The 126,925-nt window shown below is 49.0% G+C and overlaps 2 protein-coding genes across 7 annotated transcripts; one reads left to right on the top strand and one right to left on the bottom strand.

Annotated features, from left to right (window-relative positions):
* Positions 1 to 13,181: 13,181 nt before the first annotated feature.
* Positions 13,182 to 76,811, bottom strand: LOC144945074 (zinc finger protein 362-like). Of its 5 annotated transcripts, none has more exons than XM_078873310.1 (12): positions 76,654 to 76,811; positions 42,605 to 42,668; positions 38,979 to 39,264; positions 37,369 to 37,488; positions 36,722 to 36,862; positions 33,258 to 33,438; positions 28,880 to 28,927; positions 24,044 to 24,268; positions 22,508 to 22,586; positions 21,953 to 22,111; positions 20,385 to 20,506; positions 13,182 to 19,175 (listed from the first exon to the last, which is right to left on the bottom strand). In XM_078873310.1, exons 2-12 carry the CDS (start codon positions 42,665 to 42,667, stop codon positions 19,073 to 19,075), a joined length of 1,527 nt encoding a protein of 508 aa, XP_078729436.1. In that variant the 5' UTR covers position 42,668; positions 76,654 to 76,811; the 3' UTR covers positions 13,182 to 19,072. The 5 variants fall into 5 exon arrangements, with proteins under 5 accessions (XP_078729436.1, XP_078729437.1, XP_078729438.1 ...); XM_078873311.1 differs by lacking the exon at positions 76,654 to 76,811 and adding an exon at positions 55,391 to 55,616; XM_078873312.1 differs by lacking the exon at positions 28,880 to 28,927.
* A 2,136-nt stretch (positions 76,812 to 78,947) lies between these two features.
* Positions 78,948 to 99,148, top strand: LOC144945073 (uncharacterized). Of its 2 annotated transcripts, none has more exons than XM_078873309.1 (13): positions 78,948 to 79,124; positions 82,480 to 82,685; positions 83,902 to 84,020; positions 84,132 to 84,342; positions 85,687 to 85,808; positions 85,948 to 86,034; positions 87,165 to 87,251; positions 88,132 to 88,220; positions 90,220 to 90,415; positions 91,004 to 91,150; positions 93,405 to 93,597; positions 94,152 to 94,243; positions 97,619 to 99,148. In XM_078873309.1, exons 1-13 carry the CDS (start codon positions 79,008 to 79,010, stop codon positions 97,699 to 97,701), a joined length of 1,749 nt encoding a protein of 582 aa, XP_078729435.1. In that variant the 5' UTR covers positions 78,948 to 79,007; the 3' UTR covers positions 97,702 to 99,148. The 2 variants fall into 2 exon arrangements, with proteins under 2 accessions (XP_078729435.1, XP_078729434.1); XM_078873308.1 differs by having other exon boundaries at positions 90,178 to 90,415.
* Positions 99,149 to 126,925: the final 27,777 nt, after the last annotated feature.

The raw sequence follows: 126,925 nt of genomic DNA, 5'->3' as shown, positions 1-126,925 counted from the left end.
TGGTTCTTCACGTTCTGTAGATGTAGATGCCACTGGTTCTTCACGTTCTGCAGATGTAGATGCCACTGGTTCTTCACGTTCTGTAGATGTAGATGCCACTGGTTCTTCACGTTCTGTAGATGTAGATGCCACTGGTTCTTCATGTTTTGCAGATGTAGATGCCACTGGTTCTTCATGTTCTGCAGATGTAGATGTCGCTGGTTCTTCACGTTCTGTAGATGCCGCTGGTTCTTCATGTTCTGCAGATGTAGATGCCACTGGTTCTTCACGTTTTGCAGATGTAGATGTCGCTGGTTCTTCACGTTCTGTAGATGCCGCTGGTTCTTCATGTTCTGCAGATGTAGATGCCGCTGGTTCTTCACGTTCTGTAGATGTAGATGCCACTGGTTCTTCACGTTCTGTAGATGTAGATGCCACTGGTTCTTCACGTTCTGCAGATGTAGATGCCAATGGTTCTTCAGGTTCTGTAGATGTAGATGCCACTGGTTCTTCACGTTCTGTAGATGTAGATGCCACTGGTTCTTCACGTTCTGTAGATGTAGATGCCACTGGTTCTTCACGTTCTGCAGATGTAGATGCCACTGGTTCTTCACGTTCTGTAGATGTAGATGCCACTGGTTGCTCACGTTCTGTAGATGTAGATGCCACTGGTTCTTCATGTTCTGCAGATGTAGATGCCACTGGTTCTTCATGTTCTCCAGATGTAGATGTCGCTGGTTCTTCACGTTCTGTAGATGCCGCTGGTTCTTCATGTTCTGCAGATGTAGATGCCACTGGTTCTTCACGTTTTGCAGATGTAGATGTCGCTGGTTCTTCACGTTCTGTAGATGCCGCTGGTTCTTCATGTTCTGCAGATGTAGATGCCACTGGTTCTTCATGTTCTGCAGATGTAGATGTCGCTGGTTCTTCACGTTCTGTAGATGCCGCTGGTTCTTCATGTTCTGCAGATGTAGATGCCACTGGTTCTTCACGTTCTGTAGATGTAAATGCCACTGGTTGCTCACGTTCTGTAGATGTAGATGCCACTGGTTCTTCATGTTCTGCAGATGTAGATGCCGCTGGTTCTTCATGTTCTGCAGATGTAGATGCCACTGGTTCTTCACGTTTTGCAGATGTAGATGTCGCTGGTTCTTCACGTTCTGTAGATGCCGCTGGTTCTTCATGTTCTGCAGATGTAGATGCCACTGGTTCTTCATGTTCTGCAGATGTAGATGTCGCTGGTTCTTCACGTTCTGTAGATGCCGCTGGTTCTTCATGTTCTGCAGATGTAGATGCCACTGGTTCTTCACGTTTTGCAGATGTAGATGTCGCTGGTTCTTCACGTTCTGTAGATGCCGCTGGTTCTTCATGTTCTGCAGATGTAGATGCCGCTGGTTCTTCACGTTCTGCAGATGTAGATGCCGCTGGTTTTTCATGTTCTGCAAATGTAGATGCCACTGGTTCTTCACGTTCTGCAGATGTAGATGCCAATGGTTCTTCAGGTTATGCAGATGTAGATGCCGCTGGTTCTTCACGTTCTGCAGATATAGATGCCACTGGTTCTTCACGTTCTGCAGATGTAGATGCCACTGGTTCTTCACGTTCTGCAGATGTAGATGCCACTGGTTCTTCACGTTCTGTAGATGTAGATGCCACTGGTTCTTCATGTTCTGTAGATGTAGATGCCACCACCGCCATCTATTGCGCGGCGGTTGAACTTACAACTCTCAATCCGAGCAAGCAACTGGACATACGGACAGGTTTGTTCGTATCTCTGAAAGTCCGTAAGTCGAATGTTCGTTAGCAGAGGAGTCCCTGCATTCTAGATTTGAAGCTTTCGTGACTGCAAGGATTCATACTATTTGGTTTACCGAAAAAAACAAAGAGTATGAATCCTGACAGTCACGAAAGCTTCAAATCTAGAATTAATGCCCTCTACGGGGACGATTTTCATTTATCTGTTAGAGTTTGTAACAGACGAGACAGGAAGTCGCAGCTTATCGAGACGCTAACCTTCCTCAAGAGATGCCGCGACAACAAGGTAATACCCATCGCTTTCACACTCACATCTGCTGCTGTGTCTTCACCGAACGCTAAACGGATTCTGTTCCCCAGTTCCGGCCCAAGTCGTTGCCTCCCAGCGCTCCCTCGGCTTCCCAACTTTACCTTCCAGCCCACACCCCGCCCCCACACTCACCATGCCCCCCCCCCACCGCTTCATCCCCCGCGACTATATAATCCCTCGTCACAGCCATCTCCGAGACACACTTAAGCGGCTGTGCTTTCGCTACGTTGTCCCCACCTGAAGAAGGACGCTTGTGTTGCGCCCGAAACGTCGTGATTTAATTTAGTTGTTTTCATTTATTTTATTATTTTTACCTACGTGACTTTACCAAAAAAGTCCCTGCATGCTGTACAATCTGCTCTCCTCTCGCGCAGTAGTTGCGTTCCTGAGGAACACCGCGTCGTGGAGAAATTGCGTTATAATACATAATGATATAATGTAGGGAATAATGCACGGTTCGTGAAAACGCGTGAGATGCGTATGCAGGCCGATTAAAGACTGAGGCACGTGGGTATCATCTAGAGCAGTGGTTCTTCACCTTTACCGAAGCCTTGCACCCCTTTGGTTCTCTATCGTTAAAACACGTGCAATGTTAATACACGCGTAGGGGGTTGATGAAACAAAGTAGTTGTACTGACGTGTCCGTGCTTAATTTGTGTTTTCGATTATTTAGCTCTAGATTTGAAGCTTTCGTGACTGCAAGGAATCATATTCTTAGGTTTTTTCGGTAAAGTCACGTAGGTAAAACATCAAAATAATTGAAAATAAAATAATGTTTTTATTTTATTTTAATTAATTTTGATGTTTTACCTACGTGACTTTACCGAAAAAACCTAAGAATATGATTATTTAGCTTTTCAAAAAAATCTGGCCATGTCTCGCGCCCCCAGAAAGGGCATCTCGTAACCCCCAGGGGATGCGTGATGCACCCCTAGTTAAGAGCCACTCCTCTAGAAGCATCCAACAGCATCCCCAATGCCTCCCCATGTGTGACGATGCTTCGCTAAGGCCGCCGCTACGACAGCTTATTCCTACTCGCGTGACATAGTTCCGTCCACTCGATCGCGTTACTACATCCAATTCGCATCCGCGTTATGAAAATGCCTGGATTATCAGGGGGGCATATATACATTCTACAGTCCATGCTTATCCATCGGAAAGACAGCGTCCGACAGACCTGTTCTTCACCCGAGGACGGCTGCTTCATCTGAGGACGGCTGCTTGCGTTGTGGCCGAAACGTCGTGAGAATTATTTTATTATGTTTTATTTTTATTATTTTATTATTTCCCTTCTACGTGACTTTACCGAAAGCACCAAGAAGATGAATCCCTGCAGTCACGAAAGCTTTAAATCGAAACATAGTGGGGTTTACATCTGGGGGAAAGGTGAGAGGCGGTTCCACCAGGGAAGCCTCTGTAACGTTCGGGAAGGTTCCAAGAGGGGCGTGGCCAGGGGCGGGGCTTAGTCCCGGGAGGGGGATATAAGCGGGACCCCGAGCAACGCAAGGGGTCGGTGTTGAAGACTGCCGCTGCTGCCCCACCATCTCCATCGACCACGTGGCGGCTCGTTCTCAAGCCGCTCCCTAGCGAACCGTCAGCCAGCGAGTGCGTTGGAGAGCGGTGTGATCGCCACGTGGCGGGGGGCAGCGTAGCCCCACGAAGAGCGGACGTCCGCAAGAGGAAGAAACGGAGAAGACACGTGGCTGTACCGAGCTTTATTTGAATAAACAACCGAAGTTACTTACCGTGTCGGAGACCACTCATTACAAAAAAAAGTGTTCCCTGATACATTCATCGTCGCGTTATATACAATTCGCGTTAATGAAAACAACACGCGGCGTTATGTGAGAACTGACTGTGATTCTATTGTATGCAAGTAGCGTAACGAGCGTGGGGGGCAGGGTTGTGCCTGGGCCCCCCATTGGTGGCCAAAGCTACGAGTTGGGGCCCCTTGACAACCGCCATGAGATTTGTTTTTCAACAACATTCATAATATGATAATTGGTTTTTTACCCTTCTATCTGGCAACAAAACTGACACCTTTTTTACAAGGAGTCATGTTTGCATAGACCACAATACCTGCAGTCATAATGCAAACAAAAAACATAACTCTGATAATGTATGTGCACTGTCCTTGAAGTTGATTGGTCCACACTCGAGACAGCTTTCCTTAGAGCCTAGTCTCACATGGTGTTGGACCAGATGACGCCAAATGAGGTTCCAATGGTGAACATTCATAATAGTTTAATGCGTAGGCTTTCGCGACCAGCATTATTCATAATCAAGGTTTTTGGGTGAGACCGCGTGAGTATAAATGTTGCGTCGTAATCCTCCACCACCCGGCACAGCCAGTAAGGTTTGTCAAGTCAACAACGCGCCAATTGGTGACTACCTCAGCCCACCGGTGTGTTGGAGAGTAAATCCACAACATTTACAATTTGAATACCGTGACGTTTCGCTGGTAATTACATCAACCAGCATCATCGGGCAATTTGCCAGCATAGTGAAGCAATCCAACTGCCTGCGGTCTTAAATAGAGTAAGATGACGTCATCGCTGAACCCATCAGAGGCGGAGGAGGGGGCTTATTGTAATTATATAATAGATTAGTAATCAGTTAATTAGCATGTGTTTCCTCCTCTGTAGAGAATTGTAGTTTTAAGATTGTAACATTTTCAACAGCAGCGTGAAAGAACAGCGACAACAACAGGACTTATTTTGCGAAGACGGAGCGCCCCCTAACAGCGCGAAATGTTCGAGACCGTGAGCGTAACGATGATTGATGCGATGAGACAAGAGGAGCCACGATTTCGCGTAGGTGCGACCGTGCGAGACAAATCATAGATTGGGGGGGGCGGACCCCACCTTACCGATAGCCGATAATAGAGTCACTATAACACGTAGGCTTTCGCGACCAGTATTATTCATAATATAGGTTTTTGGGTGAGAGCCACCCGACACGGCCAAACAGTAAAAAATGTCGATTTAAAGCTTTCGTGACTGCAGGGATTCATCTTCTTGGTTCTTTCGGTAAATTCACGTAGAAGGAAAATAATACAATAATAAAAATAAAACATAATAAAATAATTCTCACGACGTTTCGGCCACAACGCAAGCAGCCGTCTTCAGGTAGAGTACAGGTCTGTCGAGAAGACAGAGGCTGCTTGCGTTGTGGCCGAAACGTCGTGAGAATTATTTTATTATGTTTTATTTTCATTATTTTATTATTTTCCTTCTACGTGACTTTACCGAAAGAACCAAGAAGAGTAAAGAACGTGTCACGTTTTTTCAAAGGACAAAGTTAATTATTTTGTCCTTTGAAAAACGTGGCACATTTTTTACTCTTTGGCCGAGTCGGGTGGTGGAGGGTTACGACACATTTATAAATAACGCGATCCGACCCAAAAACCTTGTTTATGAATGTAGTCACTATGCCACTTTTTACTTTTTTCAACGGTTTTACTTAACTTGATTCCTCTGTTTGCCTGGGTAAAATCTTGTAATCAAAATTCAGTCTACTTCCTCTGGTTCAATGAATTCCACATTTTGCGCACGTATTCAGAACCGGTGACAATGCATGCCTCTATCAAAATAGGCAGCAATTAATCAATTAATTCGCTACTTTAAAGCAATTGACATTTTGTATGGACGCCTTATTATTTATATATATTTGTGTGGAGGTCAAAAACGCCGCGGTCCCTAAACTGTGGAATCGCTTTGCCCAAGAAGCAGGCGCCACGTGTCTCAGGCGCCATTGACGTACTTCTCAAAGACCGCGAGTGAAACGAAGTTGTTAATCAAACCGTTGTTTTAATAAAAAACTTTTTTTAAGGAGTGTATTACATTTACAAACACATAAGTACAAATGATCACAGTTATTAAAACGTATGAGCACCAGCCTCTAATTATAAGCAAGAGCCGTGATATCTATTGCGGTACCGGGGTTCCCCTAGGTCAGGGGTCGGCAACCTGCGGCTCCGGAGCCGCATGCGGCTCTTTTGAACCTTGACCGCGGCTCCGGGGCGGATGCTAGCGAGGGGAGGAGGCGCACTGTGACACCTGCTCTGGCGTTGCCGCTGCTGACAGGTCGCCGCTCCGCTCCACACTGCCCGCCCGGTGACAGGCAATAACGTTGCCGTTGCTTTGTCACATGTTTGGAAGAAGTAAAAACCTTCCTGGGCAGCAAAGAGCTCACCTTTGCTGAGCTGGAACAGCCAGAGTGGCTGGAAAAATTACATTTTATGGTAGACATGACAGCACATCTAAACACGCTAAATACAACCCTTCAGGGGAAAGGAGGCACAGCCCTGCACATGCTGGAGGAGGTTTTGGCATTCGAGCGCAAGTTGACAGTGTTTGTCAAAGATTTACAGAGAGGTACACTGTCTCACTTTCCCTCTTTGAGAGAGTTCAAACAAAGTCATGATACGATAAATTTGGAATATTTCAAGTCTGCAATCACCACAATGCAAAGTTCGTTTGGGAAACGATTATGTGAGTTCAGAGAGGAAAAAACGACATTATCCTTCCCTGTCACTCGCCTGGCGATCGATCCATCCCTATTGAATATGACTGCATTTGCAGGTGTAAGTCAACCTGATCTTGAGATGGAACTGGCCGATATAGCCGACAAAGATATATGGGTGTCCAAGTTCAAATGCTTGACCGCTACTCTTGAGGATGTTGCCCGTCAGAAGGCCATTCTGGCTCAGAATCATAAATGGAGTGATATTGAAAACCTTCCCAAACAGGACAAACTTGTATTCGAAACATGGAATGCCATCCCCAACACTTATATAAACATGAAAAAGTATGCATTTGGAGTCCTGTCGATCTTCGGCTCCACATATGTATGTGAGCAGGTCTTCTCCAACATAAACTATATTAAAAACAAACATCGATCACGCCTCACAGATGACAGCTTGCAAGCCTGTGTGAAAATGAAGGTGACGTCTTACAGCCCTGATGTGCAGACACTGTGCACTGAGGTTCAGGAGCAAAAATCCCATTAACCAGGTAATTTAGCTATTAATTTGCAAAAATATATTTTACATTGTTAAGTGAAAAAGTCCTTTTTTTATTCAGATTGACAGCTGACTGCACGATCCTGTATATAGCAATAAGGTAAGAAACAATATATGCAGTGTTATATTTGTTTTAAATGTTGCAATGGTTTTGCGGCTCCCAGTTTATTTTTTCCTTCGGAAACGGGTCCAAGTGGCTCTTTATGTCTTAAAGGTTGCAGACCCCTGCCCTAGGTTGACTCAGTCTCATATGAGTCACCCTGATGCAGTGTCATTAAACATCAGCACTGGGGAGACAAAGGCGGCCGAGTGCGGTTGCTCACCACACCACCTCCACGTGTGACGTCCCGACCTTCATAGGTGCTCACGAACAGCGCTTGAACCTATCCACGTGACCTTGCCGAAAGACCCAAACAAAAAACAATCCTGCGGAGGGAGCTGGTAGGAACGTTGGGTTGCTCGGTCAACGGCGGCGTGGTGTATTCCGCAAATATGGCCGACTGTGAGGGCGGGCACAAGCCGGCGTGAGTAGGTTAAACTTTGAGTTTTATAAGGGCACCACGGGGTGACCAGCCCCTCCCCACCCAGCCCCACCCCTCACATCCCCCACCCAGCCCCACCCTCCCCACCCTTCCCACCCAGCCCCTCCCTCCCCACCCAGCCTCTCCCTGCACGACGGACGGACACAATAATCCCCTGTGGGCTGGTGTAACCAGGAGGTTCCTACCAGTATGAAATCCTGCAATCACGAAAGCTTTAAGTCGAAATTTGACTCCACAGTGTTCGTTGCTAATTCTTCGTCTGCTGCACCGGCTGCTTTCGCTATTGCTGTTTCCTCCTCGACCGTGTAGGGGACCGTCCATAAATGACGTCACGCACCTAGGGGGGGGGGGGGGTCAGACATTTGTGACGATGTATGACGAGGGGGGGGGGGGGTTTGAGAAATGTGACGTCATACCAAAATGCGCAACTTTAAATAAATATAGACAACACGTTCTACTTTATTAAATAGACTTTTAATAAATGTGTTCTCCTACAACATCAGAGTTCAGCGCCACATTAAATACGCACTACAATGACAATAGTTTAAAGCGATTTGAAGCATGTTTTATTTTGGGGGGGGGCAGAGCTTTGTGACGTCATTTTTGAAGGGGGTCTGACTTTTTGTGACGCCGTGTGACAAGGGGAGGGGGGTCAAAAATCGTCCAAAATCGCGTGACGTCATTTATGGCCGGCCCCGAGACCGTGAGCTGCTATATTTGCACAGCGCAACCTCGCGTTGTGAGATCGTCATTGCAGCCAGGGGCGGATTTTTCACCGCCGTGAATGGGTCTCAAACGGCGTGGCTCGAATGCGAAGCTGATCGCAATGAATGACGGGAAAATCTCTCGCTCGGGGGGGGGGGGACGCCTTCACAGCCGACCAGAGGTCGCAACCGGGTACCCGATACCCGTACCCTACCCGATAACCGGCTACCCGTACCCGGCCGGGTACGGGTACCCGTTTGCGACCCTGGTGCGGCCGGGTACGGGTAAGGAATCAAAACCCGTTTGCGACCTCTGCAGCCGACCCCAGACCTCCCCGAGGCAAATCAGACTGTGGCGTTGCAGCGGTATCGAATACGAACAGCTTGAACTGTTATTTTCATTCGGCAATTCACGTTGAAAGAATATTTTTAAAGAAGTTTAAATTCAACAAAACTGATTATTGGTTTTTTTACCCTTCTATCTGGCAACAAAACTGACACCTTTTTTTTACAAGGAGTCATGTTTGCATAGACCACAATACCTGTACCTGCAGTCATAATGCAAACAAAAAACATAACTCTGTATGCACTGTCCTTTTTTGCATTATGACTGCAGGTATTGTGGTCTATGCAAACATGACTCCTTGTAAAAAAAAGGTGTCAGTTTTGTTGCCAGAGAGAAGGGTAAAAAAAAAATTATCATATTTTTTACTGGCAAATGAGGTTCTAATGGTGTAAATTCAACAAAACTATTTACAGAAAAGTTTTTTTTTTTGAAAAATAATTTCTCATCTCCAGCCCCTTGTTGGTGCGGCGTCCCAACGCCCCCTAGTGGACGAACCGCGCCTGTTTACAAGTCGGCGATGACACTGTGATGTCACGTGAGCCAATTGTGATGCCACAGTGTGATGACACGTGTGATGACACGTGTGAGTCAATTGCGATGACACGTGTGATGACACTTGTGCTGACACGTGTGAGCCAATCGTGAATGAGCTGCATGCCAACTTGTACAGCCCCTTGGTTCTTTCGGTAAAGTCACGTAGAAGGAAAATAATAAAAATAAAACATAATAAATTAATTCTCACGACGTTTCGGCCACAACGCAAGCAGCCGTCCTCAGGTGAAAACCAGGTCTGTCGGGGAGACAACATTCAGACGCTGTCTCCCCGACAGACCTGGTCTTCACCTGAGGACGGCTGCTTGCGTTGTGGCCGAAACGTCGTGAGAATTATTTTATGTTTTATTTTTATTATTTTCCTTCTACGTGACTTTACCGAGAGAACCAAGCAGATGAATCCCTGCAGTCACGAAAACTTTAAATCGAAATTTGTACAGCCCACTTTAAGAATAATGATGACATTTATAACTCGCCAGATTTTGCAGACGAGTCAACAAACTCGGAGGCACGGAGCGAAGCTTCAGGGCTGCTCAACAGCCCTGAGACCAACACAGATAGAGAGAGGCCTTGAAGATGTTCCTTGAAAGTAGCCGGAGTGGCATGTTGATGTTGCGGATGTGCAAACAAGGATCTTGAGAGTTACACACCAAGGGGGCGACAGCAGAGAACCGACGTGAGGCTGTGACGGTGCAGTGTAGAGTGTAGCGTATAGTAGTAGTGTAGTGCATAGTGTATAGTAGTGTAGTGTGTAGTGCATAGTGTAGCGTATAGTAGTAGTGTAGTGTAGCTTATAGTAGTAGTGTAGAGTGTAGCGTATAGTAGTGTAGTGCATAGTGTATAGTAGTGTAGTGTGTAGTGCATAGTGTAGCGTATAGTAGTAGTGTAGAGTGTAGTGTATAGTAGTGTAGTGTATAGTAGTGTAGAGTGTAGTGTATAGTAGTGTAGTGTATAGTAGTGTTGTGTATAGTGTAGTGTATCGTAGTTCAGTGTATAATAGTGTAGTGCATAGTAGTGGTGTATAATTGTGTATAGTGTAGTGTATGGTAGTGCAGTGGAGTGTCGTGTATAGTAGTGGTGAATAGTGTTGTGTATAGTAGTGTTGTGTTGTGTATAGTGTAGTGTACCGTAGTTCAGTGTATAATAGTGTAGTGTATAATAGTGTAAAGTAGCGTAGTGTATAGTAGTGTGGTGTATAGTAGTGTCGTGTATAGTGTAGTGTATCGTAGTTTATAGTGTAGTGTATAGCAGTGTAGTGTATAGTAAGTATAGTGTATGGTAGTGTACAATAGTGTATCGTGTAGTGTATGGTAATGTAGTGTTTAGTGTATCGCGTAGTGAATAGTAGTGTAGTGACTACACTACTATTCACTACACGATACACTACACTGTAGTGTATAGTGTAGTTTATACCCATGTGAGGCTGTTACAGTTCGAGAGATTGATGTCCGAAGCAGATTTTGAGTATCGCTGCGTTGAGTTGTACCATGAGCTCAGTGCATGATGATGGATGGTTGCCTCTCCTCCACCTCTGTGCGGCTCCTGGGGTGGGGGTCACTGCACCATACTTCACCACGCTGGTCACATTTGCAAGACTGCACTGCCCTCTGCTGCAGCACTAACTGCACTGGCTGCAGCATCTGTGCGGAGGGAGATTTTGCCGTCCAACTTGGGCCCACTTCTAACAGAGGGAAAGGGTTCTTACTCGTATTGAACTGATGCTGCTGAAATTTTGTGCACTCCCAAGAAGGCCTTGTTGCTGATCGGGTGTGGAAACCAAAAAACGTCTTCTGTGGAAGACACAGATACGTGGAGGAGGATGTCGCCCATCCCATTAACAATGCAGGCTCAAGCCTGCTTAGCTTCCGCATTCTCGGCAATTTGGCCAGGCAGTTTTAACGTCCCATTCGACAGCGACCTTTGACAATGGCCATTTGTGAATCCTGTGAGAGACACCTCGTCCAGGACTCAAACTCAGATTCCCGACAGTGCTGGCCATTAGGAATCCCCTTGACAGGCAACCCGTAATTAAAGCCTGTAATCAAATGTACTGAGTTGACGGTCTAACCCAGTCACCAATAACTGCACCACATTTTTAAAAAAAATTCACTAAATTGGGCTTATTCAAGCTCCAAGAAATATAATATTGCACCGGTTGACACGGAACACTTTTTTCAGGACATTTTAAAGGTCTGTCCCGAGTTTGTGCCTTTGGTGCTGTAATGCCGTCTTACAGCACTATTCTGACACAGGGTTGACGCACTGAACCCTTCGATATATTCCCAATTGAGAATTATTTGCCTGAGAATGCGACACTGATTGGACAATTATGCTTCCATTTTGGATGGGTAACAAAAAATTAACCCGTAAAAACAAAGTTTTTCACTATAAATCCTTTATATGCGTGTTCAATGGGCCACAACCCAGCCCACATTGGTCTTTGAAACGGGCGGCTAGAGTCCTCTCGTCCTCTGGCTTGAGATGGCTGCCACCTATGGGTCAGATGATTGCCTGCCACCATTAAGCAATTGGTAATTAAATATAATTTTTTTTTTCCTAAAATGTTTAAAATTTTGGAATTTTTTTTCACGAAAATAAATTGTCACGCACAACGAGTCTGTGTGCAAAACGTAAGCTCGATTGGATCACGGGAAGTGGGTTAAAAAACGACCGAAGGATTTGCACGGTCGTAAGCGCGCAAGCGCGCAAGCAAGTGAACTTAATATAAAGGATTTAAAAAGACGCACACCCAGCAACCATCTTGGGCACGTCTTGAACTCGAGATCTCAGCAGCGGTGGCTTCGTGGCTTTTCGATGGCCATTATAAAGTAAGAAATAAAATATCTCGTGAGAAGTAAATAACTCTGATTGAGTGGCATGTGACAACCATCATTCTCGTCTATGCGGAGCGAGTGGGCAAGTTGCTGCTCCCTACTGCATGGACCAGAGTTCTCTTGAAGTTAACCCGAGCGGTAGCTTCGTCATATCCACTTCCGAAAGCTGTTTTCGTTTGGCACAAATGAACCACAATAACCTTGCGGATCTCGTAGTAGGTTTTTACCCTTTTAAACTGGTACAAAACTGACACCTTTATTCAAGGCATCATGTTTGCAATAACCACAACACAAGTAGTCAAAAAAGCAAACAAAAAGAAGCAACTCTGCTTTTTTGACTACATGTGTTGTGGTTATTGCAAACATGATGCCTTGAATAAAGGTGTCAGTTTTGTACCAGTTTAAAAGGGTAAAAACCTACTACTATATATTGCCACTGGTAAAAGAGATCTCATAGAGTACTTGCTGATCTCGCCAAGGAGTATAAATCATCACGTGAACTTCGGTCATCCTCGCAGCAGCTGCTTATGAATAGCCACAGAACAAAGACGGTCACTGCATCGCGCACCTTCAGATGCGCTTCTGCGGCCGTCTGGAACGCTCTTCCTTCCGATATTTTAGGAAGCCACTGGAGCTGTGCACTTTTAGATTGGGTGGGTAAGTGAGCGAGCGAATGAGCATGTGAAAACTACTTTCTTTACAACCGCTTTTTGTGTTTAGGTTGTTGTGCTTCCCCCTGCACCTCCGATTAGCACGGTTGGATACGTGCGGTGTGAGAGAAGTCCAACACACGTAGAGAGAGATAATTAATTCTTCATCTCGTTATGCAATACTGATGGCGCAAGAGGGATAGAATTATAGATTTGAAGCTTTCGTGACTGCAAGGATTCATACTCTTAGGTTTTTTCGGTAAAGTCACGTAGGTAAAAAATAAAATAAATGACAACTAAATAAAATCACGACGTTTCGGGCGCAACACAAGCGTCCGTCATTGGGTGGGGAAGCATGGCCTGCTGCTGATGCAGACTGTTTTACCGAAATAAAAACAAAGAGTAGGGATACAGTTACAAATACTTATTTGTTTAAAAGAGAAGGCGATGAGCAAGAAGGTTGCAACGCGGAATTTTGGTTTCTAAAATGTTTAATGATACAGGTATAACAAAACAAAGTTGTTTGCTGTTGTTATATACATTAAATGAATGCTATACATGAGACAAAAAATAGCAAATGTTACGCGTATAGTAATACAATATAAACAATGTCACAGGTACAATTACAAGCGAACACAACTTTGTTCTTTTTGTATTTTTTTTTTAAAGTCCGGTACATTTAAAAAAAAAGCCATCTTATGTCCCATTTCGTAAAATACAAAGCATCTGTGGTGAGTCGAACGCTGACCCGGCGGGCGACAGACACAACTAAAAACGGTCTCAGTGAGAAATTCTGTAAAATCATGTGGTGGCTATTTTAGAAGGAAAACAACCCCCATTTACATGTTTCAGTTAAGTCTGTACAAGTGCTTGTTATATATATAGTAATTTTTTTTATTTTTGTTTAAAAAGAAACGTTAACTTGATTCCCTAACTACAGTATACTGTCAATGCATTATTAAAATGACGGGAGCGTAGTACAAATTATTATAATAATACATTGTATAATAATAATAATAGATCAGGTATACAGCACTGCAAAGGAGACACCTCTTGAGAGAAAAAAATAAAGAGAAATATACGAACACGTTTACAAAAAACGATGAAAATTATGAACCTTTCCAATGAGATGGCATATCAAGCTTGAGATTGTTAAAATTGTGCGCAAAATTGGCTTGCGACGTTTGTACGAGACTGTCGGGTTAAATTAAGTATTCTCTCAACGCGGTCAACAGCGGACGTGCCACAACGCGCGCTGGTTTTCACCGTGGCTGTGAAAGCCAGGATATGCTGTACGGCGAAAAGTCGATAAGGCAAAACACATCCACGATTGTTATCGAAAACGAAATGCTGTCGCTCATTTAAGAATTGTCGGGACACAAAACAGAAGATAGAAGCTATTACCGTAATGAAAAGGACAAACCCTTCTTGATTGAAAGAAAATACCACGAGCGTGAAACGAGGAGTTGGATATCGTGTAGGTTCTTCGCGATTGTGCTGTAGATCTCCCCCGACGCGTGTGTGCGCGTGCGTTGGGTTGTACCGCGTTGCGTTCCGCGCGTGATGTCCCGTAGTTTCATTTTGGGAAATAATCACACAAGCTGCCAGAGCGGGGAGTGAAACGCCCAGTACAGCAAGATTGAACAACACGCGGCACAACTCAAAAAACATGCCGGAGAATTCAAACTAAAAAAAAAAATGTCATTTGGACCGAGCGTTCTTAGCTCCCGTGATTGAAAATTTTTCTTTCGAAATTCGTTTTAAACTGAGCGGGAAAAGAAGTAATTGCACGGCAGTTTGTGAATTTGTACTTTAAAACAATAATTTAGGAAAATCCATAAAGTGAATAGGTAACTCTCAATGTGATCGATAAAACCGAACGACTGCAAATCGCACAATCGTTACCTGCTAACTTCTTAAAACAGTATTTTTAGTGAAGTGAACTTTAGTGAAATTGTCTTTTTATTTGAAATAAAAAAAACACTTTGCATACCCCTCCGTATATATATTGCAACAGTTGTATCTGTAAAATGACACAGATCCAAAAACATGTTCACAGAAAGTGAGAATGTTTTTTTTTAATCCGTTCGGGAGTTTCCTTCTCATTATTTAAGCTCTCTTTCAAAGCTCGCCCCCTCCCCTACCCTCAATACTGTACAGAGCTATGTGCAATGTAACAACACTTTTTCTCTATATTCATTAGTCCACTGTGAGCCCGTGTGTCCGCATAAAAAAAAATCAGGGGGGAAAAAAAACAGCGGTAGCGGCGGGTGGTGGGGAAGTATCGTAAAAATATGCAGGAAAAAGTCACTCTCCTACTTTTTCAATCGAAAGCACGGTTCAAGGATGCCCGTTTTTACTTCTGCTGGATAAGAAAGTGTGCTCAATTTGCCGCATTATTAGCGAGTCGATGTCAACGGCGCGCGGTGAGAGTTTTACTACAGCATCCGACGCTTTTAAACGCGTGACATTTCAAGAGTGAATGCTTCCGACGATTTTTTTTTTAATTGTCGACGCCAGCGGAATAAAAGAAACACAATAAAAGAAATACAGTAATATGAATGCGAGGGGACTTTCTCCCATGCTTACATCGAAGAAAACACACCTCAACTTTCGCGAGATCGCAACGAGATTTGGACTCCTTTTGCCGGAGAATAAAAACGCTTCGGTTCGTCGTCGTCGGCGCCAGCGACCTCCAAGGTCCCCCCCCCACCCGCCACCGGACGCAAAAGAGAGGCTGTCGCTAAATAAATGAAGTCGCTTTATCGGCAAAAAAAACATTTGGCACTGTCGAGGCAGTAGTATGGTTATACAAAAAAAAAAGGACCTAAAATTACGTCGGATGTATCGATGTTGTCGCTCACGAGGAGAACCCGCTCCCAATAAATCGCACCCACCTCCCCTCCTGCCGCTCGGGAAGCTGCTAACGTGAGGTCTGCGTGAGGCCTCGTCTCCCCCCAACCGGCTTCTCGCCACCCCACGGCGACGAATCATCGCAGATTATCTACTAGCCGAGGCGAGATCGGTGAAAGGAGACGCACGCACGCACGCTTCGATTTCATCAACGATGCGGAAGGGGGGCGGGGGAGCGGGATAACGGTTGGCAGAGCGGAAAAAATCACGGTAAAGTAACACGAAACCAAACTTCAGCACCCGGGCATTTAGGCGTTTCTACTCCGGCGAAAGCGACTTTCTGCGTCTCTCGTCACATTGCTCCCGAACGTTTGTTGGAAACGTTAAAAGCGCACGCACGCACGCGTCATACTGACTTCCGAGACGAAACGAGCACCTCTTTTGCTGGCGGGGGTGGAGGGGGATCGGGGGAAGAGAGACATGAGAACCCCTGCACACACACACGCGCGCAGGTCTCCTGCTACCCATCGCACCTTCTCTCACTGCCCGTTGAGCTGGGTGGGACCAAGCAAGGGAGGGTGCCGCACGTGTGACTGCCAACACTGATAGAGGCTTGTCCAGTCTCACACTGGTGAAAACCAACGCATTGGTTGAACACAATAGCCATGCCAATGTGGCATTTCTTTTCTCTCTCGCTCGCTCTCTCTAGCCAACACACACGATACGTAAAAAAAACCACAACCCCTTTCCTCACTTCATATATACTTTTTTTTTTATATATGTACAGGAACAGCCATGCAAAACCATCTTATACACCATATTAGTGGGATTATTAAAGTATAAATGCAGTTTTATAATCTACATACCTCATATCTTACAATATACTAATGTATAGCCAATAGTGCTATTGTAAAAATATTATTGTAATCATAATAATTATGCACAAAAAAAGCTTAATGGAAACGCAAAAAATTATTCGTAATTATCGACTTTAGTCGGAGATAAGCGAGGAGGGTGGGGGGAGTACTTTTGCTCAAATTTCTCGTTAAACGCTCAGTATGTATTGACTTTGAAGGCCACTCAGTCTAAAATATAACTTTGAGAAGTGACAGTCATCGCACGCACCATCACCGTTTTGTTTCCTTTCCATATACGCGAGGCACGCTTATTCGTGCACAGTATTTAATCATCGAAAAACGGGCACTAAAAATTATAATGTGAGCTCTCGATCCGAATCGAAAAAACAAGTTGTAACTCGATATTTTCTCTCAAATGAAAAAAGAAATATAGCAAAAAAAAAACAAGACGGCTCCACATGAACGAAACGAAGCTCTCTCTCTGCCTCTTGTTGCAACGTCGGCGTGACGTTAAGTTAAAAAAGAAAAAAAAACACACGCGAGAACGATGAACCTCTTCGGTAAAACGCAAGGTTCGGTTTAAAAAAGATGGGCGCGCCTTCGGTACCCAGAGGTTTCTGCATCCGTCGTAGTAAAAGTACAAACTGGGGTCACGGCAAAATTGTACAAGGGGGGGGGGGTCGAGTTAAAATCACCGGTCGGCCGCTTCCTCTGAAGTAACCGCGATAGCTGACCGATGTTTGTAAAAACACCAAAACCAATCACACCTTTGCCTTTCAGCTCGGTTCCAAAATGAAATGTTTTATATATATATACTTTGTATATGTTAAAACTGCCGCCCCCCCCCCCTCCACACACACACGACTTAATTTATCCACGTGTACCGACAATGGGGGACGAGTGTTAGGGGGGGGGGGGTGGAAGCCGTGTGTGGGGGTGGACAATTTGAGACGAAAGCCGCTCCCCCCTCCGTCCGTGATCATCGCGGCCCACGGGACGAGTCACGGGTCCCGGCGGGGGAAGTGCGGTTTCAACCGTCACGTCTCATCTATATGTCGCTCTCATTTCAGGAGCGACCTGGCGATCGCAAGCGACAGCTCAAACGAAGCGGCTTATTCGTCACGTCAAAAATTTATAGCAGCCAAATAATCTGAACCAAACGTTGATTGTAAATGTGGATGGAGGGGGTTTAACCGGCGGAGCTGGAGAAAAAATCCACGCAACCACGGGGTGAACATGCAAACTCCAAATATACAGCAGGCGTCAGGATCGTGATCGAACCCATGACCTCCCGTATACCAGGCGAAGTAGTTAACATCTCGCCGCGCCGTGGCGTGACCCGTCTCTCTCTCTTGTCGCGCGCATCACGGCGACAGTCAGGCCAGTGGGCAAGGATAGGTAAACCATCGCATGCCCGACAAGACTTAACGAGCGAACTGGGACACCTTTTTTCACTAAACCTTCACAGCGGCTGCTTGTGCAATGGGAAAGAGAATCCACTGGGTCCGTAATGTGCGCATTGAAGTCGCGTAGACACGATCTTTACGGTTGAGGAGAGGATTGGTGGCAAACGTAGCTTCTCTTGGGACCGACGAATCGAGAAAACAAAAACTCGGCACGTAACTCATCTTCGGCAAGCGGGTCATGTCGTCTATCGGCGAAAAACCAAAACCGAGAACGTGACAGTAAATATGAATCCATCAGTTAATACAGTTATAGTCGTCCTGTCATTGATCACAGTGGCAGTTATCAAGCGAAGAGAATATGTCTAAAATAAAATTATAACCACGTAATGTTCACGTTAAACCTTTAAAAGAGTGGGAACCTTGCTGCCGGAGTGGGCACTGCTTAGCGCTGCTCACCCGACACTTATGTACAAAACCGGTTGACGGGCGCCACTGCCGTTGGATGGCAGCGGCCTCCCTTTAGCTGCCGTCAGGATGTGAACTTGTCCCAAAGTGTTCGGTGGTGGAAGGACAGTGGAGGGGGGGCGGGAGAGTGGAGTGTGGTGGGAGTCGAGTGGCGAGGACGCGCGAACATTTTTTTGCGCCTCGAAATTTCTCCCGCCGCGCATCGTGCTTTGACAACGATACACACATTTTTTTTTCTTTCAAAGTCACACCGAGCCGTACGGAAACGCGCGACCCCGAGTCAGGCAAGCAGGCACGTGCGTCTACGCTCCACATTGCGCTCAAGTTTTCACGTTCACCGAAGTCTTTTTTTTCAACACGATGCCGGTTGCGGCGACGGGGTGTAGAGTTGTTTTTTTCGGGGGGGGAGGGGGGGTTGGTTTGCGGTGAGAGTGCGAGGGAGAGGAGGAGTCTTGCCTTCGGCGTCCGTAAAAGTCCAAGCGTGTGCGCATAAGCGTCCTCTCGTTTTTTGCAGGTCTTCGGCGACGAGAGGCAAAACGTTCGGGTCCGCCCGCCGCCGCCACTGCCACCAACCACTCTGGCGATCGCGCCCTACGCACGTCGGGTGAGCGGGTTTCGTATCCGTCCATCCGGGAAGGACAGAACTACGGAAAAATACGTTTGGCCGAGACGTGGGAGGAGGGGAGGAGGAGGTGGGAGTGGTCGTGGGGTAGAGGCTAAGGGGCTAGAGGCAGGGCACCACTGGGAGGGTAAAGGGGCGAGGGTCAAAGGGAAGGGGAGGGAGGGTGCTTGAAGCTTACATCACGTGATAAAAGGAGTGCGTCACATGACACATCTCAGACTTGCAGTGAATGTCGCTCACATGACTGACGTTGCTCCTATTCAAGTCACATGATTTTCTAGAAAACAAAGAAAGTGGAAGTTTAAAAAAAAAATTAGTAAAATGGCAAGCAGACAGGTTCGGTAATTCATCACATGATGTCGTATAATTGTCTCATGCCTGTGCTGGAACACATTTCTCCCCCACCCCCCCGCCCCGATTTATATCAAGTCTCCCACCCACCCCTCCTTCAAATTTAACGACAATGATGATCGTCTACTGCGTGACTTTTAACGCTCAACAACCCTAGCCGTTCAATACGCAACTTAAAACAAATGTCGTGGTTGGGGGGGGGGCGGGCGGGCGGGGGGGGTCACGTAACTGCCTTCACCGTCCAATGGGCTTCCGGTAAACGACAAACAACATTACCTTGCGTATGCCGATGCACGAAATGATGGGAAATATATATATATAAAATAGTTAAAATAGTAAATGCAACGGACGGTCAAAATATTTATAGATTGTTTTAACAGCAGGCGGTTTGTGTTCGCCCGAGCGTACTTGTACAAATAAGTAAGGAGAGGGATTGTCTTCAAAACGTTGGCAAACTATGAACTCGCTACCTTCCCCCGCTGGAGGCTGCCGATGCACGATTTACAACAAAATGTTCCAAATATCCATGGTAACAATTCAACAAAGTGCTCCTCCTTACTTCTCTTTATTATTTTGACGAAGTGATAATAAAAAAAAACGGGTCGAGGGGTGATGGGGGCACACGGCGAGTCAAGGGAATCTTTTTGTGTTTTAAGTAACTTTCGTGGCACGTGCGTTCAAAAAGACTTATCGACCAACACGCGACAAAATCGGCACCGAGTGATAAACGTGTGTGTGCGCTGCAGTTAGCGTATCATCATCATCACCGTTATTTGTAACCATTAGTTCGTTACCGATACAAGGCATGCGGCGGGCCTTTAATGAAACGGCAACGCAAAGAAAAGTCAAGCAGAGAGTCAATCTGCGCGGCGTGCATTTGCGGCGGCAGGGGAGAAGCGGAGGGATCGGGGGGGGTAGGGTTCCGGGAGGGGAGGGGGGGGGGTCAGTGGAGAGGGGAGGGATGCTGTCACGAGTCTCTGGCTCGTGTCTGGGGTGGGTTGGATTGGGGTGGGGGGGGGGGACAGAGGGGTGGGTGGGGGGAGGAGGTCAGGGGTGGGGGCGGCATTGAGCGAGAGAGTGAGAGAGCGAGCGAGCAGGTGAGACAGGTGAGGAAGGTGGGTGGTGCGGGAGTCACATGATGGGCAGGCGGATAGGACAGGGCGGGGAGTCCGGGTTGGGGGGCGGAGACTGGTGCCCCGACGCGGCGCTGGGGTCCAGGCCCGAGTGCTTGCTCATGTGCTTCACCAGGTACGTCTCCTGTGGACACCAACACGGAAAGAGAGGGGGGGGGGGGGAAGCGGGCAGGGAAACAAATTATAGGAGAGGGAGGGAGGTGAGAACAGAAGAGCAGGGAGGTGAAAACATTTTAAAGCATTCAGATGAATGAGGAAGATCGAAGGAACGGAAGGGAGGATGGAGCAAAGGGAACAAAAATTCGGGAGAGGTGGGGGAGGGAGAAGAGAGGAAATGGAAGAAAGAGGGCATCAGAGAAGAGTGATGTAAGATGGAGAGATAAGAAACGTGAGGATAGTCAACGAGGTGAGGGATGGAGATTGAAAAAAATAGAGGAGAGAGAGAGGGGGACAGAGAGGATGTAGCACAAACGCCAATGGAAATGCACTCTCTGGCAAGTCAGCAAAAGTTACACCAGCCTCTCGCTCGCTCGCTAAAATATAAACGAAGGTGTGACGAACACAGCGACACACATGGGCAACAAACAACAATGCTGGTGCTCGTCAAGAAAGTTACCAACCAACCCTGCTGCGACTCGTGTAACACCCCCGACCCTGTTGCAACTAATCCAGCACGCTAACCTTGCCGCAGTCGACCATTCCTGGGCGTCACGGTGACGAGATGTTAACTACCTCGCCCAGTATGCAGGAGGTCGTGGGTTTCATCCCAACCCTGACGCCTGCTGTTTGCGTGTATCTCTCCCTGCGATCATGTGGATTTTTCTCTGGGTCCCCCGTTTTTCCCTCCACATTTAGAAACACGGGTTTTAAAGCATTTGGCTGCTTTAGATTTCCACGCAATAAGCCACTTCGTTGAGCTATCATTTGTGGTAGCCAGGTCGCTTCTGAAAACAGAGGCTATATAGCTCGGTGGAGCCTTACCTGCTAAAATAAAATATAGTTTAGTTGGTTCCGGAGCCCTCTCGTCGAGGGCCAGGACACCTCGAATTTGGCACCAAGCTCTTGAACCATGATGCCGCCGCCGCCATCACGTGCGAGAACAGCACCAAGCGTCGCAACCCTACCGCATCTTATTCACACGCACCCTATCGCTGCTGCAACTCGAACTCTATATTTATTTTACCAGGTAAGGCGCCACTGAGCTGTAGAGCTCTTTTTCAGAAGCGACCTTTGCCACGAATGACAGCTCAACGTAGTGGCATAACAGGTGGAAATTTACGGCAGCCAAATACTCTGAACGCACGTTTCTAAATGTGGAGGGAAGAACCGGAGGGCACAGAGAAAAATCCACACGACCACGGGGAGAGAGAGAGACACGCAAACTCCAAAGATACAGCAGCAGGCGTCAGGGTCAGGATCGAACCCCACGACCTCCTGTAGACCAGACGAGGTAGTTTAACATCTCGCCAAACTTCCTCTACTTCTGCATCAACATAAGAACTCGGCCACGTGGTACAGCGGACCTCTCCGCCGCCGCCGCGACGGCGACGAACTGCGCGCGTGCACTGACCGAGGTGTAAGCCCTGCCGCAGATGTTGCAGCAGTAGGCCTTGGCGTGCTTGACGGCGTGTGTTGCCAGGTGGATCTGTAGCGAGGACGAGTCGGTGTATGCGCGGTAGCAGTTGGGGCACTTGTACGGCTTGTCCTTGTTGTGCTGCCGCTGGTGGGACTGCACGCGCCACGCGACGGGGGGGGGGGGGCCGGGCCGGAAGAGCAGGGTGGGGGGGGGCACGAGGGAGGAGAGAAGGGAGGTGGAAGGAGGGAACGGAGAGAGGGCGAGACGCTCGAGGGACAGCTCCCACACCTGTGGTGACCGCTCGATAACAGAACCTGACACAATGCCAAAGATCCCCGTCCCGCTGCGTAGCCTCTAACATGAGCTAGCGTTGTTGGCGAGCGCCTATTAAGGCCGACACGGCACATGAGGTCAGGGTGGGTGGGTGGCCAGCAACACACGGCACCAGGCACTCAATTCAGGCCGAGTCATGCTAGGGCAGTCCCAGAAGCGGTTCAGATATTCGTCACCAATGTTGTCCGTGTAATTTCTGAGACCGCACCAACTTGCCTGAAGGTTGGAGAGCTGGGTGAAGGCCTTGTCACAGCCGGGGTGAGCGCACTTGTAAGGCCGATCACCTGTGTGGATTCTGCAGCGCACACAAGACACGCGAGACAATTGTACACGGTGGCAAGACGGTGGTGGCACGTGCGGTGACACAACCAAAGAGGGGCGCCGCTGGAGGTATGACGACGATGATTTACGGGAGAAAAAACTGGAAGGGAAGTGAGCAAGAGGTTGTAGAGACAATGAGCAGTTGAACGGGACTTTCCATGGTAACATGCTGAACACTGCAAGAGATGCAATGGATCCGTCATGGGAATGAACCCTCGGTTACGAGGACGACACTTGAGAAGGCAGCAGAGACTTTAAAGATGCACTCCAAAACCAATTGGTGTCGCTTGTATCAGTGCACACCCAGAAGGCACGGGTTGGGTTTTCAAGGGAAGTCTGGGAGCCGAGTATCAACCACTAGTCTACAATGTGACGTGTATCTTGGTCTATCAATTGACCGCTGGAAGCAAAGGCGATCCCCCAAACCCCCATTGGTCATTGCAGGTCCGGTCATATATCACTTGCTGCCGATGTGTGGCTTTGAACCGAACTCGGCTTAGGCAGGTTCATAGCGCAGTGCGCGAACCACTAACACCGGCTCCACCCTGAAAGAATTGCACGACGCAGATGATTCTGCAAGGGAGAAGGGAAGAGAATGGAAGGAACAGGAGGGGCCCATGGACCGATTGACTTGCAAACACATTATTGTGCAGAGAGACAATCAAGTTTATCTACTAGGCGGTGACGCAGCTCAGTAGCAGCGGGCGGTTGCCACTTGTTGCAGAGTTTCACAGTTCTAACCCGGTGGCTGCCATGGTTATCACTGTGGCAGTATCAACCGTAAAGTACACTGCGTCTGCTACACAGTGGGCATTCGAGATCCCCTGCGCGTGTGGGCCATTGTTTGGCGGTGCCACGGCCCAAATTTGCCAAATAAAATAAAAAATCCTCACAAACTACTCAAATGGGATACACACAACAGCAACTATCGCCCGCCTCGCCTTGCTGGTAGACTAACGCACGATGCAGGCCAGGTTCCGAGTCACCTCGTGACGCACAGGTACAGCAGCTGCCACTGGGGGTGTCCGATATAATATGGCTGATATAAAACTAAACTATTTGTATTTTACCAGGTAAGGCCCAAATACTCTCAACGCGTAGACGCTGATTCTAAATGTGGAGGGAAAAACCGGAGCGCCCAGAGAAAAATCCACGCGACCACGGGGAGAGAGACACCGCAAGCTCCAAATGTACATGCCGTCAGGGTCGGGATCGAACCCACAACTTCCTGTATAGCAGGCGAGGTAGTTAACATGGGGCGCCACGGTGGCGAGAAAGAGAGAGAGATGAAACGTGACGCAAAGCCGCACGCAAGGCGCTCCCGAGACACAATCTCGCGCGAAGGCGTCGACCCGTCGCCGCCGTCTCTCGTTCGCCACCTAGGAGATGCGAACGAGCAGCACGCAAAAAAGCCACCCCCCGCCCACGCACCGCGTGTGCTGCTGCAGGTGCGACAGCTGGCGGAAGGCCTTCTCGCAGTAGGAGCAGTGGTAGGGCCTCACGCCCGAGTGGATGCGTAGATGCTGAGCCAGGTACGAGGCGTTGGCAAACGACTTGGAGCAGTGCGGGCACTTGTGCGGCTTGCCCTCCGTGTGCGACTTGGCGTGCGTCTGCATCTCCGACTTGGTGAAGAAGGTCAGGGGGCACATCTTGCACCTGCCCACCGGGGGCGTCGTTGTCGTCGTCGTCGTCGTCGCGGGGACCACCCGCCGCGGCGGTTGGCGATTGGTCGGGAGGAGACGTTCGTTGTCGTTATGGGGTTGTGCGAGGGAGCAGAGGTTGCGGATTTGTTTTGTTTAGATGGAATTGGTTGGATCGGTAGGGGTGTCCGTGAGCGTCCGTGCGCAGAGATGGGTGGATGGGTTCGGTTGGGGTTGCGGATGGGGTTTAGGGGAGAAGAGAGTGACAAAGAGACACAGAAGTAAGAAGGACATTCTATACAATTCATTAACATGATGAGCACCCAACCACTCTTATTATTGTTGTGAGAAAGTAACAATTCAATAGGCATGTAAACACTCACACCACCAGCAATTTAATTAATTCTCACCATTGTCTCATTCTTATTGTCACTCATTCATCCCTTTGTTCCATTTGCCTCAAGGTAACATTTCTCTCTATTCAGGGTTACAATTTGATTCAGTAAGATGCTTTTTATCCATATTTTTTCTGGCTTTGCGTCTATTCATTCACACATTGCATTTGCCTTACTTATGCTGTTTTGTTCGTCCCCGTTTGCCTAAATATAACGTTAGCATATACATATCCATGATCTAACCAAATAATTAATAATTTATTAATCAAGGCATCGTGACATGCCTCCATGGCAGCGATTCTAAGCACTCCTTAAAGATTATGACGTATGTATCGAGAAATGTGCGTAATAAAACAAGACCAATTTAATATTTCAATGTGAAATAAATGATTTCAGATCGTTTCACATTCAGGTCAGTTCATTATATTACCCACAATCCACGAGGACAGCACAAAATACATGTCGCTTAACAACACACTGAGCGAGGGGGTTGAGCAGTGGCGCAGCGGTTCAACACCCAATGCTACCAAACCGGAAACCTGAGTTCGATCACAGGCCATGACTAGCATCAATGGCGAGTGATCGTTATAAACTGGTCCTGGGCCTCCCCCCGCCCCGCCTCTTTGACCAATCTGCACTGACCAGCGTAGTAAAGTTCGGTCGCACAACCTCCATGACTAACAGTGCGCAGGGAAGGGGCCTTCTCTACAAGTAGACTGACACAGAAGGGCTGTTAAACATTATGGAATATTATTTAAATGTAATAAACAGGTCGTGGGATTTGCAGCTATAGTGGACCGCCACTAACGCCCCCCCAATGGCTGATACATGGACAAAGCGTCGACATTTATCTCCTGCATGTCTTCGCCGCGTCAAGGTAGAAATAAAAGTTGGTGGTACAAAACAGGGCTTTGCTTTTACCAGTGTCCTGAACTTGATCCAAATCGGGTTAAAAGCATAGCAACCAGCAGTCACAGAGCATGGCGAGGGCATCTTTCAAAACTTGCATGTGCACCACCACGCAGAAAGATTATAAACATCATACGAAGAGCATGTTTTTTGTTTTTTTTACCAGTGAGCTAACTAAATAAATGGGACTCTCGTAGAGTGTTGCTTTAAATAAACGTCCTTTTACCTAACTAGGGGAAGGAGTAGATGATGCTCGCTTATAACTTTTGCTAGTGTAGACGTGGGGATTCTGTAGCTACTCAAAACATAACACTTGGTTCTACTCTGCAGTGCGCATTTGATATTTCTCCAAAATGTCCAACAACAATACATTTGACGACCAAGGGGGGCACTCGGTGGCCTATCCTCGCAGCGCAGGCAATTATTTTCCCGGGACGCAAATCATCGTCCATCCGGTGAGCATAACCGGGAATCAAACGGTGGTGGGGCCGTGTGCGCTAAGCCACGAGTCGTGGCGGCGTTCCGCCACGAGGTCACGTGTCAAGCTTCCCAACGCCTCTCGCGCTGCGCCGATGTTCGGTGCAGACCCATACCCTTGCCCGCAGGGGAACGCCAAACGCACTGTACCCATATCCCCCAAGAGTTTTGCTACGTTCAAACAAATGGCGACAGTGGTGGCGGTCTACATTTGTGGCTGCAGTGGGGGGGTTACGCGTGCGATGCAGAGAGCGACTTGCGCACAAACAGCATAACAAAGAGCGGCTTAATCGTATCTAATTCATTTACCCACCCAGCAGTACAACAAAAGCAGTAATTGACCACTTCACAACTCCCCCGCTGCCCTTCCTGGCTCCTCCCCCCTTAACCACTATATAAGGTACAGATATTTTGCTGTGACGGTTTCACCTGAAGATGGAGGCTTTGTGTTGCCTCCGAAACGTCGTGATTTTTATTGTTTTATTTTTATTAATTTTTATTTCATTTTTTACCTACGTGACTTTACCGAAAGAACTAAGAGTATGGATTCTGTCCAGCTTGCGTAACGATGTCTAATATTTGGGTCCCGTAGATTCTTTATTCCATTTACCATGGGCGTCTAACAATGTACCCGTCCCCGCTGGCGATCGGTTAAGATGAATTGTCTTGCCCCAAGAGTCGGGATTTTATTCAGGAATACATTTTTAAGCGTACACTGTGGTGAATGAGGCTGTCAACAGTGGCTGAAGGGGGTCATGTGAGCCCACAAGATGCAGGAATTGAAAATATAAATTCTTACACACATACGATTTGACGCATGCATCATAATCTGAAGAATTGACATCGATTGATAAACTGATGTTTCATGTCTCATTAACTATTTTACTATCTTTATTGTACAAGATAAGGCCCAATGAGCTATGTTGCTCTTTTTCAGATGTGACCCGGCCAAAAATGATAGCTCAACAAAGTGTCCTATCATCGGGAAATGGATAGCAGACAAATACTCTGAACGCATGTTTATAAATGTGGAGAAAGATTCATGCGACCACGAGGAAAACATGCAAGCTCCAAATGTATAGGCGTCAGGGTCGGGATCAAACCCACGTCCTGCTGCATACCAGGCGAGGTAGTTAACATCTCGCCACCGTGATCCAAGCATCAACGCAAAATACATTCATTAGCAATTCTCATAACCTCTACCCCTCCCCCAGCAAATTGATGAATTGCCATCATTTGATTCAAGAATCGATAGAGTGTTAAATTTTACTTCCTCTTTTGCATTGTTTTTCATTTGTTCCGTCTCATTTGGAGAGTTTTGTTTGCTCCATTAGCCGAGCATTAGCCTATCAATTTCATGCAATTTTCACGCATCAAAGAAACCGAAAATAATTAAAGCATCGTTACAACCCCTAAATTTTCAGCTGTAATTAATTAAATCACTACTCTCAGCTCCATATACACGCCACCGCTGACTGCAACATTCAACATCTGCACCACTCTCGCTATGTAAAAAATATACAAGTCCAATTATATAATTGTGTTGTCAACGATGTCACATTGGAAGGTGATTACAATTCTATCAGTGACTGCCGCAGCGAGCAACGTGACATCAGGTCGTGTCAGAAAGACCCAGGAAGAGGACTTCACAGAACTACTTTTGAAGTCAATCTGATGCTGGACCACATTCATTTGTGTTACGTTAAAGAGTATTCGCTGCTAGAGGTGGCTGGGTGACACAGGTCAGAGCACAGAGCCGGCACTGCTAAGATTCTGGGTTGGAATCCTGGTTGAAGCCACCTGTGATTGAAACTGGGTTCTCAAGTGTAGCGAGTTGATGATCTCGGCCCGACTGGCAATGACTGGTAAAAAAAAAAAACATCATTAAATGTGATTCTACACTCAATTTATATCAATTACAGCTCGAAAGAGATTTAAACATTTCAGTGATGTAAAGGTATTCTTGGTTCTTTCGGTAAAGTCACGAAGAAGGGAAATAATAAAATAATAAAAACATAAAACAATAAAATTCTCACGACGTTTCGACTGCAACACAAGCAATCATCATCAGGTGACTTTACCGAGAGAACCAAGAATATGAATCACTGCAGTCACGAAAGCTTTAAATCAAAATTTGATGTAAAGGTGTTTAAATCGTGTGCATAAAGGTGCTTATTTGAAGCCACTTCAGAAGCAGTTACGTGACGTCAACTTCTGGGGGCAGTTTTCTCGCACAGTGCTCGCTGCAGAGCTCCGAATTAGTCTCATTCTGTGATACCGAAAGCAAACTCAGCGTAAAATCTTGGATGAGGAAAAAAAATGAACGAGTGTTCGCTGCGTGTCAATCAATTGAAACTTGTAGTCCTCTGTGCCGAAATACATTCATTAAAAAAAACATTTAGCATTCGTAATTAATTTCAACAAACATTTAGTAGGTTGGGTCCTTGTGCAGCCATTGGTCGCGGGACGGAGCACAGCAATAGACTGGAATTTTGAAGGCCGGTTTAATCCTCGGTGGATACAACCCCCGGTTCCGAACCCGGCATCTCGGCAGCGTGCGCGCTCAGTGCTCCGACACGCCCGTTATGACCCCCCCCCCCACCCCCCGAGCCACCGAGCCACATCACCACCTGTCCAAATCTAGCGAAACTCTAGAGCCACGCTGGGAGGCGGGCGTCAAACAATCCCACACAAAAGCAGACCCCCTTTTGGGGGCCGCGCGACGACACCGAACATCGACGACAACACGAGGAGGCGTTCCCTCGTGGGGGGCTGTGTGGCATCCTCGCATTTGCGATCGAGTATCTTTTGTGTCACTGATGATGAAAAAAAACGATTTGTCTTACTTGGTGTCTTGACCCCCTCCCTCCGCGATTGACCCGAAGGGGTTTAAACTGTAACGTGACAACAGGTGATGGCACATGAAATAATCCGATTAGATGAACTTATCTTTTGGAGGGGGGACAAAAATAGAGTATTAATATTTATATAAATATAATAATAAAAAATATATAGTAGCATGCAAAATAGTAGCAATTATAATTTATTTATCCAGAAAGGCTCGAGTGTAAGCTCTTTTTTCAGGTGGCTCCTGCGGTCTGGATATTTGACCAATTTCGACTTTTGCGTTTTTCACGCCACATGGGAGTAAGGTGGCGAGTCCCTGGTCGGAAAAAAAATAAAACTCTCACCAAGCATATGAGGCGATAACATGCAAGCAACATATGCAGTACACATCGGTAAGGAACCTACTTGCTGTACTGCCATCTAGGTATGGGGGTGGGGGAGGGTCACCTCTTAATCCCACAGGTGGTTTGACCCGCACATACGATTATCAACCCGACCTAATGAAGACATCGAGCATTGCGAGTGCCGTCATCACCAAGTTCGGCGTTTTATCTCTCTCCAAATATTTATCCGAAGCGTTTAAAATTCTCACCAAGCTAGTCCGGATGTCTGGGCAAGATAGTGTAAAAGAGATACGGGGTATTTATTAAAAGATTAATAGATTTTTCTTTTTCGCTAAGTATGGGTCTTTTACATTTTGTGACAGGTTCACAATGAGTTATGTCACTGGTCAAGCATCCCCCCCCGACCCTCCCCTGTCAAATGAGTGTGGGCTCGTCTCTGTTGGTGGCCCTGAACCAACTACGGAAATTCCACATTCCTATGGCGATGGCAATTGTCCACGATGACAGCACGGGCAGGAAAACTGACGGCAGTTGTAATCATCGTGATAACAGTCATTAATTTACCTAAGAAGGACGACATCTTGTGACTGGGATGTTTGGCCAAATTTTTAAAACACTTTCTCGTAAGCCAATAAAGTTGTATGTTTCGCGACCTAATCATGATTTTATACAACCTCAGGTTACCGTGACGAAGCTTGACTTCACGCTGTAAAATTCTACTTTAAATTACATTATTTAAACTGAAGAATAAATAACAGTTCTGAAAACAAGATTTTGTTTAAGAGCAATGGCAGCTGGAGACATACACCTACTCTGCAGGCATCGACACTTTTAACAGCAGTCATAGCAGCTCTACGCAAATAATCCTACTTTGCCGCCAATGCTCAACAAACGATTTGGCAGGAGCGTATATGCAAGTTTTGAAAAACAAGAGACGGACGGGAATTTGAGATCAAGGGCGAGGCAACCAACTTGGCACAAAAGCTCGATTCTAGAAAGCACAATTTTAGTGGTCCACACGAAAACTGTCAAAATGCACTTCGGTAAAGCAGCACAACACACAGCGAGTAGACTCTCAATTAACCGCATCAATTGAAGGAAGTGGAAAGTTTCGCGGAGAGGCAAGCTTTCGCGGATTTGTCCTACAATTCGAGGGCATGAGTACTCACTCCTCTTCGCGGAGTGGGCTCTGGACACATTTACCGCTCATCAGGCTAGCGTCATGTGCGATGATGACTTCATGTGCACTCGAAAGGAAAAGCGACTGCTATAATTAAAAACCTGGATAGTGGAAAGGAGCGAGTTCACCGAACGGAATTTGGGAACAGCTCCAGCAGCACAAAGGAGGCTCAGTGATTGACCACTGTCGACAGGGGAGTAAGTGTGGGCTGAGGAAGATGGCTTGGGGAGAGAACGGAGGGGAATGTGAAGGGGCAGCAGGAGGGTGGTGGTGGGGGTGGTGGGGATGAAGAGGGTGTGTGTGTGGATGAAGATGGAGTGAGTGGGGATGGAGAGGGATTGCGTGGGGATAAAGAGGGAGTGAGTGGGGATGAAGAGAGAGGGGGGTGGTGGACATGAAGAGGGAATACATGATGATGAGGGTGGGGAAGTTCAGGAATCTAGATGGACTTAAAAGGGTTGGTACTCAGTACCTTGCCTTGTCAAAAACAAATGCATGGGCATGCCCCGCAACTAAAACCACATGTGCGTGCTCAGCAGTGCGTGCAAATTATCACGCGCGTGCAGTTAAATTAACCCCAGTGGTTAATTTACAGTCTACTGAATTCTGAAAGGACAGTACAACACCTAAGGGTCATACACAATACTGATTTATATGAGCGTATAATGATTCACCCCTTACACCCTCCCCCCCCAGCCCCTCAACAGTGATCCAATGAGTTGTCGGGATTCAAGATTGATTGCATCCTGTTTTTGTGTGTTATGTGCTACAACTCGATTGTTGTCTTTTTGCATATATCGATTTATAGACCCAGGATTCGTAGGCGCAATTTGAAAAGTGCATCGTGAGCAAAAATCGATGATAAGAGATGAGTCGTTTGCGTGCCAATTAGCAACGTAACTAAAAGCATGTCGACAAAAAAATATGTTGGCGAGTAAGTTGCAATGGCCCCAACACAGAGATGAGATATCCATTTTTCCTCTCATCTTCTTTTCCCCTATTTTATCTCGATTGTGCAATCAGCATCATGCTACGGGATGGAGAATCCATTCAAAAAAATGTAAACACAGCAGCTAAATATTTCTTGTGAGACAATGGCCCGCAGAAGCGGATACCGAAGAACTGCTTCTGAGATCCCTTGAAGAGTTGACCAAACTTGATTAGGGTTAAATGTCGATTTAAAGCTTTCGTGATTGCAGGGATTCATCTTCTTGGTTCTTTCGGTAAAGTCACGTAGAAGGGAAGTAATAAAATAACAAAAATAAAACATAATAAAATAATTCTCACGATGTTTCGGTGAAAACCAGGTCTGTCGCCTCGACAGACCTGGTTTTCACCTGAGGACGGCTGCTGCTTGCGTTGTGGCCGAAACGTCGTGAGAATTATTTTATTTTTATTATTTTATTACTTCCCTTCTACGTGACTTTACCGAAAGAACCAAGAAGAGGTTGATCAGGGTTGCTGCACTTTTTTAGTTGAACGTTTGAGTAACAAAGGCAGGACTTGGTATGGTACAAGGCAGCCCACGTGACTTTATCGTCCAATCAGAATCGAGCATGACACGACTACAACTTAAACCGTGACCCCTACCAACTGGGACAACCGCCACCCCATCGCCGTTTCGGATTTCCCGACAGCGAGTGCCGAAATGACATTAATAAGTCGTGTGATGGAGAGGATAGGGCAGATACGATTAAGGCGTTATCGAATTCGCAAGCAAAATAAACTCGGATGATGCCAAGGACTGTCGCTCAGAGAAAAAAAAATCTGCGTGTGCTATTGCCTTGAAAAAGGAGGATTCGGGTTGGGCGGAGAATGGCGGTGACGGTGATCATAGCCATGTGCCCGGGAGGCAAACAGGTCAGGGGAACAGAGAGGAGATGGGGAAGATAAGGGGAGGCAAATGGTAGATGAGTGGAGGTGAAGAGAAGGAGACAAACGGTGGATAATGGGAGACAGTGCGCAGGTAAAGTGGAGATGCGGGGACACAAAAGGGGCATGAATGAGGAGATACAAAGCAGGGGTGGGATGAGGAAGACGACTAAAAATATTTTCTATTTTACCAGGGTAAGGCCCACTGAGCTGTCGCACTCGTTTTCAGAAGCGACCTGGCTACAAATGATAGCTCAACGAAGCGGCTTATCTTCATCAAGTGGAAATTTATAGCAGCCAAATACTCTAAAACGCGTGATGTTGATTCTAAATGTGGAGGGAAAGAACAGAAAAGCCGGAGAAAATTCCACGCGACGACAGGGAGAACATGGAAACTCCAAATATACAGGCGTCAGGGTCGGGGTCGAACCTACGACCTCCTGCATACCAGGTGAGGGAGTTAACATCTCGCCACCGTGGTGGACAAAGGGGAAAAACAAAGACATGGGGCAGAGAGGGCATAGGGAATGAGAAAAGCGATGAGGGGGAGATGATGGAAAACCATGGAAAGTGTTGAGTGGACGGGACCTAAGCAAGAGGCAAATGGGGAGTACGGAAAAATCAACCCCGTCAAAATTCAAAAGTAATTAGGATTTGACTTGTGATCATTCGATTAAGATTGCGATAAATGTAGGGAACACGTGTCTGCAATTACTACATAGGTGCCGAGCATGGTAAATTTCGTTTTTGCACCTCGTTAAAAAATGTTTTTTTAGAGTCAATGCCACCAAGTCCTGTGGGCGGTGGCACCGACGTAGAAGGAACGGTCTTACCTCGATGGTACGGTCTTACCTCGCTGGCTACGTAAGGCACGAAAAGAAGTTCAACATTCGTACGATGGCAACCTACTCTGCTGTATTTGCAAGAGGCAGAAGATGTGAGATGAGGAGAGATGGGCGGGGGCGCCGCTAGTGCACTCACTTGTACGTCTTGCCGTCCTTGGGCTGGTCGGAGCCCGACGCGAGGATGGGGTAGGGCACGACTAGCACCGGCTGCCCGCCACCGTCCAGGGCCGCCTTTTTCCTGCGGCCACGCTCTCCGCGCTTGCCCACGGTGCCCACGCCGGACATGCCCTCCAGCACCTGGTGCGCCGACGTCAGGCCTGCGAGGACGCAAACGCTCTCACGTCAATTCTAGATTTGATACAGATATTTTGCTGTGACAGTTTCGCCCGAAGACGGAAGCTTGTGTTGCCTCCGAAACGTCGTGATTTTATTGTTTTTATTCATTTTTATTTCATTTTTTACCTACGTGGCTCTCAAGTCACTCGTTTACTCACCCACTCGCGCACTCGCACGCTCGCCCGCTCGCTTACTCGCTCACTCACTCACGCACCCACCCACACGCTCACTCATGGACTCACGCACCCACCCTCTGACTCACTCACTCTCACACTGTATGTATGTGTGTTGAACTTCTTTCGCATCGTACGTAGCCAACCGTGCTCATCGAAGGTGGGGGGAGGGGGAAGAACACCAAACTCAACACAAAAAGCAGTTCTAAAGAAATTAGTTTTCACTCACTCATTCGCTCACTCACCCACTTGTTCACTCACTCCCCAACTCATCCACTCGCTCCCTAACTCATCCACTCGCTCACTCACTTACTCGTACATACATGCTCAAGGCATTTCCGAGCCTATACTTTCAAAAGGTAAGTAAATATTACCCGTCCTCTCAATTCAACGAACATCCATGAACACTCACTCACCCTTACGTATGTACGTATATGCTTATTCATGTGGGATGAGAGCTTGTGGGGAGCGGTGGGACAGCGGTTGGCGCACGGAATCATGAACCCAGTGACCCGAGATCGATTTCCAGCCATGGATAATATCAGTGGCGAGTAATATTTGAACCGCTAATGGGGCACCCATCACCCATCACCTTCACCAACAGAGCACTGACCCCAGTGTGGTGAAGTATAGATATGCAACGACCACGACCGACACAACGTGGGGAGGCCTTCGTCCAGCAGTGGACTGACAAAAAGCTGTGTGAATTACTAATCTTCCAAGCAGTCACGGGGTTAATGGACACTGCCCCACAGCTGATCTAGAAAATATCTACACCCGGCAACGGGAGCAACAGTATTGTAAATATGTCATCTAATTTTTCGATTTAAAGCTTTCGTTACTGCAGGGATTCATCTTCTTGGTTCTTTCGGTAAAGTCACGTAGAATGGAAATAATAAAATAATAAAAAGAAAAGATTATAAAATTATTCTCACGACGTTTCGGCCACAACGCAAGCAGCGTCTGAATGACTCTGTCTTCTCGACAGACCTGTTCTTCACCTGAGGACGGCTGCTTGTGTTGTGGCCGAAACGTCGTGAGAATTATTTTATTATGTTTTATTTGTATTATTTTATTATTTCCATTCTTCGTGACTTTACCGAAAGAACCAAGAAGATGTCATCTAATGTGTTGTTTATTATCTATCTTTCAGTCAGGTGTGGTGCCGAGCCGGGAATAGATAAACTTGCATTCAGGGAGGTGTAAAGACCAATTCTGGAGAGAGTTATACTGGTAGGAACCTCCTGGTTACACCAGCCCACAGGGGATTATTGTGTCCGTCCGTCGTGCATCCAGAAATGGGAGGGATAGAGCTGAGTGGAGAGGGGAGGGTGGGGAAGGGCTGGGTGGGGAGGGTGGGGAGGGGCTGGTCACACCGTGGTGCCCTTATAAAACTCAACGTTTAACCTACTCACGCCGGCTTGTGCTCGCCCTCACAGTCGGGCATATTTGCGGAATACACCACGCCGCCGTTGACCCTGGCCATTGACCGAGCAACCCGACGTTCCTACCAGCTCCTCCGCAGGAATGTGTTTGATGCAATTATTGGCCACTCAGTGGCTGAAGTACCAACTGGGCCCGATTGGCAGCGCATGCAAAAGGAGCCAGTCTCTTGAGACGGCGAGTGCAGCTTCACACTCTGGTGGAGAGAGCCTGTGTTTGCAAGGGGCTTGGTTGGGGGGGGGGGGGGCCTGGTGAGCAGCAGACGTGAACGGGAGCGAGGTGAGAGCGCGGGAGCAGAAGGGTGCGGTCCAGACACTTCCCGGGGCCTGCCTTGGCGTGCCCTTCTACACAAGAGGTTTGCTCTGGGAGGAAGCGAGACGAGTCTTGCCGCGGTGCAGCATTGGGGCTGCATGAGCGGTTGCGCGCGTGCCTTGTGGAGCGTCAACGCGTCGTGAATATGCGACGCACTGAGCCTTCGTGAGCGCCTCGAGTTGCGCAAGCTCCGACACGTGGTAGAAGAATGAACGCAACAAGTGGCGCGAGTGAATGCGTGCGAGATCGCGTGGGGTTGGGTGCACCTGGCCTGGCACAAGTGCCGGGGTGACGTCACTTAGTGGCGAATGGCGGGTATTGCTATTGGTTTTAGGGTTGGGTTAATTTTGCCTTGGTACGGGTTGTCTAGATACTCTCCCCCTACTAGTGAAGCGGGATATTACAGGTAGGAACAACAGTTCCACACTGCCCACCAGGGATTATTTGTCTGTCTGACTGTCTGTCGTGCATAGCCACGCCCTCAATTTGTATTTCATAGAATGCTTCTGGCGGGCTCAGCACCACGTCACGCGCCGCCCCACGCAGCTTGCGCCGCGTGACACGGATCGCACGAATGCGCTGTCCAACCAAGTTCCTACCTGCCCACTCCGAAGGAATGTGTTTCTCTGGGTTGAGTGATATTAAACACAAGTCAGACCCCGATCCTGTCTCGCTCAAGAGATCTTGACGTGGCATTCACTCCCACACGAAGCCAAAGGTCCATGCCCTGATTGATATTCTACAGTAGAAGCCTCAAAAAGGCCCGGGTTCTCAAACTTGAGCCCGCCGTGAGACAACAAAGGTTCGATGTTGCTGTTACGTGCGAGCGCACGTTGTCGCTACCCTGGTGTTGAGCATCGTAAATTTGATTTTGCACCTTGGTAACAGCAAGTTTTTTTGAGTCGATGCCACCAAGTCCTGTGGATGGTGGCACCGACAAAAAAGGAACGGTCTTACCTCGTTACCCACGTATGGTGCACGAAACAAGGTCAACCTATCTTCTTGGTTCTTTCGGTAAAGTCACGTAGAATGGAAATAATAAAATAAAACATTATTAAATAATTCTCACGACGTTTCGGCCACAACGCAAGCAGCCGTCCTCAGGTGAAGACCAGGTCTGTCGGGGAGACAGCGTCTGACGCCACAACGCAAGCAGCCTGAGGACGGCTGCTTGCGTTGTGGCCGAAACGTCGTGAGAATAATTTTATTATGTTTTATTTTATTATTTCCATTCTACGTGACTTTACCGAAAGAACCAAGAAGATGCATCCCTGCAGTCACGAAAGCTTTAAATCGAAAGGTGAACCTACTTTGCTGCATTAGACCGGGCCCTCACCTGGCATCATGGGCAGGGGGCTGCCCGCTGTGTCCACGCGGCCCTGGTTGCCACCGCCGCCCCCTCCGGCCGAAGACACCATTCCCCGAGCCATGCCCACCTGGCCTTCCATGACCCCTGGTGACGGGCAGCCCATGTCACCTGCAACAGCACGGCGGCAGCACGTGACACGATTAGCAGTGGGCATCGACATCACAACGGGTCATGAGACTTGAGCGCGAGGCAGGAGACGAGACCAACACTCGGCGATGTAACAAATCGGCTAATCTGCAAGTGCAGTCATTTAAGCATCTTTTTCAAGGACTGAGGTTAAATGAAAGCTTACGAGCTTATGAATATGTAGTTCATCGTCAGTGGTGCTAAAGTTTTAACATTTTGGAGGGGGTGCAAATTGTTTTCCTACCAGGGGACCTAAGTCAGACATTTATTTTCCTAACCGTTTTTTATTTCGGACAAAACACCCAGTGGGGAATTACTTGTGTTATGAATCCAATATTGCGAATCATTTAGCCATTCCTATACACATTTAATGCTGACAATTGTTACAATTATGACTAATGGCCGTCGAAAGAATTAAGGGGGGGCCCAATAGACCCTTTGTCCCCCTCTCCCTAGCGCTAACCCTAAACCCTAACCCTCACACTAACCATAGCAGCAGCAAGACCCGGATCCGTGTCCCCGCAATCCACCAGCCTCCCGCACCATCCCCCCAGCCCCCTCCCCCTCCCTACCCTCCACGGCTGTGGCGTAGGGCTTGGGAAAGCGATCTTAAAAAAAAATCGTTTTAAATTGTTTTAATGCAGATTTGGTTTTGGTTAGGCCATCGCCACGCTAAAAAGTCTATTACACGTTTATAATCTTCAACCGCGGTTCAATTGCGTTTATATTTTTTTAATATCACGCACACCTGCAGTTGAACTGAGCGACGGACGTCATCAACCGCGCGCATCCCAATAATTAACACGCAAATTCTTTCTTTTTGGGGGCAGCCCCGGGGCGAAAGCGCGTGGGGCTCCCTCGCAAAGAGGGATCTCGCAGACCCCGCTACCCCAGTAGGCCCCCCTTGGTGCTGGCTAGGTCCAGCAGGGCTACCAGAGGAAACAGGGGCAGAGCTGGCAAGCCAAAGTCAAATTCAAGCTGGCAGGCTTGCCAGTGGTCATGAAAACGTAGCTAAAGTGTCTCCCAGCTCACGTGAGCATGGCATTTTTTTCCCCTCATCACTGCTCGTTTACCCATTAAAGCCTCGCTGGGTCTCGTGAAATTTTCAGGAGGGTCCTGACAGGTTTTCGCAGTAGGGGGCAATGATTGTCATGTATAATTCCATTTAAGTAATTTACTTAACCCTAGCAATTTAAGTGGTAAGATTCCAATTTTTCTTTAATACGTTTTTTTAACAGCATAGCAAATTGCAAAGATAATCATAGCACGCGATAAAAGGGTTTGAATATTGGAAGCAGCCTGCCGCTTAAATCTAATGGGTCAGGAAGTACGACATGGGGCGGTGGTGCTGGTCTCGATTGACGGCCCAATTGATGGTGAAAATTCCACATTGCTATGGTGAGGCCCAGTTTTCCCTTGAGGTGATCACCGTTTGACTTCCCACAAAGTGTCACTCGTTTGGTCAACCCCTGTAAAGAGAAGTTGGCCTCGATTTACGTACTTCACCTCGGCTGGGAATTCGACTCGTGGCTATCCAATTGCAAGTTCCGTTTATTTAACCACAGTGCAACCCGGCCAAAGCATACCCTTATATATACACTATAAATAAATAGACGTGTGAATTAAGCATCCCCCCCCCAAATTTGTATAATGATCAATCAAATCTGGAGCTGGGAGAAAGTCGATTAAACAACTAAATATAATAACCGACGACCACGACTTCTGTGGTCAACTACACAGGCACCTTTAAGAGAGGCGGCTGCCCTAACAAACCAGTCAGGTTGACGGTGCCGTAAACCTAGCCGTGCCCACCACCTCCCACCCAGCGGCACACACGGGGAGAACAAAGGTCGAAACCTTTTTTTCCTACCCCCCCTCCCCCCCAACTGCGTTCGCCGAGTGGTCAAACCAATAAATCGGTAAACGATTACTCGATCGGGAAAAAAAACAACTCGCCCAGCTCCTGCCAAAAATCACAACTGGTGGATACACGCACGAGATCATCTCAATCTACAAGCGATCCACCAATCTCTGCTTCCTAGCCCCATGCCCAGACCACCTGAACCACTTTCACAACACTCCCCCTCTCTCCCCTCACCCATAGTGCTTGGTGGACGGGCGTGCAGTGCCACATTGGGCTTCCCAGAGCCATGCTGGGCCTCATGCTGCTGCTGTTGCTGCTGCTGTTGCTGCTGCTGTTGCTGTTGTTGCTGCTGCTGCTGCTGTTGGGACAGCTGTTGCTGACTTAGGTTGGGGGTGGAGGGCGAGTGTTGGGAGAGTGGCGGCGGTGGCAACGGCTGCCCGAGTGGCTGGTGCGACTGGTGCCTGATCTTCTCCGCCATCAGCTGCTCCTTGATTTTGTTGATCAGGACGAGGTTGTCGATCTGACGAGTGCAAGAGAAAGGTTCACGTCAACGGAAAAACACAAACAGGCGCGCGCACGCACGCACGCGCGTCAAACGATAACAAGGAGAACGCGCGTGTCTCACAACTGTAGACGACGCTTAAGATAGGGGGGGGGGGGTCGGTGGATCACAGAACGATAATTATCGATGTGGATTTGTGAAACTCCAAAATCTGCTGGGCTGCAAGGTGGGCCAGTGATCGCAGCACAGCAGGTGGGTTTGTGAACCCATCTGTGTCGATCTTTTGAGCGTTAACTTCTCAAGTCGCGCGATGTTTTGTCCGGGTACTCCGGTGTGCCCCTCGCGTGCGCGGTGGGAGTTTTGTCGCGAGTACTGCGGCTTCTTCCCACGTGCAAAACGTTGCTTTTGAAAAGAAATTGGCCAAACAGCCCAATGCAGAACCCTCCCGTCAAAAAAAAACAAACGACCCATTGGGACTTAGAAAAGCTTAAGCGGATGCCCATTACATCAGCTCCAAGAGGCTGCACGACTTGATCTCGGCTTCATGCCCCTGTTGCTACAATCCGCCATGTTCAATGTGCGTGTCTCACTGCTGCCATCTACCTACATTAAGAGAAACACGCTGGAGAGTGGGCAGAGTTCAAAATTGCCTCCAGCTCGGTTTTGTGAGCGCACCCGTGCAACGTTGAATATAAAATACCATCGGCGGCAGTTGCGTCTTGTGTTGGGGACCTGCACTTATCGCGTCCAGGAACGTAACAATTCGCTGCCCCTGCGGTTCAATGAATTGGCACCGGTCGGGATCACGGCTTGAGAATCGATTGCTCGCTCCTCGTTCGTTCTGTGAGCCGAACGGTGAAATTTGCGCAAGTCATAGGGGGCCCATCCCTTACAAAGCACGATTTCTACGCATGCATCGTGAACGTAAGGAAATTAACTTAAAATCGCCGAGCTATTAAAATGCTTCAAAGGTGTCCGTTACTCCGTCGTGGAAACTATGCAATGAGATTAATAGGCAACCGGTTCAACCCAACAATTGTGCAACTACAAATCATTTGTCTGGAGCAACTAACTACACAGTCATGTTGACAACGGCATAGTGACCTATTTGTCTGGATGGCGGCTCAGAGGGCTAGTACAACATCTCAGCACCGAGCATGGGCGCTGCTGATATCCCGAGTTAAACTTTGGGGATTCAGCTGCCTGTAATTAAACCGTGTTCTCGGGTGCAGTGAGGTGATGATCGCAGCCTGGTTACCAATGACTGAACAAAACAAACATCAAATTAAAGGAGTTCTTTTCACCGTATTTGCCCGATTCCGGCATAAAATACGGAAAAACAATCAGTTTGTCTGTCACGTCATAAAACACACTTTTGCAGGGCATGTGAAAGGAGTTCATCAATCGTCGCCCCTCGCACTGCGAGCGTTTCAAATGACCGTCGTCTTTGTCTCACCACATGATGCGGATAGCACAAGACAAAATGTAATTTGAGGGACAGAAAAAAAGGGGGACAGAACATATATGAGAGTTGAACGAAGTGGCTTATCAAGTGGAAATTTATAGCAGCCAAATACTCTGAACGCATATTGATTCTAAATGTGGAGGGAAAAACTGGAGGAGAAAAATCCACGCGACCACGGGAAGAGGGACACGCAAACTCCAAATATACAGGTGTCAGGGTGGTCGGGATTAAACCCATGACTTCCTGCATACCAGGTAAGGTAGTTAACATCTCCTAGCCACCGTGAACTGTGCACTGGACTTGATGGCAATTGAATGCTGATAAGCGTGAGAAAACTTTATGTGGCTGGGTGGGTCAGAGGTCAGAGGACTGCTGGCACTGCTGAGATAATAGGTTCAAATCTAAATGCCATCCTGTGATTGAACTGGCATCGAGTGTAGTGAGTTGGCAGTCTAATCTTAGGCACCAATGACCGCACAAAAAAAAAACATCGTCATGATTGGGGATGGGCGGGTTGGAGTCTCCATTTCTTTCAAGAATCAATTGTTTTTACTTTGTCACTACAGTGCAATGTGTACCCCTCATTTGCGCGGTATGTACTACTGTGCGTGTCTTGTTCGTTCGTTCTCATTTGTACCATTAGCCCGATGGAAACAATTGCAAAAAGATTCGTGAACGGGACAATTATTATCATCATCGCTTTACACACACACACACAATTCGCTACACACAGGGTTGAGCCTGGGACAGTGTGTAGATGGGCCATCTTTGTGCAGAGAACATGCATTCCTCCTCCAGCATAAATATTCTCATTCTGATTGTATGTTGCAGTGGGGCTACGTAGTCAGCAGTCGGCGGTATAGCTAAATACAGTGCATTGCAGTACTGTACTATGCTCCAATGTCTACGAAGCCCCCCCCCCTGCCTTTCGCCAACCCGAACTGACCAGCGTGGTGAAGCACGGTAAAATAACCCCTACAACCCACAAAAGCGTGGGGGAATCCCCTTACCCAGCAGTGAATTAACACGTGCGCGATTAAAGCACGTGCCGCAAGCGTGTCAACAAACTCATGGGCAACTAGTTTTTACGCGCCAAGATTTTTCTCGAGAGCCTGAATTTAATTGATGCCGCCCCCACAAGGTGGTGCCCTCTTGTGTCGTCCGTGAAGCAATGTCCAATTCATCCAAATCCAGTGTGGAAAATCACCCAAGGCGGTTCCAGCTCACCTTGACACCCCTCTATTCCTTGTGTTGTTGTTGTCGTCGTCGTCGCCCTTAACCAGCAGAGGATTAACGCAATATCTGTATGCATGCTCCATTAAATGTACGCCTCCTATATGCATATGAACCACTTGTAATAATGAGTTGAATTTTTGGGGGGAATTTTTATGAATCCAATTACGTGACTGTGGGCATCGAGTAATGAGAAGGAACGCCCACCGAGAAACGCTCATCTCAGGCAGATTTCCCCCGCAGAACGACTCGTGAAACCAGCAGGCCGATGTTGTAACCCCCAGGCTGCGATCCTGTACACTCCCGAAAGGTGTTCGCCTGGCAAGCGAACTTGAGCGGCGGGACCACAGATAGGGAAACCTTGGGAATCGAATGAGCGAAACGTATCGCGAAGGGTTTCACTGTGCAGTCATTCATTGCCGACCAGGGCTGAAACAACATTGACTCGCTGCACTTGCGGATTTGCACATCGAGATGTGGGGCAGGGGGGGGGCCGCGCCGGAAGAACGACGGCGGGAAGTTACGTGAAGACGAAAAGTATCCGCGTGTCGTCAAACAAACAAAAAATTTATTCTGTACAGTTGTGTACCGTGCAGACAACACAAAACAAGCGCACGCAAGTAAATAAAAAATACTTTTTGTTTGTTGCCGATGCCCTACCTGATTGGTCATGGTCGGTGGATGAGGCCAGAAATAAGGGCTATTAAACCGCGGTTCTGCCATTCTGATGGTAAACACACAAGACATGCAGGTTAGCCACGCAAAACACTCACATTTTAATGCAACACAAGGCATCGAAACGAACGCAAATAAGCCAAAGCAATATCGTACAGCAGCAGGGTTCGTTCACTTTCAAAGAAGTGGGTAGTGCAAACAACGAAACGAGCTTGATACGGGGTTTTTTTTCCCCGAGATTCGCGGTGACAATTAAATCATCAATCAGTAAACCCGCAGCATGCAGCAAGGCGGCAACGCAGAGCAAAAAAATATTGCATCCTGAAAGGCTTTCTATATTGCTCATTACCTGCTTATCCGCTAACATCACATTGGTCATTTGCAAGACGATACACTTGGCAGACTAACAGCGCGAATAACTTAAACCTTACATTGGTATTTTTGCAAGTCAATTGTACACGGCAGACAGACAGCATTAATACATTAATGGATCAACAGCATTTGCTTTCTCAAACACGTGGAATAATGCTTGATCCATCCACCACTGTGCCTTCAGAGTCAGTTTCATCACAGCGGTTTGCTCAAACAGAAAATCTGCATTGGTTTTCACATCACCGAGTCTCACAAGTGTAATATGAGCCTATATCCGGCTCACTGACGTATCACAACTCGTCATGGTGATTGGCTCTGCCGGTCCTGGTTTACAGCCAATGGGGGGAAGCCTGGGGGCATGGCCCTGACGTGATGGAAAGGTGACAGCTATGGAGATTGGTTCTGCTGGCTTTGGCCTCAGCCAATGGGGAGATGAGTCAGGGGCGTGGTCCCGGGAGCTGATGAGGGAGCCTGGAAGATTCGATGCAGGCTAACGAGGATTGGCTGAAGCGTACCACGTGACCCGGGGATTAAATAGGGGTAGAGAGGAACGACACGGGGTCAGAACAGGAACGAAGGAAGGAAGGGGCCACGCGTGAGCGGGGCTCCGAGTTGCCACGTGGCCGTGCGTCTCTCTCGGTCCATCTGTCCACTTCACGTTGCCTATCAGCAGTGGGAAGTAATTGTACCCTAAGTAAATAAAAAGACGGATTCCAGAAGTCGTCTCCAAGACTGTTATTACACAAGCAATACAATGGCCTGAAATAGTGGGCGACAGCCATCTACTACTCTGCAACTCGAGGTACGAAATTTCAACACAATTGGTCACGCATGTCTCTTGGCCACCGCATTGGCAGGCCATAGCGCTTGCCGATAGCACTCCATGAAGTACACAAATCTGGGCCATGTTTTGCGCGTTGCACAATAGCCAAGGGCACGACTACCAAGGTGGTAAATAAGATGGGCCAAGGACAAATGCTATTTTCATTTGGCGAACCAAAAAACTCATCAATTTATTTCGTCCATCCAACGTTAGTCTTTTAGACGACACTTTTGCACATAATGTATTTTTACAAACCCTGCATCATACACACACAAGCAACTTGCACCAATTATATCATTCTTTGGGTCTTTCGGTAAAGCCACGTAGATAGAAAAAGAATAATAAATAATAAAATATCACGACGTTTCGATCGCAACACAAGCATTCGTCATCAGGTGAAAAATAGCGGGAGAGCTACTATGGCAGGAAAATTTTTTTATAATTTATAATTATAATTTATAACAAAAAATTCCTGCCTCAGTAACTCTCCCGCTATTTTTCACCTGATGACGATTGCTTTTGTTGCGATCGAAACGTCATGATATTTTTTTTCCTTTACTATTTTTCTATCTAGGTGGTTGCATCGAAAGACCCAAAGAATATGAATTCCTGCAGTCATGAAAGCTTTAAGTCAAGACCAATTATATTCTTTATTTAACCAGACGAGAGCCATTGGCATTCATAAAAGACAAACATTTAAGAAAGCAACTCACAGCCCATAGCTACGTAGAGCCAGTTATGGTTTGTTCGCGACGCAGCAACATTTCAAATTGGGTAGGTACATCACAATGAGCCCTATTGGCACATAAGGGCCAATTCTTGATCATGGTCATCAAAACTAGAAGGTGCAATCACAAAATGATGTAAAAGATCTCTATGAAGATGAACAATAGTTGCAATGTCAGTTTCACACGTAGGCTTTCGCGACCAATATTATTCATAATCAACGTTTTTGGGTTTAAATCGCGTTATTTATAAATGTGTCGTAACCCTCCACCACCCGACACGGCCAATCAGTAAAAAAGTGTCACGTTGACATGGTGGCGAATTGCCCGATGATGCTGGATGCAATTACCAGCGAAACGTCGTACTACTCAAATTGTAAATGTTGTGGTTTCACGCTTCAACACACCGGTGGGCTAAAGCAGTGAACTATTTGTCTTTTGTCAACGTGACACTTTTTTACTGATTGGCCGTGTCGGGTGGTGGAGGGTTACGACACATTGATAAATAACGCGATCTAAACCCAAAAACGTTGATTATGAATAGTTGCAATGTTATTGAAATTTACAGCTAAGATCTGCCGCTGCCACTGTAATAGTAACTATCTTTGAAGTCTTGTTTAAACTAAAACGATAAAACGCTTTTTTTTGTTTCCAAGTGAGGCCCACTGAGCTGTAGCACTCTTTTTCAGACGCAACCTGGCAACAAATGATAGCTCATCATGCAGAAATTTATAGCAACCAAATACTTCAAACGCATGTTGATTCTAAATGTGGAGGGAATAACCAGAGGACCTGGAGAAAAACCCACGCGACCACGGGGAGAGAGACACCACAAACTCCAAATATACAGGCGTCAGGGTGGGGATCGAACCCACGACCTCCTGTATGTCAGGCAAGGTAGTTAACATCTCGCCACCATGGCGCCCTGGTTGTAGCCTATGGATCTCATCAACCGAATCTTGTTTCACAAATGCAAACTCCAAATATACAGGCGTCAGCGTGGGGATCGAACCCACGACCTCCTGTATATCAGGCGAGGTAGTTAACATCTCACCACCATGGCGCCCTGGTTGTAGCCTATGGATCTCATCAACCGAATCTTGTTTCACAAATGCAAACTCCAAATATACAGGCGTCAGGGTGGGGATCGAACCCACAAACTCCTGTATATCAGGCGAGGTAGTTAACATCTCACCACCATGGCACCCTGGTTGTAGCCTATGGATCTCATCAACCGAATCTTGTTTCACAAATGCTTCTTTTAGATTTTCAGACCACACCCGACAGGATCGGACGCGTGGGCGGTGTGCTCAGACATCAGCGGCACACAAAGGATAACAAGTATAACCCGTAAAAACAAAGTTTTTCACTATAAATCCTTTATATGCGTGGCGGCTAGAGTCCTCTCGTCCTCTGGCTTGAGATGGCTGCCACCTATGGGTCAGATGATTGCATTGCACCATTAAGCAATTGGTAATTAAAGATATTTTTGTCCTAAAAAGTGTCAAATTTTGGGAAAATTTTTTCACGAACATTAATTGTCACGCACAACGAGTCTGTGTGGAAAATGTCAGCTCGATTGGATCACGCGAAGTGGGTTAAAAAACGACCGAAAGATTTGCACGGTTGTAAGCAAGCAAGCGAACTTAATATAAAGGATTTAAAAAGGGGCCAGGGCCTCAATGTTAACTACCTCGTCTGGTTTACAGCAGGTCGTGGGATCAATCCCGACCCTGACACCTGCTGTATATTTGAAGTTTGTGTGTTCTCCTCGTGGTCGCGTGGATTTTTCTCTGGGTCCTCCGAATTTCCCCTCCACATTCTAGAAACATGCGATTAAGAGTAATTGGCTACGATAAATTTCCACATTATGATACGCCACTTCGCTCAGCTATCATTCGTGATATCCAGGTCGCTTCTGAAAAAGAGCAATATAGCTATTGTTTCTTGCTGTGGTTGGTCCCACCTGATGACGGGCGCTTGTGTTGCGCCCGAAACGTCGTGATTTAATTTATTTTATACCTACGTGACTTTACCGAAAGAACCAAAGAGTAGCAATATAGCTGTGGGGCCTTACGTGGAAAAGTCAAAAGTTTAGTTTTTTCTTAGTTTACAAAGGCTTTACATTCACGATAATTTTCTGCAACGAAGCCCCAAAAGTGTGAGTACGCGCGCACGCCATCGCGAGATGTGGGCAGCGATTCCATAGTTTCAGTGACCCACGGAGCGTAGAGTTTTCTCGGGTGTCTGGTTTCCACACTTCAGGAGCACACGCATTCCTGCGCTTTTCCAAAGCGCAACGCGGCTCTCGGACAATTAGTGGTGCCGTGTGCACCACCGATGTTTTTTTGTCTCCATTTCGCTGTTGTCGTCGCTGCGGTCACCGCGACACCACGGATCTTCCTTGTAAAATAAGGCGGGCAGCTGGCTAAACGAGATCATCCGAGTAGCCAATAAACTGAAACACGCTAGTTTGCCAGAGCGCATGCATTTCAGGGAGGGCAATTCGCTTTCATAGAGATCTATGAAAGCGAGAAAGTACCTTTTTTAAAGATCTGTTTTGAGAACTGGTTTCAATAACAATAATAATGTATTTTTTACAGCGCCCTATACTCTTTCACAGCGCACTTTACATCATGGCACACTCAGTGGTAGCTGTTCCTGTGGGCACAAGGTGACTCTCAGCAGTTGGTCTACAAAACAGGCATTTGTGCACCAGTAAGGGGGCGACGATGGCCAGGCAAAATCCCAATCGAGGTAATTTGCGGATAATTTTAGAAAATTGGGAAATTTTGGACCCTGACGCCGGCACGCAATGGTCTACTCTTGCGCACAGCATCAGCAGATGTTCCAACGTCCACTGTGAAGCAGACAGCGCGTTCTATCTTGACGGTTAATACATGCAGCAATAAACTAGAACAAAAATATATTTAATTTTACCAGGTAAGGCCACACTAAGCTACATAGCTCTTTTTCATAAGAGAACTGGCTGTCATAAACTATAGCTCAACCAAGTGGCTTATCATCGCGCAGAAATTTATCGCAGCCAAATACTCGAAATGCATGTTGATTCTAAATGTGGAGGGAAAAACCGGAGAACCCGGAGAAAAATCCATGTGACCACGAGGAGAGAGCCATGCAAACTCCAAATATACAGCAGTTGTCAGGGTCGGGATCGAAACCACGAGCTCCTGTATACCAGGCGAGGTAGTTAACATCTCCTAGCGACTGTGGTGCTCACCAGGGCGGTCTGCTGGGTTCGAACCGTGAATATCGGCAACAGGCGACAAACGCGCCTCTACCGCTGGGCCGCGTCACTACTCCGTTTATTCGTATAGGCGCGTATAAAAGCAAGTGCCATTCGCTTGCATTAAAGAATAGTTCCTGCCACAGGAATGTGGAATGTCCAACCAATGGTACAGGATGACCGACAGAAATCGTCACCGCCCAATGCTTACCGCTGGCTTATGCAGTGACCGAAACATGTCTTGAAAGGGCATCTATGATAGTGAATGGTGGTGGATTTAATAGATCTCTATGAAGATGAACAATAGTTACTTTAATAGATACCTATGTAGTTTCATGACAGTCCTTGATCAAAAGATAACAGTGAAAAGAAATAGAAGCCACTTTAATTGAGGCCCCAAACAAGTGAAAGTTACATATCTCTACGAGTGGGAAGTACCCGGCGATGCCCGGGGGAAAAATATATTTCAAAGCTTTTCTTAAATACATAACATATACATACACAAGAACCAAGCTACTGTGAAAGCCCGGTGTGCCATTTGTCTGTCCATTTGTCCATGAACAAAATTAAAAGAGGCTTGCAGAAGTCTAAAAAGTTATAGAATGTGGGGAGTAAATAGTTGATCCAAAAGGTTTGCGAAAATTGTCGTCGGCATATATACCTAAACACCCTACATACGAGAGAGACAGTAGTATCTAGTGACTCTATAGTAGTCTCTGACTCGACAGTAGTAGCTACTGAGCCCAGTAGTAGCTACTGACAGTATAGTAGTATCTACTAACTGGAGTAGCAACTACTTACCGCAGTAATACCTACTGACCCTAAAGTAGTACCTACTGACCCTAAAGTAGTATCTACCGACTCTATAGTAGTATCTACTAACTCTATAGTAGTATCTACAGACTGTATAAGTATTTACTGACTGTAGTAGTATCTACTAACTCTACAGTAGTATCTGCTAACTCTACAGTAGCATCTACTGACCGTAATAGTATCTACTGACTGTATAGTAGTATCTATTAACTGTAGCAGTATTTACTGAGCGTAGCGGTATCTACTGACTGCAGTAGTATCTACTGACTGCAGTAGTATCTACCGACTCTATATTAGTATCTACCGACTTTACAGTAGTATCTCCCGACTCTGCAGTAGTATCTACCGACTCTGCAGTAGAATCTACCGACTCTATTAATAGTACTAAATTGTTAATTTAACTACTTTAAAAGTTTACGGATGTGAAATACGAATAGCGCTGGCTCACCACGGGGTTTATCACATGGTATCTGGGTACTTTTTGGAAACGTAAACCCCACCGTCCTAGCGCCAAATCCCTCGTAAGCGAGCGTACACAGAGGGACGGAGGGACGGACAGACAGACAGACAAAGAATGACGTTTATAGGTAAGAAGATGGAAGTGAATGTAATATAAAATAGTAGTCATAATCACTGTAATTAGTAAATCTCCAAAAAGTTACCAATATTAATTTCTTAGATCAGTCCACCTGGGAATGACTTGTCACTCTGCGCAACAAAGTAGACACACGTGCTCAGCCTTTTGTCAATCCACTCCTGGACGAGGGTCTCCCCACAGTGCAGGTCATTGGGGGGGGCGTGTGACTGGACCGTACTTCACCACGCCAGTCAGCGCGGGTTCACGAAGCAAAAGATCAATTCCATGAATACACAACCGTCAAGGTGAATGTGGGAAACTTCTGATGCAGTGGTGCCCACCGAGTGGCATTGCATTTCGCAATTTCTGCAGATTTTCATTTGGAAGCGGGTCCGTTGTTTCCATCGGCTCCTAAGCAAACACGCATTCCTCTTCCAACCACGCATTTGCTGGGCACCCAAGCCAACAGGATGCAGTATCAACATGAGAGCTGGGGTTTCAGAGTTACACTATAATGTTTATATGCCTCCCCACCACCCATGAAGCATTTGTAGCTGTAACCTGCAATTCATTGTTTGTAGTTGTCCGGCAATACGGTTGAAAGCAACAGCATGCAAAATGATAATTGGTTTTTTACCCTTTTATCTGGCAACAAAACTGTGACCTTTTTTTACAAGGAGTCATGTTTGCATTGACCACAATACCTGCAGTCGGAATGCAAACAAAAAACATAACTCTGATAATGTATGCACTGTCCTTGAAATTGATTGGTCCACACCCGAGACAGCTTTCCTTAGAGCCTAGTCTCCTTAGAGCCTAGTCTCATGTGAGACTAGGCTCTAGGGAAAACTGCCTCGGGTGTGGACCAATCAATTTCAAGGACAGTGCATACATTATCAGAGTTATGTTTTTTGTTTGCATTCCGACTGCAGGTATTGTGGTCAATGCAAACATGACTCCTTGTAAAAAAGGTGTCAGTTTTGTTGCCAGATAAAAGTGTAAAAAAAATGTATCTAATTTTGCTACTGGCAAATGAGGTTCCAATGGAGCATGCAAAATGTTTTAGCAACAATATGCGTGTTGTTGTTGTTGTAATACTGTGCAACCCTTTGTCAATTCACTGCTAAAAGGAAAGATAATCTCCATGCTGTGCCTTGAAGGTTGTTTGACCATAGTTCACTGTGCCGGTTTGCAAAAGAGGGTTGACCCAGGACCGATTCAGATATCAGTCACCACCGATGTTAGTTAGTCTTGGCCGGGATTTAAACTCAGGCCGCAGGATTCAATCCGCACTGCACCGTCCACTAACCGAGCTGGGAACGCTGTGGTCACGGTGCTCAACTGTCACGGTGGAAGCAAGGAAAAGTGGAAGAGCAGAATAAGGACGCAACTCCCAATCGGAGAGGTACAAGTTCAAATCCAGTTCGGGGTTGACTCAGCGGCTACTCGTGGGCTGAGCACAATCGCCCAGATGGTGTAAAGTCAGGAGACCAGGCAAGTCCATCAACTACCGACAAGAGAAGTGACACCAGTGTCCGTAAGGGGTGAAGCGTCAGGGCGACATGCATGTTTACACATCGACTGTGTGACTGACATGTGGATCTGGACCTGTTGATGCAGATGGATGCTTGTTCTACATGTACTGGAATGTATTTGGCGGCGACATAGTCGTGACCGCTATACGAAAAGCGCATGACTCGTGATCGGAGGGAGGGTTATGAGTTCAATTGTCGGGCAAGGGGCGACTCAGCCCATTAGCTCTCCACGGTTGGTAAAGTGAGTACCACTTTGTGGGACGTCAACAATAGCTGTCTTTATTTCTAGACAGGGAAAAATATCCACCAAGCGTTGTGAGTAATAGAAAACCAAGCCAAAAGCAAAAAAAAAAGTTAAGCACAATCAGCGCGCGGCGATTCCAGTCAAGCATGTATTTTTTTCGGGGGGGGGGGGCGGGGAGGGGGGGGTTTCCACGTCAATCGCAGCCCGTCTAACACCGCTGTCATTTTATTGCGCCCACGGTCATACACTCGGCAAACCTTTTTTTTATTTACAAGCGTTTATTTAGACTGAAGCGATTTAGAACGCAGTAAAAACAAGTGGCAGTTTAATAGGTCACACCTAACACGTGTAATTCCTGTCAAGGTGGCACGAGCTTGCGCTGGAACTTCCCCGCCCCACACACACAGCGCGTACGCGGCACGGTAGGGCCAATCGCTTCGTCACGAAGACAACGACGCGGCGAGTCAATTCAAGCGCCACCGACTTTGCACCGAGCTCAACCGATGGGGCCCGAGAATGAAACTTGCGCGATCGCGAAATAAAAAATGAAACTTTCATGCGTTCCGTCGGGGCGGGGAAGCGAGAGGGCCGTACATTACGGCATTCGCGTAGCACAGTCAAAGCTGCTGCCTTGTATTAGTTCGCGCGTGTAGCTAAATTGCGGGATCCAGTTTAAAAAAAAAAAACTCACATCTGGTGGCTTCCGCTACAAGATTCATATACCTTTCCAGTTTGTTACAATTCTACACCCACCACCGCTCAGCATCATGCAATGATTGTGGTGATTTTAGGGTCAAGATTCCAACCGTCAATAGTGCTGTATACAAGCTTCAATGTGGCAGCATGGCTTGGCAATTGTATTTTTGCCTAAAACAAAATGCCGGTCTTCATAGCAATCTGTAGCGGGGCACAGCTCAATCATGAGTCCTGGTGACTTTAAGAACGCAAATAACATTTTCCGATATCCTTGCAGTCTATACAAGAGCATGGCTTGCTGATGATCCTTTAATGACCGTGGACCAATGACACCTTGACCTTTCCTCGACAGTCTGTAGATCGGCATGATATTACTGATGAGCTATGATAGGGGTGACAATGCTGTGACATGATGTGGACTGTCCTTAGTGTTTTATTCAAGACCTGTCAGTGGAATTATTAAGCAGATTTGAGAATATTTATAATCATTCCTCACTCTATTCTCATGTAATTTATCTTACAATGAGCAGCCAGTCTTATAGCACGTGGCAATGACTGTTGTGTGAAAATGCTCTTTAAACAATGAGATACAAGCTTACGCCAAGAAATGAAACAAACGATACAAACAATACAAACATGTAAACGATACAAACGAGAATGTAACAATGAGACAAAACAAGAATCGGAACCTTGAACAGGGTTCAGCAACTAAAACAACAAGGAGCCAGTATAGTAGTTGGTTTTTACCCTTTTAAACTGGTACAAAACTGACACCTTTATTCAAGGCATCATGTTTGCAATAACCACAACACAAGTAGTCAAAAAAGCAGTTGCTTCTTTTTGTTTGCTTTTTTGACTACTTGTGTTGTGGTTATTGCAAACATGATGCCTTGAATAAAGGTGTCAGTTTTGTACCAGTTTAAAAGGGTAAAAACCTACTACTATATTTTAACACTGGTAAAAGAGATCTCAGTGAGAACAAGGAGCCATTTTTTGTGCAGATTCTGGAAGAAACTCAAGACTTCAGAGAGCTGCAATGCACCATTGGCGAATACGAAACGGTGATGGTCCTCAAACAAAGCGGTCCCCTTCAAGAGCGGCATGCGGCTCCTGGGCCGCAGGTTGCCGACCCCCTGACCTGGAATCGAGTTGCGACCCAGGGTCGCGACAAATAATACAACCTCGGTGGACGGGCGAATCGGTTGATGTCTCCCGAGGACTAACACGCTACTGTGATTAGCTTTTCCAAGGCAACAATTGGCAATATAATACAATTTGGATTTATACACAGTATCTAAATGTAACCACCACAATGCAGCTCTGTTTCCAGTGAGTGACTGTCTTGATGCAAAGGCCTTGATGAGGTTTTTTGTTATTCCGATCATATCCTTTGTATTGTTTCTATTTTTTTCCAGCCTTGTAATAGTGCTGTTTGCTCCACTGCACAAGCATACCATTTCCATACATAAAAACAATACATTCTTACACACACGTTAACTGCTTTGTGAGCTTTAAGAATCAATATTAATTGATGGATCAATATGAATTAATCTACCCCTACCGATTTATATATTTAAATCAGATCACCTCCATAAAGCACTAACCCACGTTACTTTAACACTAATCGAAGGCTTGACTTTCATATACATCTTTGCCATATAACCCACCGATACATTGCCCCGTACTTGAATCATAACTTGTATAAAACAAACAAATCATAATAAGTCCATCACTCCACATAAAGCTGAGTCAATGGTCATTTCTACCAATGCTTTACAGTACCATTTTTATGTAGGCCAATTGGGAACTGGTTTCGACTTACTGAGTTTCATCAGCAAACCCACTCAACAAACACTGCTATGTTTCTGGATGTTATTGGCAAGCGCCACTCATCTATGCCATGCCACTCTTGAATACCATGCGACCCATTCGGTGCAAAAAAAAACACTTAAAACTCTGGCATCACTTGATTCTTCAGAAAGACAGACACAGATCCCCTGTATAGCCTTCAGACCGCTGGACGACCAAGTGCTGTTAGCGAGCACCTTCAGCATCACCCCTTTCCACACTCTCACCTCTCCAAGCTTCCGAACACAGTAAAGTGCACCCCCATTGGTCAATCACTCGTCTCTACAAAAGGGGGGGGGGGGGGTTGGAAGATTGGGAGTGGGTGGGAGCGTGCAACGTGACTGACAAAGAGGGTGGGTGTGGAATGATGTGGGTCAGGCTACACAGTTCGTAGGGATCCGGAAAAAGTGTATATGTCTTGAGAAACGCTTTTTGTGTTAAGTTTGTTGTCCTTCCCCCAGCTCCTCCAATTATCACGGTTGGCTATGTACGATGCGCGAAAGAAGAATAACGTATGGAGTGATGTCTTCTGTCACGTGACACAGATGTTGCCAAATCTGCTCACAACTATCTCGTTCGGTTGTCCCGCAAATAAATCCCATAGGTGACAAACTATTCCGATTGTGTTATTGGCGTCTTCGTTCATGTGAAGAAATGTACAAAATAAAATTCTCGCGGCAAACAGTGCACCATTCTGTGTCAGAGAACAGCCTCGGAAGGAGACACCACAGGACAAATTCTGAAGTTAGTTTAAATAACCTCTTCATTAACAATGGGGGGCCACACCTTGTATATGCCTTGGTGTTGTTCATCGTTCAGTTGATTTTCTTTGACCAGAATAAGAACTTAAAGAGACCAGGATAGAATTATTCGCAAGAGTGAGCAGTTTGCCAGTTGCCGGTGATGAATGCTGCCGTGTACAATTCAAAGAGTAATTTGTGGGTAATTTTTTTTTTTAAATATGGACCCTACCACCAACACACAATGACTTGCTCCTGCAAATTACATCAGGGGGATCTTTAAAGTTCATGTGAGAAGCACACAGCGGCACGTATTATCACGGCTATTACATCTGCAATAATAATAATTACGCCTGCCGGCGGATTAAAACCGCAAAACTGTGCAACTAAGTGGTCATGTCACCAACCAGTCAACACAACAAAAATATTAAATTCTCAGAAAAAAAATAATGCATATGACGAAGCAAACCAAATTTCATTCGAAGTTATTTTGTGCAATAACTTGTGAAGAGGCCGAGACCATCAACCAACTCACTGCAATTGAGAAACCGCAGTTTAATTACGGGCAGGTGAAACCTGTATTTTAACCGAGGATCTGAGTGGTGCTGGCTCTGCACCTGAAATAGTGTTAGCCCCACGAGCCAACTGGCCACCCTCAAAAGTTCACACACAAGAACAGCGCGGACAAACTGTTTTCAATGACCCATCAAGAGACGAATGTGGATCCTGGTGAGATACAACCGACTGACCACTCAGCCGTCCAATTCAGCGTGAACAAGAGTCAAAGTCCACCATCTCCACCAAAGATTAATAGAATTATACAGCTATGAAACTTCACAGGCAACTTACGCCAGCAATTAATATATTGTGAGCAGCTATAGCAATTTGGTATTTAACAATTAAGAGTAAGAAGGTTGCCTGCAGCCAATCGGTGAACACTATGTGGACAATCATTGCTCGACCATTCCCGACTATTCGATCCGACTGAAGGTGGACAACCTGGTTGCCCCACTAGGGGGAGCAGGGATCAGATTTGCCAGGAATTGGGCGACTAAAAATATTATCTTTTCCACGCAAGAGAAAATGGTACAGCAACCATCGCCCTGTGACGATTGCCGGCAACGATCAGCGACAACGTGACTGGTACTAACCTTATTTATGTCACCGTGTCACTCAATCAAGACAACTTGGACCGATACAAGTCGAGTCATTTATTGCGTCCGCTCGTGAAATCACTCTAGAGTGGGTGGGGATTGGGGAAAACAAAAAAAGGGGGCGCATGTACACGCTCGTCACTTTTTTCACTCATCCGGCAGGCCTTTTCGTTACATTTATTTTCTTTAAAATCCCAGAGACGTTTGTCAGCAAGCAGGGGTGGGGGGGCTGCATTCTTTATAAATGCTCCCGTTGCCCCCGACTCGAAAAGGCAATCGCATGCAACGGCTGGGGAGTCCTTTGGCTCGGCTAACATTTCCACTTTCCCTCCTCGCCGTCACGTGTAATCAAAAAAGACATCACTCAAAGTGAAGGCGCACTAAGTATTTAGACTTGTGGTTCGTGAACTTCCAATTTACAACATGATGACAGTCATTAAAGGGGGAGCAGTGATTTTTTATTATTAGGTTGCTTGTTGTGTTGTTTTTTTAGGCGCCAAGCTTTTTGACATTAATTTTACACAAATAAAACATTTGTTATCTCTCTGGCAACAGTTGATGAAGGGCCTATGGCTAACGGCCACACCATATAGTGGGCCAGATGGTGCAGTTGCTACAGTACTAGGACTTGCAGTTGGCAGGTTTCAAGTTCAAAACGTGGTCAGGGGGTCAACTAAACCCATCGCTGTCAACCCTGCAGACTCATGAAAAAGAGTAGTAACCACTTTATGTTTTACGTGAACAGTGGTTACCTTTTGGAAAAGGATGGGCTCTGCCATGAGATCATGGAATGTCCAACTACTGGCTCGTGTGTTTTGTCAACAGAGGTTGGCGTCGACTCCCATCGCTAATTTGAGCAGGATACAACGTTACTGTTTACGAGCACTCTAAATTCAAGATAACCTCAAATTACTATAAACTAAACTATTTTTATTTTACCAGGTAAGGCCCACTGAGTTATATAGCTCTTTTTCAGAAGCGACCTGGCTATCACAAATGAAAGCTCAATGAAGTGGCTTATCACATGGAAATTTATAGCAGTCAAATACTCTATAGACACATGTTGATTCTAAACGTGGAGGGAAAAACCGGAGGAACCAGAGAAAAATCCACGCGACTACGGGAAGACATGCAAACTCCAAATATACAGCAGGCATCAGGGTCAGGATCGTACCCACGACCTCCTGTATACCAGGTGAGGTATTTAACATCTCCTAGCCACCATGGCGCCCTGCGAACATCAGCAGGGACCCACAGCCATCCAATTTGTTAAACATTCACGGTTTACAAATTAACGTAGGTGAATGTTGCTTCTTTACACATTGACAAATGTAGCGGTCACTCACTAAATACGGAATAACCTTTTGAGTGTTATCCCCTCCAATGAACAGAGTTCTCCAGATAATCTGGTTCCCTCCCTCGCGTAAAAACACTTGGTAACAGATTATCTCTAAAACAGTTCACAAATGTGAGGACTCCTCGTACACAAAAAAAGTCATGACACTCTGTGAAACTTTCAAGAATAAAGGGACTATAGCCAGACAGAAATTCCACAAGATGCAGACACCAGACACATCATTTGCAACGGCATGGACAAGGAACCCGTGACTGACAATTTGCACGAGTTAACGCTGCCAAATAGGCGCACGCACACACTGGAGTTAAGAAAAGTGGATCACGTCAAACGCCAACATTTTAGGCAACTTGGGTTATTTTTCGGGTTTTTAAGACGTTCTTACCTTGCACTAAACTGTGAATGGGAAGTGCATTGGTGCTTGTAGGCAAAGCAACACAAACGCAGAGTTAAGCCGATGAGATGAAGGATTTTTATTATTCGCCATTCTCCACGGAACACTTTCTCTTTAGCATCAATTTATCGGGGCAATCTTTGGGGCTCATAACTTCACACCCCCGGTGACTAACGACCAGGCAACCAGGTCTCCAAATTCAATACCCAATTCTTGCGCGCAGCATGTGCCCCGCTATTACAGGCATTCATCACTCCATGACGGGCGCCGGTTCATAAGAGGGCTCTGCAACTTTTTTTTTGAACGACGCAGCCGAAATGCGTCATTTTTTGCGAGAAAATTACGTTTCGGTCTAATATGACGGGAGAGTTCACGCGTGCCTCTTAAATGTTTTAACTCGCCATTCACCAAACCCAGCCACGACAAGTTCTGAAGGAGGACACAATATTAAAAAAATAAAACAATCTCGGAAGGCCAGTCTATTAACGGAGCCTCCATTTTGTTTCGGAGGATTTGGGTGTACAAAGAAATGCGAGCACGGAAAGAACGCAAGCGCGTACAAATGGACGCACCGCGCGCTACGCGTGTAACATTACACCTTGCACCCAGGAGTGCGCGTTCTAACGCATGCTAAATCATGCTGGAACACAGCGAAATGTATAGATGATAAACAAAAATTTACGTAAAAAAACTTTGATATTTCATGAAATAATTTTACAGCCAACATAAATGTTGGCAATCGGACCGGTAAGTGGAGTGTTAAGTTTGGTATTGATTATAGTTTGGGGGTTTTGTAGTTTTTGTAAAAACATATGAAGTGTCCTCAGATGTTGTCCCAGACATCGCAGTAAAGTGGTCTACTGGTCCCCCAATGGCTCTATTCTTGTAGCTAGATGCCCGAGTTGTGTGTCCCGGGCTGTCCAACACTAGTTTGACGCTTCGTTAATGACGCAAAAGAAAAAGCCCTGAACATCACTGCCAGGCGCTCCATCAAAACTCCCGAGTGACGTCACCGCGTTGACCTGGTAGTGAAAATGTTTTACCCTGTGCAATGTCACAGTGACGATGCAATCGTGCGATGCGAGAAAGTCATTGAGCTATAACGGCGCACACAGCAAAAGATTTAGATCCTTTCTTTCCTCACTAACGAAGCCTCAAACTCGTGTCCAGCTCTCAGGAAATACAGCCGACAAATGTACCTGCAAGAGCTGTATTTTCCTTTTGGACTCCAAACGTCTATCAAAACCCCCAGTCAACCTTCGCTCGATGGGGGGGGGGTTGCTCATTCTCCTCTGCTGCCCCTAAGTGCCCCAAACTCCCTTCACCCAACATTCCATTTTTTTTATTTTGCCAGAAACCAAGCTAGACAATGCTTGTCTGCCACAGTAGCACACACCTGAAATCCAGTAAATTTGATAGGGCTCTCAAACCCTTTGGGTTGCAATGTGGCCAGGAGTTTTCAGTACAGAGAGTAGGTTCCTGAAGCACATGTGCAGATATTTGAGTTATCTCCTCGTATGGGACGTGGGTTTATGCGGGCAGTCCGCCTTCCTCCCACTGGACATCTGCCACCGTGGCACCTGGCAAACCTCGGTGGCCATGTCAATTTCCACGAGAGGAAGCCCTAGAAAGCCCCCTGTAGACGGTATTTGGCCTACTCTTCCACGCTGGACGGGCATCTCGGAAGAGGTGGTGGGAGTGCCCAAGTTTTACTCCACCACACGCTGCGGCGCATGCTATTTATTCTGTTAGACGGCCAGAGGCAATGGGATTTACGAAACTTGCCGCGGTTGTTTCAACCTGCCACGCTGGGAAAATCGAACAGGTAACCTTGCGGATCGCAGCATCTCAAGTAAAATAACGAGATAAACGTATTATTGTACCGATGCAGATGTGTCCGCGCTCAGAACCCAGTCCCTCAGCCCTTGTTGAGCTCCAACCAACACCCGCCATCACCAGTGGCACTTTTTTTTCTGGAGACCAGCTTTTCCAGTTCCCTGGCTGTGTTGTTTGTACAACTCGAGCTAGGAGAGCAGGGAAAAAAACCCTCAGCTGTGCCCCATTGCTGCAAGGAGGTTTGTGGGGCCCATGGCGAGGGGGGGGAGACAAAAAAAATAACAACCTAAAAAAATAACCCCCCCCCCTTAACCTTAAAAGCCTCTCGAGTCGAGGGACTCACGCAGAGGCTGAGCCATGGGCGGCCCGGCTGTTTGTTTTACCCCTTTTCACCTGGTCAAACATTGGGGGCTGCTAAAAGCCCTGGCTGAATGGCCAAATCTCGTCGCGCACACACACTCTTCTGCGTTCTTCTTCCTTCGTACGGACGGCTGATGTAGATGAAAGAGCAGCAACAACTACAATTTCACATTCAGGTGGTCAAGCCCAGATAACTGCGTCAGGAGCCAGCGGAGTGTATTGCCGCGATGTCTCCTTCGTATCTGTGGATCGGGCGTTGCGTCGTTATACGTTGTATTATGGTCTGTTTTGGATGATTACAGTCGCACACGACTGGAGAGTTTTTAATTTTCGACTTGTGCATCAGGTGTTCCACATTGACTGCCGTGATTTGTGCAGTGGATGCAATTTAGAGTGGGCCATGAGCTTTGTGGAAGCTCAAACCCAGCGGTCTTCGTCCACACTGTAACTGTGGGAGGAGGTCCGTTACTTATTAATATTATTCTTTCATAGTTGACCACGACGACAGTATTTGTTGTTTTAGATTTTTTCTCTCTCTCAACTCGCTTTCCCCACTCTCTCTCTCTTCTCTCGCCTCCCCCACAGCAGTATTTGTTTTATACTTGTACTGTATGTAGGAGTCGGGGCCTGTCTGTGGCGATCAGTTCACGCACAGCGGCACAATTGTCGTTTTTTTTATTTTGCCTGAAAAAACACAGCTGACCCAATGTACTGCACGGTCGCTTAAACAACGCTCTCGAAATATTGTGCACTCATTTTGTCACCAAATCGATCTAAATGTGGCCAAACTCATTGGATCTCAGAGGCTAACGCAGAATTGAGTCTGGATAGTTCGTGAGATGAATGACCACCGAGGTTTGCCAGGTGCCACGGTGGCAAGATGTTAACTACCTCGCCTGGTATACAGGAGGGTTGTGTGTTTGACCCCGACCCTGACGCCTGCTTATTTGTAGTTTGCATGATCTCCGTGTGGTCGCGTGGATTTCTCCAGGTCTTCCGGTTTTTACCTCCACATTCAGAATCAATACGCGTTTGCAGTATTTGGCTACTATAAATTTCCACATAAACTACTTCGTTCAGCTATCGTTTGTTGCCAGGTCGCTTCTGAAAAGAAAGCTATATAGCTCAGTGGGCCTAACCTAGTAAAATAAAAAACAAACTTGTTTTAGTTTTTATAGTTGTTTGTAGGAACAGGGCTAAAATGTGGCAGGGCATAGTTGTGCCACGAGTGTCACCTCCTTGGATTTTCTCACTTGAAACAAAACATGCATTGATATCAATGGGTCAAACATCTTAAATGTAAGACCATCCGGAAAATAAGTGTTGGGGCACGGTGATACTTTCCTGGGTAAATAAGGGGCATGGTTATTTCTGATTTGAGAAAGCATCCTCGTGAAAGTCAAAGTATCTCCCTTTACAAATGAGAATTGGGGTGAGGTTGGTGGTCCCCCCCCCCCCATTGGTGGTCCAGACCAAGAAGTGGAAATTCTACATTCCCATGTTCAGGGCCATTTTCTCCACAAGGTGACCACTGCTGACCTCTCACAAAGAATTAATCATTTTTCTTCTTGGTTCTTTCGGTAAAGTCATGTAGAAGGGAAATAATAAAATAATAAAAATAAAACATAATAGAATAATTCTCACGACGTTTCGGCCACAACGTTGTGGCACAAGCAGCCGTCCTCTTGAGGATAAAAAAAAAACAATTATCAATTTCAGATGTTTAATTTTCTTTAAAAATATTCCCCCATTAATCATGCATTGTGGTGCACAACTGTAATTCAGCAAAAGTTGGAGGTGGGTTTTGCGGGTCATGCAGAGACCATCATTTTCACGAGACACTCAACTCAGCAGCAATACGTAGTGGTACCTATGTGGCGGCACAGGAATTAGGTTGCTGTATATTTTGCTAGTTTTCATTCCCATGCATGTACGATTATTCGACTGAAGTTTCTTCCAACACAGAGAAAAATAAATTTGCCAAATACTCCAAGTCTTGAGCCTTAATAATGTTAATCTACATGGGGATATTTCACTAGTATGCACACTCACAGCGTTTTTTTTTATCTTCTTGGAACAGGTCTGCCATTCAGACGCTGTCTTTCTGACAGACCTGTTCTTCACCTGAGGACGGCTGCTTGCGTTGTGGCCGAAACGTCGTGAGAATGATTGTATTTTTATTATTTTATTATTTCCATTCTACGTGACTTTACCGAAAGAACCAAGAAGATGAATCCCTGCAGTCACGAAAGCTTGAAATCGAAATAAAATACAATTCTCACAATTGTATTTTATTATGTTTGAGAATTGTATTTTATTATGGTTTATTATTTTATTATTTCCCTTCTACGTGACTTCACCGAAAGAACCAAGAAGATGAATCCCTGCAGTCACGAAAGCTTGAAATCGAAATAAAATACAATTCTCACAATTGTATTTTATTATGTTTGAGAATTGTATTTTATTATGTTTTATTTTGTATTTTATTATGTTTCATTTTTATTATTTTATTATTTCCATTCTACGTGACTTTACCAAAAGAACCAAGAAGATGAATCCCTGGAGTCACGAAAGCTTTAAATCGAAGCGTTTTTTTAAATTCTAATTTTACACCAACTTTGTTTACCTTCCGAATTTGTCACCTCTCCTGAATGAATTTTACGGCGCGAAAGAAGTTCAACATACATACATATAATAGTTCCAAATACTTTACATAATACACTTTTCTCAAAGGGCTCTTACTTTCCCATACGTTTTTTTTGTATTAGATGGCGTAAATGTGTCGTTAAAACCTCCACCATCCGATAAAGCCAATTAATGTTTGTCACGTAATCAAAACATGCCGATTCGTGGATAACATTGGCTGCGAAAGCCAACTACTGTACGTGTTAAACTAGCTCTAACTTGGTTATACTGGATGGAACGATTCCTACTAAATCAGGATGGAATGATTCACCCCCACACCCACCCCCCCATTGACAAACTGAATCAATTCTATTATTAAAATTGTCGCTAACAGTAGTGCCTCTAGTGGCTGTGGGGGGTGACGTGAACCCCATTACACACAGCAAATGTAAAAGGAAAAAAATCAACCCGTAAAAACTAAGTTTTTCACTATAAATCCTTTATATGCGTGGCGGCTAGAGTCCTCTCGTCCTCTGGCTTGAGATGGCTGCCACCTATGGGTCAGATGATTGCATTGCACCATTAAGCAATTGGTAAATAAATATAATATTTTTGTCCTAAAAAGTGTAAAATTTTGGAAAAAAAATTTCACGAACATTAATTGTCACGCACAACGAGTCTGTGTGGAAAATGTCAGCTCGATTGGATCACGGGAAGTGGGTTAATAAACGACGGAAAGATTTGCACGGTCGTAAGCAAGCAAGCGAATTTAATATAAAGGATTTAAAAAGACGCTGATTATTAACGTCTTTATAGAAAAAAACTATATGAATCAATTAATAAATGCATCATTCCACCCCCACTACTAACCCACCTAACCATCAAGTTACACAATCGCATACCTATTCACCAAGCTACTCAACCACCAAACCGCAGACCAATTCGTCAAACCTACCAATCGACTCACGTATTCACCTACCTACCCATCCAACTATCTACTTGCCTACTTACACACCCACCAAAACACCTACCAATTCACCCAACTTATTTAACTACCTACCCACCCACCAAGTTATTACCTAACCACATCCCTATTCGATTACTTGGCTGTCTACCCAGCCACCAAAACATCTACCTATTGACCCCCATACTGATCAACCTACCTCTCAAACAACCTCAAAAAGGAATTTTAAAGGAAGAAAAGGTTTGGAAAAATGTGCCTTCTCCACAGCCCAATGCAGTCAAGGCTCGGCCGTTTTATGCCAATGTTGAGTTAGCAACTGAAAACGTCCACTGGGATTCTTGTGCACTTCCCCGCACCTCATTTCAAACTAAATAAACATTTCACAAGTCTCACCAAATTTCATTCCTCCCACAATCCTCCCAACCTCCTCCCGAAATAGCCGCGAGGGTGCAAGGGTGCAATGGGGCCCTGGGTTTTCAAAAAGGGCGGGTTGGCCTCACGCCTGCGATCCAGAGGTTTTTTGGAAGCATGCGATGGTGGCTCACGGTGAGACTTAGCAAACTCCTAAACCCTCTGGGTGGTAAGGTGAGCAGGAGGTGGCAGTACACAAAGTAGGTCGTTGACCGGTCCATACTATAGTTATAACGTGAGCAAGGTAATTGACAGAATAACTTGGGGGCTGATGAAGAGATCTGCACAGATGAAAATGGCGAGGTACAGGCAGAGAAGACGAAGGTGTTAAGCCTGGACTTGGAAGAGGGTGCGGAAAGAGCAGTGAAGACGGTGAGAGGGAATTCCAAACAGCTGAGGCAACAGCAGCGGAGGAGTGAACGCCTTCAGACTCAGCGAGGCTCAATGATATGCGTCTGCTTCATAAGCTTCGGTCCAGCTACGCTGCTCACCAACATTAACATCGCCACTGGTTGCGGTGGCAATACCTTTAATTTAATTTCCTTTGTCTATTCCGGAAAGCTTCACTGCAAGGTAGGCAGGAAATAGCAGAACAGGAAGTAGGTTCCTGAACTCATCACCATCCGTGTGGAAATTTGAATGTTCATCTTCTTGGTTCTTTTACCGAAAGAACCAAGAAGATGAATCCCTGCAGTCACGAAAGCTTTAAATCGAAATTTGAATGTTGTTTTCATATTTGTCGTATTATTTTCTCCGGTTACTCCATATATCCGTAGTGTGCAAAACACTTACTTGAATTTGAAAAAAGGAGCTAATATGTGACTCCTCCTCAAACAGTTATGATACGCAGGCTTTCCTTCATACATACATTTTTTTATTACGTAATCATTATTAGGGAGTAGTGGTGCAACAGTTAGCACAATGCGCTATGAACCTGGCAACCTGAATTCAATTCCTGGCCATAGCTAAGAGTGCCAAGTGATATCTGAACGAGTTCTGGTAACCCCTCTTCACCACCCCCCCTCACTGACCAGCCTAGTGAAGTATGGTGAAACAACCCCAAGACTGGCACACAGTGTGGGGAGGCCTTCATTACGCAGTGGACTGACAAGAGGCTGGTAGTTATCACAAAGCACGCGTCTCGAATCGCTATACAGTAGATGTATTACAGCCCGTTGCTTTAAGACACCTTTACTCAAAAGAGGGCCTCACTCGCCATCTGGGCTAGCTTTGAGGATAGTTCTGCTTGGTAAAAAAGAGGCCAATTGATTTTTAAAGTACGTCTTTGTTTTTGGTGGAAAATCGGATTATCCGGAGAAAACATTCCCACATTGAAATCACTAAAAAGTTCTGTATAGTCGGATCTGGAAAGCTACACACTGTATTGCCCCTATAGCGGAGCAGATAGGTCACATCAGACCAGACTATGAATGACTCATTTATGCATGAGCAACTAACCTTGATGTTGGATTTAACTTAAGTCAGGCATGATAACACCCACCTGTAATCCAGCACAACGGTCTGCTATAAAACTCCCAACCTGCATGTACTGTATACAAGGTAGCCAGTAGATGGTAGTATAGCAAGTACATTAGCATCCCATTTTTATTACCAAGTATTTTTGAGTTATCGCCTCATACATGCGTGCGGGTTATCTCTGGGCACTCCGGTTTCCTCCCGTATGCAAAATACTTCCTCGAAAAAGAAAATTGACCAAACATCCAAATGCAGACCCACTTGAAAAAAAGGGACTTGCAACCCAGTGAGCTTTTCTTTTGGATGGATGTTAAAGGCATTTTCACTGCACAACGTGCAGGTGTGAGCACGTGGTGAGACTACCCTCTGTTACGCCGTGTTGGCACCAGAATAACATTCAACTCTTACTTTTATACATATAGTAAGTGTCTGAAAGTGTTTTCTCATATCATCAGAGAATGGTTCATAGAAATCATGCAACCAACACCGTATAGACTCTACACAAACCGAAAAGGCAAAAAATAATTTATCCTTACATTGAATCGTGGTGATTCATTGCATCATGGAGACAATTTTTACACTCCTTAAAGGCTAAGGTTATGGCTGTAACAGCTCTCTCGCTGGTTCAGCAGTTCCACTGCTGGATTATTTTTTCCACCCGAGGACGTCGGGATATATAATTTTTATTTTGTTTTATTTTTCTACCTACGTGACTTTACCGAAAGAACCAAAGATTCCTGCAGTCACGAAAGCTTCAACTCAAGTTAATATTAGTGTTTGATATATGGTTAGATTGAGGGGTTAAGTCAGAAGTTAATGTTAGGACTAGGCTATTGTTTATAGTTAGAACCAACAATAGGGTAAAAGTTTTGAATTATGATCAGCGCTCAGTTTAAGATTAGGGTTTGATTTATAGGTTGACAGGGGATGCAGAGTTAGGAGTATGATTTGAGTTAGAATTAAAACATTTATCTTCTTGGTTCTTTCGGTAAAGTCACGTAGAAGGGAAGTAATAAAATAATAATAAAAAACATAATAAAATAATTCTCACGACGTTTCGGCCACAACGCAAGCAGCCGTCATCAGGTGAAGACCAGGTCTGTCGGGGGAGACAGCGTTATGTTTTATTTTTATTATTTTATTACTTCCCTTCTACGTGACTTTACCGAAAGAACCAAGAAGATGAATCCCTGCAGTCATGAAAGCTTTAAATCGAAATTTAAAACATTTATTGTGAGGGTTTAGAATGAGGGTCAGGATTCAGGTTACAGATAGGGCTGGGGTTCAAATTAAGGTTCGTGTTAGAGTTAGCATTAGAGTATAAGATTTAGGTTAACCGTTCGATGTAACGTTATAGAGGAGTTAGGTAACAGGTTAGAGTCGGAGGGGTCTTCTAAGGAGTGCTGATGAGCATGGACAAAAACCCTTCTTTGTTTCCGAGGACCTACAAATCGCTTAGCTACTTGATTACCTCCTAGAAACAACACCTGTTGCTCCCCAGGGGTCTACAGATTCTAATTTACCAACTCCTTGGTCTGTGACTTAGTCTGCCAAACCAGACGTTTAATTAATTGAGGCAATTTACTCATTACGAATAATTACTATGTGAACAACGCGCCTTATGTTGGCGATGGAAATTGCCATCACTGGGACTAATACTCGATTTTAACAAGCATGATGAGCAGACCACAATTTTTTTACAGCCCAAATAATGACAAAGTGGCCAGGTGTCATTGTGGTGAAAGCACTCAATTCACAATCAGACGTCCGCCGTGGGTTAAGTCCCGGTCGAGTGTTGACTTGGGCCCATGAGAATCACCGTCATCCCTCTGGGTTGACAAATTGAGTGGCACACTTTGTGGAAAGTCAACAGTCCTGGTCCTATGAAGTAAAAAAAGCTTCATAGCTCCACTGAACATCTTTGAAAAAGGGCTTTATATCTCATCGGATTCCTCCAGTATACATATTCTGATTCTGTAATGAGCCTTCTTGTCTGAAAGGCCCAACGCAGAAGATCCCTGGGTTTGAGCTTCCACAAAGCTCATGGTCTACCCTAAACCGCATCCACACAAACCATGGCAGATGTGGATACCTGATGCAGAAATGGAATATTAAAAACTCTCCAGCTTGCGACTCTGGTCACCCAGAACAGACCATATATCACATAACGATGCGATGCCCAATCCACAAATACGAAGGAAACATCATGGCAACACACTCCGCTACTCCTGCTGACGCAGTTGTCTGGCTTGACCACCTGAATGTGAAATTGTAGTTGTTGCTCTGCATCTACATCAGCCATACGAAAGTACGGGAATGTATGTATGTCGAACTTATTTCGCACCGTACGTAGCCAACCGTGCTAATCGGAGGAATGTTCCATTTTCAAGACAAGCTTCAGAGCCTACGCCCATTTGAGCAAGGAGACACTCGGACTAATTAACATGATTCCACCGATGGTTTGGATGCAATAATTGTGATTTTACAACCCTCTGTCAAATCACTGCTGGGTGAAGGCCTTCTTCCCATGCTGTATGTCAAAGGAGTTATTTGACTATACTTCATTTTGGTCGGTGTGGGTTTGTGACAGAAGGGGGGGGGGGGCGCGCAGATCCGGTTCCATGGCTAGGAGTCACACTTAAATCACGAAGTTCAGTGTAATGCGCTCACCACCATTGCACCACCGCTCCCCCCACCTTGGATGAAAGTGATTTGTGATTTAATTTTTATAAGGATTCTTCCTGATGCCGGAGGCTACACTGATATCACAACTTAAACCTAGCCGACTCCTAATGCTGTGGTCCATTAATTCTGGTTAAAATGTAGGTTTCTGTATTTCTTTAATTACAAAATTGATTTGCAATTTTCTTACCGTTGCTTTACTTTAATTGCAGCCAATTAAACGGAGGTGGGAAATGCTCGCCGCTTGGTGCTTCAGATGAAAAATCATAAACATGAACGAAAATTGTGGTATGCTTAATGTTAAAAATAACCAGCCAGTTGGCACTGCGATTTAGCATACTCAAACCGCAATCAGGAGGGTCACAAGTTCGAATCTCAGTTGGGGTCGACTCAGCCCATCTTATCACCATTCCCCATGATCAATAAATTAACTACCACCTACTTACTTGGAGAAGCCAAATGCGGTTCATCCTGCAGACTCACCCCAGCCATTGGAAATGTGCAATTTCAACCACCGACCGGGTACTGCCAGTGAAGAAAATGCTATCCCAAACTCGTTTGATAAGGAAAACATTTTGACTTTTTGACCCGAAATTACCAAACCTTTTAAATTATATCATAATAATGCAGTTAAATGTGAGATGAGCAATGCTGAAAACAGTTAAATAAAATATGGGATTAATATAAACTCATTGATCATCAGCCACGTTCAACCCCCTCCTCCGCAAGCCGTTGCCATCTCTCACAATCCTGTAAAGAACTTCAATGGAACTTTCGCCAATGGTAGTATAGCTCAAGCTGCATTAAGAGAATACTTTATATTTTAATGGACTCTAATAAAAACATTTTCTTGGTTCTTTCGGTAAAGTCACGTAGAAGGAGAATAATAAAATAACAACAATGAAACATAAAAAAATAATTCTCACGACGTTTCGGCCACAACGCAAGCAGCCGTCCTCAGGTGAAGAACAGGTCTGTCGGGAAGACAGCGTCTGAATGACGCTGAAACGTCGTGAGAATTATTTTATTATGTTTTATTTGTATTATTTGTATTATTTTATTATTTTCCTTCTACGTGACTTTACCGAAAGAACCAAGAAGATGAATCCCTGCAGTCACGAAAGCTTTAAATCGAAATCTAATAAAAACAATTAAGCAGTATTTAAAAAAAATAACATGGAATGTTTTTTGAAACGAAATGTCCTTTTAAAGGAAAGCATTAAAATGCGGTGACATTATCGCTGTTTGGTATGCGTCATTCACTACACCGTTCACAATTTCCAAATACGTGTTGAATAAAATTTATATATATTTTTTTTCCCGTCAAAGCCTCACCCCGAGTCTCAAGACAATTTTTAGGAGGGTCCTGCTTTGGGAAGTTTAATCGTTTCCATTTTTAAGGTGTGTTTTGCGTGCCAGAGGAAACCGGAATAACTGAAAAATTACGTGATTGATGAGGTGATAACACAGGGGATAGATACAAAAGGTCCACAGACGGGTTCCCAAAACTTGTTGCTGTACTACCATCTCCTTGCTCTCGCAGGCCAGTGGGTCGATGGGACAGATTCACAAATCGCTGCGATCGACCCACGCTTTTCTCAAAAGTGCGAGATCACAGCCATACGCCACCTCATGCTTATTTTGTTTCTCCAAGTGGGGTGGGAATGTCTCATTTGTAAGAGTGACCTGGGGCATTAGTCTGTCAGTAGGGGACGACACTTGCTGCGTACCGTGCAAATAATTTGCGGGCAAGTTTAACATTTTGAAAATTTGGATAGTGGCCACCAGCACACAGTGGCTTCCTCTCGCGAATGATGGTCACAGGGGGGTTTATCAGCTACTGTGAAGCAGACGGCACGTAGTATTATGGTTATTACACCTGCATAATTATGCAGGTGGTCAGTGCAGGTTGGCGCAAGGGTGGGGGGAGGAGCGCTAAGGGCCGGCTCAGATAGCTGTATCTCACTGCATACAGCAATCGTGCTGTGACGGTTCCACCTGAAGACAGAAGCTTGTGTTGCCTCCGAAACGTCGTGATTTTTATTTTATTTTTTATAAAAAAAATGTTTTACCTACGTGACTTCACCGAAAAAACCTAAGAATATCAGATATCAATCACCACTCACGTCAGCCGTGGCTGGGAATCGAACTCGGGTCGCCTGATTCATAGCGCAGTGAACCTGACGCCCACCCAGATACACATGGAAATGCACTTGTCAATGGCTTGATAAACTAAGGGGGAAAAATCCACGCTTTTTAAATAGAATTACTGTGAAAGGATATCATGTAAAAAAAAAGTAATATCTAAACAGTAAAACGAATACAGTAAGTCCTCGTTTAACACGGTAGATGCGTTCCCAAGTGTCGCAGCGAAAACAATTACCGCATATATAATGGCACAATAAAGTTTGGCGAGATAAGATGTGTGCACGCACGCGGCGAGATTAACAACTGAGGGTACGTCGCCGCGTCACTGTATCATTCCCCGTACTTTATCCACTCAGCTCAAGAAAGTAGTTCGTCGTCGACCGCTCAGAAACCGCGTTATAACGGGCGTATTCCACGTTATTAATAGGCACAGAGTGGAAGAACCATGTTCTCGCGAAAATGCATCGTGTGAACACGCGTTCAGGCGATACCATATTGAAATTAAATCGTGATGCATAAAGTACGTCCAATAACTTACTTCACAAGTACAGCATTAAAAAAAAATACACCAAGACGTGGTCTTTACATGTGTTACACAAAGGCTGAATTGCAAATAATACTAAAAGCTATGAATGTATTGCATACAAACCAGATTTTAAAATGTCATGGCAAGATATAGGAATTAAAAATAGCATTGCTAGAAAGTCAGGGATGTGGGGCGATCCACATCACTTGTTTATGGCTATGTGTCACCTATTAAACATTCTAGATTCATGTGGCAGGGCCAAGATAAGAACACAACTGTTGGCTAACTAAGTACTTCCCATAAAGTGGTACTCATCTCATATATCCTCAAGGCCAAGGGCCGGTTGAGGATGATGGGCTGATCTGACCCGACCAGTGGTGAGTAGAGCGGTCCCTAGAGGATGGTGAGATCGTGAGCTTAATCGATGTTTTCACCGCGTAGTGTACACCCGTGTGCACGTGCCGTGCGTTTTTGTTGTTGTGTTCGTTTGTCCTTACTCCCGCACGTCCGACTGGCACGGTTGGCTACGTACGGTGCGAAAGAAGTTCATCATATTGTACATGCACAGTGCGCATTCTACGTGCAGTACAGTTCATACACACGGACACACAAAACAAACACCCCACCGCCTCCCAAATGATTATTTTAGACCATAAGACAAGTGTAAGTGCACCTACGAAGGGCTGGCACGGCACATGGGGCTGGCTAATCGATCCCCGCGTGTGAATTGCAGCACGCACGAGTGTGCGCGCGCGCCAGTTGACACGCCCACGTGTGCTGCACGCGCACGTACTGTACTGCGATATCCGAGCACGTGTGGGTCGTTACCACGGCGGCCGTGCCAGGCTAGGTGCACTCCGAGGCCACGTGAAGTGACGGCCCGACTAAGGCAGTGTACTTAGCAGTAAAAAAAACGATTGTTTAAAAATGTGGCAACATTAAGAATTATGTTTTCAAATGTCGGTCCTGTTTCGAGTATTAAAAACATAAAGCGCACACACATAATTGAGTTTTGAAATTCGCCTTTTAAAACGCAGTTTTGCACAATCAAATAAATTCGTTATTAAAATAAAGTACGCACAGCGGAGTTTCTAACGGGGCTTACATAGCATATTTTAAAATACGGTACTGTACCTTAAAATGACTACTGTATAAATAATAAAAACATACTGCTGAAAGTATATTAGAGCGTATTTCACTATTTTAATATCCAGTACTGTACTTTACATCTATATACAGGATATATTTTAGAATTAGGTGTATTGCCTGTCTGGGACAGAGAGCATAATCCAATAGGATGGTGTAATAAGGCATCTAGCAATCACAGTGGCAGATTACCATTCATCCCATTTTTCATCTCAACCCATCATCATTCCTTTAGGGTGTTGATAAAGTACTACATTGTGGTAAGTGAACTGCGGTCGTCATTCGTAGCTTTGTTCTCCAGCCCCGTTATGGGAATGTGGAATTACCCCCCATTGGCTCAGTCGCCAATGGAGACGCCTCTGAAACATCACAACTGACAGTACTCTCTAGAAAGTTGTAAACACAAACTCCAGTCATTTACGTATAATTTTTTTTCTAAAACGTGTACGGTACTTAGTATGAAATGCTGTACAATTTACACAAGTCTACACTACCGTATAAATATTTTCTAAAAGAGCCTTCAAATACCCACCACTGCATTACATTTTGGAACATCACAATGCACCATTAATAAACGCCACTGCATTTGGTGAAGGTGGGGGGGAACACATGCAAGTCTTTAAAATAACACCGTGGCACATTTTTTAAGGAAAAATAACAGTACAGTACTTAAAAAAAAACGCAGCCATCACGTAGTCAAAACAGAAGTGGGGGGGGGGAAGTAAAGAGTTTGGACTAAAAAAAATAACGAACCTCCCCGCGCCCCCTAAGAAAAACACAACATTTCTCATTCCAGCAGCACGCAACGAGTCTCAGTCAAATCAAAATTGGGGGGGGGGGGGGGCTCTAGGTGAGCCACTGACACCCCCCTCCCTCTGTATGTGCACCATCCAGTCTGTCTTACTCTCGCTCTGCGTCTCTCTCTCTCGCATCGCTCCACTCTCTCCTCCCTCCCTTTAAACCAAACGAGACAAAAGGAAAAAAAAACCAAAAATGGCAGCCGCAGTCGCCATGTTCTCAGAGGCGGAGTCAAACACCCACCCAGTCTTCATCTCACTCACTCCCTCCTCCCCATCAACATTAGTATCCTTCGATCTCCATCATCATCACCATTATCATCACCACAAAGCACCATCCCCTCCTACTCCTCCCCTTGGCTAGGACTCGATCGACACCCCTCCCGCTCCCCGTGCGAAGTATGCACGGACACACCACGTTGGTTGACCCGTAAGCCTATGTTTGACTATGAGCTTCCACGTAAAGTGCGTACAAAGACCCCCCCCCCTTCACAGACTGTCGGGACAAGTGCCGTAAGCGAGCACCTTATATATGAAGGCCGGCACGGCACAGCACACAAAGGGGGGTTGGGTGGCCAGCGCCAGGCCAGGCCGCCTTCGTCTCCCTCGTGGCGATGTGTACACACCGCATCGCGTTACTCAATTAAGGCAAAGTTGACCTAGTTGAGGCATTCGACCGGTTCAGATAATCGCCACCGATGATTGCCATAAGCGGCACAGCGCGGTAACCGCTACACTACCGCTCCCCATCCATCTCTCTCACACACACAGTAGTGCAGGAGCTTACATATAGCTCATGTTATCTGTACTGTATGCACGTGTGTGCATGTACAAGCGTGTACGTTCTTTATGGCTGGGTCATTGTAATCCGCATGCCCAGCGAGAGAATAGCTGGACTGATGTGGTACAGGAGGCTGTGGACTTGCCTAACACCGGTAACCAGCAGTGTTAAGATCGGCCTCTGTGGGCGAAGCTCGTGAAGTACGCTATTAGGAAAAAAAGAGCGACGTTCACAACAACGAGCGGCAAAGGTGGTGCATCTGCCAGTCATCTCAGTCAACCCAGGGCACCTGGGGGGGGTCTGTCCCATGATCGCATTGCCAGCGAGACATCCGTCACTTCACGTGGCCTCGGAGTGCACCTAGCCTGGCACGGCCGCCGTGGTAACGACCCACACGTGCTCGGATATCGTAGTACAGTACGTGCGCGTGCAGCACACGTGGGCGTGTCAACTGGCGCGCGCGCACACTCGTGCGTGCTGCAATTCACACGCGTGGATCGACCCTTCGTAGGTGCACTTACACTTGTTTTATGGTCTAAAAGAATCATTTGGGAGGTGGTGGGGTGTTTGTTTTGTGTGTCCGTGTGTATGAACTGTACCGCACGTAGAATGCGCACTGTGCATGTACAATATGATGAACTTCTTTCGCACCGTACGTAGCCAACTAAACTAAACAACAACAAAAACGCACGGCACGTGCACACGGGTGTACACACTACGCAGGATATTGATCAAGGGTGGCGAGTCAACACGCTGTGTACGCGCGAGTGTAATACTGCACATTGAGTGTGAAGATGTGTGTGTGCACGCACGTATACTTGTGTAAAGCAAATGTATGGCCCTGTGTACGGTTCATTGCATTTAGTATTTAGCACTGCATATATGTAGGAAATGTGTACACGGCCGTACATGTCCACACACGCGTAAATACATGTTTACGTAATCTCGCGTGTGACGATATTCTTTGTGCATTACGTGTGATGATGTGTGCCTACGTACGTTCACTGTTTACACTCACAGGACGTGTACGGTTACACTTCTGCGTGTGCAGATGCTAAAGAGTGCACGTGTGTGTGCTCAGCACAAATAGGAGTTCAGTACAAGTCGTGGGGAGGTCGTCATCAAGCAATGGATTGACAAAAGACTGTAAATGAGTACACGTATGTCATATACTACACGTGTACTGTATGCATGCATACGTTGGACATGCACTGTACACACTGTGCCTACGTACACATACTGTACTTGTTTGTGCATGCATAAGTTGTACATTAACTATATACACTGTGTCCATGTGTGGACAAGCATGCTTGTATACGTGCGCAGTCGTAATGCATGTGTCTGTGCATGTGGAGTGTGGGCAGTTGCATGTATGATTGCATGGTGCAGAGTGCACGTGATGTACGAGATGGGTGTCTACGTATATATTGTGTACTGAATCATGCATGTGTACTTGCATATGTACTCAAGGGTGTTTTCGTATGCTTGTGAATATATATACAGTATAGTACTTTAATGTGTCCACATACAGGTGTGGGTATAGTTTTGCATATATGGTAATCACTTGTGCATTTCGACAGTACGTGCGTATGCTGCTGCGCGTGTATTTGTACATTTATAATTGTGTACGCACACAGCATTACCTGCATTGAAGTGTGTATGTTTGGAATGCATGTTTACGTGTGTACGTGAATGTATACGTGTGCATTATACACGTGTGTGTGTGTGAGGAGCGGTGGTGCAGTGGTTAGCGGACAGCGCGACGAACTCAACGACTCGAGTTCGATTCGGGCTCACGACCAACACCAGTACCGATTATCTTGCAGAGGTCCCGTGCCTCTCCCCTAGATCGTCTCTGCCTTAAATGAGCACCTGGTGCGGTGGCTAAACATCAGCACCGAGGAGACAAAGGCGGCCGGGCATGGTGCTGGCCCCCACCCCTCGTGTGCCTTCATATGTGCTACTCGCCAACAGCACTTGCCCCAACAGTCTGTTCAAGGCTATACGGGGAATCTTTGCATTTGTATTACACGTGTATAAGTGTTCATGCTGACTCGCGTGTACAAGTGTGTAAGTACGAATACGTATGTGCTTACGTGCGTGTAGGTATACGCGTACGTGTGAGTACACGTGTGTATGCGCATGTATATTCTGTGTACATCAGGTGTGCATGTAACCCTTCTCTCACATTTTTACAAAGTGCACGTGGCAACGTGAATGTACACGTGTTGCATATGTACATGCTTGTGTACAAGTGTGTATATGTACACGCGTGTGAGCATATAATTGTGTAAATATACACAGAAAACCCAGTGTATTTTGAGCTGTTTACGTGTGGAACTGTGCACGTATATTATTACATTAGTTATATTACGTGTACACAATCCTATGACAACTGCATGTACGAATACCTGCATATTTGTATGTACTGTATGTTGCATTGGCGTGTCCACTACGAACATCGTTGACCAAGGATGGATTGCCGAGACGGGAATTTCAATACTGTACGATTTTACAGCCATTCTCAACAGGCCAGCTCTCCCCTCCGTCGACTCGGCCTTAAAACGACCACACAACACGCGTGGTTTAACCAATACAACTTCCACTATCAATAACCACCACCACAATCACCAGCGATGTAACGAGCTGTAACAATAGATGCTCGCAAACTGTTTTGCATTCGTACGCACAACCATACATGCACAATATTATGATAGGAGTTAAACCACCACTATATTGCCAGCATTGATAGCACCATCGCTAACTATAGACAAGACGTGCCTGTACCACCTCTAGGTCGGCTCAGCCTTAAACAAACGAGACAAAGGCGGCTTGGGGGATTTGATTGCCCTGTGCTGTTTTTTTATAATCACGTTGCCTCCTCATTCGCATCACTTGTGTCGGAAGCTCATTAAAATTCGCACTTAATAGTGGGCTCGTTAACAATGTGAGCTTAAATAAAACAGTGGGTTCTTTTGTCTGGTGCGCGCGTTTACATATATATACACACACACACACAACACGTATGTTGGTTATTTTCAAAGGTAAAAAACATTTTGTCGCGCAATTAATTTCCCTCAATTTCGCCACGGGTAACGTTGGCGGTCGCCACTTCAGCCGGAGAGAGGTGGGCAAAAGAAAAAAAACTCTTAAGCAAAAAAAAATGGGGGTAGAAAAAAAAGATAAAAAAACGAAAAGAAAAAAAAGAGCCGCCATTTTTTTTACCCGCAAACCCCCCCTCGGCCCCTCCCCTCATCCACTCCCCCCCCCCCACGCGGGCCCCGCCCCTCACACACCCCTCCCCACCCGGCCCCGCCCTTTTAAAATCTCTACTGCACACGCGCGGCGTTGGCGGGAAACGGCGCGCTCCCATTGGTCGAGAGCGTGGCGCGCGCACCGCCCACCGACCGGCGCGGGCGAGGCACGTGACGCGCACGCCGACCAATGGGAACGCCGGAGGAACCCGATGCGCGCTGGGAAATGCAACGGGCGATCGCGCGCTTTTATACCTCCCCCCCCCAACGGCCCCGCCCCTCAGCTACGCCCCCCCCCCTACCCCCGCCCCCCCTCAAGGCTCCGCATACCTGACGCGCCTTTTTATAAAAAAAAATAAAGCGCGGGCAATCAATTAAACGACAGCGTTACGACGGTTAACGAGCGAGCAGCTTGCTGTAAAAAAAACACCGCTTCGGCTGACGAATAAAATACGAAGTGGTGACGGCGAAAAGCGGAATGCTCGGCGCCTTGCAGCGAAACGCACCTTTGCCGTTGGCCGCTCCGAGTCGAGCTTGCGAGAGACACGGACAGGGGGGGGGAGAGTTTTTTTCTCTCTCTCTCGGCTCGGCGTCTCCGCTTTTTTTCTTCGAGCGCTCTCTCTTTGCTCCCTCGCGCTCTCCTCCTCCTCCTCCCCGCGCGGGCCCCGCCTTCCTCCCCACCCCCTCACCCCTCCCTCTCCACCCACCCACCCACTCACTCACTCATAGCCCCGCCCCCCCCTCATCATGGCCCCGCCCATCCCATCATGGCCCCGCCCACTCCAGCAAAGTGGGTGGGGGCGGGAGTGGGCGGGGGATAATTAACTCGTATAAGGAGCTAATTAATATACACTTCCGGTTTGCCGGCGGAAACTTCCGATTTTTATTAGCAAGCGTTGCGCGCGCGTGGGCTTTAAAACGCTCGCTTCCGGATAATTAGCATAAACGTGCCTTTACGTTTACCGTGTAATTAGCATATCGGATAATTAGCATACCGGGTCATTAGAATAACGGATCATTAGCATAATAGGGTTCGCTCATAAAACGATTCGATTAATCGTCACGCGCGCCTCAAATTTTTCCTGATTCGATTCTCAAGTCAAAATAAATTTGTATTTCTGTTCTTGCAGCGACGCTTATCCAGTCAATAATAAAAACATATTTTTAAAAATTTGTTAAGGTTTTTTTTTTTGCCTTAGAAAAATATATAACCGGCGACGTTTCGTGCAATGGTCCTTCATAAGCACATGCTGTCACGAATGTGTTACGGTTTTTATTTAGTTAAGTGCCTGTGCACCACTGCCAACGCATCTGCATCACCGAATCACTTGTACAATCATCCTCAACCATGGTAAATCCACTGCTGGATGAGATCTTCAACCACTACATATCCTTTGGTTCTTTCGGTAAAGTCACGTAGGTAAAAAATAAATTAACTCACGACGTTTCGGGCACAACACAAGCGTCCGTCATCAGGTGGGATAACCACAGCAAGAAACAATTGCTGAAGTGGGCCCACTAATTTAACTTATTTTATAGCTACGTGACTTTACCGAAAGAACCAAAGAGTATGGAACCCTGCAGTCACGAAAACTTCAAATCTATATTCACTACATATCCGTAGTAGTAGTATAGGCGTAAAGACAGAGGTGCGGTCCTGCAATTTCTGACAATTTTAGCGGAATGATCTCCACTCGACAGAGCTCTGGAGAGCCCGTCTTGTGTGTATTTGGTCTACTCTTCCACATTGGTCATACGCCATGGTGAAAGACGTGGGAACACCCACATTTTATCCTACCACACGTGACCTGCCGGTCGACTACATTTGGTGTGTCCATTTATACTGCTGGTTGGGCAGTCGGGGACACTACCAACACCACCACCTATCAACCACCACCAACCACCCACCACTAACATTCACCCACCCACCACCATCCACCCACCTACCCACCACCACTCATCCACCCACTTACCACTCACCAACCATCACATCCACCCACCATCAACCGCCTACCCACTCACCACCACCCACCCCCACCCGCCCGCCCACCCACCACCACCATCCACCCACCCACCACCATCCACCCACACACTCACCCCCACCATCCACTCACACACCCACCACCACCATCCATCCACCGACCCACTCACCCACCACCACTCAACCACCACCACTCAACCACCACCACCACCAACAACCCACCCACTACCACCATTTACCCGGCCGCCCACCCACCACCACCATCCACTCACACATCCACCCACCAACCACCATCCATCCACTCACCCACCACCACCATCCATCCACTCACCCACCACCACCATCCACCCCCACCCACCACCACCACCCACACACCCACTACCACCATCCACCCACTACCACCATTCACCCACCACCACAACCATCACCACCCACCCACAACCATCACCACCCACCCACAACCATCATCCATCCATCCACACACCCACCCACCACCATCCACCCCCACCCACCACCACCATCCACCCACTACCACCATCCACCCACTACCACCCACACCCCCACCCACCACCACCATCCACCCACACCCCCACCCACCACCACCACCACCCACCACCACCCACCCACAATCATCATCCACACACCCACCCACCACCATCCACCCACCGACCACCACCATCCCACACACCCACCACCATTCTACCTAATTAACATATATTAGCATAGTCCACTCCCATCTCATTTGCAAACGCTCCGCCCATGCCCTTATATGGGAAACACAATTCCCCACTACTCATAAGCAACGGCGTCGTACCATCCCCTCTCCCCCTTTGCTTGTGTGCACTGGAGATTGTGAGACGCGAACGGCGGAGGTCCTCTATGGCCGAGAGCGGGCGTTCGCCCGATGGCGAGATTCGCAAACTGAGGAAGAAGCTGAGGCAGATTGAAAACCTCGAACATCTGCCGCGAACGCTCACGGAGGAGGAGGCGATTAAAGTAAAACATTTAATACTTTGACAAAGAAAATGTTAATGTTGTTATTTTAATAGGGCGGCAAAATCCCGTGTTTAGATTTGGTAACACTCATGCGTCGCTGTGTGTGTCGTGCGTCTCGGGACGTGATTGGCTGGAATCGGCCAGAGTGGGTGACGCCCACTCTGATTTACCCTCTGGCCACGCCCTGCCGTGTGAGTCGTAGCCAATGGGGAGGCGGGATCGAGGACGCGCTGTCGATGTGCAGTGGGAAGTTGAAACGCGAGCTTTGTTTGCAACGTGTCTCGTCCATTAATTCTAGATTTGAAGCTTTCGTGACTGCAAGGATTCATATTCTTAGGTTTTTTCGGTAAAGTCACGTAGGTAAAAAATTAAAATTTTACTTTAATTAATTTAATTTTTTTTACCTACGTGACTTTACCGAAAAAACCCAAGAATGTGTCTCGTACAGCCGGGGCCACGCTCTCTCCACCGCTGGATGAATCTTCACCTCGTGTGACTGTCACTCCACATTGAACGCTGCACCGCATTGGCAGCACGCGTTTCGTGTTTAACAGCCCGTGTGTCAACCCACTGCTGGATGACGGGACTCATCCCCGATGCCGTTGCGGGTCGCGAGGGGGGGTGGGGTGTTTTTGTTGTTGTATTTGACCATACTTCACCACGCTGGTCATCGCCGATTATAATAGTGAATGCGGGAGAGCACGGCTGGGCGTGTAGAAGTACAACTCAACAATTGGTGCGGCCACACTGCCCTCTGATAGCCGACACGTGCCCGCCACAGTGTCTCTTACAGCTGACGAGTGCGTGAGCGACCGCCTATCCATCAAAGTAGTGTCCAGGCTGAGACCTGCTTAGCTTTGGATACTTGTCTATGAGCTGGGAATAAGCCACGGGCTACCATAATATATGGGGGGGGGGGAGGGGGGTAGTTAGATCGCGTGAATCTCAATGTGTCGTTGAACCCGCCACCACCCGACACAGCCAATTAGTAAAGGGTTGTCACGTAAACAGAACGTGGCCAATTCGTTACTGGTACAGCCACACCGGAGTTTTACATTTGCAATCTGAGTACTGTACGACGTTGCGCCAGTAATTGCAGCAAGCAGCATCAGGCGGACAGCCAGATTAATCCGTGGCTTAATAGTCATAATGCTTTGACATTTGATGTTTACACAATGCCCATATACGTGCACCATTGTCGATGTACGACCTTGCCCATTCGTAACTTAGTGGCGAGATGTTAACTACCTCGCCTGGTGTGCAGGACGTCGTGGGTTCGATCCCGACCCTTGACGCCTGCTGTATATTTCGATTTAAAGCTTTCGTGACTGCAGGGATTCATCTTCTTGGTTCTTTCGGTAAAGTCACGCAGAAGGGAAATTAAAAAAAACATAATTATATTATTTTATTATGTTTTATTTTTTTATTTCCCTTCTACGTGACTTTACTGAAAGAACCAAGAAGACGAAGCCTGCTGTATATTTGAAGTTTGCGTGTCTCTCCCCGTGGTCACGTTAATTTTTCTCCAGGTCCTCCGGTTTTTCTCCCTCAACATTTAGAACCAACGTGCCTTTGGAGTAATTGACAGCTATAAATGTCCACGTGATAAGCCACTTCGTTGAGCTGCCATTTATGGCCAGGTCGCTTCTGCAACAAAAAAAATAACTATAGCTCAGTGGGCCTTACCGGGTAAAACAAAAGATGTGTTTTACCTTGACAGAGTACAGTTGTTATTAGATTGTTTTCACTTGTCTTACTGGAACCAGGTTTCTATTGAGTAGCCAGGTCACGATCGAAAACGACTGGGTTTTTACCTGTGCCAAAATAAACCGAGGCAATTTTTGTTACTAAACTTAAAATGCCGGGTGTAACTGTTGCATCGCAGAACCGCAAAGAGGTGGCGGCGACTTGGCGGAAGGCTTCATCTAGCAGTGGATACCCCGATTTAAGCCTCCCCCTCTTTACGTAGTTTCGCAAACACGTCGTCACTTCATTAATACCGCTACCCGATTTGCGTCGCCTCAACCCCCACATTCACGTCGCTGAAGGCATCGTCCGTCCTTTTTAAATCCTTTATATTAAGTTCGCTTGCTTGCTTGCGCGCTTACGACCGTGCAAATCTTTCGGTCGTTTTTTAACCCACTTCCCGTGATCCAATCGAGCTGACATTTTCCACACAGACTCGTTGTGCGTGACAATTAATTTTCCCTAAACAGTGTAAAATTTTTTCCAAAATTTTACACTGTTTAGGGAATTTTTTTTAAATATTTAATTACCAATTGCTTAATGCTGCCAGACAATCATCTGACCCATAGGTGGCAGCCATCTCAAGGCAGAGGACGAGAGGACTCTAGCCGCCACGCATATAAAGGATTTAGAGTGAAAAACTTTGTTTTTACGGGTTAATTTTTCAGTTATCCTGTCGTCTCTCAGCCTTCGCCCCCACCACCTAACCCCGTAAATATCTTTGATTGACGTCGTTTTGATATTCAACGTCGCACCTTTCAGGAACGCATCTTCCCCGATGAAAGCCGGGGTCTAACTGTATTGTGGTGTGAGTGGGTGAGGAGGCTCGTGAAGGACGCTACTGGGGAGTTGGAGGCAGTCGGTCGTCCTCCAGCAACAACGGAGGGCAGAGGAGCGATGCTCGCAACCATGAGCGGAGCCGGCAGGCGGCTAAAATGCAGCAAGTTGGCACAGGAGGGGTAACGCTGGTGCATCTGCCAGTCATCTCAGTTGGTCAACCCATAGCACCTGAGTCTGCCCCGTGACCTCCTGCCAGCGAGCCTTCTAAATATAAAAAATAATAGGTTCTACCCTTTCTAGCAATACAACAGGTGTTAAGATGTTCAAACACCAAATAGAAACCTTTTGCAAGGAATAAAGTCTCCATTAACCACACGTACTTGTGGTGAACATGCAAATGATCATGTTCTGATAATATATAGAGCATTGTCTTTGAAACTGATTGGCCTACACCAGAGACAGCCTTCTTCATGGCCTAGTCTCACCAGTGTCAGACCAGAGAACGCCAGAAGGCGAACAGAGCCTTCGACACTTCAGATGGCCTCAAAGTACACCTGGCCTGGCACAGGTGCCGTCGGGATGTCGCTGCCACTTAAACTAAACTTTTTTATTTTACCAGGTAAGGCCCACTGAGCTATGTAGCTCTTTTTCAGAAGCTGCCCAGCCACAACTGATAGCTCAACGAAGCGGCTTATCACACGCAAATTTATAGCAGCCAAACGCTCTAAATGCATATTTCCAAATGCGGAGGGAAAAACCGAAGCACCTAGTGGCGAACGGCGACCGTTGTTGTCGCATATCGTAGCGCCGACTGTTCAATCGCACGCAGGTGACCCAGAAATGCGAGCTGCGGCGGAGGTTGGCGGGGTTGCTGAGGGCTCTCGCGGAGCGGGAGGGGGACCCGGAGCCCCCCGCGCCGGCGACATCGACCACAACGCCCCTCGTCGCCGAGCCTGATCCTGTGACATCGACCACAACGCCCCCCGACGCCGAGCCTACGCCTCGGCACGACGGAGGCGACAGCATGAAGCGAACGTGAGACCGAGACGCGCAACAGCTCGGTCGTTACCAAGGAATTTACGTGCTTATGAAGGAGGGCCGTGGCCCAAAACGTCATGGATTACATTTTTTTATTTTTGTTTTCCTTTTAAGGCAGTTTTGTTGGTGAGTGTGTCGAGTTTTGCGCCACTGCCAACGCAGTGTCTCCACATTGTTTGGGTATTACTATTGTTGTTATTATTACGATTATTTGCGCAGGAAAGCCTCGCTAAAGTTTCCAGACTTTTTCAGGAGGGTCCTGCCAAGTTTTCGCAAAGGGCGGCTGATGTTTCTGTGTTTAGTCCCAATTGAATAATTTGCAGGTCATGTTTTCAGCATTGGGATGGTTTCTTGCCAATCCCAGTTTCTTTTGCTGGAGAATTCGGAGCAAACCCATGCCGAACGATGGGAGAACATACAAACTCTGTACAAGGCACCCAAGACACGAATCGAACCCAGTTACATCTTGCTTTGAGGCACAAGTGTTACCACTGTGCTGCCTTGCCGTCCAAAATGATAAACAGACTTGCGGACAAACACCGATACACTGAGAGACATACAGGCAGGCAGGAATGCAGTTGGACAAGTGAATAGACATTGCCAGACAGACCTAAAGAGAGACGGACAGAGAGAACATACAAACTCCACGCAGATAGTCGGAAGTCGAACCCAGGACGTCGTCGTGAGGCGCGAATGTTACTGCTGCGCTGCCACCTTGCCGATGATCGGATGACGGGCGTCGTTGTTGCAATGGTTTGCGTAGTGTGGTGTAATGGGCGAGTGAGCGATCAGTCGACCTCATCGTCATCGTCACCAGCTGACCATGTGGCTCAGGAGGACTCGATTCCGTGCCACGTGATAGTTTCACTCGATTTGTATAAAATATTTTTTGACAATCGATAGGATGGATAAAGAAATGCATCCATCCTTTGAAAGAAAACTCGCATCCTACTCACAAACAGCGAAAAGGTTTGTTGTCGACTGCATGCGTTTATAATGTAGAGAATAGGTTGTAAGGAGAAACGAGCTACGGATGCCTGAACGGGCGACCGTAATCGCTGTGACGTGTCGGCGTTGACGGTGGTGAGCGTGCGCTATCGCGACATCGTCACCCGGCCGCTGCGATAGCGGTGAGCGCGCGCCGTCGTGACGCCATGTTACCGCAGCGCGGTGGAGAACTCCACTGTCGTGCCTCCCGTTTTTGTCGCGGCAGAAGCGGGACGCGGGGCTCCGCTCACGCTGCCCCAGAGACCGCGTGTGCGCCCGCGAAGCAGCCTAAGCAGGAGGCGCGGAGCGAGGGGACGCCAGAGAAAACACGCGCCGGACAAACAGGTGCGTGCGTGCGTGTGCATTTGGAGCTGTTCGAGATTGGAAGTGCGCGGGCCTTCTAGCCCCGGCCGGTTTAGCTCAAGCGACACGCGCTTGCTCCCTTGTGTCCCTCAGCGAAAGAAGCGGGGACGCGTCCGACGGTGACGACGGCGCCGGCGGTGGTGTCTGCGGCGGCGAAGAAGGAGGTGGAGCCGGCGGCCCCAGCGGGGCTGCGGCGGTTGCGGGAGCGCTGGGGGAACGCGCGCTTCGCCGTGACGCCGCTGGTGGGTCACAGCGACCTTGTCACCGCCGTCGCCTTCCACGGATCGTACATCGTCTCCGGCAGGCAAGGACATGCGAGCTCTCGCGAGAGAGAGAAAGAGAGGGGGGGGGGAGGTGGGGGTACTCCCCTCCCTCGTGCGGAGAGAGAGATGAACAAAAAAAATGTATTTCAATAGGAGCCCAGTTTTATTTATTTACCGAATGCTTTTACACAGAGTACCAGATACACAAGGGAATACATTCATAACTTCATCAATTAAATGCATATGTATGTCAATGTTACGTGAGTGGATGTCAACCCACGTCCACTCACATAACACCGACATACATATATGTACATACATATATGTATGTCGAAGTTATGTATTTTACAGAGTACAAAGCGTGAAGCAGGCAGGGCGGGTACAGAAATTCCGCGGACCTCAGTCCCCAACATTGTGCTCCTGAGTTTAAAGACGGGGAGGTGGGGGGGGAAGAGTGGGCTCGCCGTTCCACCGATCGGGGACCACGAGTGGGCTGTGTGTATTTTAATATGAGGAGGGGACGGTGAGGGGAAACATAACTTTAAAAAGAAAGTGGAGGGAGCAGGGGGGAAGGAGAGGGGGTGCCGGGAGGAGTGGGGAAGGGGCTGGGGAATGGTCAAAGGAGAGGGAGGAGCACTTAGGCAGGAATAAATGACACACGCGCATTGCTGAGCTTATCAACCTATCATCGTCCCTAAGAGCGGTGATGGACTCAAGCCCATCCCCGGAGGAAGGAACTAAAACTAAACTATTTGAAACCAAACTATTTTTTTAATTTTATCAGGTAAGGCCCCACTGAGTGACGTAGCTCTTCTTCAGAAGTGACCTGGCCACAAATGATGGCTCAACGAAGTGCGCTCATCATCATCTAGAAAGTTATTGCAGCCAAATCCTCTAAATGTACGTTTTTAAATGTGGAGGAAAAAACTGGAGTACTCAGAGAAAAATCCATGCAACCACAGGGAGAGAGACATGCAAATTCCATATATACAGGCGTTGGGGCCGGGATCGAACCCACGACCTCCAGCATACCAGGCGAGGGAGTTAACATCTAGCCACTGCGATACTGGGCCAGCACAGCTCAGTAATTTGGGGGTAATTTTTCGATTGGACCGTGATGCCTAGCACACAATGGGCTGCTTGTTTGAAATAAAGCCACAGGATCTTTAACGAACCACTATGAAGCAGACGGTGCATAGTATTTTACGGTTAATCCACCTGCAGTAATAACCAGGGCAGCCACTGCAATCGTACCGCGAACCTCTGAAAATAATGGTACCTCTGGGCCCTGTCACTTCCCTGTGCATATTTCGCGATAGCATTTTTGTATTGTACGAGCATTTGTTCGTGTGCTTTGTGCCGTGTTGTTGCGACGTCGCCTGCAGCCGCGATACAACGGTGAAGCTGTGGCACGCCGCGACGGGCACGGAGGAGGCCAACCTCGGCGGGCACACGGGCAGTGTCACCTGCGTGGCCATCGCCCCAGCCGCCACCGCCACCGCCATCGGTAAAAATTTACCTTCGCTGAACCCCAGGGCCTTTGCTAAACCGGGGTCGTCGCTGAACCAGAGCCATCGCTAAACCAAAGCCATCGCTAAACCAGAGCAATCGCTAAACCGGAGTGTGTGTCATTGCCGTGTGTTCAGGGAAGGCTCTTGATTGCGCGGACGATGAGGATTTCTTGGCGAGTGGATCCAGCGACTGCACAGTGAAGATCTGGTCTCTGCGCACAGGTGAAGAGAGCGATCGCTGGGTGCCGAGTCACCCTGTGCCGCACGGGGGACAGCTGCCGCTGGAGGGTGCCCTTTGAGACGTTAGAAATATAGATGCAATGCGTGTCGATCGTCGCATGCGAAGCGCTTTGAGACACAGGGTGCTCTATAAAAACAAGCGATTGTCGTCGTCGTGGGTGACGCGGCCCCAAAACGGTCGCTCCTTCGCTGCGCCCGTTGTAGAGGTTCGCGGTTGAGACCCAGCGGCCTTCCTGGTTAACGCCGCGGGTGCATTCACCGTAAAACACCACGCGCCGTTTGCTTCATGGCGGACGTTAGAGATTTCGTGATGTCTTTCGCAAGGGTAGGCCACAGTGTCGCCGGCGTCACGGTCCAAATTTGACAAAATTTGAAATAGTAATAATAAAATAATCATAAAAATTACACAATTGAGATTACACACAGCAATCGTGGCCCCCTACTGGCAGACCTCGGAGCTTGGACAATCGTTGGCTCCGGTTTCTGGCCACCTTGCAGCTTGTCCCTGGTTTCCTGCCCTAACCAGCCAGATGCACCCAAATGGTCCCCTCTCTTTTGTAACCAACGTTCTGATTATGATTATTATTCTTGTTACATCTTTGTGAGAGGAGCGATTGTGTAGCGGTTGGTGTGCGCTGCGGTATGAACCCGGCGACCCGAATTTTGATTCCCGCTCGTGGTCAACACTCGTGACGATTATCTGAAACGCTTCTGGGCCTCCCCATGGTGCGGTGTAGTAAACATCGCCACTGGGGAGACAAAGGGCGGTGGTGCTGACCACCCACCCCCTCGCGTGCCGTGCCGGCCTTCATAAGTGCTGCTCGCTAACAGCACTTGCCCCAACAGTCTGTTAAAGGCTATACGGGGGATCTTTGTTGTGTGTGTGTGTGAGATTCTCGCTAACAGCCCTTGCCCCAGCAGTCTGTTAAAGGCTTTATGGGGGATCTTTGTTGTGTGTGTGTGTGATATTCTCGCTAACAGTCCTTGCCCCAGCAGTCTGTTAAAGGCTATACGGGGGATCTTTGTTGTGTGTGTGTGAGATTCTGGCTAACAGCCCTTGCCCCAGCAGTCTGTTAAAGGCTATACATGGGGGACTGTCTGTGTGTGCTCAGGGCAGGAGGTGCGGAGCGTCTACACCTACAGCCCCGTTTCGGCGATCGCGTTCCTCCCCGAGCCGGGGCTCCTCCTCTCCGCGTCCGGTGATTCGCGGGAGCACCATCACACACACACAGACGCACGCACACGCGTACGCACACACACGCACACACACGGATTATTTTTTCCCCCTCCAAATTGGAGCCCGGTACAGAGTACAAAACCGCGACGCAGAAAGGGGGGGGTACAGAAACTCCGCGGAGCTTAGTCCCACCGCGCTCACCGACGTTCAAGATCCCGTGACGTCACTCAAAAAGAGTAGGCCGTCCGTCGTGTGCCCCGCGACACGCTTCAAATTCTCTAAATGTTGAAACATGACTCAATGCCGAGTTGCTCTCGGTGGGTATCATGCACAGCAGCAACAGCAGCAGCAACATCACCGCCACCACTCCCCCCCCTCCTCCTGCACTGTGAATCTACCGCAGACTGTGTCTGTGAAATATAGCTGCGCCTCTGTGATAGCCTTGTCCTATGAGAATGGCACGGAAATGAATGTTGTAGTAAATTATGATTAACTGTTAATGTAGCCCTCTCGTGGCTATCAGACCTCGACATTGGCATTTATGCTCCTGAGCGTATTGTCTGTGTGTGTGCGTTTCTGTGTGTGTGTCTGTGTTTGGGGAGCGGTTAGCGCGACGCGCTACGAACCCGGCGACCCGAGTTCAATTCCCGCTCACGGCCAACAACAATGACGATTATCAGAACCGGTCCTGGGCCGACCCTAGGTTGACTCAGCCTCAAATGAGTACCTACTGTGGTGTGCAAACATCGCCACTCGGGCGTGGTGCTGGCCACCCACCCCCTCCCCACCCCCATGTGCTGTGCTGGCCTTCATCAGTGTTCACTAACAGCATTTGTCCCAAAAGTCTGTTAAGGCAATATGGGGGATTTTTGTCTGTGTGTGTGTGTGCCGGGGATGGTGAGACGGAGGGAAGCTGGACATGTGGGACCTCACGACGGGCGCCAGCGTGCAGTCGTTTCGTGCTCATGAAGACGCCATCACCTGCCTGCAGGTGAGAGCACACCTGTGTTCGTGTCTGTGTGTGTGTGTGCGCCCATGCATATGTGTGCCTGCCTGTGTATGTATGTACGTTGAATTTCTTTTGCACCGTGCGTAGCCAACCATGCTAATTGGAGGTACGGGGGAAGGACAATAAACTAAACACAAAAAGCAGTTCTAAAGAAATTAGTTTTAAAAGTGCACTAGCTTATATACCCGGCGTTGCCTGGGCCAAAAAATATATCAAAACTACTCTTAAAAATCTAACAGCAGTGCGTACTGACTGTGGTGGTACCTGCTATGATTACAGCAGTGCATGCTGACTCTATAGCAGTATTTATCGACTCTATAGCACAAAGTACTCACCTGACAGAGTGGCGTGGTGAGGCCTAGTCCCGTGCAGAGCCTCCGGCCTCGCCTAGATTGTCCAGCCGGCCGAGGTGGCACCTTGGTGGGCTGGGCTGCTACCCGTGACCCCCCCCTCCCAGCCACGATCTCCCCGGCCGCTCTGCAGTAATATCTACGGCCTATAGTGGTAGCATCTAGCGACTGTATAGTAGTAACTGCACGCATCGGGGGGTGGGGGGGACATCACTCAGTGAAGATTTAAGCTCAGTGTTTAGTGTATTCTTAAAGCATTTTTTACGCGAAAGAAAATGTCCCGCTCACTCCCACCGAAGGCGTGCGACTTGGCATGGGCCGTCCCCCCCACCAAAGGCTCGTGAGTTGGTATGGTCGTGCACCCGTCATGAATAAATAAATTAAGAAATAGCGCAAAAAAATCGCACTAAATCGCTAATTTAACTTATTAAAAGTTGACGGATGTGAAAAATGAATAGCGCTTGCTCACGGCGGGGCTTACGGCGTGGTGCCTGACTATTTTTATTTATTTAACGTCAACCCCACCGTTGGAGAGCCAAATCCTTCGCAATCGCGCGAACACGCACAAAGCCACAAACCGACAAGCAGACGATTTTTTACTTTTATATAGAAAGACAGCTCCATTGGCTTCCTAATTTGAGAAGGAAGAGCAGTCCAGACGGCCGCAGAAGCGCATCTGAAAGCGCGCGATGTATTTGTTAGATGCAAAGCCAAAAGCGGCTGCGAGGATGACTGCCGTTTGCGTGGTGATTTATGCAAGGTATTGTGGTTTATTTGTGGCAAACACTTTGTGTGTAATGAGTGTGACCGTATAATATATTCATTCAGCAAGGGGAAGCCAATGCAGCTTGCCGAGGACCTGTCACTTGTGTGTCCACATGTGTCTTTGTGTCTGACGCAAGAGGGAAGTGTAAACACGGCTGTTATCTCTCCCCGTCTCTCTCCCACGCTCTCTCTCTTCACGTCTGTCTCTCCTCTTACTTTTCTTTCTTTCTTTCTCTCTCTCTCTTTTTTTTAAAATCTCTCTTCCTCACTTTCTCCTCCGCTTTCTCCCCAACCTGCTCCTCTCTTTCCCCTCCCTCCTCTTCTTCACTACTCCCACTTCACGTTTGCTCTCTCTCTCTGCTACCCCTATATCCCTTACTCTGTCTCACCGTATACCTATCTCTGCATCTCCCCATCTTCCTGTCACTTTGGCTGTCTCCCCATCTATCTCTCTCTACACATCTCCCCGGCTCCCTGTCTCTGTCCACGCCTGTTGCCTTCCATGCCTATTTCTCTCTCCCCATCTTCCCATCTTTCTCCTCCCATCTCCCTGTCTCCCTGCCTATCTCCATGTTTCTCTCCTTCCCTGCCACCTTCTCGCTCTCCCCATCTCTCTCTCCCCATCTCTCTCCCCGTCTCCCCGTCCCTCTCCATGCCTCTCTCCTTCCCTGCCTCTTTCTCTCCCTCCCCATCTCCCCATTTCTCTCTGTCTCTCTCCGCCCATCTCTACCTTCCGATCTCTTCCTCCACCTCGGGCTCTCCCTCCGTCTCTCTATCTCTCTCTCGTTTCTCGCTTGCTCCTCCCCTCCCGCCCTCGGCGCAAGCTGCACGGCTCGCTGGCGTGCACGGGTGGCCGGGATGGCCAGGTGCGCGTGTGGGAGCTGCGCCCTGGCCCCCGCCTGCACCTGCTCTTCTGCACGGAGGGCGACGAGTGGAGCGCCGACGGGCGCCGCCGTGGCGTGTCCCCCCTGCGCTGCCTCCTGGCGGGGCCGCGACCCCACGGCCGCCTCCTCTACTCCGCCGACGAAGGCGCCAGCATCCGGGTTCTCGACTGGCGGACGGGTGAGGGTCGCGGCCGCGGCAGGGGTCGCGGTCAATGTCACGAGGTCGCGGTGAGGGTCGCGATCGGGGTCACGGGCAAGGTCGGAGTCTTGGTGAGGGTCGGGTTGGGGTCACGGGCAAAGTCGGAGTCTTGGTGAGGGTCGGGTCGGGCTCGGAGTCTTGGTGAGGGTCGCGGCCGCGGCAGGGGTCGGGGTCGCGGTCAGTGTCACGAGGTCGCGGTGAGGGTCGCGATCGGGGTCTTGGTGAGGGTCGGGGCACGGTCAGTGTCCCAGTCGGGGTCATGGACAGGGGGTCAGGGTCCCGCTCGGGCAGGACTGTGGCTCGGTAAGTCACATCTAACGGCGTTAATCGCCCATCCCCTTGTACATGAGAGATGCTCTCCGTGATGTGTGTGTGTGTACGTATGTAGAACTTCTTCCGCACCGTAAGTAGCCAACCACGTTAATCGGAGGTGCGGGACATTTGTTGATCCAGGTCTCTCTTGCAAATGAGACTCATCCTGGTCCCTTGAGTTCTTAACCTCGTTACTCAAAATCAACTTGAAACCCTCCTTTATCGCCCTTCCCCCTCCACCCCCCTCCCTATCAGGCTCCATATTGCGGAAGCTGCCCAACCACAACAGCGACTGCGGCTTCACCGACTGCCTGTCCACGGCGAGCGGTGGCGGCGATGGCGACACTCGCCTGATGCTGTCCGCGGGCTACGACATTGACCGAGGTCACGGCTACATCAACGGTGAGCGGTGGGGCAGAGGTCGCAAACGGGTTTTGATTCCTTACCCGTACCCGTACCCGGCCGCACCAGGGTCGCAAACGGGTACCCGTACCCGTACCCGGCCGTACCCGTACCCGGCCGGGCACGGGTAGGGTACGGTTGTTAAGTAGTTGTTGCTGTTGCAGACGGAGGTACTCGGAGACGGAGGTGAGTTAGGGGCTTCCGCCAGGGTTTATTAACAGGTATCACTATAAGGGTTCCCTCTTCACCCCTTCCACTATCCCCGTTCCTCCAGTGACCCCGCTTACGTCACGGGGTCTCCCTTAAATACCCTCTGAGGCGAGACGTCACGTGCACTGCCCGGCGCGTGCGACCCCACGTCCCGTGATGTCACAGCACCGGACAGCGCACGCGACGCCACCACTCTCCTCTACTCCTCTACATCACCCCCCCCCGTGAAAAAAAACAGCCGACCCGGCTGCAAGCACCCCGCAAGCGGGGCCCCACACCGGACCGAAGACCGAATATTCACGAGTTCGTGTGCCTGAAGGTATAACCGGCTGCTAGAAACTAAACCTTAGGGCAGCACGGCCCCTCAAGCAGAACAGCAACAACAAAAAACAAGACAAATAGACCCCGAAGGCCTCATCCGCCGGATAGCGCCGAACGGGCGCCAGGGGCTGGGCCCGCTGAACGGCCATCAGGGCCGTCACCGGAGCCGCATCCCCCTCGAGCGGGTATGCGCTGCTGGCCCGCTCCCCCGTATGATGTCCGTCTCCCATGCAGGTGGCCCGTCAGCGGGCAACAGGCCCACCGCCGTGGCCTCCGGTGACCGGGGGGTCTCTGTCGGCCTCACTCGGGAGGGGCCTGGGGGCACACACACAGGTCGGACGTCACCTCCGTCAGCGAGACCCGGCCGGTCAGGCACGCCGGACACATCATCAGCCGGCCGCTCCGGAATTGGGGGTGGATCCCCCAGGGTAGATGGAACATAACGTTTGAGCCGGGACGGGTGCACTATCCACTGCCGGCGACCGAACCGAATCCGGACGCATTGCGGCCGGCGGACCTCCACAACCTCCACAGGGCCCTGCCAAGGGCGATGCAATTTGGCCGATGTGCCAACGGGGACCTGGGGACAATGCAGCCACGCTTTTTGACCCGCTATCCACGGGAGGCCAGCTGCCTGGTGTTTGGGCAGCCGCTCATTAGCCGCCTGCCGGCTTGCGGAATTCTCGGCAGCGGCCTGTCGCGCCTCGCGCAGCCGGTCAAGCGCGACCTTCAAAGGGGTCGGCACCGCCGACCCCTTCTTGGAGGAGCCAACGTCCATCTGGACGTGCACCGGGGGCTCCGGTTCCCTACCGTACATCAAATAAAAAGGCGAAAATCCCGTGGAGGCATGAGGGGCCAACCTCCACGCCTCCGAAGAGACTATCGGGTACCCGATTGCGACCTCTGGGATGAAGCCATGTTGCAGGCGTGGGTGGATTGATTCTAGGAACTTGAATTGTGAGAAGAGACAAGACGTTGGGAAATGAGTGACAAACGGTTACTCACCAGTGACTCACGGCCTACCCGTACCCGGCCGCACCAGGGTTGCAAACGGCTACCCGTACCCGGCCGGGTACGGGTAGCCGGGTATCGGGTAGGGTACGGGTATCGGGTACCCGGTTGCGACCTCTGCACCTGAGCAGCCACTGCTCGCGCCACCGTGGCGAGATGTTAACTACCTCGCCTGGTGTGCAGGAAGTCATTGGTTCGATCCCGACCCTAATGCCTGCGGTATGTTTGGAGTTTACGTGTCTCTCTCTCTCCTTCGTAGTCGAGTCGATTTTTCTCCGGGTCCTCCGGTTTTTCCCTCATTTCGAATAAACCGCACGCGTTTGCAGTATTTGGCTGCTGTAGATGTTCACACGATAAGCCACTTAGTTGAGCTATCATTTGTAATGGCCAGGTCGCTTCTAAAAACAAGCGATATAGCTCAGTGGCCCTTACCTGATAAAATAAAAAACAGTTCTAGTTTCGATTTAAAGCTTTCGTGACTGCAGGGATTCATCTTCTTGGTTCTTTCGGTAAAGTCACTGAGGACGGCTGCGTTGTGGCCGAAACGTCGTGAGAATTTTTTTATTATGTTTTATTTTTATTATTTTATTATTTCCCTTCTACGTGACTTTACCGAAAGAACCAATAAGATGAGTTCTAGTTTCGTGTCTCCGTCCTCTCGCTCGTCACCCCTCCCCTCCCCTGCCCCCCCCCCCCCCCACCGTGCGTTCAGTGCGGCTGCTTGCGGAGGGCGGGGAGCCGTACGTGGCGACGCTGGGGGGTGAGGCGACCCCCCGCCTGCTCTGCGTCGCCACCACCTGCACTCCCAGCGGCCTGCAGCGCTGGGGCACGGGGGGGCGGAGCCTGCTGCTGTGGGAGGAGCTCCCGCACGGGGGCGGAGCCAACAGCCACCACCGCGAAAACGGGTACGCGGGCAGACGTCACTGGCACACGTGGGGTTACTCGTCACTCACGCACGGGTACGTGTCACTCATCTCTCAAGGCCACCACCTGTGACGATTATCTGAACCGGTCCTGGGCCTCCTCTAAGTCGACTCAGCCTCAAATGAGTATCCGGTGCGGTGTGTAAACATCGCCACAGGTGCCGCCCACCCACTCTCTCGTGTGCCGTGCTGGCCTGCAAAGGTGTTCGCCACAGCACTTACCCCGACAGTCTGTTGAGGCTATGAGGGGGAGCCTTGTCTTTGTCTGTGTTTGGGGAGCGGTAGTGCAGTGGTTAGCACGCCGCGCTACGAACCCGGCCACCCGAGTTCGATTCCCGCTCACGGCCATGAACGCCAGTGACGATTATCGTGCTAATCGCACGTCCGATTAGCACGGTTGGCTACGTACCGTTCAAAAGAAGTTTAACATGTATACATACATCTTAACCGGTCCTGGGCCTCCCCTAGGTCGACTCAGCCTCAGTCTGTTAAGGCTACACGGGGGAGCCTATATCTTTGTCCGTGCATGCGTGCAGACACGTTGTGGCCTCGAGCTTCCGGCGCGAGTTTGAGCGCGACGAAGAAGTCTGGAGCGACGACGAGAGCTCGGCCTCCGACAGCTCGCTCGGTGAGTGCAGCGGAGAAACACAATCTTTATTTACGCTGGAGGAGGAATCCGATAAGCCTGTGAAGCTCTTTTCCACAGATGTCCAGAAGGGGCGCGAGGTAAGAACGTTACGACGCCAAACAATACAAAAACACGATAGGAGTACAGGAAAGAGCGAAGAGATTACCTAAACGCATACAAATTAAACGAAGCCATCCCCATCCTACCAGGCAAAGCCCACCGATGTATTCACTTATTTTTCAGAAGCGACCTGGCCACAAATGATCGCTCAACAAAGCGGCTTATCACGTGTAAATTTATAGCAACCAAATATCACTCGGATGACCCGCCCCTCTGCCACGCGGATGGGGCACCGCCAGCCTGTACGTCCGCACCACCCAGAGCCACACCACCCAGAGCCACACCACCCAGAGCCACACCACCCAGAGCCACACCACCCAGAGCCCGCACCACACAGAGCGCACCACGCAGAGCTGCACCACCCAGAGCCGCACCACCCAGAGCCACACCACCCAGAGCCACACCACCCAGAGCCACACCACCCAGAGCCACACCACCCAGAGCCACACCACCCAGAGCCACACCACCCAGAGCCACACCACCCAGAGCCACACCACCCAGAGCCACACCACCCAGAGCCACACCACCCAGAGCCAGAGCCACACCACCCAGAGCCACACCACCCAGAGCCCGCACCACGCAGAGCCGCACCACGCACAGCTGCACCACCCAGAGCCACACCACCCAGAGCCACACCACCCAGAGCCACACCACCCAGAGCCACACCACCCAGAGCCACACCACCCAGAGCCACACCACCCAGAGCCACACCACCCAGAGCCACACCACCCAGAGCCACACCACCCAGAGCCACACCACCCAGAGCCACATCACTCAGAGCCACACCACCCAGAGCCACACCACCCAGAGCCACACCACCCAGAGCCACACCACCCAGAGCCACACCACCCAGAGCCACACCACCCAGAGCCACACCACCCAGAGCCACACCACGCAGAGCCACACCACCCAGAGCCACACCACCCAGAGCCACACCACCCAGAGCCACACCACCCAGAGCCACACCACCCAGAGCCACACCACGCAGAGCTGCACCACCCAGAGTCACACCACCCAGAGCCACACCACCCAGAGCCCCACCACCCAGAGCCACACCACCCAGAGCCACACCACCCAGAGCCACACCACCCAGAGCCACACCACGCAGAGCTGCACCACCCAGAGTCACACCACCCAGAGCTGCACCACCCAGAGTCACACCACCCAGAGCCCCACCACCCAGAGCCCCACCACCCAGAGCCACACCACCCAGAGCCCCACCACCCAGAGCCACACCACCCAGAGTCACACCACCCAGAGCCCCACCACCCAGAGTCACACCACCCAGAGCCACACCACCCAGAGCCCCACCACCCAGAGCCACGCCACCCAGAGTCACACCACCCAGAGCCACACCACCCAGAGCCACACCACGCAGAGCTGCACCACCCAGAGTCACACCACCCAGAGCTGCACCACCCAGAGTCACACCACCCAGAGCCCCACCACCCAGAGCCCCACCACCCAGAGCCACACCACCCAGAGCCCCACCACCCAGAGCCACACCACCCAGAGTCACACCACCCAGAGCCCCACCACCCAGAGTCACACCACCCAGAGCCACACCACCCAGAGCCACACCACCCAGAGCCACACCACCCAGAGCCACACCACCCAGAGCCACATTACCCAGAGGCTGCGGCTGTCGGCCCTTCGGGTGATCGATCAACCGATCGACTGGACATTATCAATGTGAAACTTTAAATTGGTATTACTGGTACTTGTGTTTTTGGGACTGTCTTCGTCATCATGCAGTTGCCCAAGAACATTTTGACAACTGCCGGATGGTTTAACATGTAGGCCTTCGCGACCAATATCATCCATAATATACGGGGTTTTTTTTGGGTTAGATCGCGGAAATATCAATGTGTCGTTTAACCCGCCACCACCCGAAACAGCCAATTAGTAAGGTTTGTCACGTAAGCAGAATGTACTCTTAGGTTTTTTCGAAAGTCACGTAGGTAAAAAATAATAATAATAGAAATTAAATAATAAATCACGACGTTTCGGAGGCAACACAAGTCTCCGTCATCAGGTGGAACCGTCACAGCTAAATTTACTGTATCAAGTGATTTTATTTCTATTATTATTTATATTATTATTATTATTATTTTTACCTACGTGACTTTACCGAAAGAACCTAAGAGTATGAATCCTTGCAGTCACGAAAGCTTCAAATCTAGAATAAACAGAACGTGCCAATTCGTTACTAGTACAGCCACACCGGTATGTTGGAGAGCAAATCCACAACATTTACAATCTGAGTACGACGTTTCGCCAGTAATTACAACCAGTATCCGTATTATGCCTGATGGTGATGATGATGCTGCTGGCTGTAACCATCGGCGAGACATGCACTCCCGAGTTGTTTTGTGTGTGCGGGTCGCTGTCCCTACTACAACAGCAACACCGGCGGTGCTGCTGAAGTGGTAATACGTCATGCCACATCCGAGATCTTCACGCCAGTCCAAAACTTTTCATTTCGCCACTGACATCACCGCCGCCGAGCTGCGGCAGAGCGCCGTGACCGTAGCCTGCGTTGTATTTTCTTCACGATGAGACCTCCACTCATATTCGCCACCGCACCACGCCTGGTCTACAGGAGGTCGTGGGTTCGATCCCGACCCTGACGCCTGCTGCTGTATATTTGGAGTCTGCGTCTCTGTCTCATCACCACAGTGGCTTGAAGATGTTAACTACTTCGCCTGGTATACAGTGAGGTCGTGGGTTCGATCCCGACCCCTGACACCTGCTGTATATTTGGAGTCTGCTCTCTCTCCCCGTGGCCACGTGGATTTTTCTCCCGGGTCCTCCGGTTTTCCCCTCCACACTTAGAATGAACATCATTTGTTTATGTATTTGGCTGCCGTACATTTCCACGTGATGAGCCACTTCGTTGAGCTATCATTTGAAATAGCCAGGTCGCTTCTGAAAAAGAGCAATATAGCTCAGTGGACCTTAACCTAGTAAAATAATGAATAGTTTAGTTTGGACTTCACATTCTAAATCAGTCTGGTGTTTTCAACACAGCCATTAAGAACCCCCCGAGACAGATAGAGAGACACATCCAGACTTGGCCTTGGTATTATTTTGAAACCAGGATCTTGATGGCGCTTTCTCAGTATCTGTGGCATAGCCATTTTCAATCCCCTGAGAGACAGAGATACAAAAATAGTTCATCTCTCCAGTGTGTCTTGACACAGCCATTGTAAACCTCCTCCCGTTCCCCCCCGCCCGTCGTTTTCCATCACCCAGGCTCAAGTTCCAGGGCTTCGAGCAGCGAAGACGACACGGAGCCTGTGAACGGGAGGAGGAGGACCTGGTGCAGCGTCATGTGATCGCAGCCCAGGGGGGCACCAGCCACACGGGGAACGGTGGCTCGCGCGTCCTTTCCACAACCACTGCCGGCCCAATTCCGGCCCAGGCTCCGTGATCGACTCTTCTTCTCCATCACCTCTTTGCTACACCGACAACCGAGCCGTGCAATGCCGTGCCGTGGCCAGCCCTGGTGCGGCTCAGGAGGCGCCAGGGCAGTTTTTCCACTGCGCGAGCCGAGCCGAGCCGTGCCCGCCCCGGCTTGGCCCCGAGCGGGTTTCAGACGTCTCGTGACGCCAGCGTAGCACGGTTTGGCTCTGGGAAACTACCCCTTGCCGTGAGAGTGCCACGCTGGCTCAGCTGGGCTGTTGCCACTTGGCAACCGGGCCCGTGCTGGCCTGCTGTCAGACTGGTTCCGGCCCAGGCAGAGCACTAGGACACGAAGTCGGTTCCCATGTTTCGATTTAAAGCTTTCGTGACTGCAGGGATTCATCTTCTTGGTTCTTTCGGTAAAGTCACGTAGAAGGGAAGTAATAAAATAATAAAAATAAAACATCATAAAATAATTTTCACGACGTTTCGGCCACAACGCAAGCAGCCGTCCTCAGGTGAAGAACAGGTCTGTCGGAAAGACAGCGTCTGAATGTTCCCATGATTTGTGAGCCAGGGGGCACACTGTGGGCTCACCCCCCCTCACCTCATCCCCCACCCATCCACCCTGCCCGTTGTTGCTACAGAGAGAGAGAGAGGCGGTGGGAGGGGGCTCGGGAAGAAATCTTAAAAGGGCGACTTTTACTAAATTTCAGAGTAGACTGATGAGTTGATGGGTTACGGAACGGTTTGCCCACCACGGGTTACCCATTCAGGAATTGACTCCGTTTAAAAATAAATAAATAGTACCTTTTTCTCCGCCTTTATCTCGATTGTTGCCATCGTCGTCATCACGAGACGAGCACGCGTTTCACTTTGGACCTCTGGCACCAACGGGAGTTCAAGTCGGAGCGTGCGTGCCCCCCCCACCCTCTGCCCACCCCCCACCCCCCGCTCCCATCTCTGGCGGCGGGCCTGACCCCGCACCCTCCGATTAGCACGGTTGGCTACGTGCGGCGCGAAAAGAAGTTTGGGGCGCACACGTACGTACATACGTACGTAGAAATTCCACATTCCTTTGGCAGAGGCTGTTCCTCCAAAAACACGGTCTGACGGTTGGCATCCTATCGAGGTGGCCGCTCATTTTCTTGACGCTGGAGGGAGAATAATGATGGATGTTCCGAGTCAACCCGTGACCGGGACTTGACCGCGATTGTGAGTCGAACGCTGCGCTTTACCGTGGCATCTTCTGGCCTGGTTCGATAGGACTGACAACACTAATTATCGCGATAATATTGCACTGCGTCGTTCGTTATGCCACACACGCGCGCGCCCTGTCGGACTCGTGTCAGTGCTTCGCGTCGATCCGGAACCGCTCCGGGGGTGTTCTGGGAAGGCCCCCCCCCCTGCGGGCCCAGGGGGGGTTAGGCCCCACGGGGGGGGGGTGTTAGGCCCCGGGGGGGGTTAGGCCCTAGGGGGGGGGGGGTTGTTAGGCCCCAGGCTTTGATTCCACGGAAGGAGAAATCGCGGCGCTTTCTCTAATTGCGTGCCGCTTTACTCCGAAGCAGTGTGGGTGATTTTTTTTCCGCCACGGACTTTCAGCATTTTTTTTCGATTTAAAGCTTTCGTGACTGCAGGGATTCATCTTCTTGGTTCTTTCGGTAAAGTCACGTAGAAGGGAAGTAATAAAATAATAAAAATAATAAAATAATTCTCACGACGTTTCGGCCACGACGCACACACACACAAGAACCATTCACCTGAGGACGGCTGCTTGCGTTGTGGCCGAAACGTCGTGAGAATTATTTTATTATTTTTTGTTTTTATTATTTTATTATTTCCCTTCTGCGTGACTTTATCGAAAGAACCAAGAAGAGGACTTTCAGCAGTCGCCTCCCGCCTAGTCGGATCCCACACTCGGCCCGTGTGCGAAAGCGATCGGTCGAGAGTGGGCGCAGCGTAGGGGATCATCTTGTCTCTGCCGATTGGGAAATCGTCGGCGAAAAATACGAGCGAGTGATGGCGCCCCGAGCCTGTAGGAGACTGTCGAGTAAAGGTCCGTGCGTGTCGGTGAGTTCCATCTGTGCTTGTGGATGAGTGCTGCGTGTGTTGGTGAGTGCTCTGCGCGTCGGTGAGTGGTGTGTGTGTGTTGTTGAGTGCCGTCTGTGTGTCGGTGAGTGCTCTTTGTGTGTTGGTGAGTGCTCTGTGCGTGTCCGTGAGTGGTGTGTGTGTGTGTCAGTGAGTGCTCTCTATGTGTGTTGGTGAGTGGTGTGTGCGTGTCGGTGAGTGGTGTCTGTGTTGGTGAGTGCTCTGTGTTGGTGAGTGCTGTGTGTGTGTGTGGGTGAGTGCTCTGTGTGTGTGTTGGTGAGTGCTCTCTGTGTGTCGGTGAGTGCTCTCTGTGTGTGTGTCGGTGAGTGGTGTCTGTGTGTGTTGGTGAGTGCTCTCTGTGTGTGTGTCGGTGAGTGGTGTCTGTGTGTGTGTGTTGGTGAGTGCTCTCTGTGTGTGTGTCGGTGAGTGGTGTCTGTGTGTGTGTGTCGGTGAGTGCTCTGTGTGTGTGTTGGTGAGTGCTCTGTGTGTGTGTGTTGGTGAGTGCTCTCTGTGTGTCGGTGAGTGCTCTTGTGTGTGTGTCGGTGAGTGGTGTCTGTGTGTGTGTGTTGGTGAGTGCTCTCTGTGTGTCGGTGAGTGCTCTTGTGTGTGTGTCGGTGAGTGGTGTCTGTGTGTGTGTGTCGGTGAGTGCTCTGTGTGTGTGTTGGTGAGTGCTTTCTGTGTGTGTGTCGGTGAGTGGTGTGTGTGTGTGGGTGAGTGCTCTCTGTGTGTGTCGGTGAGTGCTCTCTGTGTGTGTGTCGGTGAGTGGTGTCTGTGTGTGTGTGTGGGTGAGTGCTCTCTCTGTGTGTGGGTGAGTGCTCTATGTGTGTGTGTGTTGGTGAGTGCTCTCTGTGTGTGGGTGAGTGCTCTATGTGTGTGTGTGTGGGTGAGTGCTCTGTGTGTGTGTGGGTGAGTGCTCTCTGTGTGTGTGTGGGTGAGTGCTCTGTGTGTGTGTGGGTGAGTGCTCTCTGTGTGTCGGCGAGTACCCCTGGCCGTGTGTGTCGAGCCGTGTCGTGCTTTGTCTGCAGCGAGTGTCCTGTCACTCCGGGCTCGTGCGCGTCTCCAGCGGTCAGGAGCGGCGTGATGAAGGTGACGGATTTGTGCCAAAACGGAGGTTCCCGAGTTCAGATTTACAGCGATTTCTAAAATGTGACGGCAATACATTTCATAGTAGAAGTTTCTCTGTGCGCACGCGTGTGTGTCAAATGCGTTAATATATTTGTAATGAAGTGTATGTAGGTGTGCGCGCGCGTGAGCTGGCGCGTGTCAATGCTACGAACCCAGCGACCCGAGTTCGATTCCTGCTCGCGGCCAACTTAGGTGGTGAACAATCCCTACTGGTCCTGGGACTTCCCTTAGGTCGCCTCAGCCTTAAATGAGCACCTGGTGCGGTGTGTAAACATCAGCATTGGGGAGACAAAGGCGGCCGGAGCGTGGTGCTGGCCACCCACCCACCCCACCGTGTGCCGTTTCGGCCTTTGATAATGGTAACGGCACTTGTCCCAACAGTCTGTTAAAAGCTATACGGGGGATATTTGTCTTTTGTCAGTGCCCCTAGCCTGGCAAAAGCTCTGTGGTGACGTTGCCAGCACTGAGTGAGGCATGACTGCTATGTTGTGCGTGCGCGCGCGCGCATATCGACCTCTCCGTGTGTGTAAGTGCGTGGGGAGCGGTGGTGCAGCGCTTAGCACGCTGCGCTACGAACCCGGCGACCCGAGTTCGATTCCCGCTCACGGCCACAAACACCGGCGACGACGACAACAACCGCTATTCGCCACTAAGTGGCGGTGACGTCACCACGGCGTTCGTGCCAGGCCAAGTGCACGTTAAAGCCACGTGAAGCGTCGACCCAGCAGGTGCCATGCGGTTGACTGGCCGAGACGAGTGGCCGATGCACCGCCTGTGACTCCCACTGTGCGAACAAAGACTGCGTCACGCGCGTTCCGTGGCCGTCTGGAACGCTCTTCCTTTCTGATATTAGAAAGCCACTGGGGAGCTACGCACTTTTACTTCATCATTCAGATTGATAAACTCACTTCTTTAGAACTGCTTTTTGTCTTTAGTTTGTTATCCCCCCCCCCCGCACCTCCGAATTAGCACGGCTGGCTACGTACGGTGCGAAAGAAGTTCAACTTACACACAGGGACAGCTGCCACTGTGGGAGGGGGTGCCCCTTTCAAACGCGTTGATACGAGACGCGTGTGGTACAGCGCTCTTGAGACGTCACAGCATATTGGGGAAGAGGACGATGTCTCTATGAATCCGCACAATCATGATGATGACTGATGAAGATCGCGATGATCGTCAAGATCATCACAGTGCCATCGACCGAGCTCGAGAACTAGACTCGCCTCTGTCCACTAGACGGCGCCATTGAGGAGAGGAGTAGGTGAAGAGGGCACTTCAAGGAAGGGGGATGGAGGCTTGGGGGAGGGGGGGGGGTCGACAAGGTCCAGGCTGCCGGGGGCTTAAAGCACGGGCGGTTGAAGACTCGAGGCCGAGAATGGGCATGGAGAGAGTGGGGAGAGAGACACGGTGGGGAGAGAGAGCGGGGAGAGACAGTGGGGAGAGAGACACGGTGGGGAGAGAGAGCGGGGAGAGAGACAGCGTGGAGAGACACAGTGGGGAGAGAGACACGGTGGGGAGAGAGAGCGGGGAGAGAGACACGGTGGGGAGAGAGAGTGGAGAGAGTGTGTGGAGAGAGTGGGGAGAGAGACATTTGGCACAGTAGGGGGCACAGGTGGTGCATCGAGGCAGTCATCTCAGTCGACCCGTGGCACCTGCTGGGTCTGCCCCGTGACCTCCTGCTGCAGGCGGGCGTTCGACACTTCGCGTGGCCTCAACGTGCACGTAGCCTGGCACAAGCGCCGTGGTGACGTCACCGCCACTGAGTGGCGAATGGCGGTTGTTGTCACTGGCGGGGGTGGGGTGGCACGTGCCACCCCCCCAATTATCCGATCTAAATCCCTAATTTCGATCGGATCATTGGGGTTAATTAGTAATAAATCGGCATTTTGCGACCCCCACTGCCACTGTGTAGCATGTTATTATGTGCCAGGGACTCTATGAGATGATAGTCCATAATTGGCAATAACTAACGGCAAAGCAGTTATAAGTGACTCACATAATTGTGCGCAGTTGCGTATACAGTCCACGACTTCCCTGAAGGCATCAACACCTTCAGCGAGCGCGATGCCGATCACAAAACGCGGTTCGAATTCGACCCTCGATCGATGGCTGCACCATCGCCGCACACGCGTCGAATAAAAAGCAAGGGACAAGTCCTTACTTACTAACAACTCCTCTATCATTTCTCGTTGCTGGAGGGGTTGCCCCCCCTACCTGAAAAATCCTGGCTTCGTCATTGGTTGTTGTTGATGGCAGTGTTCTTCACTACATTTCAGAGGGTAAGGGGAGGATACCTTCGCCGATAAGACATCTTCTTGGTTCTTTCGGTAAAGTCACGTAGAATGGAAATAATAAAATAATAAAAATAAAACATAATAAAATAATTCTCACGACGTTTCGGCCACAACGCAAGCAGCCGTCCTCAGGTGAAGAACAGGTCTGTCGAGAAGACAGAGTCTGAATGACACACTCCAGGCTTGGAGCGACTATTTAAGCTGGGATGGAGGGGGGAAGGGCGCCTTGACAAAATAATTTGCATATCAAGAGGAATTTAGCATATTTATGGGAAATGCAGATATGCGATTAGTACAACTTGTGAAATATTTTATTATTTCCCTTCTGCGTGACTACCGAAAGAACCAAGAAGATGAATCCCTGCAGTCACGAAAACTTTAAATCGATAAGACATCGTCAGCGTGAGGGGCGCCACACATTTTGAAAGCGTCGTTTGGGTGGGCCTTGACAGCAGCACGGTGATGACGACGACGATGATGGCGATGATGTTGATGATGATGATGTTTCGATTTAAAGCTTTCGTGACTGCAGGGATTCATCTTATTGGTTCTTTCGGTAAAGTCACGTAGAATGGAAATAATAAAATAACAAAATTAAAACATTATAAAATAATTCTCACGACGTTTCGGCCACAACGCAAGCAGCCGTCCTCAGGTGAAGAATGAAACACTACCAAGCTTGGAGTGTATATTTAAGCTGGGTTTTTAAGAACCAAGAAGATGTAACAGACTTGTTCGGGGGCAAGTGCTGTTAGCGAGCACCTATGAAGGCCGGAACGGTACACGAGGGGGTGGGTGGCCAGCACCACGCCCGACCGCCTTTGTCTCCCCAGTGGCGATGTTTACACACCCATTCACCAGGTTACTCATTTGAGGCTGCGTCGACCTAGGAGAGGCACAGGACCGGTTCAGATAATCGTCACCGGTGTGGGCCGTGAGCGGGAATCGAACCCGGGTCAACCGGCTTCATTGCGCAGCGCGCTAACCGCTACATTACCGCTCCCCATCTCACAAAGGCAACACAACACATTCACTCGCTCATCCTCTGCGGAACACACCTCGTGTTGCCGCCAGCCACACCGCGTACGCTTCGCGAATGGTGGCGTTCACAGCCTGGCGATGAACGCCAAAAGGCTCCTCGGCACGCTGGGGCTGGGGCCCAATTCAAGTGGTAACCCTCAAACGCAACGCCGTTCAAATTGCATTTCGTGTTGTCGCTGTTCCCGTTCAGCTGTCGAGGCGACCAAAAGCCGAGGTCGTCAATTGGCCACGCTCGAGAGGGCCGTTTTTAATTGGCATTTTTCTTTTTTTTTATCCCGCGGATAATGTTTGAAATCCTTCGCAGCGTACTCCATCAAAGAGTGTGCGCGCGCCTGCCCGCCCCCCCACGTGCGTGTGTGTGTGTGTGTGTGCGTGTGTGTGTGCGTGCGTGTGTGTGTGCGTGTGTGTGTGCGTGTGTGTGTACATCAAGGATCAGCCTTGTGTGTGTGTGTGCGCGTCAAGGATCAGCCGTGTGTGTGTGTGCGCGTCAAGGATCAGCCGTGTGTGTGTGTGCGCGTCAAGGATCAGCCGTGTGTGTGTGTGCGCGTCAAGGATCATCCTTGCCCAATTAATATGCCGCGCTCTATATCACAGGGCGGGTGGAGTGCTGCGTCGATTTATAGACGGATATCGATTCTGAAGCTCAAGAAATACGCATTGATCCGAGTTGTTTAACGATCGATGCTCACCGATCCATCTGTGCCGTTGGCGGTGCCAAGTGGCCGGCGTTCTGCGCATTGCGAACCCGGCCACCCGAGTTTCATTTCTGCCCGCGGCTGCAAGCAGACCCGCGACGAGGCGATAGCAAAGCCCTTAACCCCCCTCCCCCCCCCGCTAGCCTCCCCAGTTGCACGGAGTAGTTACAGTCGGTTCTCCTGTAGCCGCGGTAGTTTCGTTCCTGAACAACACCGCGTTCGGGAGAAATCGCGTGATAATAAGTCATAATGAGAATGTCGATTTGGAGGTGGTGAGGCGCGGTCCGCGATAACGCGTGAGACGATGCGCGCAGGGACGAACAAATGACGTGGTCAGCGTCGAGAACAGTGGTTCTTAACCCTTGCTGCAGACTTGCAACCCTTTGGCTCTCAATCGTTCAAACAATGTACAATGTTGTAGTAGGGTTTTACCCTTTTAACTGGTACAAAACTGACACCTTTATACAGGGTATCATGTTTGCAATAACCGCAACACAAGCAGTCAAAATGCAAATAAAAAGAAACAACTCTGATAATGGTAATGATATGCACTGTCCTTGAAGTTGATTGGTCCACACCCGAGACAGCTTTTGTTCGAGCCTAGTCTCCATTGGTGTTGGACCAGATGACGCAAAAAGACGGTTATTGCAAACATGATGCCTTGTATAAAGGTGTCAGTTTCGTACCAGTTTAAAGGGTAAAACCCTACTTCTATATTTACTCAGTTACGTCCGCTCAAACGCGTTACTGCATCCAATTGGCATCCGCGTTATAAAAGAAAAATGTCGCGTTATATCCGAGTCGCGTTATTGGAGGACGGACTGTGATGCCAATCACACGCGCGCAAACGGCGTCCGCACAACGGCGACAAACGAGCCCCAGCACGCACGGGGTGCTGGCTACGTGGATGAGAAAGGCACTTTTCTGCTGTTTTTTTTTAAACCAATTTAATGGATGAGTGTTTGTTTTTCACGTTGCCGGGGGAACATTTGGAGCAGCCAGAGAAAAGACCACGCGTGCGAGGATGGGGAATGCTCCTATCGCAAAACCAGATGGAACAGGTTGAGAGTTTATCTTTGGGAAGTGTTTGCCAGTGTCAAATATGATGAAAAATAAGAATGGGTTTTACCCTTTCTGGCAATTAAACAGGAGTTGTGTTCGGACGTCCAAACACCCAAACAAGATACCCTTTACACCATTGGAACATCCTTTGCCAGTAGCAAAATATGATAATTGTTTTTTTACCCTTTTATCTTGCAACAAAACTGAGATCTTTTTTTACAAGGAGTCATGTTTGCATTGACCACAATACCTGCGGTCGGAATGCAAACAAAAACACAACTCTGATAATGTATGCACTGTCCTTGAAATTGATTGGTCCACACCCGAGACAGCTTTTCTTAGAGACTAGTCTCACATGGTGTTGGACCAGATGACGCCAAAAGGTGCCATAACGTAAGGGACCGTGGGTAACTACAGCCAACGTGAGTTGATCGTGGACAATTAGACCCAAGCCGAAACATAACATATAAAAACAAATGTAAAAAAAATATATACATATTTTTTTTATGATAGAATATAGTATTGTCATCAGTATGACACAAGTATACCAAGTTTGCAGTCGATACCACATTGGGAAGTGGGTTAAAATTGAGTTACAAGATTTGAGGATACAACAACAACAGACAGAGTGAGTTAAATACAATCGTGCAAAAAAGGGAAGTTCCACACCACCGTCTGTGCGCGGTGTTCCACCAATCCCACCCCGCCCTCGCTGCTGGATTACAGGCGACCGCGTGCACCGGCGTGGTCACCGCCACCACTGCAGGCACCATCAGCGGCCAGTGAATGTCGAGGGACAGAATGACAACATTGGAGCAGGGGACAGAAATGAGTGGATTTCGATTTAAAGCTTTCGTGACTGCAGGGATTCATCTTCTTGGTTCTTTCGGTAAAGTCACGTAGAATGGAAATAATAAAAATAATAAAAATAAAACATAATAAAATAATTCTCACGACGTTTCGGCCACAACGCAAGCAGCCGTCCTCAGGTGAAGCAGCCGTCCTCGGGTGAAGAACAGGTCTGTCAGAAAGACAGCGTCTTTCTGAGAGACCTTTCTGACAGACCTGTTCTTCACCTGAGGACGGCTGCTTGCGTTGTGGCCGAAACGTCGTGAGAATAATTTTATTATGTTTAATTTTTTATTTTATTTTATTATTTCCATTCTACGTGACTTTGCCGAAAGAACCAAGAAGAGAAATGAGTGTCCCACAGCGCGTGTGAAACTGGCAGCACGATGAGTCGTGTGCCGCGTGATCGTCCCGGAAGAAACAAAAATTCACTTCCTCAAATCACGGAGAGAATCATTGAATCTTCGTGGTTTCATCGCGGATTTTGGACGGGGGGTGGGAGGGAGCGGAGGGCAAGTGGGATGGGGAGGTCGAGGGGATGGCGAGCCGGAGGAGTCCGCTGACGGGGACCGAGAGAGAGAGAGAGACAAGAAGGCAGAAGACGCAGAGGCAGACGGCCACCGGGTGACTGAGGAATGGAGCAGAGAGAGAGAGAGAGACAAGTGGGGGGGGGGGGGGGGTGGAGGCCTGTGGCTGGCAGCGGGAAGCTACAGACGCTACCAACTGCAGCGGCGTCCTTCACTCATTTTCAGATGGAGGGCCGAATAGACGTCATCCGTGTGAGGGCCGCCACAAACATTTGAAACCATGGGGGGGGGGGGTATGTGACACCACCACGATGATGATGATGGGGGAGGGGGGCGGTGTTTTTCGCTCTTTGTGTTTTGTGTCGGGGGTGGGAGGGGGCGAACGTCAGAGGGCCGCACGGAAGGCCCGCGCCGGGGCCTTGCGGCGATGAAGAGCGCTGCTCCGCTTCGAACGGACGAGGACTGACGACCCACACCCGGACTCGAACCCCGCCTCTGAGAGGTGCCAGGCTCAAGTGTTGTGCCAGACACAGCCCAGGGCGAGGAGCCCTCTCCCGCATCGCCTGTCGAGCCACCCCCAACTCCTCTCTGTTTGCCCTCAACCCCCCGCATCTTGAATTCCGTCTGTGTGCAAAATGCACTTCGCTTAGCTCACCACTTACGCGCATCGATTGATTGTCGCAATTAGGTAACGCAGGCCCCGGTCGATGCAACACGCGGCGGCGGCTGGGCATCTCATCACCATCACTCTACCCCGTGCCCCCCTAGCTGGTGCCCCCTACCCCGTGCCCCCTACCCCGTGCCCCCCTACCCCCTACCCCGTGCCCCCTACCCCGTTCCCCCCCTACCCCGTGCCCCCCCTACCCCGTGCCCCCCTACCCCGTGCCCCCTACCCCGTGCCCCCTACCCCGTGCCCCCCTAGCTGGTGCCCCCCTACCCCGTGCCCCCTACCCCGTGCCCCCCTACCCGTGCCCCCCTACCCCGTGCCCCCCCTACCCCGTGCCCCCCTACCCCGTGTCCTCTACCCCGTGCCTCCTACCCCGTGCCCCCTACCCCGTGCCACCTTACCCCGTGCCCCCTACCCCGTGCCCCCCTACCCCGTGCCCCCCCTACCCCGTGCCCCCCTACCCCGTGCCCCCCCTACCCCGTGCCCCCCTACCCCGTGCCCCCCCTACCCCGTGCCCCCCTAGCTGGTGACCCCTACCCCGTGCCCCCCTAGCTGATGCCCCCCTAGCTGGTGCCACCCTACCCCGTGCCCCCTACCCCCCTACCCCGTGCCCCCTACCCCGTGCCCCCTACCCCGTGCCCCCCTACCCCGTGCCCCCCCTACCCCGTGCCCCCCTAGCTGGTGCCCCCCTAGCTGGTGCCACCCTACCCCGTGCCCCCTACCCCCCTACCCCGTGCCCCCTACCCCGTGCCCCCCTACCCCGTGCCCCCCCTACCCCGTGCCCCCCTACCCCGTGTCCTCTACCCCGTGCCTCCTACCCCGTGCCCCCTACCCCGTGCCACCTTACCCCGTGCCCCCTACCCCGTGCCCCCCTACCCCGTGCCCCCCCTACCCCGTGCCCCCCTACCCCGTGCCCCTCCTACCCCGTGCCCCCCTAGCTGGTGACCCCTACCCCGTACCCCCCTAGCTGGTGCCCCCCTAGCTGGTGCCACCCTACCCCGTGCCCCCTACCCCCCTACCCCGTGCCCCCTACCCCGTGCCCCCTACCCCGTGCCCCTTACTCCGTGCCCCCCTACCCCGTGCCCCCCCCCCCCCGCCCTCTTCCTCGCTGGGAATCTGCTTGGCCGCCCCGGTCCGCGTGCGGGGTGAGTTGAGTTGACTATTTACACCCCACCCAGCGCGCTCGCCCGGCGTTCATTCACGAGCCGAGTGCCCCCCCCACCCTCCCTCCCTCCCTGCCTCTCCACCTCCCCGAACCCCTCGCCACGCGGTGGATGCGGAACGTCGGGCCAACGTTGGGGACCCCCCCCCAACCCCCCCCCCCCCCCCCCAACGGTTCCAACCGCGCGTGCCAACGTCGGCTCAGCGTTCGCAGGGTTACCTAACATGTGTTAACTCCCTCGCCTGGTTTACAGGAGGTCGTGGGTTGGATCCTGACCCGTGACGCCTGCTGCTGTATATTTGGAGTTTGCGTGTCTCTTTCTCATCTTCGTCACGGTGCCTAAGAGATGTTAATTACCTCGCCTGGTGTACAGGAGTTCGTGGGTTTGATCCCGACCCCTGACGCCTGCTGCTGTATATTTGGAGTCTGCGTCTCTCTCTCTCCCCGTGGCCACGTGGATTTTTCTCCCGGGTCCTCCGGTTTTTTCCCCCCTTCACGTTTAGAATCAACGTCAACTTGCGTTTAGAGTTATTTGGCTGCTGCTGCTGTAAATGTCCGCGTGTTGATGATTGGCCGCCACTTCACTGAGCTCTCATTGGTCATGGCCAGGTGGCTTCTGAAGAAGAGCTCTACACCTCCAATACAATAAAATAGAATTTTAGAATCCATCAGACTCGCGTGGCCAATCTACGAACACCGCAATAACTTTGCCGACGGTGGGCGTCGCTTACGAAAACACAAAAAAAAACCGGAGGAAACGTCACGGCGATCCCCTGCGCCGCTGCTCCTGACGCGGTCTGTCACCTGGCCTTGAACACCTGCACGTGGAGTTGGAGCCCTTGCTCCCGCATCGACGAGAAGGAGGCTTTTGAAATGCCACCCATGGGAGTCCGTCCTTCGCAGGGGCCGAACCGATGAAAATTATCAGCGGTGCCAGATGTGGCTTTGTGGGGTCGTTAGGAGCTACTCGGTCGACACGTGCGTGGCCTGCCGTTGTTGTCGGATGGAGGGAAGAGGGAGGAGGAGGATTTCTGACTTATAAACACGTTTATGACATTCGTGACAGGGCCACGGACGGATTATGTTCTATTCTTGCGCGCGATGGCAAGCAGCGGGGTGTGGTTCAGGTGCTGCTTCTGGCCGCAACGAGAGGGCTTCAGCGGAGACGACTGCAGCTTTATTGGCATCTCTTCAGGTCGGAAGACGTACCCAGGCTCCCACAAGGCCATACGACAGGGCGTGTGGCACATTTAGGCATCGAGAGTCAATTCGATGTCTTTAGTCGGTACGCTTGAAGACCTCGTCCGATCGGTGTCTGGCCCTTAATAGGGACTTTTTTTTTTATTTCCGGCATTTAGATTCTACGGATCACATCTGGATGCGAATCAACGGCGGCCATTTCGCCGTAGATGACGGCGTTGGTCGTGTTTAAGGTGACGCAAAAAACCGGTGGGGGGGGGGGGGGGGGCGCAGGGGGGGGGGGGGGCAACCGTCTCCCACCGCAAGGAATAAAAACTTTTGTGTTCGTTCCTTAGCCCTTTCCCATTCTGAAGACGTACTTGTACGTCATCACCACGGTGATGATGGCGTACTTGTACGTACTTCTTCTTGGTTCTTTCGGTAAAGGCACGTAGAATGGAAATAATAAAATAATAATATAAAACATAATAAAATAATTCTCACGACGTTTCGGCCACAACGCAAGCAGCCGTCCTCAGGTGAAGAACAGGTCTGTCGAGAAGACAGCGTCTGAATGACACACTCCAGGCTTGGAGGGATTATTTAAGCTGCGATGAAGGGGGGAAAGGGCGCCTTGTTTTATTTTATTATTTTATTATTTCCATTCTACGTGACTTTACCGAAAGAACCAAGAAGATGAATCCCTGCAGTCACGAAAGCTTTAAATCGAAATTTGTACGTACATGTACGTCATCATCGCTGCGGTGGCGGGATGTTAACTACCTCGTCCGGTTTGCAGGATGTCGTGGGTTCGATCCCGACCCTGACGCCCGCTGTATATTTGGAGTTTGCGGTGTCTCTCTCCCCATGGTCGCGTGAATTTTTCTCTGGGTCCTCCGGTTTTTCCCTCCATGTTTAGAATCAATGTCACAATTTGAGAGTATTTGGCTGCTATCAATTTCCACTTAATGATAAGTCACTTGGTTGAGCAATAATTTGTGATCGCCAGGTCGCTTCTGAAAAAAGCTATATAGTTCAGTGGGTCCTTACCTGGTAAAATAAAAATAGTTTCGTAGTTTAGTCTTATTCGCAAATCCGATGACGTACAGATACGTAACCGTAACGGAAACGGAAGAAAAATAAAACAAAGTAACTTCATTGGTACGTCTTCAGGTGTGGCATGCTGCCTCCCAACTTTGTCCGTGGGTTCAACCGCAGCAATTGTGAGATGCGATTTGACCGAACAATGACGCTATGTGTACGTGTGTGTGTGTATATAGAAGAAAAATACCCCTAAACATTATGACAGTGCTATGAATCAGTGGAGACCACAGCGGGTGCAAACACACGCACAATTCGATACAACTGGATGCATTTATCGTGAGCACAAAAAACTATTTTAATCGATTAATCATCACATCCCTAAATATTAATTCATTCAAAATCAATCGAACGGTTTAGGCAAGAACAACAAACAACAAACAAACGACAACAAAAAACAACAACATCAACAAAAATTGTACACACTTGTTTTTGATGTTGGGTCCGTAGGAAGGGGGAAACCACGGTCGTCGATTCAGGACGCATTTTGTACTTTTTTTTTACTTTTTAGTTTATATATATCTTGTTTTTATTTTTAAAGCAACATTCCAATATCAACAGTTTACATTTCTGAGTTCACGGACTTCCAAGTAAACGCGGTGGAAATCTCAAGGACGGAAGGGGAGGGGGTAGGGGGGGAGGGGGGGACAGGGGGGCGGGGTGGTGATGGGGGGGGGGCTTTGGCGGAGTCGCTACTTTGACAGATTTCGTTTCGACTGCGAACGAGCGAGCCCAGAGAAGAAAACCGAAAGCGAAAAAGAACAACTTTGAGAGGAACAGTCGCCTGGAAAGTTCGCGGATACCAGGGACGAACGTGGCGGTACAACTCGCGGCAACTTATCCGTTCCGTGGGTGTCCCTCCAACCCCCAACCCACCCCCGCTCTGTCTCCGTGTCCACGTTATCTGTAGAAAGGTGAGAACGTGCACACACCCCGCGGGGCTTATCTCAAACTAAACGCGCAAATGGTTCAACGTAACATCGGCAGGAGTTGACCGTGGCTATATAAAGGGTCGGAGGGGGGGGGGGTGTGTGGGGGGGGGGTACGAGTTGAAGGTGATGATGAAGGCGCAACCCTGCAGTTGCTCACTCGTGACACTGCCGGCAGAAGGGAACCTCTGCTGTAGGGAGCTCGAGAGGAAGTTATCGAGGGGTCATTGACTACTCCGGTGTCAGCCTCTCAGCAGCAGCAGCAGCAGCGGCTTCTGGCTTGGCCATCCGAACAAAGACGGCGGTCGCCGCACCGCTCGTCGCTTTCAGACGCGCTTCTGCGGCCGTCTGGAACGCTCTTCCTTCCGATGTTAGGAAGCTACTGGGCGCTGTGCAACTTTTGAGTCGTCATTTAGATTGAAAAAGTCATTTCTTTAGAACTGCTTGTTGCGTTTGAGTTTGTTGTGCTTCCCCCGCGCCTCCGATTAGCGCGGTCAAGCTACGTACGGCGCGAAAGAAGTTTAACGTACAGAGGGGGTATTCTTGGGGTCTTTTATTTTTATTAATTCTAATTTCATTTTTTTTACCTACATGACTTTACCGAAACAACTAAGAGTATGAATCCTTGCAGTCACGAAAGCTTCAAATCTAGAATCATGTAGATAGGTTCAAAGAAAATAAAAGATCGAAACGTCGTAGTTTTTTGGGGGTATTTTCTTTGAACCTATCCACGTGACTTTACCGAAAGACCCAAAGAATATGAATTCCTGCAGTCACGAAAGCTTGAAGTCGAGATTTATACAGAGGGTGTTTTTGGCCTTCGACTCCACGCGGACCCCGCTACGCCGTGCAAGAGGAGGGAGTAACCCACCCACGCTGCCCTACCCCAACCCCATGCGACGTGTGAGACGGTCGACTAACCCCGTGGCGTGACCCCGCTCAGGCTAAAATCACGGCCGGTTGGACTCGCACCGATGTTTGAGCACCGCCACGCTGGGAAGTTGAACCGAACGACGCATCTGCATGTGCAAGTCCGGTGCGGCTGACCACAACACAGATCGCTGTGTGACAGCATCCCACACCACCCACCACCCCCGCCAAAAAATAAAAAAAATTCCCATCTGACATTGGGAATAATCTGCCGTGGCGAGTTTAGAGTCATCCTCTCCGTTGTTCGTGTGAACAGTGAGGCTGGTGCTGGCCCCGCTATGAGTGGTGGCAAAATACGTTGGTGGCGATTCTAATAATAAAAAAAAACAAAATCCAAATCTGAAACCGCTCAATAGTTTGATTGCGGTGGCAGAGTAGTCGGACGGCGAATGAATGAACGTTTCGCTTGTCAATGTTAACGCGTTTCTTTATTTTTCCCCTTCCCGTCCGGTCTCATCCGGAGCCTTGCGACCGGCTTTGTGTGGCGAGAGTCGAGGAGTGGTGCTGGGGGAAATCGCGGCGAGCAGCAGCAGCAGCAGCAGCACTCTCATCCCGTGCGAGAAAACGGACCGCGGAGGCGGACGTCACGGAACGACGTCCTGGCGCAGTCCGCGCGCGGTGAGGGGGGCAGCACCTTCCTTCATCACGTGACGATGGAAGCAATATTATAAATATTGGTTTAAATCGCCTATTCGTTGATACCGGGTTTATTTATTGATAATGCTTCAACGCCTTGATCGAAGGCTGCTCGATAATAGCGTAGGTTAACGTAGGCTCCAAATTAATTAAGCACAGATCCTAATGCAATGTAATGGGTTGTTTGTGTTGCGTGGTCACTGATGGTCTAGCTGAGACCATCCACTCATTGCACACGAGAACTCGGTTTAATCACATCCCAGGCGATGCGGCGTGGGTCTCTACGTAACTCTACGAGTCTCTGTAAACCCGTGGCTCTCTGCGTAAGTCGCCTGTGCGTGTCGACGTGAGTCTACACGGGTCACGGGCGTGAGAAGTCAACGGTGGCTGGGCTGAGATGTCAACTCAGCGGTCGAATAAGCGGGCAGCGGTGGCAGCGATCTGGATTTGAACCCAGGCTCTCAGCGGTGATGCCGGCTCATCGTCGGTGACCTATGACCCACCCGGCCACCTCTCGTGATTAGTGAAACGTGAAACAACCACTCGAACTAAAACAAAACACGATCGAATCTCTACTTGGGTAGAACTAACCCAGGATGGCGATTTCTACTTGTGTCCACGTGCGGTTCGGAGAGAAGGTGAAATTCGTTGGTAACCACCCCCCCCCTGCCCAGCTCACATCCAACGTGGCGACGTGTCGCCATAGTACAGTACAACAAAGGGGAACACGGAACGACACCACCACCACCACCACGACGACGACGAACACGAAACTACACGCGGACACACGAGCGGACGCACGCACGCGTGTTGTACGGCACACGGCTGCGGTGGAACTCACGCGGTGCTGCTGCCTGCGTGTGGTGCCGGTGTGTGGGTCATGGGTCAGAGGGCAAATCCCGGGGGGCAAAAGGGTCATCTGGCGAGCACCCCCCCCACCCTCCACCCCTCCACCCACGCCCCCCCCCATTAATTTTGACGGCCGCGGTATGTCATATTCAACTAAACTATGAACTAAACTATGTTTTATTTGACCAGGTAAGGCCCCCTGAGCTGCCGTGTAGCTCTTTTTCAGAAGCGACCTGGCGATCACAAATGATAGTTCAGTGGAAGTGGGCTCATCGTCATCATCATCACGTGGAAATTGATAGCAGACAAAGACTCTAAACACGTGACGTCGAGTCTGGGGAAAACCAGAGCACCCCGAGAAAAAAATCCACGCGACCACGGTGAGAGAGAGACACCGCAAACTCCAAATATACAGCAGCAGCAGCAGGCGTCAGGGTCGGGATCGAGCCCACGACCTCCTGTAGACCAGGCGAGGAAGTTAACATCTCCTGGCCACCGTGATGATGATGAGAGAGAGAGACACGCAAACTCCAAATATACAGCAGCAGCAGGCGTCAGGGTCGGGATCGAGCCCACGACCTCCTGTAGACCAGGCGAGAGAGTTAACATCTCCTAGCCACCGTGGTGGCGCTCCCTCTCGATTTGTACAAATTCTTCACCAATGTGAACTTGCAATGATCGAATGAACGCCTCTGGACGTCGTGTCGACGTTTCATCTTAGACGCAGCTAAATATAACATCGCTAAAGGCGCATCCCTGCAACTGCCTGCCAAGCGGCACTGCTGGCGGTAGCGACCTCCTCCTGGAGTGCGAGGGAGCTCGGGATGGGCGGCGCGGGGGGGGGGGGTTCCTTCCTCGAGGTGGTATCCTTGGCCTACTCTTCCACGGGTGGCCAGGCGATGTCTTGGAAGAGATGTGAGTGCCCACGCTTTGCCTCACCACACACGATTTGCTGATCGACTCACGTGATACCACGACAGCATTAAAGCACTTTCGTGCACATTATTGTTAAGCAATCGATGTTGTTTCCCCGAAGCCAATGGCTTTGTATCGCCGAGGAAACGAATCTCGCACTCCGATACGTTAGGCTGGGTGCGCTAAACTGCGTGTGTGTGCGTGTGTTGGATTGTGAATGCAGTCACTTGTGTTCATGTGTGAGTGTGTGAGTGTGTTCATGCGTGTGTGTTCATGCGTGTGTTCATGCATGTGCGTTCATGTGTTTGTTCATGCGTGTGCGTTCATGTGTATGTGTGTTCATGCATGTGCGTTCATGTTTGTGTGTTCATCTGGGTCTGTTCATGCGTGTGTGTTCATGCGTGTGTTCGTGTATGTGTGTTTAGTTGGCACAGTAGGGGCACAGGTGGTGCATTGGCCAGTCATCTCAGTCAGTCAACCCATGGCACCTGCTGGGTCTGCCCCGTAACCTCCCGCTGCCAGCGGGCATTCGACACTTCACGTGGCCTCAATGTGCACGTAGCCTGGCACAAGCGTCGTGGCGACGTCACCGCCACTCAGTGGCGAATGGCGGTCGTTGTTGTTGTTGTTGTGTGTTTAGTTGCATTTTGTTCAATTGCTCTTTCATTTTACATTTTTTTTGTCGATTATGCCCCAATAGAGAGATATTTTGTGCTGGAGGATCTGGGTTGTGTTGTTATGACTGGTTCTTGTTGTTGTTGTTGTTGACAGTGGTTGTGTTCTGCTGGTTGTCTCTTGTGAATGTGGTTGTTTTGTTGACATCGGTTGCGTGTTATTGACGGCTGTGTTGTTGCTACAAGTGGTTGCGCATTGTTGCTGCTGGTGGTTGCATGTTGCTACTGGATGGTTGCGAGTTGTTGTTGTTGTTGTTGCTGGTGGTTGTGCCCCACCGCCGTTGCTGTTAACAGCCGTGCCAGCAACCCCGTGTGGATAAACCGGGCCGTGAACCGTGCCGGACCGAACCGTGCCGGACCGGGTCGGGCCGCGTGTCTGTCTCACAGTCAAACCCCACTAACTCCCCCCACTAACTCCCCCCCACTAACTCCCCCCACTAACTCCCCCCACTAACTCCCCCCACTAACTCCCCCCACTAACTCCCCCCACTAACTCCCCCCACTAACTCCCCCCACTAACTCCCCCCCCCCCCCCACTAAGGCAGGCGATGGGAACTCAAAGCGCAAAAAAAGGCAACAGAAATGTGGTCGGATTTCACCCTGAAAACACGCCGAAAGAAGGCACCCTGTTTAAATTATAGACATTATGGCGACGACCACGACAACGACGACGATGATGATGACGGCTTTGAGAAAAGTAAATACTCAGACGAGTCTTCGCCGAGAGACCAGCGGTGGCTCACCGCGGCGAAGCAGGCGACGTCGCTGAACAACTTGACGGGGAGTCACTATGAGACATCTCCTTTAACAGTGGCAAAATATAGTAGTAGGTTTTTACCATTTAAACTGGTACAACACTGACACCTTTATACAAGGCATCATGTTTGCAATAACCACAACACAAGTAGTCAAAATGCAAACAAAAAGAAACAACTCTGATGATGATAATGATATGCACTGTCCTTGAAGTTGATTGGTTGATTGGTCCACACCCGAGACAGCTTGCCTTAAGGAAGTTGATTGGTTGATTGGTCCACACCCGAGACAGCTTTCCTTAAGGAAAGCTGTCTCGGGTGTGGACCAATCAACTTCAAGGACAGTAAATATTATTATCATTATCAGAGTTGTTTCTTTTTGTTTGCATTTTGACTACTTGTGTTGTGGTTATTGCAAACATGATGCCTTGTATAAAGGTGTCAGTTTTGTACCAGTTTAAAGGGTAAAAACCTCCTACTACTACTTGACGGGGAGTCGTTTCATTCAGGCCACGTTGATCAACGATCGCACCGACGAAAGCTTCAAGTCCGTGACACCGGCAACACGACGAACTGCTGCTGCTACTCTACGGCGACAGTCACGTTCGTTTCCATGTTTCCCTGTGCCTCGTCATTGGTGGCCCGGCCTGTGACCGTCAATTTCACATTTTTCGCGGTTCAATCGTGGCGCTGCTCAACATCCTAAACATTCGAAGCCGGGATCTCAACGGGGGGGCCAGGTCAGTGGCTCCGATGCGGTCATTATGAACTCGCTGAGCAAACCCGCACTAACCCCCCCCCTTTCTAGATTTGAAGCTTTCGTGACTGCAAGGATTCATGTTCTTAGGTTTTTTTTTTCGGTAAAGTCACGTAGGTAAAACATTAAAAGAAAAAAATGAAACATTATTTATTTATTATTTTATTTTACTTTTATTAATTTTAATGTTTTACCTACGTGACTTTACCGGAAAAAAAACCTAAGAATACCCCCCCCCCCTTTCTCTCTCGTGTTATAACAACACGGGGGGGGGGGGGCACAGCGTCGGTCATACGCCGGCGTTAACAGTCGAGAACGTCTTTGCATTGGCCAGCGAACTTCATGGAGTTTCCCCTACGCGGACACAATATAAAAGGCAGCTTGTTCCTTTCCACCCGGCACCTGCGTACGGTGCGAAAGAAGTTCAACACACGCACACGTACGTACCCACGTTTGTTCAACACGGAGTACAGATTCACCCGCCCAGTTTTTTTTTATTTCTGTCAAACCAGTTTGGTCGAAGGCTACCAAACTTCTGCAAGGCTCAACCGGGGGACCAGGTGGTGCTGAGCTGGTAGCCCCTCCCTCTTCCGTCAGCACCCCCCCCCCCTACTTTTACGTAACCACGCCCACTCCACGACTAGCACCGCTCCCGCGTCCAGCCCTCGATCTCAGCAGCTACCTACTCAGGTAGCTCCACCCACTACCCGAGTAGCCCCGCCTCCCTCCTCGGCGGGTAGCCCCGCCTCCTAGTCTTGTAGCTCCGCCCCCCAAGTCGGGTAGCCCCGCCTCCTGTCCAGTTAGCCCCACCCACTACCCAGGTAGCCCCGCCTCCTAGGCTTGTAGCTCCGCCCCCCCAAGTCGGGTAGCCCCGCCCACTGTCCAGTTAGCCCCACCCACTACCCAGGTAGCCCCGCCTCCTAGTCTTGTAGCTCCGCCCCCTAATCGGGTAGCCCCGCCCACTGTCCAGTTAGCCCCACCCACTACCCAGGTAGCCCCACCTCCTAGTCTTGTAGCCCCCCCCCCCTCGTCGGGTAGCCCCGCCTCCTAGTCTTGTAGCTCCGCCCCCCAAGTCGGGTAGCTCCGCTCCCTGGCCAGATAGCCACCGCCCCCTAATCGGGTAGCCCCGCCCACTGTCCGGTTAGCCCCACCCACTACCCAGGTAGCCCCGCCCTCCGCCCGGATCATGTGTTGCTGGAGGCTTTTGCAAACAATATTATCCATCAAAGAGCGGTTTCCTTGGGGGTAGGTCGCGTAAATATAAACGTGTCATTATCAGAGGTCGCAAACGGGCTTTGATTCCTTACCCGTACCCGTACCCGGCCGCACCAGGGTCGCAAACGGGTACCCGTACCCGGCCGTACCCGTACCCGACCGGGTACGGGTAGGGTACGGGTATCGGGTACCTGATTGCGACCTCTGGGATGAAGCCATGTTGCAGGCGCGGGTGGGTTGATTCTAGGAACTTGAATTGTGAGAAGAGACAAGACGTTGGGAAATGAGTGGCAGCTACTCACCAGTGACTCACGGCCTACCCGTACCTGGCCGCACCAGGGTCGCAAACGGGTACCCGTACCCGGCCGGGTATGGGTAGCCGGGTATCGGGTAGAGTACGGGTATCGGGTACCTGATTGCGACCTCTGGTCATTATACCCGCCACCAACCGGAGATTACAACCAGTCTCATCAGGCGACAGCCAGAGTTGTCAGAGTTGTCTGGCTCTCGCCTGATGATACCGGTTGTAATTACCGGTGAAACGTGACGGTACTCGATTGTAAATGTACTGGGTTTACTCTCCAACTCACAACCGGTGGTTCTGAACCGGTAACGAATTCACCCGTTCTGTTTACATGACACACTTTACTATTCGGCTGTGTCGGGTGGTGGCGGGTTTAAAGACGCATTTATATTTATGCGATCTAAGCCAAGTTTAAAAAAAAACTCTTGTGGAAAATCCTAACTTTTAACAGAACCTTCGGGAGCTGCTTGGTTGACACCATTTGTTAGTCTGAGTCTGATTCAAAGGCTGGTCGCCCAAGTGTTTTGAGAATCATGTAATGTTATTAATTAATGGAACCTTGTTGATTCCTGTCGTTAACGCAATGAAAAGCAAACCTTGAGGCAAGGCTGCCGATTCCGTGGCCCGTATGTCTCAATGCAAGACGCGAACGCTGCGTTACCGAGTCTTATCTTGCTCCGAGGACGATGGCGTGCCAGGGCAGAGTGGCATTTGGAATTTGGCTGGTGTGATTTAAAAATAAAAAAGGTTAATATAAATGGCACGATTCATCTCTAAGGCCCTCCTGCTGAAGGGCACGAAGTTGCCAATTATAATTAGAGCGCATGAGTCACGGGGGGGGGGGGGGGGAGTCGTTAGTACCACCTGGGGGGCAACTGCTACTCCTTGAAATTACACACGTGGCCACGGCACCACCGTCACTTGCATTGGCTACGAATAACACCAAAATCAGAATCTTTAGACATCCCGATGCAGCAACAACAACAAAAATAAATAGCAGCGAATTACTCGGTTGGGATTACACAGCAGCAGCAGCAACAGCAACAACAACACAACCACCACAACCGCTCTGATTGAGAAAAACGTGGCAGGACCCTCCTGCAAAAGAGTCTCAAGACTACTCGGTGAGGGCTTTCCCCGTGGGCTAAACCAGAGGGGAAGTTGCCAACCTTCCAAAGAAGAAGAGACACGTTATGTTGTTTTCGTCTTTGACCAAACACAGTTATGAGATCCGCATCGCACACGCACAGCTACCTGTTACACAAACAGGTATACACAACAGACGATGACAACAACAACAACACACATTGTGACTTAAGACAAAATAGGTGACGGAATAAACTTGCGTCTATTTATTTTCTCCCCCCCCCACACACACCCCGTTACTGATTGCTTAACATCGCCGCTTGACCGTTGGACATTTTTGTTGTCACCAAGACATTCCATAGTGACTTGCCCATATTTAATCACATTTTTTTTACGTTAAATTACTTTTTCAGATTTGAGTTTTTTTTTTTTTGGCGATTACGGAGCCACGGGTTGCCAACCCCTGGGTTAACCAAAGGTAACGTTGATCGTAATACTGATGGCACGCAACCATTCTTAACTACGCTCCGTCTAAACCCGGCCTCTTCTTGTGGACACAAGCAATATTTATTTTCACATTCCGCACACGTTTTCCCCACGACACGGCCTCGTTTTTTCTCCTTCCGAAATTATATTCTGTTTGCAACATACGTACGGGACTCGGTCCCTGCAAAAATTATTCCGTAAAAAATAAATAAAAAAAAGCGACCAAGGTGACCTTGCTATCATACACAGTTGTGATCTAGACGTTCAATGCTCCTTAAAAAAAATACTGTTTGCATTTGCCACCCTGGCTTGGTACTGATAAGCCATCGCGGCCAATGGCCTCAGGGGGTAATAACTAAACAGCTCCCTTTTGTGAATCTGCTATCTGGGTGAAGGCCATGGGTTTGTTGTTTCGCCATACTTCACCGCACTGGTCACGGTGGGTTAGTGAGGGTGTGGACGGGATAGGGCGCTACTCGGGGTTTGAAATTCCCATCGATGCGTAAGGCCCCAGAAGCTTCATGCGGATACCCGTACCCATACCCGGCCGCACCAGGGTCGCAAACGGGTATCGGGTACCCGATTGCGACCTCTGGGATGAAGCCATGTTGTAGGCGCGGGTGGGTTGATTCTAGGAACTTGAATTGTGAGAAGAGACAAGACGTTGGGAAATGAGTGACAAACGGTTACTCACCAGTGACTCACGGTCTACTCGTACCCGGCCGCACCAGGGTCGCAAACGGGTACGGGTAGCCGGGTATCGGGTAGGGTACGGGTATCGAGTACCCGGTTGCGACCTCTGGTAACGGAGGAATGGGAGAGAGAGAGAGAGAGTTGGGGTAGTAGGGGCAGGGGGGGTTGGGGCCTATGACTGGCAATGGGAAGTTACAGACGCCACCAAACTACAGAGCGGAGTTCTTAACTCATTTTCAGAGAGAGGGTGGAGGGTTTTGGGGGGCAATTTCGCCGATAAGACATCGTCAGTGGGAGGAGGGCCGCCACGCATTTGAAACCATTGTTGGGTTTGACAGCAGCACGCTGACGACGACGACGATGATGATGATGATGACGGGGGAGCGTTTTCACGATTTGTGTATTTGTCGCGGCCGCAGTGAAGGCCACCACCATGGCCAGTGACAGAACACTGCCGTTAAAAGCAAAACGAGATCATTGTATTCTGGCACATTCCTCAATAAGTGCCTTAAAAGTACAAATTATTAATATTATTGTTCGTAGTGTGTGCTCTGAAGGGTCACTGCCAGTAACGTCGCCCCTTATGATGGTTATCGGCGTCATTGACGGACGTGTTGAGTTGTCGATTTAAAGCTTTCGTTGCTGCAGGGATTCATCTTCTTGGTTCTTTCGGTAAAGTCACGTAGAAGGAAAATAATAAAATAATAAAAATAAAACATAATAAAATAATTCTCACGACGTTTCGGCCACAACGCAAGCAGCCGTCCTCATTCTTCACCTGAGGACGGCTGCTTGCGTTGTGGCCGAAACGTCGTGAGAATTATTTTATTATGTTTTATTTTTATTATTTGATTACTTCCCTTCTCCGTGACTTTACCGAAAGAACCAAGAAGGTGTTGAGTTGTCTCTCTAAGTTTTAGCTGCACAACTCCGATGGCAGAACTCACGCCAGGTGAGAGTTCCCTGCCACCAACACGCAGCCAACACTTAAGCCTCACGGAGCAGACTGTGTTGTTTGCGAGCACCTATTTAGGTTGGCAGGCGAGTGTGGTGGTGGTAGCAGTCGGCGCGCTGCGCTGCTAACACGGCGACCCGAGTTCGATTCCTGCTCACGGCCACCAACGCCGGTTGACGATTATCATCTGAACCGGTCCTGCGCCTCCCCTAGGTCGACTCGGCCTCAAATGAGTACCTGGTGTAGCGGTGTGTAGTAAGCACCGCCACTGGGGAGACAAAGGCGGCCGGGCGTGATGCTGGCCACCCGCTCCCTGGTGTGCCGTGCCGGCCTTCTTAGGTGCTACTCGCTAACAGCACTTGCCCCTACAGTCTGGCTAAGGCGACACGGGGGATCTTTATCTTTGGTGTCAGCACCGCCCCATTTGTCTTCCCAACGCCTTGGTGATGACGCTTGTGGTCACGTTGCCATGGTAACGCCAGGTGTGATGCCTATTTTAGGCCAAGTCAACCTAGAGGGGATGATCCGGGCAACTTTTTGGATACTAATCGGTCACTCTTAGCGATGACGTGAGGTCGCGGGAGACGACGAGTGGATGCACGTGCACGGAGACCCATCGATCAATAGTGCCCTGTTTGTAGCAGCTGTATGTCACCAAGCGCTGTTAGCGAGCACCTATTAAGACAAAGATTCCCCGTGTAGCCTTAACAGACTGTTGGGTCGAGTGCTGTTAGCGAGCAGCACCTATGAAGGTCGCCACGGCTCACGAGGGGGTGGGTGGCCAGCAAGCACGCCCGGCCGTCTTGTATCCCAGAGTGGCGATGTTTACGCACCGCACCAGGTACTCATTTGAGGCTGAGTCGACCTAGGGGAGGCCCAGGACCGGTTCAGATAATCGTCACCGGTGTTGGCCTTGAGTGGGAATCGAACTCGGCTCGTCAGGTTCGTAGCGCAGCGCAGCGCTAACCGCTACACCACAAAGACCCCCCCCCCCATTTAGCCTTAACACACACAGACACACGCACAGACACATACACAGACATACGCACAGACACACTTACAGACACAACAAAGACACACACACAGACACACGCACAGACACACAGACACACGCACACACACACACACACACGCACAGACACACAGACAGACAGACAGACACACACATACACACTTATAGACACACACAAAAACACACGCACAGACACACACGCACAGACACACGCATAGACAGACACACACACACTTACAGACACACACTTACAGACACACACACACGCACAGACACGCACAGACACACACACACACAGACAGACACCCGGCCGCGTCTGTCTCCCCATCGCTGATGTTCACAATCAGAACAGCATCATCGGGAGTCGAACCTGGATCAGGGTGGGCGGGTTTTCGTAAACCGCGAAGAACCAAACCCGGCATCACCCGCCTCGTGGCGCACGCAGCGGCTCGTGCGTGATCATCGTTGCGTCTCCCGTCTCATCCAACTAAGGACGAACCCAGCGAAGCGATGAAGAAGTGAACGGGCTATATGGCCGTACGGTCACAACACGTGGACGTGCCAAACCTTGCTAACTGGGGCTGTGTCGGTCAGGTGGTGGTGGTGGGTTTAACGACGCATTTATATCACGGGACCTACCTTTGCCAGTAGCAAAATAGGACAATAGGGTTTTCCCCCATTTTCTGGCTACAAAACAGGTGTCGAGATGTTAAAACGCCTGTTTTGTCGCCAGAAAAAAGGGGGGGGGGAACCTATTATCGACGCATTTATATTTACGCGATCTAACCTCCCAAAACAACAACAACAACAAAAACCTGTATTGTGAATCTGCTAACTTCGCCACGCACATCGTAGCCACCGCGTCCTCGAACTGCAGCGAGACCAATGATGGTGCCGCTGAGATGCAGTCGCGTCTGACATCGTGAGAGCGATTTTTAACGCCGCTGCAGGACGCGCTCAACGCAAGGGGTCACGGCCCACAACGACCGTCGTAGGGTAGGCAGCGAGTCGGCAAACGCAGCGCGGCCCTCGCCGTTCGACCAGGCTGACTGCAGGGCGTTCAGTCAGCCTTGTGTGCGCGGCACGACGGTGCGGAGGGGGACGGGGGGATGGGGCTCAACACAAATGCCACTCAAATCGACGTTTCGCACTCTTCGTCCGCGTCATTTATAATATTTAAGAAAAGTATAACTTTTTTTTTGGAGGGTGGGTTGGTGGCTGGGACGGCACGGGGAAACGTCGTCACGCTTTGCCAGGCCGTGCCACGTGTCACGCTTTGCCAGGCCGTGCCACGTGTCACACTTTGCCAGGCCGTGCCACGTGTCACGCTTTGCCAGGCCGTGCCACGTCACGCTTTGCCAGGCCGTGTCACGTGTCACGCTTTGCCAGGCCGTGCCACGTGTCACGCTTTGCCAGGCCGTGCCACGTGTCACGCTTTGCCACGCCGTGCCACGTGTCACGCTTTGCCAGGCCGTGCCACGTGTCACACTTTGCCAGGCCGTGCCACGTGTCACGCTTTGCCAGGCCGTGCCACGTCACGCTTTGCCAGGCCGTGTCACGTGTCACGCTTTGCCAGGCCGTGCCAGGCCACCGGGAGGGCATCGCTGACCTTGAGCCACTGCAGCAAAAAAATGAACACCCGCGTGGGCCCTTTCTGGCAGGAACGTTATTTTTCATTTTTTTACCTACGTGACTTTACCGAATCCTTGCAGTCACGAAAGCTTCAAATCTAGAAGGAACGTGGAAAACCCACGCCACTCCCCTCCCCACCCTTCCTGCCCCCCCCCCAGAATCAGAATATTTATGTATACCGGTGCAATCCGATGAGCTATAAAGCTCTTTTTCACAGATGTCCAGTAGGGGCATTGGGGTCAAAACGTTACGACAACAAAGATTACAAACAGACGAGATGCAGCCCACGGCAAGGCCCCTCTCTGGTCGGTCTCAGTCCCGCTTAGTCTCAGACCCCCCCCACCCCCCAAACTCATCGTCGCAAATTTGTCTCAATCTCCTCGTTTTTTTCCTCCCCCACCACCCCCACCCCCCGTTCCCCCTCTTCCCGAAACGTCTAATCGGCATCGCGTTCGTCGTCCACCTCCCCCCGCCCCGCACCTCCGATTTGCACGGACGGCTCCTTGCGGGGTGCGAGCAAGAGGTTCGATGCACCATGCATACTGCCATTCCTGTTGCCTTGTGCAAATAATAAAAATTATCTTCTTGGTTCTTTCGGTGAAGTCACGTAGAATGGAAATAATAAAATAATAAAAATAATAAAATAATTATATATTGCTTTTTATTTCCATTCTACGTGACTTTACCGAAAGAACCAAGAAGATGAATCCCTGCAGTCACGAAAGCTTTAAATCGAAATAATTATTATAATTATAATATTGGACAAAAATGCGTGCCTTTCGATATTTTTCTTTACGTTTCGTCGCAGCGGTTATTATTATTATTATTTATTATAATTTTACTTGTTTATTTACCCCCACCCATCACTACCACCGCAAATAAAAGAGGGAGTTCCTTAGGGCGCCGATGCCGGAACGCGAACCACGGACAACATTCTACACGTACGCTTGGTTACACGACGGCGTCGTAATATAAAATAAATAACGTCCGTTTTATATCCCACTTCTCTTTCGTTTCAAATGCATCATCATCCATCCACCCGCCGCTGCTGCTGCTAAATGCTGACTCGGGAATTCCGCATTTTCTTTCGTGCGGATTGGGGAAAAAAAAATCAACATCATCATCAACAACAACAACAAAAACCTTCCCAAATCAAAAGTACTAAAGTTCGACATTTTGTTTCCGACATCCAAACATCGTTTGGCACTTCAGCACCGCCGCCCTTTTTGAGAACAACAACAACAACAACATCATCTTCTTCTTCCCTCGCTCTTCCCCGCGTCTTTCCTCCACTCACTCGACCCTCCGAATCTGTTGTCCCACTTGCAGACACCACACGCAAGACACCGAGGACAAAGACTACCCCCCGCGTCCGTCCGTCAGTCTGGCGGTGCCTGCGTTCACATCACGCACATTTTTTTTTGTTTTTCGCCTCCCCGTGAGGCTGCCGAAATCCGTGGTTTAGGCTACGTGCATTCCACGTTCTCTTCTTTCTTTCCAGCTCTGGAAATTATTTTTGAAGACGAAAAAAAAATCATT

This window comes from Lampetra fluviatilis, chromosome 36 (assembly GCF_964198595.1).
Source record: "Lampetra fluviatilis chromosome 36, kcLamFluv1.1, whole genome shotgun sequence".
NCBI lineage: Eukaryota > Metazoa > Chordata > Hyperoartia > Petromyzontiformes > Petromyzontidae > Lampetra > Lampetra fluviatilis.
The sequence above is the reverse complement of the archived record's forward strand: the minus strand, read 5'-3'. Positions and strand labels throughout refer to the sequence as shown.

Excerpts from the sequence above, each read along its gene's own strand:
- LOC144945074 (XM_078873310.1), bottom strand. The coding sequence starts at position 42,667 with ATGGCAGAACCGCGGTTTAATAGCCCTTATTTCTGGCCTCATCCACCG. Across the intron at positions 33,439-36,721 it reads CCCCCTGCCCATGATGCCAG|GCCTGACGTCGGCGCACCAG; the intron begins GTGAGGGCCCGG and ends GCGTCCTCGCAG. Across the intron at positions 19,176-20,384 it reads CCTATCCGCCTGCCCATCAT|AAAATCATGTGACTTGAATA; the intron begins GTGACTCCCGCA and ends TTTGTTTTCTAG.
- LOC144945073 (XM_078873308.1), top strand. The coding sequence starts at position 79,008 with ATGGCCGAGAGCGGGCGTTCGCCCGATGGCGAGATTCGCAAACTGAGG. Across the intron at positions 79,125-82,479 it reads CGGAGGAGGAGGCGATTAAA|GTGACCCAGAAATGCGAGCT; the intron begins GTAAAACATTTA and ends AATCGCACGCAG. Across the intron at positions 84,343-85,686 it reads TCGTACATCGTCTCCGGCAG|CCGCGATACAACGGTGAAGC; the intron begins GCAAGGACATGC and ends CGTCGCCTGCAG.